Consider the following 144,179-nt stretch of genomic DNA (forward strand, 5'->3'; position numbering starts at 1 on the left):
GTGGAGATTTCAAAACTACACAAGAAATAGTTCACTCAGTTTGGAATAGAAAAGTTTGGTTTGAAGTGCCACGCCAATTCAAGTCACCCAACTACATAACAACGGTCCTGTATATATTTAGCTTTGACCAAGACTCTGTCCAAGGTTATAACTGAATCAATCATTTTATATAACGCTAACCACGAATCCATTGTCACTACTATTACCAAATGAATAAATAAGCACATTTACGTTTGTCTAACCCTGTGTCATGTGCTACAGCTTCGTTAGTCATCCACCTTCAGAGTGAAATGGCTCCTCATCTTTTCCGTATTGAAGTGGACAGCACTCATAGAGCCCCTCCGTGGAACAAGATACTGGACTGGCGCCATCGGACATATAGGCTCGGCGCAGTCACCTGATAAAGAAATGACAATTCTTTGCAGGCTTTCTGCTCCTACAAGTTGGTGACCCGGACGTGCTACCATACCAGAACTGTCTACATCTACCAAGTTTCTTCTCGACGCCATTAAACCGGTCGTCGAACAACGGCGTCTCGAATAAAACGGAACACCTTCCGTCGACACATTCAAACTACCCGATTTCTGGCCCTCGGACTGTGAACTCTTGTTCATCCCCAACGAGACGCTGTTTCGCCATCACCTAGTGACATCTCAGGCGGCCAAGTATGACATCGTCTTGAGTGTGCCTAACCCGACCAGTGCAGCTTTGGCCCGTGAAATTTGTCAATCTCCTTCGCCCGATGATCAGTACGACACCCTGAAGCAGGAGTTACTACAGCACAGCACCAAGTCACTACGGATTCAACAGCTCGTCTCATCGGAGGAACTTGGTGGCAGAAAACCGACTGAGCTGCTTCGCCGCTTGACGCAACTCCCAGGAACCAGTACATCATCAGCACACTCGAAAGTCCTTCGGGAGCGCTTCTTCCAGCGTCTACCGAAGCAGCTACGCATGATTTTATGTGCCTCGCCTACTACGATGTCTGTAGAGGCCTTAGTGACGATGGCAGACCAGATTATGGATTATTTTCAACCTGTGATGTCCGCTGCTGACCGTTGTAATGCACCCGTTGCGGCACAACCCCACTTACAGCAGCACTTTGACGAACCCGACAGTTCAAGCACGCACTTGCTGCGGAAGTAGAGGAGTTGACTAACCACTTTGCCGCCTTATCCTTTCGTGCGAATAACCATCAGCCGCGGCATCGCTCGCACGACAAAAACGTGTCACGCCCTCCATCTCCCTTTATTTGTTGTGATCACACCGGATATCACACTCGCGCACGGCAGTGCCATCCACCTTGCAACTTTCCGGGAAACGGCCCGGCCAGTCAGTGATGACGGCTAGTGGTACTGGACCTACATCAAGCCGTCTCTTCTACGTCACCGACCATGTCCCGAAAGTTCGCTTTCTTGTGGACAATGGTGAGAAAATTTGTGCCCCTACCCCTGCTTTTCAAGAGCGCAGAAGTCATCGCCATTACACCTACTTTCTCACTTCCGTCAGTGCTTCCAACATGAAAACTTATGGCCAGAAATGTGTCACTCTTGACCTTGGTCAGGGACGCCCTTTTCAATGGCTATTCACCATTGCAGACGCGAGCGAGCCGATAAGCGGCACTGACTTTCTGTGGAAGTTTAGCCTTCTCGTAGACCTTCGCCACTGCCGCCTTCTCGACTCCTCAACAAGTCTGTCCGTACAAGGTCTCACCACGTCTGTACCCCCTTTGCGTCTCGCACAAGCAGACACCAAGATACCGAAACCGTCGTCCACCATCCTGCTGAAATTTGCAGAGCTGTCTGAACCACCCTCGCCAGATCGTCCAATAGCACACAACGTAACGCACCAGATTCTGACTCAAGGACCACCAGTATACGTCCGACCTCGCCGCTTAGCACCGGTCCATGTAAAAATTGCAAAGCAAGAAAACAAACACATGCTCGGGTTGGGCTTCATTCGTCCTTCCGCTAGCCTTTGGGCATCTGCTTCACACATGGTGCCCAAGAACACGCGTGATTGGCGGCCGTGTGGCGATTACCGTGCATTAAACAAAGTGACGATTCCCTATAGGCACCCTATACCCCACATCCACAATTTCACCGCATCGCTTCATGGTTGCTGCATATTTAGCAATGTGGATCTAGTAAAAGCCTACCACCAGATTCCTGTCGAGCTTTTCGAAATTCCTAAAACCGCAATCGTTACCCTTTTGGGATGTTTGAGTACGTGCGCTTGTAATGCCGCTCAAACATTTCAGTGATTTGTCGATAAAGTATTCCGTGGTCTAACTTGTAGGTTTGTCTACTTTGACGACGACATTCTTGTATTCAGTCGCTCTGCTGTGGAAAACGAATCTAATTTACGTGACGTGTTTGAACGCCTCCGTGAATATGCCCAGGTCGTAAACATCTCGAAAAGTTGGCGTTGCATTACTAGATTTCCTGGGTCAACGAGTAGACGAACATGGCATCAAACCTGTTCCATCCCGTGTCCAAGCCATTAAAAATTTCCTGCATCCACGTTCCACCGAGCAATTACGGGCATTTATGGGCCTCATCAATTACTATCGCCGTTTAACTCCGGGTTGTGCTTCAATTTTGCAGCCTCTGCACAGTCTGCTCTCTGACGCACCACGAACTAGCACGCCTATATCATGGACTAATGCTGCTGAATCTACTTTTATCTCTGCCACGAACGCCCTTGCTACCACTACTCTACTGGCACATCCGCAACCAGAAGCTCGAATGTCCGTTATGGTAGACGCCTCTGACATAGCTGTTGGCGCCGTGTTTGAATAGCTTGTTGGAAAGACATGGTAGTCTATATCTTTCTTTTCAAGGAAGCTGACACCGCAAGAAACCCGCTACAGCACTTTAAGTCGCGGATTCCTGGCACTCTACCTCGCAGTCTGCCACTTCCGCCACAACCTCGAAGGGTGTAAATTATTTATTCTCACCGACAACAAGCCACTCATATACGTTAGAACCTCTAGCATTTCTTCGCACACTCCCCGCGAAATTCGCCAGCATGCATATATCTCCGAATTCACTACTGATATTCGGCCCATCTGTGGTGCCGATAATTCCGCCGCCGACGCTCTGTCACGGATCCATAGAAATTAAAGTAAATCGTTTCGGCAGTAACTTCGTCCGCGACGCTACGGCTCAACGCACACACGTGAACTTCAAGCACTCCGGACTGCCAACGATTCTCTGCGCTTCGAAAATATCTTACCGCCTGGCTGCGACATTACAGTGATATGCGACATGTCTACAGGTCATGCTGGACCGTACGTTCAACAACAATTTCGGCAGCAAGTTTTTGATGCACTTCACTCCTTATCGCACCCTGGAGTGCGTGCCACACAACGCCTCGTTACTTTCCGCTGTCTGTGGCCGCGTATGAATGCTGATGTCCGTTGCTGGTCTCGGGCATGCATACAGTGCCAGCGCACCAAATTCAGTCGACACACTGTGAATTCTCCTAGTCATTTTCTACCACCAGACGTTTGTTTCAGCGACGTTCACATCGATATCGTTGGTCCGCTACCACCGTCGTTGAACCAACGATACATACTCACTTGTATCAACCGCTTCACACGGTGACCTGAAGCAATGCCACTCTCTCACATTACTGCAGTTTGTAGCCCAGGCCATCTTAAATATCGGGATTTCTCGTTACGGCGTACCGCACACCATAACGAAAGACAGAGGAATACAATTTGACTCGTCTCTCCTTCAAGCTCTCTCCCGTCTTGTGGGTGTAACGCACATACGAACGAGAGCTTTTCGCCCAAGTTACAATGGCATGGTAGAACACTCCCTCCGTCAATAGAAAGCAGCACTTCGTGCCCATGAATTCATGAGTCCATGGACAGAGCGCAGGCCTTTGGTTCTACTAGGTCTTCGCACAGCTATGAAAACAGATACACAGTGTTCCTCAGCAGAACTCGCTTTCGGCACGACACTTAGCCAACCCGGTGAGTTCTTTACCTGGAAAGGATCATCTGCAGACCTACAGTCTTACGCCGACAACCTTCTTATTACACTGGCGCCCACCGCCCACCGCTTTCTAACGACGGACGTTCAAAAGGAGGTTCAGGTGAGGTTCAAAAGTCTAGTTTAGGACCGGTGCTTTTCATAAAATGTACGACCGTTTCTCAGCCCGGAATAAAACACTCGAAAAGGACACTAAAGATGAACTCTCGTAAACTGAACCCTTTCCACAATATTTTTTTACTCTGAAGTAGCAAACACCATGCTCGTTTGGTTGGGCTCACCGCGTTCCGTATATTTGCTTTCTCTTTTTATCTCTGCTCACTTTCAACCAAGTAGACAAAACTGAACAAGAAAACGCCCAATTGAGTTGTAATAAAATTTACTTTAATAAATCATCAATATAACTTTAAACACGAAATATACGACTTTAGACGAATTGCAGGTAATCTAAAAACTGAATAGCGCGACTCTTTTACCGTGTATATGCATATTTGTTCTCCTGGGACACTATTCAGTCGAAGATGAAAACAAAAATGCCGCAAAGCGAACATTGTAAAACGGATAGGTAATTACGTGACCCTCTTTCCGCATACGTGTTCTTAGCGCCAGCCCCTGACGAATTATTTCAGGTTGCAGGAGACCTCACATTTATACGAGTAAACAAATCGGAAGTGGAACGCGGCAGAGGTAAACCTCTCAGCTTCAGTGATGAAAGAAAGGAAGAAAAATTATTCAGCATGTCCACACTATTTCCACATTCTCACCTCGTTTCTTCAAAACCAGTAAAACATGAAACAGGACAAGAAATATTCAAGATATAATTGTGGTCGTATGTAGTTTTATTCATCTATAAATAACAACCTCTTTAGCATTCAAAATTTAAGGTAATCCCGCACACTCCTCAGCGAAAGAGGAAGCCTTTCTTTATGCAAACCAAAGTTTACGCCAACTAGAAGCGTCATTTAACGTGGAGCAGTCGCCCAATTTCTAGATACATTTCACGCACAGTAGCGGTTCGAGGAACTCCAATTTCTACAATCGGGGCACACCTCGCTAATGAGCTACTGTCGAGTCTGCTCTGCTTATATCTGGTTATGCCTGCTTCCCATTGGAACCAAATCCACTGCGTCAGGTAACGATAGAGGCAGTTAGCCGCTTACGCTATGCTAGTTAGGGAGGAACAGCGGAGCTAGTTATAAACGAACCAGTTAAGAAAGTTGCACGCTCTTCTATTCGGACTAGTCTAGAGCAATTGTTTAGTTTGAGGGGCTTTGGTGAGATATTGTTATCTTAGCTTATATAGTTGAGCATAATGCAACGAAACGGACCAGTTTGACGACTAAATTATTCAGATGCAAATCATGCGGAAAGAGTGGAATGTAGCAGTTCTGGTAATTACCTGCTTTTCCTCTCTCGAACAGTGCTCTAAACAGATTATCCCATCGCCCATGAGAGACGATACCACGGGCATGCTCCACCAATAATCGGAGCAATATTTTGTATTGGTGCGAACTTGAAACCACGTGTATTCGTCCCACCTCCAAACTCATAAACTTTAATATCGACACACTGAGATATGCCGGCACGACTAGATGGCATCACGGCCTAATCAATGACATTGCTGGGGCTTCATTACATTTTCACCTAAGTGCGCGAAGGAATATACTGAGAACGTTTGGGCGCTTGCATGTTGATAAATTATCAAGGAAACTATCGATGAAAGTTACAGTCTGCCTACTGTGAGCAGAGAAATAATATTAAAAAATCTGTTTAACAATGTCGTATTTCCATTAGGAGGTTGAGTAACCATGTTAAAAACTCACTCGCCATCTTGGCCCTGCGAAAGTGACTGTCCAGTAAAGCTGTTGCAAAACCAACGCTACAACTGCTGCGAGGGGGAGGGGGGGGTATGGAATGAACAATTTATGGTTGGGATGAAAGAAGAAGTCCCTCCGAGCGGCCGCTGCTTCTTCGGTGAGATATTATTTCTGTTTTCTTCGAAGAATCAGTGCTGTGTTGAGACTTCACTGTTATCCAGGGAGAACAGACATCCCGTGGGATTCCTGTGTGCTAAAGATCACGCACAATATCGCGTGGTTTTACGGCGCTCCGCAGCACATCTACGCCTACCACGGCGGGAGGCAGCAAAGAACACCGCCACGAGCCATATGTCCGACAGCGCCTTCCTAGGCGCATGAGTGCCGTAGAATCCGGGCCGCACTCGGAAGTTCCACAACAAGTGCCCAATGTCATCAAGCCGGCGACGCTAGTTTTCAACGCTGCCCTACCTTCCCCCGCACCTTCAGTGAATATGGCTGAGACAAGCGAAAGTGAAGCCAAGAAACCACGGGTTGACGACGACAAAACATCTACCTATGATCTAAGTGAAGATGAAGACATAGACTGCGATGAAACGCCGTTCACCTTGGTAACGTATAAAAAGAAGCGGCCTGAGGGAATTCCAGTTCTTTTTCGACCCTCACAGGAAGGACGCAGCTTCTGGCAAGTGAATCTAAACTGTACTGCGTCGGAAATTGTCTCCGCGGCAAAGGAAAAAGTGCAGTCATTCCGCGTGAATAGAGATGGAAGTTTCTCTGTCAACGTTACTTCAGTCTCATCTGCAATACATCTGCTGTCGATGAGCGAAGTGGCTGGTTTGGAAGTCAAGCCATTCATTCCGGCGTCTTATACCAAGAATGTTGGCAAGATACGCCATGTGCCAGTTGAGTAGACGGAAGAACAACTGGTTAACTTCCTGAAGGATATTGGAGTGACATCTGCCCGTCGTCAGGTGCGCTACAATTCCCAAGAAGACGGAGTGGTAGAACCGCGCCCTCTGAGAACCATCATCCTCCATTTCAGAGAAGACAAACGAATGCCGCAACGAGTGCTTTTAGGTTTCATGAGTCACCCCGTAGAAGAATATCATGGCCCTGCTCTAAGATGCTACAACTGCCAGAGATTTGGACATTTATCGAAGAACTGCCGCAGTCAGCGTCGCTGCAAGATATGCTCAGACCACAACCATTCAGAGTTCAAGTCTGTGTATCAGCCAAAGTGTGCCAACTGTGGCGGAAACCATACAGCTTCCTACTGCGGGTGCCTTCAGAGCAGAGCTGCCTCAAGGTTACGCAGACATGAGTTAAAATACGGAAGGCTGCCTCCTCGTAATGCGCCCCCACGGAACCTTGATGCTGTAAGATGCGCGCCTCCAACTCTTAACAAAGAAAAAAGCAAGGGGTCCATATTAAATATTCTGCAACTCTAAAGCACTCAGGTCGACAACGTTCTGACAGCGAGCGACATGATCCCCCTTCAGAGAATGCTACTCGTCTTGCCCAGGCTTCGAGTGAAATTCGCCGACCTTCTCAGCAACGCCCTCAGCCACTGACACAGCAACCTCACCTAACGTCTGAGCGACTATCTCAGCATTCGGTTCAAGCACACCACCGATCATCTCAGTCAACTCTTCAGCGACCTGCGTCCAGCACACATGGAGCTTCTGCGTCGTTTGTTGATTACGCGTCTTTACCTGTAGCACAGATGATCCTGCCCATGCTATTCACAGCTCTGCGGGCAATTCTAAGTGCCATTCCACAAGCAAACAACCTACGAGAGGTACAAGCATTGCTTTCTATGGAATTGTTGGTGCTTCCACAACCACCAACAGCTCCACGGCAGGCTTACAATGAATAATCGTTACAAGAATCTTTTCATATTTCAGTAGAATGCTAACAGCCTTCGAAATAAGTCAGCTGATTTTCGCAAACTAGTAGCTCAACATAACTTTCCTGTTTTATGTATACAGGAGGCAGGCGTAAGAGATGACTTTCGTCTTTCAAACAATGTTATATAGAAATCATCGCGCATTGCTGGAAGTAGCAGAGCGACGTTATGCGTGAGAATGGACCTGCCGTGCTATTGAATATAGTCGAGCGATCTAAATATACCGGAGTTCATAGCATGCAAGATATCTTTTAGAAATACAAGCGTCAGAGTGATCAGTCTTTATCTACAATGTCCTAGCAAAATATCAGTAGACAACTTGGTGAATGTGTTTGGTATCGCAAACTCGCATGTGCTGGTTTGTGGGGACTTCAACGCACATAACGTCATCTGGGGCAGTGAATATAACGATTCCCGTGGAAGCATTATAGAGTCTGCCGCAGAAAAAAGTAATCTGATCGTGTTAAATGACAGCTCTCCAACGTTCTTGCAGGGGTTTCGTTACTCAAGATGTATAGATGTTACGCTCTGCTCACAAGACCTTCTTGATGGCGTTGAATGGTCAACGGACATAGAAACACACGGTAATGATCATTTTCCGATCCTGGTAAAACATCGCCTCATACGGAGTGAGGGGACCGGGCGCTACTCACAATATACTAATTGGCAAAGTTTTCGTCACCATTTAAGCAACTCACTGGGCGAAATCCGAGCATTCAAAGTTTTGCAAATATATTGTGTGATTCTTACAACATCTGCACAAAGCAAGTCATTGTTCCAAATGAATACGCTGCAGTCGACGGGGAATATGAATGTCTAAGAGCAATTAGACGACGCGAAGAACGAGCTTACCGCCGCAGTGGAAAGCTGGATGACTGCAAGATGGCACAGAAAGTGCGGTCAACTTCGCGCAGACGCTTACAAAAATTAGGTACGAGAAGGTGGCGAGAATACTGTGCGTCGCTGTCTCCGTTTACTCCAGTTTCCAGAATATGGTCAGTTGTCCCATCTTTTAGTAGTCCAGTTACCCATAGCCATTCCTTCCGAGCCCTTGCCGTAGCTCTTAGCACTCCGGAAACATCTGTTGCTGACGAATTCTGTCAGCTTACATCCAGACCAGGAATTCCGTTTACTTGCCAACAATTTACAAGTTCGACAACACTAGCAGAACAGAAAGTTCGTGCGTGCTTTATGTCGCAACATCCTCAACTTGACTGCGAGTTTAGTGTAAATGAATTGAAATGTGTTCTTTCGTCACGCCGTAGAAAGACAACCGCAGGCCCAGGTGGTGTCACGCATATGATGTTAAAGAACCTAGGTCCAGTAGGAAGAATGGCTCTTTTGGAGATATTTAATGATATCTGGCTAAGAGAGACTCTTGCAGGTTCATGCAAATCAGCCCGGGTAATTCCAGTACTAAAACCCGGAAAGACTCCCCTTTGTCTTGACTCCTACCGACCCGTCAGTCTCACAAGCTGTTTTTCCAAACTAATGGAGAAGATGATAGACCGTTGACTGCAGTGGGGGTGTGAACACACAAATATGTTTTCCAATTACATGACCGGTTTTCGACAAAATCGGTGTACAATGAATTCAGTATTAGACATTGATTGCCACATGCGTCGAACATGAACGAAGTTGCGGAAATGTGACAGTAGCAGTATTTTTAGACATTCAAAGAGCATTCGACACTTTAAGTCACATACACATCCTTGCTGGTATGTTAGAGCTTGGCCTACATGGTCGAACACTGCGATGAGTATCAAATTTTATGAAAGACAGAAAAATATTTATGGAAACAATCGAAGGAGAGAGTAATTATCACAGCATCACGCAGGGAGTTCCGCAGGGCAGTGTTCTCAGTCCGTTTTTATTGAACTGTGTCATGGCAGCCTTGCCACTAAAACTCCCGTCTGGTCTACAGTATTCGGTTTACGCAGATGACATCTACTTATGGGCCTCTGTATCTCATACACAAGACATTCAAACAAAGCTGTAAGAGGGTCTTGATAGCATAGACACTTTTTTATAAGAGGTTTGAGTCTTTCATACGCAAAAACTGCCGTAATTACTTTCACTAGACGACAGCTGAATAATTTCCAACTTACGCCTAATGGGCAAACTTTGATGTTTGTGGAAGAGCATAAATTTCTTGGAGTTATTCTTGACCGCCAGCTAACATGGGCTTCACACATCCGCGCAATTGAAAAGCAGACCAATGCATAATAAAGGTACTTTGCCGACTCGCTGCCACAACGTGGGGGGAGGGGGATCAGTCTCTTCACTACTACAAGTTCCATAACGCACTCATAGAACAAAAACTTGCTTACACGGTACCTATTCTCCACGGTTTAGAGCAAGCTTCTGAGGAATGTATTCAACGTTTACTGGAAAGAGGGCTGCGAGTGTGTTTTGGGGTTCCGCAGGCTGCCTGCAGTTCTTTAGTAAATGCTGAAGCTCATCACCCACCATTTCCAGTCATAGGAATGGTTGAAACATGCCGACATATTTATTGCATCTTAACCCAACACGAGAATCATCCATTAAACCTCGCGCTTACCGAAAGAAACAAAAGCAAAATTCACGATGTTGTTCGAGAACATAAAGCATTACTACCAAGATTTGAATTATGCAAAGTGGATGTTTGTTACGCTCCCTGGATGTTAACATGTCCTAAAATAGAATTATCGGTCGACGGGATTCTATCTAAGAGAGAAATGTTCATAGTAGCCGCACAACAACTGGCACTCTTCCAAATTTACTCCTTATATCCCCAGTACATCCACGTTTATACAGATGGTTCGTGTCATAAAAACTCCTCGATTTAAGCATTCGTCATTCCACATTTAGCGCTAGAGCAAACATTTCAATTATCTCGAGAGATATCTTCCACCGTGGCAAAACTGTTTGCTATCCTGTGTGCTTTGCGTTTCATAACATCAGAAAAACATTCGCAAAAATGGGTTATCTTTAGCGATTCGCAAGCTGCTCTGACATTACTAAAGAGCAATAAGAAAAATTCTTTGAACACTTTGCTATTGTATGAGACACTCAAAGAACTTACAAAAGCAAGCGCAATGAACCACGTCATTTCATTCCACTGGATACCTGGGCACTGCAATATTCCTGGTAATACTGCAGCGGACGTAGCTGCGAATCGGGCGCACAATAACGCGGAGACAACCAATCTTCCCCTATTGCATAGTGAAGTCCATCTGCTCCTGAGACAGATTTCTTATTGCCTCAGCAAAACTACCTGGTTTGATCAGAAAACTAAAAACTCGGAGTTATGCTTTATAGACCCATGCATTCACTTATCAATGCCTGAAAATCTAAGAGACAACAGAAAATTTGAAACATTGGTACACCGCCTGCGTCTTGGTACTGCATTTACAAAACACTTCTTGTACATGATAAAACGTGTCTCTAGTCCGCAGTGTTCATGTGGCTATCCAGACGAAGATGTGCATTATCTTCTTCTCGAGTGCACGAAATACCATACACAAAGAACAGTACTGGAAGCAACCTTGTTAACATTAGACAGAAGACCATTCCCTCTAAAAAAGATACTTGGCCCATGGCCAACTGCAGGCCTTCAAAAAAGAGCGCTTCTTGCTATGAAAAAGTTTTTAGAGGACACCAGCATTTTGGGAAAATATTAGGTATCAGATGATCCGAATACTCTAAATGAGTAACACAAGCGTTGTCCGTGGTTCGTAATTGGTTTATCTGGTGATCGCAACTTTTACGCAATATGTACAATTCTGTTCTGTACTTGCAGTGCATTACATGTGTTGTGTGTTTTGACTGTACAAAATATCTGACTTTATATATGCGTACGTGGACTGAACTAATGCACAGAACTATGCGACTGATGTACTGTTGCACTGTATATTTTTTATTCACCCAGTGTTCTACTGAGGGCCATATCTTGTGTCGCAATTCTCCCTTATTGCGCAAATGTCTTTCGTCAGCCAAGTGACACGGAGTAGCCGGTGCCACCATAAAGGCGGCAACCTCTCCTAATATTCATTTCAATATTAAAAAAAATATGGTTGAGATGCTTGTTTTGAGCTTGCTTTATATTGAAACGTAGGCTTTTCTGTGTGTTGCATGGGTGATTTCTATGAATGTACGTACTCTTGGCTTCACATTGCTGAACTCATGTAGCCTCTGCCTTACGGGGGTATGAGCCGCTCCATTTTTCGCTTGCTTACCAGGGTAGAAGACATTGCATTTTTGCTTGCTTACGGGTGTATGAGTATTTGCTGACGCTGATTCATGCTTATCTTGAGTTTGTTATTTAATGCACCTTTGTGCTTTCGCTCAAAACTAGAAAAGCAACATGACGGCTGTAATCGCAAAGCTGCATCGCACTTGTTATGATGAGATAAAGGATCAATTGGCAAAAAGGCAATAATAAAGATAGATGAGGTGATTTTTCAATAGTGACGCTAGATTTCTGCGCGGTCAAGTTTTGGAACGCTTACGCATTAGCCTTCGATAATTTCAGAAATAAAAAAGCCTCGCTTTCTGGCATAACATCACTTCCTTACAGGCAGAGCACGCTTTACAGGGCGTGAATGACTGCGATTACGCAAGAGCAACAAGTGTGCTTTCGCAGCGAGAATCGCATTACTGTATATATGTTATAAAAAAGGTTAAACTGAAATAACATTGACGCAACCTCTAAAGCCAAGAAATATCCCTAATTGTCAAGTGTCACAGCCTTCTCTTACACAAATGGTGATGAAAAGTTTAGAGAACGTTCTAAAAAAATGCCCCTTCATTCTACCCAGTGAAAGCGGATGTGCAGCGGAGCTAGTGTGAACGTTAGGCAAATATCGCCCCCCCCCTTCACTGAATTTAGACCACGTTATATAAGCACAACCACCACAAGCGACGTACGTCAGGCGCGTACGGACGTGTGTGGAAGTATATCTTAAACGCACTTCTTGTTGGGCTAGCTGGTAGCTATTCATTATAAAATATGAAGACGCCAAATAAACAGACACACACAAGAGAAGAGAACGGGACAGGGCGCATTTTATAATGAGTGTGTGGAAGTGCAGCACACATCCTCATTCTCTTAGGCAATCCGCCAAGCGCAATTGCGTCATTGAAATGTAAATTGCGTCAGATAATATGTAAAGTACGACTCACACGCAAGCTGTAAGATTTAATTAAATGCAACTGAGCAACTAGGGTCACCGTGACGTATCGTTTAACGTGAAACGTGTGCTCTGTCCACCACATTTTCTTCACATCAAGATGTTCACTTTAATAATAACAAATATTTAGGCTGTCATATGCGCTACTTTCTGCTGCATTTTGAAACACATACATTCATTAACGCCACTGAATAGAGGGGACGTCTAACAGGGCGTGTGCGGCGCCCTTTTCTCTACATATTACGTCTCGGCCTCTTGTGCGAAGCATCGCGTACTAATCTTCAAGTTTATCTGGTACTTCGTGTGAGAAATCATTAAGGAGTAGAATAAGATAAAGTAAAATGATAAAGTAAAATCACATAGGGCATAATTTTCTTGTAGTCTGGGCCTCACTCAGCGCAAAAGTGCGCTAACCCATTCCGGTGCTCTGGTCTGGAAACAATTACTCATAGGGGCAATGCCTGTGTCAGTGCTAATAAAAAAATGAACATAAAGGAAAGAACTCGTCCTAAGAAAGAGAAATAGCAGAAACAGCGCAGTTCGAGCAAACACGCTGCATCGAGGGCTGCGCGCAGCTTGCATGCGTGCGCCCACCGCAGGAAGCAATTAAGCGCCTGGAAATTCCTCGGCAAAGGACGCAACCACGGATTCTTCTACCTCTCTTTCTATTTCTCTCATTCATTCACTGCCTGTACAAAGAATAAATGCCTAATGCTCTCGAGGAGGTTAACCCCACGAGATAAAGTTCGGAAAGAAACTTGCACAGAGACCGCAGCCACGGAGTTTACCACGGTTTTCTTGCGAAAGCAGCTTATTTTTCCAGCCGTTATTCATCTTATGCACTGCAGACACTGTCTCCACCTTCCTGTCTCTGAACTGGGGCGCCACCCTCAGAGGCCGCGGTTCACGAAGCTGCGTGGCATTGCGCTACGATGATTCGGCACGTTTTCAGGCGTGCGACATTGGCACGCTTTCTCACTCCCGTCATTCTAAGCAGTAGTGAGGCGCAAGTCATACAGGACATTGTCAGCGTCCAATGCGAGGCGCCAACGCAAATGCGCCAATGGCGTAAAGCACAGCAGGCTCGCACTGAGTACAACAGTCTGCCGAACTATTTGTTTAACAGGACATGATGCTTCATGGCTCGCATGTTCAGATTTCGGGTTCAGAAAAGAAAACGACAGTTAATGAAACAAAATGTCAAGCAAAGGTTAGTGGCAGTCCTTTTGCTGGGCTACATTTTTTCTTAGAGTGAAGAAGAAGAAAACCACGCTCAATAGATGAGAAACCTAAGACCTCAGACTTCCAGGCATGGGTTTAACGTAATGCACACTCACTACGCTTACTGCCGAATTTCTACAAATGCTAGTCAGTGTTAGCGCCGAGATCCAATATATTATCTCAGCAATTGCCAAGGAGTCGCAATGAAATGCACTGGCCATTTCAGTGGCCAGTACAATGACAAGGAAGCTTTGCAAACAAAGGTTGCAAAAGTGCTCAGTAGGCCTTCCCTTTACTGTCCGCGCATTGAACGCTTTCATAGGTTAGGCGGAATGCGCCCTGAGCGTTCTCGCCCCATTATTTTAAAATTGCTTGATTTCATCGATTAGCTAGTGATGCTGAAAAACGCTTATAAACTGAAGAATTGCTGCATGAAACTATGCGAAGATTTTTCGTCCAGAATGCGCGCAGTACGTAAAAAGCTATGGGACGCTTCGATTGAGTAGGGGAATACCAGCTCGGTTATTAAAATGAGGTTCGATTATTTTTTTATTGATAGCGTTCGTTACAACTGAGACGGTTTCTCAAATAGCTTAGTAATAGCTCCTGGTTTTGATTTTAGAGCAAGATTTCCAAGTGTATCATCATCACTAGGTTGACTTAACTAAGAAATTTGCATGGTTTCTTTCGCTAGTTTCTTCATGTTCTCGTCACGTTATACGCATCATAGAAACATGACCACATGAAGATATTTAATACTCAGAATTCACGCCTCCTGGTTACAATGCTGTCTGGTATGACCGTAAGAATAAGAAAGGCGGTGGTGTGGCTTTGCTTCTACGTTCAGATATTAACTTTAAGGCTCTACCAAGTCCTCCTAATGTAGACTCGGCTTGGTGCAAGTTGCCAGTGCATAAGCAGAATTTAACAACTTGTGGTCTTTATCGCGCGCCTGAGAGCCCTAGTTACTTGTCCGATAATATATCGCATTTTATACATGGCCATAGTTTCGACAGTTCCAAATAATCGTTCTTGTTGACTTTAACGTTATCGGCAATCACTGGGATTCCTTTACATATTCCGCCAATAGTGCTTCTTTTTGTAAGACTTAATTACGTTTTATTTGTCCCATAACCTGATACAATTTGTTGATAAGAATACGCGGCAGAACTCCATACTTGATTTAGTGTTTATCATTGACAGTCTTGCTCATTTAGGTTTTATGTATGATATCTTGGAAAGAACCTAGGACCATAACGCAGTTCTGTCCTGTTAACTGTCCTGTCCCACATGAACGCTTCAGCTATTCCACATTTCATGGTTTTAACAATGCAGTCTACCACTGATATTCTGAAAGGTGACTTTAACTATTTTTGTGCATCGGTACCGAATGTCATGTCGGCGTTCTTGCTGATTGTTTTGAATCGTAAGTGAAGTCTTGCACCAATAATTACGTTCCATTAAAACTAAAAAAATAATACTGCCTTGGGTTAACTGGAATATCTTGCACCTTTCACGCCGTATCGATAGACTGCGTAAATGAAAGCCATCTAATCCTGCACTCCGCGTTGCTTTCTGACTTCGCCTGCCATACTGACGATTTCTATTCTTCAGTGCAACTATCTATACTAATTAAATCAAATCCTCGCAGGTTCTGGACATAAATTTTTCCGAGTGTAACGTGCAGTACTTCTTTCAAGATTAACTAAGTTGTTACTAATGACCCCATCGTAGTTTCGAATGCTTTTAACTTGTACTTCCAATCTGTTTTCACTATAGATAACCATGTAGTTCCAATATTTTAGTTATGATGCACAAATAGAATAGGCGATATCGTAATAAGTTCTTATGGTACTTTAACCTAATCTTGACTCTCAAAGCTAAAAAGTGTACCGGTTCAGATAGTATCCTAAACTTTTTCCGTGTAATAGACTCCTTATGGACCAGCTCAATACCTTGCTCTAATCTTCCAGAAATCCTTAGTATCTACTGAAGTACCAACTAAATGGAAAACAGCCAAAGTCCTGCCTTTGTATAAATCAGGTGATAAATAACTTCTCTCCAACTACAGGCCGATATCTCTCACCCCCCAGTCATACAAGATGTTAAAGGGCCCCTGAAACTGTTCGTACAAATTTTGTAGACGCGTAGGGTACAGCTTAAGTAGAACATTCGCACCACAATTTAAGTGAAGCGTTACGTATTAATGGAGCTACAAGCGATTAGAAGCTAGCCTCCTCCCTAGCCATGCTTTTCCTCCTCAATTCGTTGGCCGAGCGAGTGGGGCTAAGCTCCGCCTTCACTGGTTCAGCGTCACGATGCGACGTCACATCATCCACTTCCGGTTGTTTTGGAGCCCGCCCCCGCCCGCGCGAGACCGCTCCGCTAGCCGCTTGGCCGTCGACCCCAAGCGAGAGCTATCGAAGCAGCGTGCGTTGCGAGCATTCTGTCGTAGCGCCGAACGTGTCTTGTATTCCGGTAACCACAGGCAAGCTGGTCATTTCGGCAAATGACTGTAGGCATAAACTCAAGCTGATGAAGGAACTTTAGCGTAGACGTACGTGAGCGGCCTCATCGGTCAGCACGGTCCATACACTTGTTGGTGCAGCGTTTAACCAGCCAAACAAAGCGCTAATATTGCTCTAACCAAGTGTAAAACATTTTAAACATTTATAAAAACAACGTGTTCATGATAACACTCCTGCGAAAAATACACACCAGCAGCAAAGAAGAATACACTTCATTGCTGCTACTGTGTATGGTTGAGCTGTGTGCCACCAGGTGGCTGCACCGTGCAGACCATTCGAATTTGCCCTTCTGCTCATCTCATGGCTCATCCCGTTACGGCAAAGTCAAGCGGCCAGACTCTGTCCCCTTGCGCTTGCGTTTTCCCTAATACCGGACTCGGGAAACGCTATTACGTTAGTAATCTTCCGGTGTAAAGTGACGGCCACAAACGCGCAAATCCTGGCGCCGATCGGATAGCGGCAGTCCGATGCGCAGCAGCCAGTTCGCTCGTACGCTGCCTTGCAGAGGGACACGATGTCGCAGCTTGACATATTGCCAGTCGCTACGTTTGCAGTCCACAAGGCAACAAAGTCGAATCATAGTGTTCGCGAAAAGACTGAGACCGACTCTGACTGCGGAGCTCTCTTCGAAATGGAGTACGTTGTAACACAAGCAGACGACACATGCTGTGTGCCGGAAGTGCTTAAGTGTACTGAAAAATTATTCTTGTGCATTCTCTTTATGTTACTTTCTTTTCATAAAAACAAATTAACTAACATTCCAACTATTACGAAGATCATTTGTTTACCATAAAGTTGGAAAAATTTTCGATCACGCGCCCTTGTCAGCCAATCGGATAGCTCGCCCCACTGACGTCGTATGGGTGATTTCGGTCATATGGGTAGGGGCGGCTTAAAATTCCGCCGAGCAGTGCACTGCGATCGGTAGCGATGTGCATATTTAAAACCTTACAATAAATTACACGCTTTACGCGGAGCACTTAGATGTGTCAATTAATGATCAGAAGGACCTACTCTAACGACTCAATACGTTTGTAGAAAATCGTCAAAAGCGTTTCAGGGTCCCTTTAAAGCACATTGTTCACACTAATATAATCAAATTCTTTCCCCGTAATGACGTTCTAACATGTACCCAGCAGGGCGTCCATCTTGGTTATAGCACTGTAACGCAATTAGTCTATTTTCTTCATGATATTGCTTCAAACCTAGACATAAGTAATCAAATGGATGCCACCTTTATTGACTTCTCTAAAGCTTTTGACTCTGTGATTCAGTTTCAACTATTAATAACATGAAATGCCATATTCATCAATCCCTTACTTGTTTCTTGGATAATCAGTTTTCTTCATTGTCGCTCACAATTTGTTTCTTTTAAATCAGTGTAATCAACTCCTGCCGACGTTACGTCAAGCATTCCTCAGGGATCCGTATTAGGCCCTTTATTATTTCTAACATACATTAATAATTTAGCTCGTAGCATGTCAACTACAAACAAATTTTATGCAGATGACTGTATACTATACCAATCTAAAGCTTGCTCAATAACCTTCAACGAAAATCTATCCGTTTGATTTGCGAAAATTACAGCAGAATTTTGTCACCAACACAGGCTCAACAATGTTTGAACATTGGGCCATTAATTTCATGTTATCGCATTGAAACCTTAAGAGGAAGCTTTAGCTCGGGCCCGACTCCGATGCGGTCTATACAAATACATGTAAAACGAAAAAAACGTTTTCATGAGATAACCACTGGACCGATTGTAATGAAATTTGGTGTACTTGAAAGAGAAAGTTAAATTCCAGTGAATGCTGGAAGCGGAATTTCGATTTATGGCCTGAATTTTCTTTAAAAAGCTTTCAAATATTTGACCGTTTGAAAAAAATAGAAGCACGATGTTTACAAATTCCTAGCTCTGCATCAAGAACTGGTATCGCGATTTTGTAAATGGCATCCATTAGAACACTCAAAGCGGACAAATTTGATATGTCATTTTACATCTTACGTGAAATTTTTACGTTGGTAACAAGGGTTCTGCAAAAGCTGTATATCCATATTACTAAATTTTTTTATATTCATGTGTAACATATCAATTTTGTCCGCTTTAGATGTACTATTAGATGCAATTCACAGAATTGTATTATCCTTCTTCGTTGTTGAGTTACAGAGTTCTAAACTTGATAATTTCGTTTTTTGAAAATTTTTGATTTTCGGCAATATTAATAAAAAATTGACGACATAAATGGAAAATTCAAAATAAACAGTCACTAGATTTTAAGTTTTTCTTTTCAATGCAACAAACTTCATCAAATTTGGTACAGTGGGTGCCGAGAAAAACGAATTCTCCTTTTAGATGTATTTAGATAGGAGCAACCGAGCTAAAGCTTCCTCTTAAAACTTTTATATGCAAATAATAGCTGCACCTCTGGTCTTTCTGATTGTAACTGAATCACATTTACTAACGCAAGTTCGACCCGTAACTCCTCCGCCTTGAACGTAACACCTATTTGTGCTCGTACTAACACATTCAAATACAGTTTTTTCCACGTACAAGTACAATAGAGATTTGGAATTCTCTACTCGGCAATATTCGTTCACTATCACTAAAACATTTTATAGCTACCACTGGTAAACGCTTTGCTAACGTGCAAAGCACTTCTGTTTGATCATTCATCTTTTTGCCTATGTGTGTGTTTTTAATGTGTGATGTATAGTAATATACATTGTTCCCACTCCTACTATAGCCCTATAGCTTCAGTATATGTGAATAAAGTAATGTATGCAGCCCATGTATATGCAGCCCATGTAGGTAGCCTAAACGGCTTCGCTGGTAATGCGTATCGATATGAATGTCGCGGCCACACGAGTTTTATTTGTGTAATTTCATTGAACGTACCTGACGCGCTTGAACGTAAGAAACCACTGGAGAGCATTCACATTTAACACATACAAAAAAATGCGGAGGTTCTGCCATTCAACATGGAAATAAGATGCATGAATATTCTTTCAATATTATTTTCTTGCAAATGGAAGAGCGAACTACGCGCTCTTTCGTCCCTAAAGAAAGCTCTTTCTCAGAACAGTTAAGCATGTTAGGAATTTTACACTGACGGCTCTAAAACACAAGAATATGTAGGCGTCGGGATCATAACAAAAATTGGGAAAATAGAATTCGGATAAATAATTTTCGTTCGGTCTTTACCGCCGAAGTTTATGCAATATGGATGGCAGTTAGGAAAATTATTGCCGACAAGCAGAAGAATGCTATTATTTATACCGATTCATTAAATGCCATCACAGCTCTAAACTTAAACTCCGAGTTTGAACCCCTGTTTGGCGATATCTTTAACATGGTCTTTAGTAATCAATACGGAGGAACCATACGATTTTACTGGGTCGGAAGCCATGTTGGGATACTAGGGAATTAAACAGCAGATAGAAGCGCATCCGTGGTAGCGCACAAAAGCGCAACTGACATAACACTTCCATACAAAAGCAGTATCCCAGTGATTCGTAAGGCCCTAGCATCAAAATGGCAACAAGAATAGAACTCGCTCATAAATAGCAAGTTACGTATGACTAAACCCCTGCTTGGCGAGCGGAAATCATGCAGTCATGAAGAACGGTTCTATGAGGTGATGTTACGTCGACTTCGAATTGGACACACGCACCTCACACACAAGTTTCTATTTCGAAAAGAAAACCCACCAACTTGCGAGTAATGTCATGAATCACTTACAGTAAACCATATTATTATGGCATGTCCACATAATGAAACACAGAGGCAAAAACACTACAACAATTTGTATCACTTGCATATACATTTACACCCTGCCTTAATATTGGGCGATGAGCCGCTAGTGCCTAACTTGTTCGCGTTTTTAGATGAAACTGGGTATTTACATCGACTTTAAGGTAACGCAGCCATTGCTGTCTTAACATTGGATCTTGTACTGTCCTGTGACTGGCGCAGCATGGCCTTAGTCGTTTTTGCGCCATTAAACTCGAATTAACTAACTAACGTTAGGCATAGGGTGTTCTCCATTCGACAGTTTTTTTTTGTAGAAATAAAATACTTGTCGCATCTTCCATTTGCACCGACGTTCTTATTCAAGCCTATACGTTTGCCCAAGGCACACCCATAGCAATTACCATAAGTTCTCTATTTCAGGTAGTCATTTTTACTAACGTGCAATTAACTCATCTTTGTCTTGCACTCCACCATTCCGGCTTCCTTCAAAATCCAGATCTCTCCTACAGGCGAAGACGTCAATTGTCAAACGGGACACATCTGCACTTATGCCCCCATGTGTCTGCAGCCTTCACCACCAGCTTCCGACGCTAACGGACATTTGTCGTCGGAGGCATCTGATTGGGGTGGCCTGGGCAACTGTAAACGGACAACCCCGGAACGTGTCCAAAATTATTGGCTCCTTTGTCTACGGTGGGCATTTATCATCTGCTTTGGATGTGTCCCGATACTCGGGATAATAGACAGAACAAGCTTAGAGTAGCCAAACAGAACGTTAATGTTCCAGGGAATATAACCTTGGAATAACGGAAAACAAGGGCGCTGATTGGTTCGTCCAGTATCCGCATCACACAGGGATGCATGCCTTTATCTGTTTCCGCATAAGTTCATTCCTTGCTACCTATGCATGGGAACAAATTTCCCTAATAATAAAAAGCTGCCTAAACAAGTTATTTGAACAAGGCAAGACTAGCTTCTGCCTTTCAATGTCGATAAAATCAGAATGTTAAGGGAATTTGGCAATATTTGCGTGAAAAAGTTCATGGTTATGATAACGAACTAAGTGTAGAAATACTTTCATTGTAGTTGACAGGAAACGGGGCGGCATCGTTAGCGCTTGCTTCCCGAGTTTACGGGTGCTAGGGTGAACACAGTGTCACGCGCTTGTTAGAGGGACGCGTATGAGTAAACAATCGTAGTTCAACGCCCCTAGGGCTGGGGCAGCGCCAAGAGTACAGACACAGACACACGGTATTCGTTGTTTGAGAACGTGACTTGCATTGCCAATGAGCTTGGACGAGGTGCGTGATGCAGAACCACCTCGCAGTGCGCGCTCATTATATATAAAGTTGAAAAATTATTTAAGCTCTTCGCATACATAATAACCTCATTGTACGTCTCGTAGATTAGTGCTGTAGAGATGAAGTGTACTGATTAGCTCCTACATAGTGATTCTAGGCCCGTGAGCTGTGCCACGCCGCTGCGGGAGTAAAACGTAAAAAATAAGACGTAATACAAAAATGACGGACAGCGAAAAACTGTGGCGTTGGCCAAGAATACCAAATGAACAAAAGAAAGACACGTGGCTAAGGATGGTACTTAGTTGTCCGTGCATTCGTGAGTAAATGCGGATTTTTTATCGCAAGAAACGCTCGAGCGGTTTTGTTTGAGAGAAGATCAAGATTGTCGAGGCATAGCTCAGCCCAAGGTGTGGAAGTGCAAAGCATGTTGCACTGTAGACTTCCTATAATTGTGCGACATTTGTGCAAATTCTTGTCTTTTTCAGCGTATGTTATGATTCAAGTAGCCTAAACGTTAAGCTGTCACTATAAGTAACGTCACGGGCCGCTGTACATAAATTAAGAGGATGAGAAACATTTATATAGATATTGAATAAAGTCGCACGACACTGCTGCGTTTTGTCGCAGCTATCCCGCTAATCTCGAGAATGCAGGCCAGGTGTTTGAGCGCCACAGTGTTGCAATGGAATTCATCTACCGGTCAACTGCCGGTCACTCCAATAATTATATTTCTCTAACAGGCTAACGCAATACCTCTTAATGTCAGTGAAATTGATCGGCTATTATCGAACTGAACTGCGCTGGCACAGCGATTCTACGCTGCTAGCTGCTTTTTAAACGATTACATTCATTCTCACTGCTATATAAATCAGATGTTGTACGAAAGAACAGGAATTCTCCGGACATACAGCAAACAAAGCAATATCAGGGTTAGCGTCCTTACGCCTTTTCAAGTCGGCTCCGTCAGATGAAAGCCTCGGTGTCGCTGACTGTACGGAAACATTACGACAACGAGATCATTAGTCGCCAGTTACCAGTTGTCTTAAATGAACTGAACAACTAAAACATTGTGCTGAAGAACATAAAATAAGGATCGACGCAGTTTATATTATTGGTCGCCCCGTGTCAGGAACAACTTCCTAATGCCATGTATCGCCAATGAATCTTCATATAAACAAGAATGCTACAATTCCCAATCTACTGGCAGAGTTAATTTTCCATCTTCAAGAGCGACAACCTTTCGTTCATATTTTAATTTTACCTGTTCCAGAAGTCTAGCGCATTTCATTTGTGCGCATTTTTCTGTGCAACGTTTAGGAGCCCGAAATGAAACTTCTGAAAATATATTCCAGTAATTGTTCGTGTTCGGAATAAGTTGTTCATTATTTTGAGTGTAAGATTTATGATGTTGCCTGCTGTTTCCTACCGTAAAAGGCGTGACGCCTTTACGACGCGTTTCTCACTCTTCGTCTCACGCCTTCCAGCAACCCCCTGTATTGATGGGAAATGAATATTTCATTATTATCATATTATTATTACATCGATGTATAGCGGCACCGATGTACGTTTCGACGGACTTAACCAGTTCTTGTAATTAGTTCTAAAAAGAGTATTCCTTTCATGTGAACGTCGGGAACATTAACGTAATGCTCACGCAAACTTGTAATGTTGTATGCTTTTCACTGTGAAAAGTAATCTTAGAAATGTACTAAAACGACATGCGAATAGCAGGTAGGACGGCACTGGAGCCACAGCTTTGCAAGCACAGAAAATGTAATTACAAGTGAAACCGTGGTTTAGTTCAGGAAGGACGGCAGAATGAAGGAGAAGAATCGTGTGCTCCGTTTAGTGCGTCGCGAGAGTTCAGCTTTAGTAGCATGCAAATTAATGCTAATTTCAAAACTCACGGCAAATCTGCGCTCCTGAATGATTTTCCCGAAACATTTTTTTCGCGGTGCTTTTCCTCACAGCGCATGCTCCCCTATTCAACCTCCTGCCCTCCCGATTTTCTTTACTTTTCTTTCTTTGCCCGTGCAATTTTTCAGCGGACGGAGAAGAATGGGAAAAGCGAACGAGTGATTTCGTCGTGGCCTCGGAAGCCAAGGCTGGTGGGTCAAGCTCTTTGTCTTCGCGTCGTTTCAGATAAAATCCTAAATCTGCTAAAACGATCCTAAAATTTCCAACAATTCAATTTCCCTGCTAGAATTCCTTTCTCGTCCAACCGTTCTTCACCCGTTTTCCGCCACCTGCAGCCCCCGTAGACCGCATTGTTGCGATCGCGTTTCAGTAGTACACGATCCCAGGGTTCGCTGATTTGTGTGCTTAAGAATAGCTAATAAATATAATAATATTTGGGGTTTTATGTGCCAAAACCACTTTCTGATTATGAGGCACGCCGTAGTGGGGGACTCCGGAAATTTCGACCACCTGGGGTTCTTTAACGTGCACCTAAATCTAAGCACACGGGTGTTTTCGCATTTCGCCCCCATCGAAATGCGGCCGCCCTGGCCGGGATTCGATCCCGCGACCTCGTGCTCAGCAGCCCAACACCATAGCCACTGAGCAACCACGGCGGGTACTAATAAATAAGGCAATACAAATGGAAATAAACTCAAAGGAAGAATGTACATTAAGTTTGTTCGGGGAACTCTGTTTCCATATTTTTTCTCTGGTGTATGCGCTTGGAATGCAGCGTTTCGAAAAATAGAAATAAGGAGCTTCGGCAGTCGTCGAAGTCGAAAAAGGATAAGCGCTGGTGTGCACGTATGTTTTGGACGCTCACTTCTGCAATTCCATAGACTATGACCTGTTGTCTTTCTAAAAAAAAGCTCAGCAGTGATACAGCTTATAGACGTTCCTCACCTCACAAGTTATCAAGTTCGTTTGCTTTCGGAGACCATTCAAGCAAAGGGGGATTTCTGGGTTGGTTCCTCAGATCATGCACCTAAGATTTTGCCGCTCTTACGGGTTGGCCGTCCAGCTGATTATGGCACCTTCCTGAATTTCTTTGGTTGCCATCGTTGCGCTAACATAGTACAATGTCGCATGTATGAATAGCCGACAAGCGAAAACGTTAGCTATGGAGAGAACGACCGCCCACCACGACTTGCTGCTGTCGCCGCCACCGAGTTGTCTTTGATGGCACAAGTATATGCAATAAACTCCTTAAGGGTCAATGAAATTGCTTGCCTTCTTGACTACCCATTTGCATACTGTTACCACTACGTGACAGCACAAAATAAATGCGAACTACATTACTAAAGATGCCTGGAAACCCCATTCAAAGCTTTACTGGCCTTCCTGAAAGTATTCAACCAGAAAATAATTTTTAGTGCACATGCCTCCATGCCCGCTGGTCTATGCAAGCCTGTGCTCGAAGGCTTTGTCAAGGCAAGTAAATGAAACCTTGCGCGTTCCTAAGCCACTTTGTGTTCGCTTCGCTGTCAGCCACTGCCGGAATAGCTCCTTGTAGTTCTAGCCGCCCTTATTCAACATAACCCTTAGCAAGCGCTAAGTTCCTAACCTAAGTTCCTACATTGCTCAGGATTGGAAGCCTATTTTGGTTGCAATACGTAGCCACACCAAACTCAATGCTCGCGCTCGCTCATGTCTGCTTGTGGAGTAGGAAAAAAAAGAATATCAGGTGATCGGAGAGGAAGCTTACTCTGATTATAAAAAAATATGTTTCGATTAGTACCGAGAGAAAACAAATAAAAAAACACACACATCTGGCATTGCATTCTCAAGTCTGCCAACGGTGTGTGCCCGTCCTGTCGAATAAACGCGGCGTTCCTAAATGCCGTCATGTTTTTGTCTGACTGTGTTCTTGCCTCAGGCAATTGATTGGCTTCGAGGCGTGGCCGGATTTCGAGGTATTCAGACGCGCCTTTGAAACTGGGTCGGGGAACGACGCCGCCAGTCGTAATCGAATCACGGCGCTCAAAGAGCGCCGCATGTTCTCGCCAGAGCGAGAAAAGTTCTTTGAACAACAAACGCCAATTATAGGGGAAGAAAGACGGTGCCAGAGAACTTACAATGTGCTTTGAATGAGAGGTGGCACTTGGACTCGATGGCATTTTTGTATGGGTGAATGATCATGTAGATAGCGGGTGGGACATACACCTAATTCATCTTCATAGAAAGCTTCCGCTATAGAAGATCTGAACTTGAGCTTATTGGTACCGCTTCAGGTTGAAAAAGAAACAGCGAAAGAAAAAGGCCGAAGAAAGAGCGCTCAGGACAGTGAAATGTCCTCTATTCACGGTCTGGTTCCGTCTTTCGCGCTATTTTTTGTGTATTAGTGCAGCTGCATTCTGGCGAGAGCGTCAGCCTGATTAGTGGGAAAATACCCGAAAGTGCTATCCGTCTTTTTGTATTTCCTCAGACTGTGTCTTTTATGCTGCAACTATAGGAGTACCACCCTATGTTGGAAACATCTGTCATTAGAATACTTTCTTCTGTTTGTTTAGAGCCGGTTCAAGGACGCAAAACATATCTCTTCTTAGCATTACACGTTACTGACCAGCATGAAAGAAATAAGGGAAATTTAAGAAGTTGCGGACCATTTCGGCTTCAGGTGGATTCATCCAGACTACTGCGCTGTTCTGGTGGAAAGCGAAGAGAAGAATAACAGTTGCGAGAAGCAACTGCAAGGACAGAGGCCGCATATTCCATAAAACAGCGATAAATATTAACCTCATCACCACATCGAGGAAATACCCACGCTGCGAAATCAGTTTAGTCAAGAATATTAGAGCAATAAACAACACAAAAATGCATTAGAAGCCTTCAGGAGGCTGCTGTCCCCATGATAGCTTTAGAGGGCGTTGACAACAGTCTGATATTAGACAGATACCGATTTAAATCTAATAACCGTCTTGGATTCTCCCGCCCATATGCGGCCTCGTTGGTCTGGCTTTCACTGATACAAAGGCGCCAATTCAAAGGGCACGTGACCTCGCGCAACTTAATTGCGGCGTGCGTACGTCACCTAGCGCCAACTACAAATGTATAAGATTAAAAGAAACTTCGACAAGAACACGGTTCGCATAAATTTATGAACGGTAGATACGACGAATTCTGGTATATTTTCGTAAAGAACCAGGGCTATCAGGGGCATTGTGAAAACTTGGAGGCGCTTAAGCTTTGCCTTTAGAAGGCCACCCGGGCGGGCTCCGCTTTGTTGAAGACGAGCGATGACATCAAGCATAACAGCGCCCCTCGTGGTGCACACGAGAAGCGAATTCTTTGCACTCCTCCCGCCACGCTAGGCGTGGTGGCAGCACGCGGCGACCAGTTCGACGGCCCCTACGCGGCTTTGTAGTTTTCGTCAGCTTTGTTCGCCGAAAGTGTTGACGCTCTCATAGGCAACATGTGCGCAAGAATCGAACACAACACGTGAATCACGCGGCACAAAGTCGCTGTTTTACCTGGCAATACGACAGTCTGCTTCAAGGTTTAGACTCATACATGGACGTTTCCCTGCGATTACAGCCCAAATTGCAACACTCAGTATACACACATTATCGATCACGAATGACCACTCGCTATCGATCACCAATCCCGAATCACCAATATAAAATAATTCGCAATTCCCTAATTACTGCCACATTCATTTATACTGAATAATTTTTTTTAATTAAGGGGTTTTACGTGCCAAAACCACTTTCTGATTTTGAGGCACGCCGTAGTGGAGGACTCCGGAAATTTCGACCACCTGGGGTTCTCTAACGTGCACCTAAATCTAAGTACACGGGTGTTTTTCGCATTTCGCCAGCATAGAAATGCGGCCGCCGTGGCTGGGATTCGATCCCGCGACCTCGTGCTCAGCAGCCCAACACCATAGCCACTGAGCAACCACGGCGGGTTATACTGAATCATGTGACACGCCTCTCTATATTCACAATCACTTAAATTAGATTTCAATGAAGCATGCAAACATTCAGGAAACACTTCTAATTAAGGTACTAATTATCACACACACCCATTAACGACACCAGATACTCGAACCACAACATTCTCACCGATAAATCACAGATGCATCCAGTCGTCTAAATTTAGTTAACCACCACACGCCTTTACTTCAATCTGATTGATTCATTCCCAATTAGCATACTCATAATTACCATGTAAACGTGAGCATGTTTGCCTAAGGCATGTTACCAAGTCAGAACACACACACTAATTTGCTCACGTAAAAGAACCACCTCAACACTAGCATTGACTTCAGTTCTATTGGCCCATTCTTAATTACCGTACTTATAATTGCTACGTACGCAACAGCAGTTTTCTCTAGGCGCTTTACTAAGTCGAAGACTATAAAGCATACACTACGATCCCCTCTAATACGTTTGAACCAACGAGCCTATGCCTTCCGACGGTCCTCGCCCCGATTTCCAGCTAACTCCCAATTTGGCTTTCAGCTCAATTACTTTCGATTAGTTACATGAACCTCCCTGCGAAATTTGGCCTCAAGAGGAACATTCTTTGAACTATTAAACACCTTCAATAATTCTTTACTTCCACCGGGAGTTTTCGCTCACGTCCAACGCATGGTCAAAGTGTGGTCAACGCACGGACAACGCCGACGACACTGAATATTCTGCCTAATGAGCTACTTAAAGCTATGACCTTATTATAGGCACTGGGCGACAACATTGAAGTAGGACCAAGGTTCTTGAATACTTTTTGAGGTCAAGCTATGCTCCGTTGCAAGCATGTTTTCGTAACATCGTCTTTTAAGTTAAACAAGAGTTGTGCGCGTTATTCAATTACTTGCCCAGCTGGTACTTGCCGTTGCGCGCGAGCTTTGGTGGGTCTGCAGGTTTAGACATTGGGGTAATGTGCTTGGAAAGTGCGGCTCTTCCTTTCCGCCACCACGCCTTCTCCCCTGTGGCGGCTTTCGGAGTGGATTCCAGTACCACTACTAATATATAGGTGCTGCTCTCTATGGACTAACGCTATAAAAACACAAACACTACCTGAATACCCTTGCTGCAACAAATGTTTGCCTTGAAGTGGTACATTCTTTTGCTAAATCGAATAGCTTCCTTAAATCGTTCGGTTATTCATTAACAATCATTGGCAACGGTCACTGCACAATTTTTTTCTTTACAGCGAAGCTTTTTGTGCGGACACAGTGCCGTTGTTGTCCGAGTTCGCTAAAACATGGCTCAAGCCGTATGGCCTTCTTACACAGCTGGCTCCGTTGCCGCTCGTCCTTCCAGCGCAGAATTTCACTTCTATTCTGTCGTCGAAATGGGGAAGCCGCGCCTTTCGGGGGTATGAGCCGTTACTTAAGGGGGTATTAACCATCCATAGCCTTACGTGACGAGCAGATTTAATTTTGGTGCACAAGGCTTTGATTGTTTAATGCAAACGCCACCATCTGCCGTCAACTCACGAGCAAGCAAAGCAAGATTCAACGTCTCCTTTCACGCCAAACTTTTCTCTCATTACTCGCGCGCAAAAGAGGGGCGGAGCAAATTGCACGCGAAAGAAAGCACGGCAAAACACAAACAGAAACCTCATGCTCAAAAAAAAGGAACACTGGGAGAACCGCTAATTAAAAAAGCACTCCTAAAGCATGCTCACTACGCGAAGCACACAAAAGCGAAAAGGAGGTCGAAGAATGGTGAAACAAAAGATTTACAATATACACTGCTTAAGAAGTTTGACATGCATGGTGTAACACTCGGTGCAACTAACACAGCTTGGCTGTTCGACCAACTTCACGGACTGGAAGAGGCGGTCATTTTTTTCGGTATACGGTATTCCGAAGAATAAATTTGTGTCATAAACACAGTCTTTATTGAATCTCGATAAAGTCTGATCTCATATGGCTCCCTTGAACAAATATACAGTGCTGCAGTATGTCAGGAGCTGTCTCGCAGCCTGTTTACCTTTCTTTAGAAGCCACACATTGCCACTAGGTGAATGACTGAAGAACTTTAAACAAACAAAACAACACAGTGACGAACATTTAGAAGCGAGAAGCATCGCTGCCCGCATGTCGAGGCCATTTCGTATTACTAACTTATGTCGTTTGTTAATGAATTCTTGATGACGCCCAAAAATTGCCTCAAGTTATTTGGGCGCTATCGTAAGAGGCTACTATTGGGTCCAACAATGAAGATACATACATCATGGACGAATAAGGCATGTTAAGAATGAAGAGGTATTGAGAAGGCAGATTGTATGAACACGTGTAAACTTAAGGGTATACATACTAGATCATCAAGTGTTATGCGCCATAACTCATACAATACTATAGAATAATGTGGACTTTATAGCTGTCAATAATATGTGAAAGGAAATGCTGCTGACAGTAGAGAACAATATTTTTTCTGAGTGACACAAGGGTTTCAGAAACATTTTTATTGATTCATTGGAGTATTTTCAAAAAATTTTGTCCGATGGTTTTAGCACAAGTACCTTTCGTGGTATAAACCGCGCAACAGGTGAAAAATACTAGCCGGTGCCTACAAAAGTGTCAATTGCTCCTTAAGTTCATATCAATAAAAAGAAATAATGATTCTGTGTGCGTGAATGTTCTAAAGGAGTGGGATTCATCTAATGGGAATACAAGTGGAGGGCAGATACGGTGAAAACATTTGGTTTTCAATCTAGAAATCTAGCAATCTAAAAGTAAAATGAGGCACATACAATTAATTCAAAGCAGCACAACAGCATATAAGAAACCTGCGCTTTTTTACAGATGCAATATTGAGCATGAGCTTCAGAACAAAAAAAAGACATGTCCATTGCAAAATGTACCTGCCGGTAAGCCCAATTTTACGCCTTGTCATGGCCTACTGATAAGCTTGTGGCACCCCCTAAGCGGTCAGATGTTCTCTTTGCTATATACTTCACTCATTTAGGTTAGTTGAATTATTGCGGCCCCAATTTTGGGTATGGGGCTCGAGGGAAATTCCCTGCAATGTCAATGGCGTAAAATATCACGCGTGTTTTTGATTGGCAGAATGGCAGAATGACCTTCCTGAAGATTCCACTTTCGAGCGTTCGTCACCACCAAATGTAGGAGTACTATATTTAAATCATGTTTTTTGTAGTAGAGTGACCCTGCAGTGGAAGCTACAGCTGGGGTAAGTACGTGAGATATCCCAATAATGCTAAACTACGTGCCTTCGCGCCATTACCGGTCCACCTCAGATAGTCATCAGCTTAGCCAGGAGCTCTCGGTACCACTACAAGCGGCTTCGTAGCTCGTTGTTGTGCGAGAATATATGCGAACGAAGCATAAATATTCGCAAGTTACGACTAACAACAATTGCGTTGCACTAGTTCCACTTTCCGAGAAGAAACCTTGCGCACTATACTAAGCAGTTCCGTGCACAGTGCATGCAAGCACACGCAAAATAAAAAGAATATACAAAAGAAAACCTGACGAACCCCGTGCTATTTTACAGAAAGTGGATGCCACTGAACTGCCTCAAAGCATATTTCAGGTATTGATACGGGTTTACGCCAAGTTGTGTACGAAATTCAACGCACTGCGAAATAGGACGCAGGGGGTAATCGACCGAGCGATGAATAAGCATGTGATTGAATCTCATGTTCTGAATTGCCAGATCAGCTTGTTTGCTCCAGTACCTCAGCCACGAAGAAGCTTGTGCAGATGAAAAAAAAGAGCGTTTCAGTGCGAATGTGTTTACGACAGATCTTTATATTTGTGCTGATCTCGATGGGTTCTGCAGTCAAGTGCGTATTCGCCAACTTCGTGCGGGGAATTCCAAACGAAACTTGTGACCGCACCGACACATAGGTGAATGAAGAAGGAGTAAGTATATAAACGACGCGCACACATTTGAGGCTACTACCAAGCCACCTCCAAATCTCTACTGAAGGTTCTAAGGATACTTTGCCAAAGTACAACCCACCCCGCTTCCTGTCTTCTCCACATTTACTATATAGCCCCGCAATATCTAAACATTCGTTCTACGTTCGTGGTTGGTCGTGAGTTGTTTATATTTCAGTTTAAAATACTTTGTGTGTCTAATGTTAAATTTATTTGTAGTGATCTGGAGCCCAACTTAGATTGTGACAGACACACAGTTGAGTTGTTGACGATAAATAAAGAAAACAAAACATGAGGTTTTCTCAAACTTGCCAAGTGCGAAGTTTATGAGATGAGGAAGACTGGTGTTCAAATGATAATCTTTAATGTTTCAACGGGACAGCAGTTAGCTTTAAACTGAGGTCCATATGCCAGTCCATCGCTTCCATTACGCCGACGAAAAGTGAATCTTCACATAAAGTGCAAGAAGTGTACTAGCCGGTAACTGGACACGAAAAATATGTATATAAATATATTATGTAAAGTGCGAACGTTATAGCTGTATTTCAAAGCTAGTTAAATGTGCTTTACGATGCACAAGAGCCTGCTGTTTTTCTGCTAAACAAGTATGATGATTTTTGATGTTTAATGGCGCAAAGGCCAGGTGTAGCCAAAGAGCGCCATGCTAATGTTAATGAGTTCGCAGTGGACAGATGGGTTCGGTGATCTTAATGTGTCGTGGCGGTAAAGGGGCCTAAAAGCGTTGATGCAAATTCCATAAAATGTACGAGTAATAAAATTATGGGAATGACTATTGACGTGTACTATGAACATTAGAAGGCATTGAGAAAAAATTCAATATATAAAATACGTGAGATTCTAAAATGTCTGGAGCACTTCTGCCTCACCAGGGCCCTTGAAAGGCAAGGACCTAGAGGCATGTGCTATACAAAGAACACTATCGTAGAGGTATCCTCTGGAAAGAGGATGCACTACGGAATTAATGGGCTTGTCACGTGTAGCACAACATCTTTCAAGTAAGCGAGGACTGCTTTGGTCTTAAAAAGCGGTTCTACACCAAGAAACATGGCCGGATGCAGAGGGACGTGATGGCTGTATGCAAAAGGAAAACGTTTTCTCCTGTCTCTTTCGGCTTCCCGGCACTCCAGGAAGACGTGGAGGACAGAAAGCCAGTCGCCGCATCAACCACAGGTTGGAGACTCGTTACCAGTCAAAAGAAAGTTATGAGTGCCGAACGTGTGTCCTATTCTTAGTCTTGTGAACAGGACGTCTGTTCTTCGTGTTTTCGTTGTTGGGTGCCAGAAACCTAACTTAGGCTTAATTACGTGAAGCTTATTACTCGTTTCTGCGTCCCACAAGCGTTGCCAGTGGCTTCGCAGTTTCTTTCTGAGCAAAGGCTTCATGCCTGTGGCTGGGACTGCAGCAGAACGAGTACCCTGCGATGCCATTGATTTGGCCATCTCGTCAGCAAGCACATTTCCCTCGATTCCTCTGAATGAATGTGTGGTTTTTACTGGTGCAAGGGCCAGGTATGGCCAAAGAGCGCCAAGACAGTGTTAGTGATTTCGTGGTGGAATGGTGAGTTCTGTCAAGAAGATGTTACTTGGCTGTAAAGGGGCCTAAAATATTCGCTGTAAAGTGCGTAAAATCTACATGCTATAAAATTATGGCGATGTCTAATGACGAGTACTGTGATCCTTACACTGCAATGCGGGAGAATGATACGATATAAGGAACATCTAATATGCAAAAATTAACTACAGCACAACTGCCTTACCAGAGGCCTTGAAACACAAGGGCTTGGAGGCATGTGCTATAGAGTACAACTATCCCAGCTGCATCCTCTAAAGAGAGAAAGCGCTACAAATGTATGGGACTAATAACAAGTAAGACCACATCTCTGAGGAAACCTAGGACTGTGTCGGTATTAAAAAGCGGTTCTGGACCGAGAAACATTGCAGGATGAAGAGGAATGTGCTGCCGGTATGCTAAAAAAGATCTCTTTCTCTCAGATTCGGCTTCCCGACACTCCAGGAGGACGTGGAGTACGGTCAGCCTCTCCCCGCATCTACCACAGGTTGGTGGCTTTCTTCCAGTAAGTAGAAAATTATGTGTGCCGAATGTGTGTCCTATTCTGAGACGACAGAAAAGGACATCTGTTCGCCGCGATCCTGTAATAGAGGGCCAGAGTCCTAACTGTGGCTTTATCAGGTGGAGCTTATTATCTGTTTCCGCGTCCCACATGCGTTGCCAGTGGTCCCGCAGCCTTCTTCGCAAGAAAGACCTCAGGTCTGTGGCAGGCACCACAGCGGTAGGGTTAACGGCTTGCGATGCGATAGACGTGGCCATCTCATCCGCCAGAACGTTGCCCTCAATGCTCCTATGGCCAGGCACCCAACATATAATGATATGCTGGTTAGATATGTCCGCTTTACATAAGACGGAATATAGTTCACTAAGTACTGGATTTTTGTGTCTATAGCGTGACATCAAGGCCATCACGACGCTTAGGGAGTCTGTATATATCGCTGATTTCAGAAGTTGTGATTTTCTTATATGATTTACAGAAGACAGTACTGCGTAGGCCTCTGCCGTGAAGATACTTGTTTCCGGATGCAATACACCAAATTCTGAGAATGATGGGCCGAAGGCAGCATAGGACACCCCGACATTTGACTTCGAAGCGTCTGTGTAGAACTGTGCGCAGGAGTGCTTGTGCGCACTGTTCTAGAAAATGCATTCGGATTTCTATCTCTGGTGCCTGTTTTGTTACTTCTAAAAAGATATGTCACATTCTATCAGCTGCCACTCCCAAGGTGGTAACGGCTTGGTTGGATGCATTAGGCGAGGCTCGAGGAGTGGGACACGCATTTGATCACGAAGCTCCCTCACACGACCGAAGCGAGAAAGGCTGTCTTACAGAGGGACGATTATGGAAAAGTGTAGCACATGTCGTATCGTTAACAGTGTTAAAACATGGGTGTTGATGATTGGAATGTATTTTCAGGAAATATGTAAGGCTGATGTAAGATCTCTTAGATGGAGGGACCATTCATTTGATTCTGCGTATAAGCTTTCAATAGGGCTTGTCCTGAATCCGCCAGTGGCTATGCGGATACCTAGATGGTGAACAGGATCTAGAATCTTTAGTGCGCTCGGAGCGGCAGAGTTATATACAGCAGCACCATAGTCCAATCGTGATCGAATTAGACTCTTATAAATATTTATCAGACACTTCCTGTCGCTACCCCATGTTGTGTGGGATAGAATTTTAAGTAAATTCATTGTCCTTAGACATTTTTCTTTAAGGTATTTAATGTGCTGAATAAAAGTAAGCTTGGAGTCAAGTATAATACCTAAAAATTTGTATTCTTTGTTGATAGGTATTTGATGTCCACTCAGTTGGACACAAGGATCTGGAAGAAGGCCTCTCTTTCTAGTAAAAAGAACACAAGAACTTTTGTGGGGGTTGATTTTAAATCCGTTTGTGTCTGCCCACTTGGAAACCTTGTTCAAGCCCTGCTGCACCTGTCTCTCGCATGCGGCGAGGTTGCAGGATTTGAAGCCGATTTGAATGTCGTCTGCGAAGATGGAATAAAAAATGGCAGGTGGTAATGAAGCACGAAGCGTGTTCATCTTCACGATAAAGAGCGTACAACTAAGCACGCCTCCTTAGGGTACGCCTGTTTCTTGTGTGAATGGTCGTGACAATACGTTGCCGATTTTCACGCGGAAGATGCGATTCAACAAATAGCTTTCAATTATTTTCAGTATATTTCCGCAGATGCCCATTCCCGACAAGTCTCGCAATATGCCGTAACGCCATGCTGTGTCATACGCCTTCTCCATGTCAAGGAATATTGATAAGAAGAACTGTTTATGTACATATGCATCAAGAATATATCCTTCAATGCGTACAAGATGATCTGTTGTCGATCTGCCTTCTCTGAAGCCACACTGATAAGGATCAAGTATATTGTTGAGTTCAAGAAAATGCATGAGTCTCCGATTAATCATTTTTTCAAAAAGCTTGCACATGCAGCTTGTAAGAGCTATCGGTTGATAGCTTGCCACCAGGGATGGGTCTTTCCCCTGCTTCAAAACAGGGACCACACGTGGATCTTTCCACGTGTGTGGAAGGTATCCAACAGCCCAAATAGTGTTGAAGAGAGCGAGTAGTGTAACTTGTGTGTCAGAGTGCAAGTTTTTGACCATGTCATACATGACTCGGTCAGGTCCCGGTGCAGCGCTCTGGCATGAGATAAAGGCAGCTCTTAATTCGGCAATACTGAATGGCCGGTTATACGCTACGTCATGTCTGCATTTACGTACAGATGGCTTGAGTTCTTCTATTTCTTTGTATTTAAGGAATGATTCAGAATAGTGCATTGAGTTCGATACACGCTCAAAGTGTTCCCCAAGACAGTCTGCCTGGTCTTGCAAGGTATCCCCTTGGTCATTCACCAGAGGCAACGGATGGATTTGTTGCCCTTGTAGCTTTCTCAAGCCATTCCACACTTTTGCCTCCTGCGTGTAAGAATTAATGCCGGAGAGGAACCTCACCCAGCTTTCTCTCTTTGCCTGACGTCGTGTCCGCCTTCCCTATGATTTAATTTGTTTAAAGTGAATTAGATTTTCGGCATTAGGCGATCTGCGCAATACGCCCCATGCCTTGTTCTGTCTCTTTCGCGCCTCTCTACAGCCTTCGTTCCACCAGGGAACACGTGCCTTAGTGAACCACCGTTCGTCTGTGGAATAAACTTCTCGGCTAAATCAATAATAAAAGCAGTAAAATAGGCAGTGGCATCATCCATAGTAATATTATTTATAAAATCTGGTGATAAATAGGATGATTCTTTAAAATGCTCCTAATCCGCCGATGCTAATTTCCATCGAGGAATATGCGGAGGGTTCTCATGCAAAGTTGTCAGGTTTAAAATTACGGCGAAGTGGTCACTTCCATACAAATTATTGATCACGGACCATTCTAGGTGAGGCAGAAGAGAAGAAGAACCGATTGATAAATCTATTGCTGAATATGTGTTGTGTTGGACACTGTAATAGGTCGCCTCCTTATTGTTAAAAAGGCAGGCATTAGAGGCCAAAAGAAAATTTTCAATTATTTCACCTCTCGTGTCGCATCGCGAATCTCCCCACATCGTGTTGTGGGCATAAAAATCACCCACGAGTATGTAAGGGTCAGGAAGCTGATCAATTAGGTTATGAAAATCGGTTTTTTTTGGTGACAGTTAGGCGGTATGTATAAAGAGCACACAGTCACCAGTTTGTTAAAATGATTGCCCGAACGGATACGGCCTCAAGGGGCGTCTGCTGTTGACAAGCTACAGATTTTTCCGCAAATATTGCAACACCGCCGGAGGCGTTAGCCTCGTTGCGGTCTTTGCAATAGATTATGTACTGACGTAAAAAGTTTGTCTGTGTGGGTTTCAGATGTGTCTCTTGCACACACAGCAACCTTGGATTATGTTTGTGTAACAGTTCTTTAATGTCGTCGAGGTTACATAAAAGTCCTCGTACATTCCACTGTAATATTTGTGTTTCCATTATGATAATGTGTTGGGTGCTGTGTGGTTAAGAGAAAAGGATTAATTCACGGGCCTTTTTCAGGCGCCGTGACGGGAGTTTTGTCTCTTTTGGAGCGATCGAAAGTGCCTCGCCGCTCCTTAGGCACTGGTGGCACCGTCTTGCTGGTAGTTGTGTCCATCGCCTCTAGCGAGGCGCTGGACTCGCGCTCTTCCGAGCGCTTTGTTTGGCGTGAAGGCCTCGGCACGTTGGACGAGGCCTTTGAGGTCACCTGCCAGAAGGTAGATGGCCCCATCTGCTGGGTTAGCGTAGCAGCGCTAGCTGCAGCCGCCAGAGGGGCGGCTGGCGTCACTGCCGCCTCACTGGGTGTGGGACGGTTAGACGCCGGAGATCGTTGTGGCGCTGCCCCCTGACGCGCCACTTCGGCAAATGTGTTCTTAGGCAGGTATGCCACCAGCCTACGTGCCTCCTTAAACAATATATTTTCTTTCACTTTGATCGTAACAATTTCTTTTTCTTTTTTCCAAGACGAGCACGACCGTGAGTACGCGGCGTGCTCTCCATCACAGTTTACACAATGCAAAGAGTTCTCGCAAGCTTCAGACGTGTGTTCATGGGCACTGCATTTCGCACATGTTTGGCGGCCTCGGCAGCTCTGCGAGCTGTGGCCTAAACGGTGGCATTTGAAACATCTCAGGGGATTTGGCACATATGGTCTTATATGGAGCTGGATGTACCCGGCCCCGTTCGACTCGGGCAGGACACTTCAATTGAAGGTGAGTATTAGGTGGTTGGTCGCAATTTCTTTATCATCTCGCCTCATCTTGATTCTTTTGACATTTATAACATTCTGTTCACTGAAGCCCTCCAAGAGTTCAGCCTCAGTGAGCTCCAGCAAATCATCGTCCGAGACAACGCCGCTGGTGGTATTCATCGTACGGTGCGGTGTTACTACTACTTGGGTCTCCCCAAATGATACTAGTTTAGGCAGTTTCTCAAATTGTTTCTGATCGCCGAGCTCCAAGAGGTGGTCACCGCTAGCCATCCTCGACTCCTTATAACCTGGGCCAAAAACTTCGGTAAGGGACTTCGATACAAGGAATGGTGAAATTGTTCGCACTGGTTTAGCTGGCTTTTCAGAATGGATGACGTGGAAACGAGGGAAAGATTCTTTTTGCCGACCAAAAAATCGAAATAGTTCATCGGTGCGCCCTTTTTTCTGAGGCCGATCAGGGAGGGGGGAAGGAGCTATCCATAAAGATATGTGAGATTTCGGCAGTAACGCCGGCCACCCACCATGGAGTCCTACAATAGGAGGCTGCAGGACCCGTGAAAGACGGCCTGCAAACGCCAGCTGTACGTTACCACTATAACCAAATATGAAATAATCTAGGTTCGCTATTCACACAAGGTTAACGCTTGCTGCCTCGAAAAACTGGAAGTAAGCGGAAGCTAGGAGAAGACAGGAAAGATGAAAATGAGAGACAGGAAAAGGCAACTACCGATTTCCCCCGGGTGGGTCAGTCCGGCGGTGCCGTCTATGTGAAGCAGAGGCCAAAGAGGTGTGTTGCCTCCGCCGGGGGGCCTTAAAGGTCCAAACCAAACACCCAGCATCAGCTCAACTCCCAGGATCCCCCTTTCCCCCGACACGGCTAAGCCGTGAACGGCTACACGCGGGAGGGTCCAACCCTCGTGTGCTCGGGCACGTAGTGTCGCAACACACCAAATGCCTGCTGACGCAGACGCCCCTGAGGGGGCTGAACAAGTAGTATATCTGGAACACTGAATCACGCAAGAGAACATTATCATAGGATGTAATGTCATACAAATTGTTTCCTCTAAACGGTGTATCATGTGCAACTTACAGGAAGAACTTTCCCATGCGTATCTCACTAGGGTAGCTCATACGAACCTTAAGCTACTCTAACAATGTTCGCTTTGACTCTTGTAACCACTTTGACAAGCGGCTCAGAATGTCATATTAAATTGTGATGTTACTAGGGTGAGGTAGCAGAGACTGCGCTACAGTTCCAACTTCACGCACATTGCCCACTGTTGGTCTGGCCTCTTCAAAGAAAGGTTTTCTTGATCGTCCGAAATAAATGTTACAGTGTAGTTTGCCACAGCACGCCCCGATATTCATCACTAGTTATGAATGGTAGTATTGACATAGTCATCCATGAAGACTGAGATACCATTTTGATGCTAGTCAGCCGGCGAGACTAGTCGATGCGCAGTGCTAGAATTTCTCGATTAACGCTTGTTATACTAGTAAGCTGTCTTCACCAGGCGGAACGATTAAAGGCAGAGATAATGACCGAAAGGGCAGAACAACCATTATCTTTCTGTGTCGGTCCATATATTTCGTTGTCCCATTAGAACAAGGCCTTTTCCCAACCTAAGCCAACTAGCCCACCTCGTTACCCTTACTGCTAAGCAACCAACGAGCTGCGGCTTACGTTCCACGAATAGCCAGCTGCATATTGGAAGCAGTAGGTAACTTTGTTGTGTCGGGCAGCCACAAAGGTTTCTCACAGTAAGGGAGCGAGGCAATAGTTGGAACAAAATGCTTCATACAGAAGAGTTGCTTTGCCTTTGTGCGACAATATATCGTTGGAGACATCTGCGGGTTCGGCGCCGCAATATTGCTTGCCGGCTTCTTCAAAGCGTTGATATACGCTTGGATGCTTCGTTGCAGAGCCAGGCCCTCTTTATGTGCGCCAACCTGATTTTCTCTTCATGATCGGGCTCTTCGGAAGCGAGTGGCAGAGTGCGTCCGTCGATGTAGTCGATTAGGATGGGCCCCAGCTGGCCGAAGTAATTTAGGCTGCCTCATACACGCGTTGCCTCTATTGGGTCTGTGTTAGCTCAGTTTCATTCGTGTAGCGCTAATTTTGCCTCCTCTCTCACCGTCACGCGCACACAGACGCACAGAAACACACACACACACACACACACACACACACACACACACACACACACACACACACACACACACACACAAAGGCACGCAGCACAAGAAAAAATTTGCTTGTAGACCGTTTACTTCCACGGCAACATCTAATTCATGCTACTTGCTTGAAAAGACCTGTATTGCATGCAAATATATGTTGTTTACGTTCGGAATTAAAAATTATTGATGAGTAGTTTAGCGCCATAATATTTCGAGAGTTGAATTAATCGTTTTATGTGAAGATGTGTGATCGTAGATGGCACACCTGAGTGTATTTAGGGCCCATTTGCCTTTGCTGCAGTGTACCTTTTTTTCGATGTCGGCTTTTCTTTCATCGAAGTTTTACTTGACGAATAAAGAAGCATAGTTTTCTATTTATACTAGCTTTGAATTGATACCCAGCCTTTTCAAAATAATTTGTAGAATTACGATACTACCGCAGATAGCACCAGCTTGAGGAGGCTGGGCCTCCTCAAGCTGGGCCACCTTCAATTCAAGAGGAAGCCTCGCGTCGACTGTGGCAGCACGACGGCGGCTACGTCAAAAACACATCTCGAGCGTCCGAATAATTGCTATCACAATAAAAGATCGTAATGGAGGAAGAATAAGTATTTTAATGATTGGAAAATGTAGAGAGGTCGGCCGGATATTGGAGCATCTGGCCTGCTACTCTACGTAAGGGAAGGGGAAGAGGGGAAGAAAAAGGGTCCTTCGTTTCTCCCATTATTGTAATGGAGGTCTTCACATTACCTTATAACCTCTTGATGCCTCTCGAACTTGCACCGAATTCTATACGTACGAGTAGCTTTTACTTTCGCTTCTCATCAAAAAGTAGGTGCCATTGCTAGGAATTAAACTGGTAGCTTATTTCTCATCGTTAGAGAATGTTGCAGGTCAGAAACGTTGCCAACAGAAAAAAGTGCGATCCCGCAGCTCAGCAAGTATATTACACAGCTTTATCAACGAATAGTTAGAGTTCGATGGAGAAAAGTTCACAAATCGAGAGAGAGAAAGAGGGAGAGAGAGACAAAAGAGATGAGAAACGCAGGGAGGTTAACCGGAAGACAGATACCCAGTTTGCTACCCTGCGCTGTGGAAGGGGTAAATGGAGACAGAAAGATCTTTTAAAATATGCACACCCCTGAAATGAGCGGGAGAGAAGTATTTCGATATTCTATCATTTATATTTAAAACAGTGCCAAAAGACACTGACAAGGGAGGACACAGGACGAGCGCTGTTTTAAATATTAATGATCCGTACGAACTAGCTCGCACCCAAACCCATCTGAGTCAATATTCTAGTCATCGCTATTGTATATGACGTGAACGTATCCAAGGTCAAATCGAAACTTAAGAAACGAAAAAGAAGAGGCAGTGAAAATATTTGTTATCTATTTAGCCTGTGAAAGCCTCACCAAGGGTACAAAATTCCACCCAGTTTCGAGGCGGCAAGTGGTGTATTGCAAGTAATAACGGAAATAAAAACCCGAACTGACGAAGAATGTGACGCATGCCCTAGTCCACTAGTGCCTCGTTTCGTCTTTCTTTATTTACGTTATTCATTGCAATACGCTGTGCATAGAAGGCCGAGTCTCAACCATTTCGAAAGTAGGTTGATCCTCGAAAACTGAGGAGAGCTAGCGATTTCATTCAAAACACATGCCGCAAGTTGACATAAGGTTATAGCTAAGCATTGATCTGTTGTTTAAACTTCCATTCTCGGATAAACGTTGGTCATGAAAACCGTCGCCGAATTAGTAGTTTCTAATCATTCCAATGAACCACCGATGCGATGCCGTGAAAGCAGTTTTGTAAGTAGATTCCCCGTTTAGGAGCAGTTTTATTTAGTGCTTCATTTTACTGCACACTCCTATTTCAATCACCTGAGGGAGATAGTACAGTTGCTGCGCTTACTTTATTAGGAGGGCAATGTTTTAACAATAAATCACAATGGATATGGGTAGCAAAAAATATGATCGCTAATTACCTTAATACCTTGTGAACTCACTGGCTTCTATCCGCAAATTGAAAGATGGGCCCTATAAAAGCTAAAGATATTTACCAAGTATTGATAATTAGTCACACATGTAGGTTGATTTATCCTGTCAATATTGTCCAAATCTTTTGTCCAGTAATGCAAAATATTGTCCAGCAATGCAGCTCAGGGAATAAAACTATGCTATCTGCCACAGCGTGACTTTGACCGCTTTCGTTAACGTTTATATGAAACGCACTGCAAATAAACAGAAAAGCATCGTACTGCCTTCAAAACCGGCTAATGGTGACAAAAAAAAGACAGATATACAGACTACAGAAAATACTACAAAAGTCCGCTCTTTCGTACGGCAGTATTTTTTTTTCGCCCTTCTATCGAGCGGCCAGGGGTCACCGTCTTTATGAGCAGCCAAACGAAAATAGAACCATGTCCTTCGGAAGCGATCGCAGAGCGGCTGTCGAACCCAGCCATTATTGTGTCCGTGACCTGTGTCCGTGACCAGGGTGTCTGAACGACCTCTTGGAGAGAGACATTCGACGCTCAAGCGGCGCACGCACCTATTCCATTGGCAACGACCCTGGAGTCGCGCCACATCGAGGAAATCGGCGGTCGTGCTCAACTGTCCCTCCTTTGTCCTGCATTAAACGCGTCTCTCTGCACGTCTGCTCGCTTCCCACCTAAGCGCATCCGACACACAGCTCACTCACCACCCCCGTGCTTTCAGCTACGACCCCCCCCCCCCCCCCCACAATTCTGCAATCCTTTATTAGCCCAAGGGGTCCGATTTCTTCCTCATTTTTGTCAATACTACCAGTGCCCGAACAGCAGTCGGTGTGTGTGTATGCCATACCTTAAAGCTTTTCACTATATCGTCCTTGTCTTGAAGTTTTATCGTTTGTTTCCTTCCACGTGCGCGTCTTCATATCTGTTGAAGTTCTTCCCACGGCTGCAGCTGCCAAGTTGCTTATATTCTATCCATGGAACAACACAAGGAATTGTGCTTTCCCGATACTGCACTGCATGGGGCTGCGATGTTCGCTTGTAAAGACGCGCTCACTTATTCCATTACTCGTATCCCCTTAAACATCTGTAGGCAATAGTATAGCGCCTAAGCGAGCCTACTTTATTGAGCGCCAGTTTGCGGAAAGGAGGCAGAGTCCTAAATCAGTTGAGGAAGGCAAAGAGGTTAATTGGAAGAGCGTCATATGGTTTCCTAGCCAACACAGGTTGAGGGAGAAAGGGAGAAAGAAAATATATAGCAAGAGTTTGCTTTGGATGGACGTTTAGTTTCATTTCTGAGCTGCAACGTAACGGAGTCTCTGTGAAGCTTCTTAAGCCAAAGGACTATTACGCTGAAATTGGGCGATGACATGAAGCTCGTTATCAGATACAATTTCCATCAATTTCGCACATCGCACGAAAAAAAATGGAGACCGCAGAATCAGTTCCAAACAAGCAAACCGAGACGTGCACGCCACTTGACATTTGGGAGGGGGTAGGCGCCCTTCGAGTTAACGCAAGAGGTAACTCCGCTGTTCTGTCTGCTGTTTGCCAGGTGTTTACTATGCACTGTATATTTTTTTATCTTGACTTAGATGCACCTTGCATGCATTTGAAATCATTTACCCATCGATATATTAGCGTGTTTATGAAAGGTATTTGCTCATATACCGGCTGTTTACGCGGTGGCATAAGTAAACACAGTGCATAGGTTGCATACGAAGTAAAGCACAATGTACGTTTGCGTGATAGTTTGACAAACCAACGTTTTCCCAATTTATTTCCTGCTGCTTGTTAGCGCCTCTATTATTTCTTATAGTTCTGCGGCCTGTGCATCGAGAATTGCTACCCTTGACAATGTTGCACCAACTGGCGGGCAGTTATACACTTCTGAAGCACTCTCGTCCAAGAGAACGCAACGTGAACGTTAGCAAGAGCCGAGAAATAAAGTGTACTCTCACAGCACTCTTCTTTTTAAGAGCCACGTACTAAACTTGATACATATCCGCCATGCTATTATAGAATCCTGACTGTTCTAATGTTTGAGCATGAGGAATGTTCAAGCGAAAAAAAGCGCATATAAAGTGTACGACGCCACTCATGGGGTTCAGTTACAGAGGGAATGGGAGAGCCAGAAAGGTGCTATATATATATATATATATATATATATATATATATATATATATATATATATATATATATATATATATATAAACGAGAAGACAAAGGGTTAACCGAGGGGCCCGAGCCCCTCTGTGTATCTCCTTTCTTCTCGTTCATTACATAACAAGGGTCTCGAATCCGGCAACATTGATACTTTCAGGTAGCATGTGTGGGTTTATTGACCAGTTGCCTTCACCCAAGAAAGATCACGTTCTCGTGATGCCTGCGGCAAAAAGGACGCTCCACGTCCGCCGCCAAGGTCTGTGAGTGGTGGCGCTGGCTAACACTCCCAGGGTTCTACTAGGGCACCTAAATACCCAAGAAAGTGGATGGGGAAACGGCACCGCGGTATCTCAATTGGTATAACATCGCACGCGAAATGCGAAGGTTGTGGGTTCGGTTCCCACCTGCGGCAAGTTGTTTTTTTCATCCACTTTAATTTTCATTAATTTATCACTTCCTTATTTCATTTATTGCGCACAAGTGATTTCCCCTATGTTGTCCTTGGTGTCAGTGTTTGTTGGCTTCTGATAATATGACTATATATATATATATATATATATATATATATATATATATATATATATATATATATATATATATATATATATATATATATATATATATATATATATATACCTTGAGACGGATCTTGCAACTGATGGTGGTCTCCTCCGGATTAGCGTCAGTTGCACTTCGCTCCTCGAAGAGGGAGGACTTGTGTTAAGTGAGCTGCTAAAGAAACACTTTGCAATGTAGATAAAGCGGTTTGAATTTCGACCTCAGGGCCTCAAGGACGATCGACGTAATTTGAACGTATTTATCTCGCATTTACCGCTAAATCCCCAATGATGTTTTTTTTTTCTTTTTACACCCTCTGTATTTTGTCTTCGCTGCTTCCGCGCATTTGTTTACCGATGTGTAGTTTAAATCTGTAGAGCTTGAAAATAAAAATGTTAACAACGACCCGTCTCAAGATACGATTGATGATTCATAAGCCTAAATAGGTGTTTAAATGACTGAAATAGGATAAATATGAGGAAACTGATGTGACCAAAGGGCCATGAAGGAACGTACCCATGTATCGAAGTAAGACAGTAAGCCAGAAATAAATCATTGAAAAGGTCTCTAGAGGGAAGCAATTCAAACTAATCTCCCGCACTATAGGACCATGACAACTTAGTACACGTATGAACCGTGGAAATCTGGAGGAATGAAGGTAACATAGCTAGAACAACAAGCGTACCTTCAAAAAGCAAATCTCATCCCCCCTCAGCTTTCAGATAATTGGGCATCCATGGCCGCGATGTTCTATAATTAAAGAAGAGCAATCGTCTGAGAGTATACGTGGAACAACTGTCCATAGTTACTCGTGGAAAATCCGTTAGCCACTACAAGACACCTGACAGAGATATCGTTCCCCTCGGTTGTGCCAACCAGGAATTTATGCTAAATGAATATGGACGTCTTGTGCATGTTGTACAATGTAGAAGAAAAGAAAAGACTGTGAAGAAACCATACTAGGATATATCAAGGTTGGCATAGAAGACATTGCTAAAATGTGCGCCGTTGTTCTTTGTTGAGATCTTTTTATTTGATTTAATCTTTTACTGCTCCTAATCAATGCTTAGGTATACCATTCCACAATAGTCTGCAAACAACCTTGTTGTATTCCTGCAAGTGTGTACAGAAAAAATGCTACGAATTCCATCAACGTGTGGAGATCAAGCTTGTTTTACGTAGGGCCTGACATCAGGACAAAATCAAAGAGAGACAAGCGTCAGTGAATGGAATCAGGGAGTGATGAACGAAGGAAACAGGACAAGCGGAGGCACGAAATCCACCACGCTGGCGTACTTCGTATTGCAAAGAGTACACCGTGATTGCTTCTTTGGGAAGTCGGATCGGAGGACTCGATTGTACGAGAAACAGAGGGCAACTATCTAGAGGAAATGCAAAAGGTGCGTACGGTAAAGAAAACGTGTGATATAGAGTTTCCATTTAGTCTTCAACGTGTGCCGGCGTCAGGGCTACAGTACTCTTATAATATTCAATTCCGTCCTTACGTATGTGAGCAAGGAACGTAGTCGTAGTAAGACCGCGTGTAAACAAATCAGCCTTCGACTTGTCCCCATAATCCTACAATTTCAACTCACTCGCGGTGTTTGCGGTCCCAGATTCATTTTAGCGTGATCAGAGGAGAGAAATTTTGCGCACCTCAACGCATCCACAATTTTGAAAAAGTGAAGACCTTCGTTTTCGTCCTTTGCGCGAACAATCCTAGAGCCACCCAACGTACGTCACTCGTTGTTGCTAGCTGCTATGAAGCACGGTCTCTCGATGAGGACACAATGACACCGCATGTCATGAGCCCCGGGGCCTTTTTTATTCAATTTCGGTCGCCTATTACCACGTGATACATCGTACATTTTATTCCTAACGTTAATACGTCGGTGATGCTTAGATAAAAACAATCCACCATACATGTTCATAGAGGCAATGTTGGAGAAGAGAAAAAGCCGTCGGTAGGCACGCGCAGCCCAAAGAAAGTCTGTTGTGACCTGAAGTGGGCTACTAACGCGGCCTATAGTAATAAGTACAGTTCCTAGCTTTTGTGCTATTACCGTGGTTCAACGCCACCATCGTACAAGCTATTTATTTTGTTAATAAGGCTCGAAACTAAGCGCGACTGTAACCTAATATATCTTCCTACCTTAGCTCCACTCACATCACGTCTTGTCACATTCAGGTTACCTGCATGCCCACCTAAAACCCTGCCTATTTACCGTGAGCAGCTTGGAATGAGGCAAGGGAAATTCCACATTATTAAAGAAACAATCTGAAACGAGCTGTTACCTAACATACCAGTTGATGTGACATACCAGCGCATCATTTCACGAAGCCTGCACGCAATGTAATGCAAAAAAAAAATGCTCACTCTGTGCTGGAAACTACGAATCCAGTTGTTCACGCCAGATGCATCTTCAGAGCTAATCTGATTGCAGTATAAAAATACTTCGGTGGAGTTGTGCCAGCTATCATATTTTCTAAAGGGACGGGCATATTCTTTGCAATCGTGGCCGTAAACTTGCGACAGTTTAACTGGGTATCCTTTACCCATTACTCACTCACGTGTTTTGATCTGTCGCAGTAAGGTGGCACTGCATATTTAAACGAGGCAAATGGTTACGAAATTCGGTCACACACTCTGGGTGATGCTTCAAATAACAGTGATTTTGTACCACCGTAAAGGATCAACATTACTGAAGAGGAAAGAGGCAGATAAGAGAACGCCTGATCGAACGCAGTCAGCTGTGCTCGCTTTACCTATATTCAGTAGCATCATTCCATGGACCCTTAGACTTAGATAAAAAGTGATGCCGCAGATGTTATTCGTTTAATATTAGGATAATTTTTTCACTGCACTTTTACGCCAAAAAAAGACGTGAATTTCAGAAATTTTCTTTATTGACTTTTAAAGCAAAGCTTCTTTTGGCATGGCTGCCTGCCTGCAGAGTGCGGTTGGGTACGTCACTATATGGGCAGATGTATTTGTGGATATACAGGGGATAATGTTGTACATTAACGGATTTTTCAAAATTCACTTGTGGCAGATTGCGCAATTTTTGTCGTTGAGCTGCACTATTCGAAGACTCGGAGCAAGATCAATCGTAACACATAAATAACGAAGTAGCAAAATTGACTAATAAGGTTCTCAATAATTAATTTAAGACATACATTGCAATTTATGAATTGCAGCCGGCGAGTTATCAAGACCCATCCAGTTCAAACGAATTTCCAGTATGATACCAATTTTCAGATTTTATTTCCCACAGTGTGGGACGAAATACCTGTGCGTTCCAATTACTTTTGTGTTTCAACGCAGAAAAGACCGCTTTGTCAAAAAAACTACGTGGAACACGGGTGCATTCTTACGCCGAGTTTGATGGCGCACTTCTTGAAACTGGTGTCGCTCGGGAAATAATTCAAAGTAGATACGCCTGATAATCTCCCCGGCCACGACTCGTGAATTGCAAGATGTGCCTTATATAATTATTAGGAAGGTAATTAGCGGTGAATAATTACATGAACATGAGTATCGATTTTTCTTGCAAGTAACGTCCGCCTCTTTGAACTATCCAGCTTAAGAGCAGAAATTATGTTGTGTGCAACAGGTGATTTATGCAACCGGTGATATTGAAAATTTCCGTCAAACCTAAAAAGCATCACGCCGTATATGCAAAGGTTTTATGTGCACCGGTTCAAAGTACCAGCGAACTGCCTTATAAGATCCTTGTATAGCTAACGATGTATGCACGCGTCCATTCTGCGTAACAACAATATCAAAAAATACACCTTCCTATACAAAATTTGAACATATACTGCCGGCTCACAGGCATACTTGAAGCACATCGATATGTTAACGGAATGGCGCATTATAGGTAGTGAATTCTTTGGTTTGCTTAATTGACATCTTTATTTAGCCTTTTGGTATGTACCGCTGGTGGCATGCCCGTTCTGGGACAAAAGCAATCCTGCGTTTGTCCCACCGTGACATGAAAGGTACGTAGTCCAAATGTTGCTTGATACGCGTCCTACTTTCTTGGACTCACACGTGTCATTCGGATTTACTTTTTTTCTCGAGAAGCAGCATACATGACCTTTGTTCTTGGGACATCGCTTCTCGTAGTTTCACACTGTGCACACCCACCATACTTGACATTTGGATTTTCGCAAACCTTGTGAACGATGCACGATGCAGTGCGTAACATGAACATTGCTTGATAACAAGGCTGTCGCTATTGTGGTAGACAAAGGTAGACATTTGCATGAGATTACGCGTTGCACAGGGTGAATGTGCGCCAGACAGCACACAATGCCGCCAGTTGCTAAACATGTAATAAACCGCTTTGCTAAAGCTTCGCTTGGCGTTCGTTCCAGCGGGTGCATTGGATCAGCATATATTTGCGGATGACAAAAGTTTCCACGAGCATTACTTTTCCGAAAAGCCACCGAATGTAACATCACATTCACTAGAACACCAACGCCATCGCCTTTTGAGCATGGCTTAAAATGCGCGATCGTCCAAGCTTCCGTAGTTCAAGGATTTAAGTACTTTCCCTTGTTCAACGTCTCGTATAACTGAGGCAAGTTATGCGTATTTCGTATAATTGGTCCAAATGCCACGATATGTTTATCTCTGATATGTTTTTATGCATGGACTAAACCAAGATAAAAACCGTCACTATAGTAATCACACGAGTGCACAGCGCAAGCTTAGAATCCCCAAAACATTTTGACATTTTATTCGGGATCATAACTCATTCCTTCATGTATATTGCTGTGCACACTTGAATAAAATTAGGATAACAATATCGGAGCATACTGACACCCCTCGTTGTCCTTAATTGTGCATGACCTATTGTTGTTTCATCGCGACTAAAGAGTCACCTTTCACATAAGCTTTGATGGGATGTGTGCCTTAACAAACTCATCTTTACCGCACGCTGCCTTTACGTTTAGCCTAAATGTTCAGGCACGAATTCAGAAACATAGTGGCCCACTCTTGCGTACCGTATCAACGTTCTCGTCTAACAAGATGAATGGCGGCTTGAGGCAATGCTTAGCCCAACGCAAAGCGAAGTCATATTTAAAGAGACTGCCTGTGAAGTGCAACGTGCGCTTCGCATTACATTCGTTCCGGCGTCAAAGGTATGTGGAAACGAACTTCTTCAAGCGACCTCTGGTATCTCACTTAACGTTAGTTTTTAAATTTTTGAAGACTCGCGAGTCAGAGGTTTTATGTAATGAGGTTGAATAGCTTTGCAAGTAGTCGGCCTTTATTGTAGTTTTCTGGTTGTTGTTTGTGAAAACTACTTTCAGTTCATGATTGGTTAAAAATGATCCTCAGAAAAAATTAAGATTCAAAAGTAATTTTAGACGGACGTAAAACCCGAAGCGGATATCCAGACGAATGAGCGGAGATGCACATCTGTGGCGTGCTGCACTAGGTTCTATAAGTTCTATAAGAAGAAGAAGTAAAAAATACGCAATACGATGGAAAAAGATACAGATCAAGAAGACAAAAACCTTATTGAGTGAAATAATTACATATCAATAGTAGCAGGAGCTAATTAACGAAGCAGACCAGTTGTGGAATCATTGGCGCAAATTCTTATATTCATAATCATAATCAATGACGAGAAAAATTCTGTAGGGCTAAACATGCTTCGACAATGAAATAAATGAATAGTAATTTGCGGCTACAAAATTTGGAGAAGCGAGAGCAGCAGGTTTCGTTTGCAAAGAGTTATTTAGTTTGAACGCATTATAAATGTTGCCAAATACTTTAGCACCGGCTTCTGCGCGCGCAAACACGCAATAAATTACTTAATGAGCAGAGCAATAATATGATGTGGTCGGAAAGGTGGTATGACAAAATGTTCGGGCTACAAAAGCAGATCTTGTGAACGTGCCTAAACATTCAACATCAATAAATAACGCAAGAATATGACATATTCTGAGTGGTTCGGCGACGTGCACTTCTATGTCACATTAACTGAGCTAGTAGCGAGAAGTGAATACGCAAATATCAATCATAAAACCGTTCATAATGCATCAATGACTGCTGTTTAACTTTTTTCATCACGTTGTCGTTCAGTAAAACAAATCAGGCAAAATACATTTCAGGAAGCCCATTCTCTTCTTTTGGAGTGTTCTTACACGTTGTCCCATTCTCCCGAACAAAAACTCGAAGCTTGGCCTCTACTAATACTCAAGTGCTTCGGTGTACTCAAGAGATATATTTGCTCTGAACACAATTTGGCCGCGCTCTCTCTTTCAAAGGTACAATGTTTTGCATGTATTGAGCAAGACTTTGTGCATTTCGCCAGCCTACGCAGCCAGCCAGCCTACGAAGACCGCCTAGGCAGCTGCAGGACATCAGCCGTAGCTTAATTTTGGCTAGCAAATTACGATAAATTTCTTACAGATTGCGAAAAAAAGCTAGAATTTTATGAAAGCTGTTAAATATACTTGGTATTTTACAACTGCTACATTTTTATACAAATCGTTGTATAACCTGGCTTCCAGCCTTTTAAGCAGCCATGTCATGTGACACAATAATTGGGCAACAGTAGAACAAAGAATGTCGCTGGAGCAAATATTTCTACCAGGGGACTTGCGTTGTGCAGATTTTCTGCTCTGACGAAGGCTAGTCCCTTCCTTTAAACGTTATCTCCCCGTACATTCATTGTTCCACCTCTGCTACTCCAATTCCGAGCCACCATGTTCCTGTAAATCTTCCTCTAGATTGAATAAATATGCGAGGTGGCAGAAACCTTACAAAAACATTTCAGTAAGTGCCTCCGTTTACTTCTACCTTCTCTCTACATCCCCCCTCCGTGTTTCTACCCAGTTCAGTTTATTTACTTCATATGTATATGAAGTAAAAGAGCTGAACTGGGTAGAAACACGCAGTGGGGAAGAGGCGAATGTAGAGGTAAACGGAGGCGCTTACTGAAATGTTTCTGTTATGTTTCTGCATATTACATATATATATATATATATATATATATATATATATATATATATATATATATATATATATATATATATATATATATATATATATATATATATATATATATATATATATATATATATAGCAAGTCTGCTCTAACTGCGAAGCTACACAAGCAAGCTTGAAGAGGCAAAATGAAACCTCTTTAATGATTCCCCGCGTGCAAGCCAGTGCGTTGAGACGCTTTGTGCATTTTACAAATGCTGACGGTAAAAGAAAATATATTCTGGGGTACTACGTCCCGAAACCGAGACGTATGGTTATGAGGCACGCCTTAGGAGGGGGGGGGGGGCGGGGGGCCTCCAGAATAATTTCGACCGAATGGGGTTCCTTATTGTGCCCGAAAAGTGCAGTACACGGTCGTTTTTTTTCTATTTTGCCCCCATGAATGCTGACAGTTCCTCATCGGTCTCATCTGGTGTACCATCAAGGTTCGGCACCTGCAACATGGTGGCGGTGGCGCTCTTCATCATGCCAGCACTGTTTCACTTTTCGCTACTGCCAGAGTGCTCTTCCTTCTATCCGGCAAGATTTGCCTTGGGTACTTTGTAAGGGTAAAACCAGAAAAACTCGCGAGGATAGACTGAGAGAAAGGAATAGGAAAAGTGCATTGCCTTCCATGCTGCGCCGCGCTCACATGTCACGCCCCGGTGTAAGTTGAACACCGTCCGAGGAGTCTAAGCACAACGCTGAACCTTCCTATCACTCTAAATGATTCCCCCTTAGGGCGAAACGGCCACTTTTTTTATAAAAGGTAAGATCATGCATCTAGTTTTGCAATTAACTTGCAGGTACTGAAATCCGCCTTGACCACATATAGGTTAGAAGCATTCCTGCGAGACATCAATCTGTGGATTCTTCATCACCACCATTCGTCGATGCTACTGCTCTGGAGCTCGTGAGCCACTGAGAAAGACGTGAGCCACTGAGAAAACTGATATTTTTGGTTCACTGGGGCGCTGTGAAACCTTCATATAAATAGGTAGGTCTAAGGAGGTGAAAATTAATACGCTTGCAATGGACAACACAGTTTTGTTTGCGTCCTGTCACACTCATTTGCTTGGTCACTAGTCTCCCCTAATCTCTCAACTGGGGCTCTTCAAAAGGCTGATTGAAAATAGGCCCCACTGATTATTATTTCTAGCGACAGCCGTTGCCACATCCCGTGAGAAGAAATTTTCTGCAGTAACTCTCAATCTGAATCTTATCTACGAAATTAACCACGAATCTTAACAACCGAGAAAATACCCGAGAAGGCGTTGGACCGCCTTCAGGTTTGTTTCAGCAATGCACACTGTGAATTCTTTTCTGAGAGGACTACATGCGCAGAGTATCACGCGCTATGCTCGTAAAAAACGCATCCTTGGTGTCACGTGCGAAAAGGAATGAGCTGTCAAGGAACAAGTTGTACGGAGATACTTGATAGTGTCGTTTTCAACGCCTAGTTTGGTAGATCTATTATCGAATGATATATGACGGTGCGTTTGTATGTGTCAGGTTTATACGTCGCTCAAGAGCACGCGACCTTATGGCTTCCTTGCGTGATTAGTAGTGTGAAAAAGGTCCTCGCCACTCGGTCGTTGATGCCTCGCTCGATGTTTTGTTGTACTCAGGTTCAAAAATAAACCGTTTTAGTTAGTGCAAGCTGGCAATTTTTCTGCTCATCATTCTTCTCTAACCCATGCAGATAGTTTCTTTTTGTAAATGCGAATTCTGCTGCAAGGTTTATTTACACTTATTGCACAGCTGAGTTTGCCAGGCCCCAATATATAAAATTGTATTCGCGCTATGGATATTGGCGGATTGGAAGCATAGTGCACAAGGTATTAGTGAATGAAATTAATGCCTGTCCCGCTTGAAGATGTATAGATATTCGTTGTCGCAAAATGCGATGCAAGCGTTTGACGACAGTTAGCGACAGCTGTGTTTTATGAAAGCTGCGACTAGTTAAAGTGCACTGTTGGACTGGTTGGCCTACCTCCGATGAAATAAAAAGACCGCACAGGCAGCATCAATGATCGTCCTTATTGGTGTGTGATGTTTTCTTCGTAATTATAACTACGCGTATGACAGGGCTTCTTGTACAGCTGAGAATTCAGAAGAGATCTAGTGGAGGGAGTAATTTTTCGACGTGTTTACAAGGTTCCCACGCCTACTTGCACTGAACTGCTCAAGGGTGCAGTCACCCAAAGGTGCCGTTACTAAAGGGCTAGTGAATGTTAGTGAATGAACTCTGCTACGTTTACACAACCTTGACTTCGGCCAGTGTCATTAGCCGTGCTGCGACATCGTGCATGTAGCGTACGTCTGACCTGTCGTCAGCACAACTCATTCCGTTATTCCTTCCCTTTCTCCAACACGTGTGCACGGTAGAAGGCGAGAACGCCCTAGCTCAGGTGGTCCTCTCAGGTTTTTCATCAATAAATTATACCTGTCTGGTTCTGTTACCACATAACGTTTCGAATGAGGTGCCCCTTTCTCGGGTCTCTATGACCAACCATCGTGCGCGCTCAGTGAACACATGTTTTCTTTTGTAAACAACTGCCACAAATGCCGATTTTAAACGTAGGTTGCAGATGCATCCTCGTTGCATTGTTGCCCTTCCAGCAGCCTGGTGAATAATTGCGGCATACTTAGAAGAATTCTGAGGAAGCAACAAGTGGTATAGCGTGCGTATTCTCGTGTATTATCCTCACGGCATTGTGTTGAGGACCAACATTTTAATGGGCTTGTTTCGAAACTGGACAAGCTTCACGAACTCACAAAACTGCAGTCATAGCAGCCTCTACTTCTTTAATGGGTGCTACAGGCTCGAACTCATTTGCAAGGAACCTTCGCTTTGCGCTTGTCGTAAGGTTACATCTGCGTACTCGACATATCATGAAGCGCGCTGAGCGGCAACAGTTCTAAGACTCATCCTATACGGCCTAGTTTCAATGCAAGTGAATGTAACATACTGGAGGATAGTGGTTAGGAACCAAGGAGGAAGGGGAATAAAGGTGATGCTAGGGCAACTCCACTTGCCTACGCCCGCGACCACCTGCTCCAGTCATAAAAGTCGACAAAATGAAGACCTGCTAGCCACCTCATTGGGGTTACATCATCAAGGGTGTCTCCAACGCGCTGTGAACTCCAAGCACATAGATCGACTACCGACACAGATCAACATCATGAACTCATCACTGAAAGCCTTGGCTATATGCAAAGACTGAAATAAAGGCTTTGAAATTTAAAATAAAGGTACTGGTACAGAGGTTCTTATTGAATGATTGATACTTCCGACCAGCAGGCGATGGGGTCGTCAAAGGGTACGTTTCTCAGGTGCGCACAACCCCTGTATTATGGTTCTAACAGACAACGAATATTTCACCAGTGAGGCTTTCAATTGTTACTTAACACATATCTTTGAAAACAACAGATCGGGAAAAAAATGAAAGAAGAAATGATCAGACAATTTAAAATATACTGCCCCTGCGTTCTCCAAATGCTGGTGACATTTTGAATGGGTCGCCGCACTCACACACTCTCTGCATAACAATCATCATCAGTGCGAAAGAAATCCTGGTATGTGGAGTACGTCGACAAATTGCCGATGTAGTGATCCTGCTGAGACGAGGATGCAGATACTCATACGTAGTACGATTTCGCCACTCACAATGAACGAAGTACAGCTCCATTGTCTGAGCAATATCTAGGCCATTTTTTTGAAAATCCTTTCTGCCACGCTTACCTTCCTTGCAGAAATGAACAATATGTGCGGATTCACCCTGCTATTGAACTCTTATTATCGTTGACGCATTGGATGCGTTCGTTTCTTCTCGCATGCGTAGCCCAACACCCGCTTTCGCGTAAAACCACTCTATGAATGTTGTTCCACACAGTCCATGCCACACATGATTGCTTCTTTCCCCATGGCAACCCACAGTTTCCAAAGGTAGACTTATTACTGGAAACACGTGATGAACCCACATTCGCTGTGGAATTGCCCAGTAATCGAACATCCCCAATTTTAGGCTGCATGAACTCAGACTGTAGTAGCATCCACACTAGTTGATGCAAAAGCATAGCCATTTCTTCCTGCGGTAACACGAAACAGGCTGCCTTCCCCTCAGGACAGCACAAGGAAACCAACAAGAGCACATGTTCATTTCACAACCAAAACAATTCAGTGTTATCAGCACTAGATGAACTCCCCATATGTCCGAGCCATCATCAATGCTCTAACCCTGAACAACCAACTGGTAAGTTGGCCGTCACCGGACTGCTACAGTTTATTCTGTACTTGTAATCGCTGTAGAGAGTTCAATCGGGACATTAGACTAATGGTGCCAATGTGAATTTTTGTAATTTACGAGTCTTTCATTGCTATGTTTTATGTTGTCTCTTGCGCACGTTCTCCTGGAGAGGGGTGTGGGGACAATGTGTGACGTACTGGAGAACAGTGAATAGAAGACAAGGAGCAAGAAGAATAAAGCAAGTCTACGGGCGCCCATGTTAGCCTACGCCTGCTACCTCCTGCTTGCGTCACAAGTGTACAGCAATGCGGATATGAAGAAGAAACTGATATAACAAACAGACTTTATATGGGAAAAGCGTTCTTGGCAGCGTTTTAAGGATCCAAGTCTTAATTGGATAGAGCAATCTTGTTATGTGTCCACCTAAAGCACCCTACCTGACTTTGCAGTACGCGGTCTATGGTTTGTTTTTCTCAATGCTTCGAATATCCCAGTAATAAGGTGTATATTACCAAACGCTGTGCGCATACGTCGTAGACAAAAGCCCGAGTAGGCTGCTCATTAGCGTAGCGAGCCCTGACTTAAGCGAAGAAAAAATTAAGCCTATGTGAGACTTTGTCTTGACAGCCACACTGAGTCACAGTCCCCGGGTGGCCTTTGAGTTTCGAAAACACTCGACGCAAGCAAAAACCTCTGTCGCCGGCCACTTTTGCAGGCTAGACCACCTCGTTAATTCTGCGCCCGCTTATATTCATCGTTCCTAAAAAGCGGCTAAAACTAGATGCTACATTACTGCTTATTTTCTTATTCGCCTTTTAAGAACGTGGTGGGAAGCAGGAGGGGGTGAAGGAGGGAGATGAGATTGTTGGTGATAGAAAGGCAGCTTAGGAAAACAAACGTCGGGCAAAGAGAGAGAATAAAGTTTGAGTTTGAGCAAGCGCGTTCTGTGTTTTAAGTGGGCAGCCTCCTGATTGCAGGTAGCCGCGGGCAATGGCCCCCTCTCGTGCCCGTTTGATCAGGCTGCAGTGTCTCTCCGAGTTTGGTCTGATACCTTGGCCTATCACTCCTCTTCGGTTAGTGTTTGGCTGTCTACGTTGCCATATTTTCCTCAACATCCCCATACCATACGGCATAGATTGTCTGGGACATCGCAGTACGTGTAAAAGTATGAAGGCTCAGAGGGTGAGATTGGGTGCAAGGGAATACCGTAAATGTATCTGTAGGTTGGTAGTTTCCTGAAGGTTACTACCTTTTCTCTAATTAGGCCGGGTTGAGGTGGCGGGAAATTCTGTTTAGCGTGTGCTATTGTAGATTACGAGTGTAATTTTTGTCAAAAAAAGTTATATATTGTGGCGTCCACATCAGCAGCGCAGTAGACGACGACGTTAGAATAAAAAATTTAGCAATAAATGGGTTCATTTTAATTTAGTGTTATCATTCTTCTTTAGTTTTTCAGTTCATTCTTACTTTTATTTGTTTAGTTGATGTATAGGTACTCTTAAAATCTGTGTTTTCAGCTAACTGCCAAATTATTTGTTGTAAATGTTCTCCTTTCACCCTTTGGCATGTTGTCGGGTGTAAGTTTGAATCTATCCAGCGTCGCCAATCCACCACGTGGGTATGAGCCATGTTTTCAGGCAACAGCAAAAAATCGGTTCTGTCTACAGTCCCCAAGTGAAATGTTCAGAATTGCGCCATCGAAAACAGGAACTTGTGAAGAAGAAGATGAACGTCGCAGTCCAATGAGGGATGAACTTCCATCGAGGGCTACAAAGCAAGTGACGAACAATATGCCAGGCCACTGCAGGATGTAACCACGCCTGATGTTCTATGTAGCGTTGCAAATTCACCAGGGTCTACGGCTTTGGCTCTGGTCACTATAGTACCTATAGTTCCTGCCTGCAATGAACAAGACGGGTCTGAAATTTGTTTTAAAGGACCCAGCTCAGTTCGTGAAACCGAACCAGCTGTAACGCCGCCAGACCATGATATGTTACAAACGCACTGCTTGGCCTTCAGAAATGCCAGCTGAAGCAACAGCAACAAATAGTAGACCTTATTATGCTCTGAAAATGTGGAAGCAGCAGAGAGCAGCCTTTCATAGAACCAGACATACTTCATTGAAATAAATTCGGTGTACACACCTGGCTTTATTTTTATAAGTACGCTTCCTCCAGGAACCAATGATTGACTTATGAGGATCGCATGCATACCATGCGAGCATTTTTATGTGGCAACGCGTGGAAATGTTAAATCTTCGGTTAAGTTCGCAGTTGGATTAATCTTGGAATGAGTGGAAGGGGATTTTATCTCGGGCATTCAAAGAGAATCCCACGGCACTTCGGAATAACGTCATATTCTACAGACAGAAAGCAATAAATATAAAGGACTCTGTGTTGGAAAAGTGGCATTTCATTAGCACAGCAGAGCCAAAACTTCCATAGCCGTCCGTTATCACCCTCATTATACACACTATGGTAAGAGAGTGCTAGAAAGATGTTCCAGCTAGTTCGCCAAGGACTATAGACCAGTTACTTGAATCACAGACGCACGTTACTACTTTACATCGCAATCTCCCACGAAAAGAAACCAGGACAATAACTCTAGGACAAGCGTCAAATAGACGCGAAGCTCGGCACTGCATAGTTAGCTATACCTTCTAAAGTCAGTATACCGCTGAATCTCACCAATATGCTGAAGAAACTGTGGTCGCTCTTTAATCAAGCGTTCAGACAGTGCCAATGCTTGTAAAAAACCGGAAGATAGCATTCAGTTGCACTGGAGCTTCCGTGAGCCTAATTAATAAAGCAATAGTGGACTCCACTAGCCTTGTTTCCAGGAAGCCTGTTCATTTGTGTAGCCACGATAGTTCATTCCGGGAATACCATAACTTGATGACAGCAGCTCTTGAGTTCCAAGGTCAGAAGTTCAAGAAGGAAGCGATCGCCATGTCCGCGGTGAACTTCGTCTTGTTTTTATCACGACCCGATATGAGGAGCAGGAACACCAACACACTATCGAATGTGGGCATGGCCACCGGACAACCTCTGCAAGATATGTGTTTGACTGAAACACCCAAGGAACAAAAGTCACCGTGCCAGGAAGGTGTGCTGTCAAAGTTTCATGAGCTAATATGCATTGGGTCATATACCGGAGCCACAACAGTGATTAAGGTGCCGTTCCAGTTGGGTGACAGAGGAATCGTGAGAAAAAATCTGTACAGTCTCAGTCACGAAAAGAAAGTATGATTAAGGCAAGAACTTCAAGACGTATTAGAGGCGGGGATCATTAGCCTATCGACATCATGTATTGCTTCCCCTATTAGCGTTGTAACGAAGGAAGATTAATCATTCCGACTGTGCACTGATTACTGAACTATAAACAAAAGAGAACGATCTTTTTTCATACCGTGCCTCTAGGAGAGATAACATAATGGACAAGGCTTGAGGATGCCAATAGATTTCATGCATAGACTTATGCAAAGAGTACTGGCAGGTACCGTTCAAAAGAAGAGACTAAAAAAAATTATGACATTTGGCACACCGTCCAACACCTACAAGGTAAACCGGTTACTATTTGGCTGGACGAATTGAGGATCGTGAATCGAAGAGCTGATAAGCGGAACACTATGCAAATTCATTGGAACATTTTGCAATGTATATGGGAATGATATCATTGTCTAATCCAGAACAAGGGAAAACCACGAACGGCATTTGTGTAAAGTATATGAGGCACTGAAGGTCGCAAGACTTACAATTATCATGAAGAAAAATGAGTGTTTGGCAATAAGGTTTTTTTAGGAAGGGTATTGGACAGTAAAACAAAAAGCACCAAGGAAGAGAATGTTCAACACATAAAAAAATGGTGAAACCGTGCCATGTTCATTTCCTCCGAGTGTTTGGAAATGACGCCGTGTTTCCGTGAATTCATAACAGGCTTTGCCTTAAAGGCGAACTGCTTGCCGCAGTGATCCAAATAGTGTTCCACTTACGTGGTCAGAAGAATCTGAGAGCCGCTTCGCCTAGCTTGTCCGCATTGTTTCATTGAACCCTGTATTAATGCTCCGTAAGTTAAATCTGCCCTTTGAACTCTTTACCGACACATCTTATTATGTAGCAGGTGCCATACTGCACAAGCCTGACTTTACAAAACAGCAAAAAAAGAGCTGAGGGTAATAGATTATTACTTTTGCCCTTTTATGAAGACACAACAAAATTATGCAGCAACGGAGAAGGAAGCACTGGCAGTGGCAATGGCCTTACGATACTTCAGAAGATAGCTGGAAGGCAACCACTTAAGACTGTTCACAGACAACCAGGCGCTGACGTACCGGTTATATTTATCGCAGCAGAATGGCAGAATAACTCGATCGGTTAACAAAGTGCAACAATTCAGCTTTGATATCATGCATCGTCCGGGGAAGAAACATAGGGATGCCGATGCCCTATCTCCACTACACGTGTCACACAAAATCAAAACAAGAAATATAAACCTGTTACAGCTTTGGGAAGACACAAAGGAGATGAAAGTAAAGAACGGCAAGGTATGCACCCGTCTGCAAAAGTGCTATACGAACCAGGAGCTGCCCGATAAAGCCAATTTTTTTTTCGCTGCCTTTGAATGCTACTTGCAATTGAAACGTTAAATTCGGCATTGTGAACTTTCCAGTGTGCTCCACAATTTCAGCTTATGCATGTTAGTTACAAAGAAAGTTAGTTTTTCGGCGCCCCTGTGGTCCGTATACTGTTGGTCAGGGTGCACGTTCCGAAGGCTAAAGTGCCCATAGCCCTGACGATTTACCACAACAACCCAGAGCCAGGAGGACACGACGACTTTTGGAAGACATACCACAAGATAGCACTGTGATCCACTTGGGAAAAGATGAAGGAATGCATCCGAAATTATGCTAAGACTTGTCATCGGTGTCAGCTTGTTAAAGCCAAGTACAAGCCTAGAGGCAACAGGGTGATCCTGCCAGAGTATTCGGATGTCCCCTTCGACGTTGTTCATCTTGATTTCGCTCAAATCAACAAGAATGGGGTGAGAGTTACGAGGACGCGAGCATTTCTTGTCGCCGTGGACGAGTGCATGCGTTTTGTCGCCGCCAAAGCTCCAAAAGGGCACGAGAACTGCGTGATATCATAGCTGGAACGAGATCTCTTCAAGATGTAAGCCATCATCGCTGACAATGACCCAACTTTTAGAAGAAAAAACCTGCGACTTCATGTTGAGAGAAGAAATATCCCCTTTTGTTTTGCAGCTCTTTAACATTCTGAAGTGGATTCACTTGGAGAGCCAATGATAAGGGACTTGTAGGCGTACGTACGATTATACCCCAAATTCAAAGGCGGCTGGAAATGCGTCTTAGAAGGAGCCCTCGCGGATCAAAAGAGATCAAATACAGCCGGCCTGAGATGCAGCCCACATCTTTCTGCATTTGGCACGCGCTCATAGTTATTTAAAGGAACATCCCCAGGCTTCGTAGCAGCATAAAAACTATAGTGTGACAAAGAAAAAGCATTTTGACCTCAGACATTTCACAAAGAGGCGAGAGATTGAATCAGGTTAGTGAACTCTGTATGAAAAAAAAAACTTGGTAGTGAATGTGGGAGTCCAATGTACTTCTTGAACTGCTTTAACGTGTGGTGGGTGAAGCTGTATGACAACTGTGTCAGGGAGCCAAATTTAGTTCAGTGCTTTTTTACAATTCTGTTGCCACACTTGGAAGGAGGTGCTAGCGCGTCTCTTAGGTTTGCTGGACATGATTAGTTGATAGCGCCTCACTGGTGAGGGCAGGTGTCGTACGAGCCGGACGTTTATGACGGTGTGACCTTGGTGGCTCTCGAGTGGCATTAGCCTCATGTGGGACGAAGTCGTTTGATGGCTGAAAGTAGCACTCAAAGTTTTGCTGGTGAATTTGTTTCGTGTCAGTCATGGCGCGTTGTATGACTTGTTGTAGCATGCACTTCATGTGCTTCACAATATCTTTCTTCATTTCTAGGATCTCCAATCTAACATCAGTCGCCATTTCCTCTATCATTTCGCACACTTCTTTTTTGGTACACGAATTGTGAGGGAGTTTCTCAGGTACGAGTGTGGGTGCCTGGGTGCGCATGTGTGCGGGAAATTGTTTTGTTTGTTTGTTTGTTTGTGGTGTGGACGAACATGAAGGAAGAGAGCAAGAAAGAGGAGGAAACTGCGCTGACCAACTCACCATTGTGACATTTCTGATGTGCTGGTCAGGCGTTTTCCTCCACGCGACCTGAGGTTCTTCAGTAGCTGTTTCTGTTGCGTCTGGCTGCGGCTCCCAGATCGGCTTTGACAAGGTAAGTGCTTCTGGTCATTGGACAACATGCGACCTCTGGGCCTACTGCGACTATAGGACTGGCTGTTTCCCCGGCATCGGTTGCGGAGACGACCACGTGTTGCAGCAGCAGTCGTAGGTGCCGCAACGTTCAATGTTGTCACCTTGCTGGACTTCTTGTCGTGCTGCAGCTGTTGCTCCGTTATTTACTGCTGCTCTCGGAACACGTAGCTCTTGTCAAAGGGTTTTCGTTGCCTTTCTGGACATCAGGAGACAGTGGTGGGGTGCTTTCCAGCACAATGGAAACATTTCAGCGTGCATTCATATCCTTCGGAGCGATGGGAAGTTTCGGAAAGAGTACACCGGGGTTTATCCGGGGTTCGGCAAAAATACGCTCGATGACACGTGGAGAGCCACGCGCAGCGTAGCGGCTGTCGGTGTTTATGAATGTAGCACCGGTATTCTGCTACGTAATAGTAGATGTACCGAGAAACCCGAATGCCAGAGAGCATGATTGTGGCTGCCGGTGCTGATACCATCGAGTCCAGAATGTTGATTCGTCGGCAAAGGCTACCAACTTCCACTCGCAGACACTCCAGCTTCGGAGGTCATTTGCAAACCTCAGGCGAGCTATCTTGTTTTGTGCTGACAGTAGCGCCTTCTTGGCGGCGACTCGACTGTGCAGACCAGTACCGTGAAGCTTTCATCGGACCGTAGAATCCCTTACATCTAAGCGAATGGTCCTTCGCAATCTGTTAGCGCTCATTGAGGGTTCGATGTGAGCCACCGCTAATATCAATAATACCCACTTGCCGATGTGGCTCGCTGTCGCTTTCAGTGAGCAGCATCTTTGATGCGGCCTTCGTCTCGATAGGCTTGAATGATCCTGTTGACATTCTTGAGTGGACATCGCATTTAAGCAGCAATTATTGGCTGGCTGCAATCCCCATAGTAGAGTTTAACTATTTTCATCCTATATTCATAAGGAACTCTGGCCAATATGTTGTACTATTAAAGGGGTAAAAGCAGGCGGGCGTCGTTCTACTGATATGAACACTCAACAAGCGGAGCGTAAGACTAAGTGTCAGTGCAGAAAACTAGCCGAAGACTAGCAATAAACTGCGCAACGTTCTGTTTATATGCCTTCGTGTTACGTGGATGTCACGGCCCTCTGCGGATAGCTGACTAAGCGAAGTTATCTTCACGAGCTCTGATAAGCGCTCTCATTATATAATTTTCGCTTGCATCACATGTACGCGTCCTTTACCTCACGCAAGCTGTGAAGCCTGTAAGAAGTAAGTGCTCTTTATGTTGTTTCGGGGCTTTGCTGGAATCTTTCATCATGGCGCTACAAATTTAGAACCAAACACAAACTACACCAAACATGTAGGTAGCTCATCTCTATGGCATACATGTTTGCTTCTCACCAACTCCATCTTATGTGCCTTACAGGCACGATGACCCATGTACTGCGGCAGGCCACTGTACTATGGGGCCGTGCAAATGTTTCGCTTTCCACATTACCCTCTTTAGCGCCGAATATATGCCAGCGTGATGTAAGATAAATGATGCCAGCCCGGACACCGGAAATCTTGCTCAGAGCTGAATTTGCTGTCACACACAGAAAACCAACAAATTAACACACATGTCACAGCTAATTAGCGTATGACTCCAGCTTGCGGTGCCACTTTTGAGCTGTTCTGAAGCGTGTACCAATGTGTAGGCTGCCTCGTGATAAATTATGACATAGAACTCATGGACTCGGTAGACAACGTGAAGAACGTTAGTGCTCGGGATAAAAATAACTTTCTTGAGTTAACCACTAGAATGCACATAGCTGAAAAGAAAGAAGGTTCAGCGGCTCTGAATATCAAATTTTTGTGTTCGTAGCCCTGCTTTCGAGAACCTAACATGATCTGACTTAAAAGTGCGTAAACGGAGCGTGAAATGAAGGAATGAAGCGGTGAAAGAAAACCAGAAAACGAACCAGTTCCCAATGGCACCGTCCGGAAGTGGTCTTAACACGATACGAAAAACAAAGCATACAGTAAACTAAAGTTTTGGATGTCAAGCACAAAAACAAGAGTCCTCTGCAGACATGTCAAAAACGCACTTCTTCCCCAATTTTACTTTTTTCTAACTTCTTCCGGCTGGACGCTTCCTAAAATGACAGAAGATAATTGTGAAGAAAAAGAGACATTTGCTAAGAACGGGAACTTATTTTCGGTCTATGAAATGCCTCGTTCTTGTGCTGACGTTTCCTTAGCGTTTTATCTGAATTCTCTGTGTACACGCTCGCGCGCATTTTTGTCTCCAAACACAGCAATCTGGGAATATGTCACAACCAGGTGCCTCCATAGACTCGCACTAACACCGCAGTCGTTGATGAGGTATCTGTTGCAGTGAAAACATTTCCATCATTCTCTGTAGCTTGGCTTCAGTGAAAAGTGCATCAATTTGAAAAATTGGAGGATTTTTGGAATTGACGTCAAGCCATGCAACGTGATGCAGTTCACAAAGGATTATACTTCTCGGTCTCTGGCACCATGGTATTGTCAGTCAACGTGCGGCAAAATATCAAAGTGCGAAGTACTCTAACAATTGCTCCTTTCTCAAGACTTGGCTCACTAAATGCGACTGTATTGTCGGATTAGGCGTTTTCAGGAGATAAACAACGCTATAAACCGGTGAACTCCAAAACGACCCTTGCATTTCACCGCACCGCGCCGGAAGGGTGTCATGCTTCGAAGGTCCATTTTTTTAAGCGGCTTGACCACATTTAAAAACAGCATTTGAAATTGGGCGCACTTCCAAGCTTCTAATCCTCTGCCGTGCTTTCTGCGAAAGAGGATACTGCAGTTTCCAGGGTCTCAGTCGCTTCTGTAAATATCTCCGGCAGTATCTCATTTCACCACATGGACGGTGCTTTCTAAACGGCTTATACGCAACCTTCGCTATGATGCAAGTTATGCAACACCTCCGTAAGCGCGGGTGTTTTCTAATGGCGAAGAATGGCGCTCTGCCGATTTTTCATCGGCTAGCTTACCGTAAATATAGCGTGCAGCAGTGTCATCTAAAGGTAACTGGATTCTTCTGTGTCACGTAACAGTGCGCCAGGCATCATAAAACAGAGTAAAATCGAGAAAGTTGATATAATGAAATATGAGTGAATATATATTCTTAAGGCATGCTTACCTCGGCACTCATTGCTGGAGAACTTGGGGAGCTAGCGATCGCCATTGCAATTATTTAGGATTTAAGTCGCTGCTCACAAAGTTTGCCACGTCGTTGAGTTTTCCTGCATGCAACCAATATGAGGACGGTATTGCATAGAACGCCTGTTACATGCATGAAGTAACTAAGACAAAACACATAAAACAGCTTTCTCTCTAGTACCCTGACATCGATGAAAAAAAAGAAGCATTAAATTTGCTTGAAATCATCCAGAGAAACAACGAAGTGCGAGACAATTTGTAAGATCAAACGGGCTGTAATTGGTCCCTGTGACGCCAATATTTACAATTCTTTCAAGTGAACATTGTATGAAACAATTTAAATTATTCTCTTTTAGTTATATTGGTATACTGACGGAACTCATACGCTAGCATTAAAATTAGGGTAATATAGGACAAAATCGTTACATTTACAGTCCTTCCAGAAGATGTACGGCGTTTCTGTAATACGATTGCTTCACGATGATAAAAACAGAAGATGGAAGAGGAAATAGAGTTTGGCGATCAAGATTCATAGCAGTGGCAAACACCATAATATGACAACCGAAACGAACTGCGCTTGCAGGAACTTTTCACCGCACCTACACGTTTACAAGCAATATGCTAGCACTCCGACAGTTGATGCCCCCGTAACCAGTATTTCATCATCATAGACATTTAGTTCTTTTGGGGGCAACTAATTACACGCTAGAGAATGGCCTCTCTTCGATTTAGATGACAGGCAGTATTTCTCAGGTATTGAGGATATTTTCCTAGAGAAGTGACCTTCTTCGGTTCAGTTCATTTTCTTTAATATTAAGTACCTTTAAAAGTAACTTGCGATTCGCTGGTGATATTGCCTTGCTTAGTACCTCAGGGTACCAACTACAATGCATGCTCACTGACCTGGAGAGGCAAAGCCTAAGGGTGGGCCTAAAAATTAATCTGCTGAAAACAAAGTAATGTTTAACAGTCTCGGAAGAAAGCAGCAGTTTACGATAGGTAGTGAGGCACTGGAAGTGGTAAGGGAATACATCTACTTAGGACAGGTAGTGACTGCGGATCCGGATCATGAGACTGAAATAATCAGAAGAATAGGAATGGGATGGGGTGCGTTTGGCAGGCATTCCCAGATCATGGACATCAGGTTGCCATTATCTCTCAAGAGAAAAGTTTATAACAGCTGTGTCTTACCAGTACTCACGTACGGGGCAGAAACCTGGAGGCTTACGAAAAGGGTTCTACTCAAATTGAGGAATACGCAACGAGCTATGGAAAGAAGAATGATAGGTGTAACGTTAAGGGATAAGAAAAGAGCAGATTGGGTGAGGGAACAAATGCGAGTTAATGATATCTTAGTTGAAATCAAGAAAAAGAAATGGTCATGGGCAGGGCACGTAATGAGGAGGGAAGATAACCGATGGTCATTAAGAGTTACGGAATGGATTCCAAGGGAAGGCAAGCGTAGCAGAGGGCGGCAGAAAGTTAGATGGGTGGATGAGATTAAGAAGTTGGCAGGGACAGCATGACCACAATTTGTACATGACCGGGGTAGTTGGAGAAGTATGGGAGAAGCCTTTGCCCTGCAGTGGGCGTAACCAGGCTGATGATGATGATGATGATGATGATGATGATGATGATCTTTAAAAGAAATATTATTGTAATATATGGCGCATTCCTGTCGCAACAATAGCAAACTACGTATTTTCAAAAAAATGCAATGATAATTCATTTGCTACATATTCAGGACATGAATCTGTCAGGCAAATGGACTTAATCCAAAAGCACATGTTGCTGGGCTACTCGGTTCATATTGCTGCGTAGACCATAAATGTGAATGCTTGGCGCAAACTAGGAAGGACGGGAGGGAACAAGGGTAGCACCAAGACCGCTCTCCTTGTTCTCTTCCGTCCTTCCTTGTTTGCGCCAAGCTATCATATTTGCGGTCTACTCAGCAAAATGGACCTAAATAGCGTGTTTTAGGAAATAAAATCCACGACATAAAGAAAAACACAGCAGAGATTATTTTGGAGAATGTCTGCTAAGTGCAAGGCACGCTGGAGTTGCCTCAAAAATGCAGGCAAACACATTCGGCCACTTTCAACCTTACGGTATCCGAATAAAAAGAAAACGATTATTCTTGAACGAAAAGTTGTTTTCTTGGAAACTGCCAATGTATTATGCTACAAAATACAAAAGTCAGAATGGTGGAGATAAAAGTGCTAAGCAAGCCTAAGTTACTTAGATGTGCAGTAGTTATTCAGTGCTTTATGAATGTTTGCTTTATATTGGTTCACACCTTTGCAGAACTTATTTCCTGTATGTTTTCACGGACCATATAAGTGTTCTTTATTAAATTATGCAAAGTACGTGTTCATGTTCTTTGGCTTCCTCTATGACTAGCTTATGTTGCTTCCTGTAATGATGCTCAGAACTTTGTGTTCGTGCTTTCTGAATATATTCAGCGTTTTTCAGCACATTTTGTCACTTCGTTTTGTTCTCCATGCGTTGAGGAGTAATCGGTGCCACGTAAAGAAGCCAGTCTCTCCTGTCAAGTCATACCATCAAAAAGTGTGAGACGAGTTAGGCTATTTTTTTCTACTAAACTGGTCAACTATGATGTAGTCGATGCTCAAGAAGAAAAATGAATGGGCTGTTCAAGAAGAAAAACTCAATCGCTTAATGCTTATTCCTTTCGTTACACAAGAAATTTCTACACTGTAATGGTAACAAACTGTAAATAGGCTACCAGCAGTAATCAAGAACAAACTGACGGAATCATAGAGAATAAATTTGATGCCAGAGATGTTCTAAAGGTTCTTCCGTTCCATCTTTCGTTGTTTCTTACCGTCTTTTTTCTTTCTTTGTTCTCTCCTTCTTTGTTGGTTCGTTCGTTCTTTGTTTCTTTCGTTCTGTTGTTCTTTCTTTCATGCTTCAGGTATTTGTCTCTTTCCTTCATTTTTTTTCGTCTCTTCATTCCTATTCAGCCAGTGCATCTTTGCTTGCTTAAGGGGGTATGAGCCGTTCCTGATGATATTTTTTGCTTCACTGGACACGACGCTGCTTTTTTGGGTATGAGCCATTGCAACGAACCACTTAAGGTGTTCGCCTTGAAACATACCGGAGCAAATCGCTACAGAATAAGGCATGTGCCTGCAGAACCCAAAATCTGGAGACCACTCATGACATCCTAATGAAATAGAATTCAACGAATGTGAACCATAGGTAACGCACACCTTCTAGAAGAGGAGGTATTTTAAGGGGATGGAAACATTAACCGGTCAGCAATCGATATAAACAAGAGACCTTTACCGTATTGGTGGAAAAAAAGCAGGGAAGAGATTGATAGGACTGGATCCAGTATAGGCGTAGGCAACGGACACAGGCTAGTTATATAGGTCATAAGTGAGAGAAAAAAGGCTAAGGAGGTGTACAGAAAATGCAAAACTGAAAAGCATGTATAGCATTCGTGATTAGTTAAAGCAGGCTATGTGATTATTTGTCCCTGTGCGTTACAAAAGGGTATACCGATAAATTAATAAATGAGTGAGCATTTCTATGCCGACCCAACGAGGAAACCCGAATGGCAGAGCCCTGCGCGTCGCGGCTCTGCCATTCGGTGCGGTGATCCATGCGATGCCTCAATATATCGCGAAAAGAAAACACGTATAGACTCGCGCTCAAATTTTGGATTACTCTTAATGTCGACAAGAATAGCGGCTATCCCCATTTGCTCTCTGATTCACATCACCCTCTCCCTTTCTCTTAACGTTTCTTAACATTTTTCATTCCACTGCTATTTCCGCGGCCCTTAACTTGTTCTCAAACTTCTTTGACCTCCAAGTTTCTGGTTCACATGTTGGCAGCAATAGAATGCAATGATCTTAAACTTTTCTACTGAACGACAGTGGTAAGCTCGAAGTCAAGATTTTTTTATACCTCTCGTATGCCCTTCAACCAATTTTTATTCTTCTGTAAATTATCTTCTCCTGATCAGGATCCCATGTGAATAATTAACACAGTTAAACGTACTCCTGTAGAGCCTCTAGAGGCTGACTGATGACCCCGAATTCTTGTTCCCTATCCAGACTATTCAAAATTATCTTTCTCTTCAGCATAAGAATCTTGAAACCCACTCTTACATTTTCTTGGTTATGGTCCTAACAACTTTGTTGTAATTCATCTTCAGTGTTGCTGAATAAGGCAATCTCATCTGCAAACCGAAGGATGCTGAGATATTCGCCGTTGACCCTCACTCCTAAGCCTTCCCATTCTAATAGCTTGAGTACTTCCAAGCATGCAATGAGAAGCATTAGAAATATTGTGTGTCCTTACTTGACCCCCTTCTTGATACGTACCTTTTATCTTTTCTTGTGGAGAACCAAGGTAGCTGTGAAATCTTTGCAGATATTTGCCGAGATATTCACTTATACTTACTGTGCCCCCTTGATTACACCAATTCCTCTATGACTGAAGGTGTTTCAACTTAATCAAATGCCTTTTCATAATGTATGAAAGCCATATAGAGCTATTGGTTGCACCTGGCAGATTTCTCGATTACTTGATTGATAACATTGATGTCCTCCATTGTAGAATATGCCTTCCCGAAGCTAGACAGTTCACTTGGTTGATTGAAGTCAACTTCATCAATAAGAAGTCAAAATTGAGCAATTATCTTTGTGAATATTTTATACAATACTGAAAGCAAGCTAATGGTCCTGTAATTCTTTAATTTTTTACCGTCTCCCTTCTTATAGATCAGTACAATGCTGACATTCTTCTATATTTGAACTCGTGAGGCATTGTGTATAAAGTACCGCACGCTTTTCCAGCATGATATCCATCTTCGATGAAATCGACTATTTCCTCTTCTCCTGCCGCTTTTTCGGGATCATATCTTGCAACGCTCTTCTAACTTAATCGCTAGTTATAGATTGAGCCTCTGTATCCAGCTCATCACTACTTCGAATCAAGGTAGTGTGGTTGAACTGTGTACTATACAGGTCAATATAGAATTCTTCCGCTGCTTTTACTAGGTAAATATATCTGAACGATAAGAATGTGTTGTACCGGCGGTGCAAAACAAATCTCAACGGAGAAAGTTTTCTATTAGGGCTTTCTTGAAAGATTTGGTGATGGTGGAATGAAAGCTACTTTTTGAAAGATTCAGTGATGGTGGAATAACTATCTCTAGGACCACATTTAGAACCGACTTGGAGCATTGGAGACATTAGGAAAATTAGTTCGTGCAGCTGTCGACTAATTCGTTATCACAGTTGGTGGTTCCTCTTTCTGGCAAAACTTCGACTTTCTTTTTCTTCAACCAGGGTAAATTTGAAGAACAAGGAGCAAAAATAGAGCGGCTACCCGTTGAATTCTTCTGTTTCGACGCGAATATTTTGGATGTATCTAAACGTTAGGCAAAAGGAAGGAGTTTGGCAGTCCGTGAAGCACCTGGATCTATCCACAAGGTGGCAAGGACTTTGTTTCAACAAATCCTTGAGCTCCCTCGCCTGTTGTGTACTGCACATTGACCATTTTTCTCCGCCATGTCAAGGAAACTTGTCCGCGTTTGTAAATGTGCCCACGAAGCTACGCAATAGGCTCGTAGGGGACCGCGCGCAAAAACTTGTGTTCGTGCACTTGAACCTCAATATCCGGAAGGCTTCGTCAATTGCACAGCGAAGCGTCGACGCGCCAAGCGGCAATTAATCGGACACAGATGGATACAAATGTTGATTTATACGCATTGATGTGAAATCAATCCCTTGACGTGAAATTGTGCCTAGATTTTGAACCGGAACCTCTGCTGGGGCTTTTGTGGTGAAATAATGTAAAAATTATATTCTTTTCACTGTTAGAGAAATGAATGTGCTGGGTTTTTATAGCTTCGTGCTGAATCTTTTTCTTTTCAATCTTTCGCCTTTTCTGAAAAAAGAAAAGGAACAAACCAGGTATTTTAAGGCCTGTCAAAATTTCATTACATGTGACATATCTAAGCGGAACACAGGCAGATAAGCATTCCATGAGATGACAAGAATGAGGAGCCTTGAGGCGTTAAACGAGCCTCGTCATGGTTGATAATGGTTCGACGAGGATGGATAAGGTGCTAATGATTGACACGGACTGATAATGGTCGGGTCCAGTCTGATGATGATGAAAGGACTGATAAGAGTTGATAAGGGTCGGATCAAGTTCGCTAAGGTTGAGAAGGACCGATAATAATTAGGTTCGGATCATGCCCGATCAGGTTTATGAGGACAGATAAGGGTTGATAAGGATCGGATCGATTGAGGTACGATTTGTAACGGCGAATATGTGTCGGATCAAGTCTAGCAAGGTTGATAACAACTGATAAGGATTGATAAGGGTCTGATGTAGTCCTATATTGTTGATAACGACCTATGAGGGTTTATATTGATTGAATCAAGTTTCATAAGATTGTTTATGAGATCGGGAGTTGTCTAAGTATGCTCACGCATACTTATACAACTTCAGTTGAAATATTGCCATAATTTGTTTATCATTATGATACCACAGCCTCGGATTTTACCGGCGCAGCTATATAAACTTCTGGCTTACCTCAAACGCGGAGTCGTTATAACGCGACGTGAAAAAAAAAAGAATTATTGAAGTATACCCGAGATAACATTTATTTTGTAGTAGTTGAATAATATGGCTTAAAGCAAAGTCGGTATTGTGACGGATGCGTTACACTTAAATTTGATATCGACCAGGTGGACGCAATCCAGCCTTCGCCACGCGAGAGCCGATGTGAAAATACCCCCTTTTTAGCTTCGCTGTAAAAAAATCATCCTTCCGTGGATGAATGCGGAAGCATTGTGACCAGCGCGCGATGATAGGATACTATGCCACAACGCACAGTCATGGGTTCGAATCCCACAAGGGTCATGGGTTTGAGTGCCTTAATAATCTATCTTCGTCAACTGGGTGTTAAATACTTTCGCCTTAATTAACACCATAGGCTGTGGGCTCCAGTCCGACCAAAAGTCGAGTGTTCAACACCTTATTGGACTACCAACGCAGACAACTATGCCGGTTTTCCCGCCTCATGAGCCATATAATGCTTTCGCATTAAAGAAAGTCTGGCTTATTGAGCGACGTAGCGGCCTCCACATTTTAGGTTCTCGAGTTTTATGTGTTTATTTATATGTTGCATATTCGCTGCATTCTTATGCTTGCTTGCGCGGAGTTGGCGATTTGAAGCCCGGAAATTATTCTCAACGGTAAATGAAAATTATTCGTATGTAAAAATAGCGGCCATTGAATTATAAGACCTAATCGAAGAGGATAATCTGCTATTTCTTGTTCGAAAGTTTAAATATCCACACGTATAAAAGTGAAACTACAGTGCATATTTGCCTACTATAATGCTATTGCATGAAATTTATGTACTACTTACGAATACTTATGAACTTTTATCTCTTCTTCAAATTTGTGTATCTGTACTGCACCATCATCAACCTTTATTCAATTCAGGTCAATTAAAGTTTATTACATTCATTAGGAAGGATACAAAGCAGTGCATATACAGAAAGAGGTCTCAAGGTTTAATCACCGTTGGCGGGACCACCTGCGCCAGCAAGAGGAGTAAAACTACAAAGTAAGAAAAAATCAAAGCAAAACAAAAAAGAGCATATATGTTACAGAAGATAAATATATGTGTAAGTGCATATATAACCTTCCTTGGTTGATGAATTATTGATAGTGTAAAAAGAAATTGTTTCAGGTTTTCCTTAAACATATCCAAGGAAGATATAGTGGTCACATGAGTCTGTAATCTATTCCAAAATGTTATTGAAGAAAAAAGCAAACTGGATCTACCATGATTAGTACAGATACTAGGCAATATCAAGTGAGTAGAATTGGCAATAGAGAGCGCATGCTGTGGGAAAATGTCTAAAATGAAGTTATGGTTATAAATTTTAAAGAATTTAATCCATATAATATAGAAATAAAGGCTAGATAAAGGCAACATATTAAGATCAACGAAAATAGGAAAGAATGGTGAAAACCGTGGAGCGAAGTTATTAATGCGAACTGCTTGTTTCTGGAGTTTAATCAATGGGGAGAGGTGAACGAAGTATGTATGACCCCATAATGAGATGCAGTACTTTATATGTTTATGAATAAAGTCGAAATATAGTGCTGTGAGTACATAGCGGCGGAAGTAGAATTTGGTTTTAAGCACGGCATGTATGCCAAAAGATTTCTAATGCAGACTGAAGAAATGTGTTTCTGAAACTAACTATAGGTCACAACAATGACTCAGAGAAAAGTAACATGATCAGATGAAGTACGAGCCTGGTTGTCGATGAAAAGACAGGAGAAATATTTTCCCTGTTTGGTGAACGAAAAAGCATAAAACATGATTTATAAGGGTTATTTGACCGCTACTTTGCTGCACACCACTCCCCAAGGGAATTTAATATCCTTGTAAATTGTAAATAAACATTAAGGTCAAGCTGTTACCCAAAATGGCGGTGTCGTCTGCTTATAGAATACACATAGAGCGAGAAAAGTAAAAAGGCAAGTCATTATGGTACGTGAAGAACAAAACGGGTCCTAAAATAGGTGCTTGAGGAATGCCTTTATTAATATACGATGGATTAGAAAAGCCATCATCAACAACAACAAGCTGTCGTCTATTAGATAAAAAAGCTTTTAGAAGTGTTAGTTATGACCGAACACTGCCATAATACTTAAGCTTCAAAAAATAAATGTTATTATCAATAGAATATAAATCCCTACAAGAATCTATAAACACGATAGCTGAAATGCCATGATCAATGTAAGATTTAATATTATCCGTGAAACATGCGATGGCAGCGTAAGTAGACAGCCCTGAGCGGAATTAAAACAAGGAAGTTATTATGTTAAATTTAGCACAGTACTTGTGTAGTCATGTTTCAATCAATTTTTCTATAGCTTTGTCATGGAAAGGAAGAACAGAAATTGCACGGTAATTTTCAGATAAGGATTTGAAACCCTTCTTCAAAACAGGTATGACCTTCGCAACCTTGAGTTGGTCAGGAAAAAGACCAGAACTGAAAGCAAGGTTAAATATGCGTCCAAGAATGAGTGTGATGGTAGCATAAATTGATGTGTTTTTCTGAGATTTTGTCCAGATCAGGGCCAGTTGATTTTAAACCTAAAACCTAAACAGATTCAATTCTTTCAGGGTTAGTGGGTCGAAGATCACGTCATATGAATCATAATTATTTAGGAATTCATATAGCAACTGCCATTTTCCTCCAGTATTATTAGCGCATTCTTGAATTTGAACTTCATAATAGCTGCGCATTGCGTTTTTAAGAAGTGTGGATAAAGTGTTCGAATAATTCTTATATCGTGCTTTAAGGCACATGTTGAAAGGCTGCCGCTTGTATTTTTTGTAGACGCTGTCATTTTCCTTAAAGAACGTAACAGGGAAGTTGATAGGCAGGGGCAAGGCGGAGCATGATAACGTCGCTTTCAAGACAGGACGGTAGTTCAGGATTTCACGGCAGTATTATTCATGTAAGTTGGGTAACGCAACTTCAGGATGTAGAGCTTCAAGAACTGGCAACCAGTTAGAATCTTCAATATTATTAGTATATTTAATGTTATCAAAATATGTTCAGAATTGCAATTTATGTACTTTGGAAATAGATGTGACAGTGTACAGAAAAATATGGCAATGGTCAGTAAGATTACTTTCAATAACACCAACTTGAGCAGGTACGGTGAAATTTAGATAATGTGGTCAATTAAAGGCTGTGAACCACATTGTATAGCATGTAGAGTCAATTATAAAACAGTGATAGCCATTTATATAAATGCAGGCGAGGTAGTCTTTTGTCACAGTGTGACAATAATTCGTTAATAAGTTTATGTTAATACCTCCTAGAATTGAAACATCTTTATTTTCGCTAGACAGTTGATGGGGTTTGACTGATAGTTCCGTGAGAAAGCTGGAAGATTCCGAAGAAGGAGAACGATAGTTGAAAGTCACATAACTTTGCGATGGTTGTTAGTTATGGCAAATGTATGAAATGCTACCCAAACGGAGTCACACTTAGGGGTGTTTAGAGTTAGGTCGGGACGTCTTATGAATGATAAACCATTTAACACGTTGAGGGCAGAGCCTCGAGTATGAATCACCATCGCGATGGCAATACTCGCATGAGTTATCTGAAAGACGGTAAAGTTGTCTATCTTCAGGCGAAAGCTACTTTCCAGATGCACCAATAATTGAGAGCGAACAGTCAAACGAGCCGGGAAAGGCCGAGATCTCGGTATGATTTTTATGCAAACTACGGGCGTTCACATCGATTTCAGGAAAGCCTGCAGCATTGAACGGGAGCATGTTAGCATCATGTCGTGATGGGTACGCCATCATGAATTTGATCAAGACGCTTGTACAAATGACCTTATCTAGTCATCTCCAAACACGTTAAGTTGTTTAGCGCACAAAGTGCGATTAAACCGCGTTACCTGCGTTTTCCGTCCCCTTACAGTGCCATTGTCAGTCCAGAGGAATGATCATTTGTGTCGTCTTTCCAAGGCAAGCGCTTCACTAAATATAACCTTATTTTCAGGGTGAGGTGATCGTTGAAGTGGATTGGCGTTCCTCGGTAGCCAGCACTTTGCCTTTCACTTGCCTCATTTGACATATTCGCAGACGAGGATGATGTGCGGGAAAGGCCAAGACAACTTGTCGAAGGACGAGCTTGACGAGCTTTAATAGAAAATGTCATGCGTTTGTCACACGAACAAAGACGCACTATCAAGTTGCTACAGTCAGTATTGTGCGTTGTAACCCTGCTATCGGTATATATGCCTGTGACTTAAACAGGAAAGGCAATATAAAGGAAAGCCTTTTTCCGGTGTAGCATAGCAAATCGGGCGAGCATCTGACTGTACTCCCGCGCATTCCTTTTTCTTGTATATTTCTTTCTCTCTTTCTCTGTCTTTACTCTGATTTTAATGTTTACGAGATTTTAAAAAAAATATTACTTCTTGGTAAATGAGTAGCCGGCTCCATTTTTGGTGTGCCCACATGGTCATACTTTTTATGCCATTAAAGCCGTATGTCACTAATTTGTAATCCCAGTCAGCTTTGCTTACCGAAGTTGGAGTTGCTATGTCATTGCCCCTTAACAACTGGGGTGTAACGAAGAAAGTTATCTTAAGTTCATAATTGTCCTATGCACCTTAAGAACATACCGAATAAACGTAACTGAACTTTGTGAGATTATAGTCGCTGTGTTATCGAAATCTGCATATAATCAACAGGAAAAGTTTGCATGATAATAAACATACATTGATACGTTTGCTATACTCCTTCGTTGCATTATGTATATTTACGTCATTCATTATTCAGAAATAATACCACACATATGAGTATTCAAATTTCTTTCAAATTTCATTATTATGTGTGAGTATGCCTATAAGTCTTCGCAAAAAAAATGAATATAAAACAGCTCTACTCATTACGCCAAAACAGCAGCGTTTGCACCCAGTCCCACAATGAATCGACGAAGAAAGTAGAGCAGCCATTACTTTGCAAGCACGCGCATTACCCGACTCTGCCTTTAGATGAATTCACGCGGTTCACCCTGGCTGCTACGAGAGAAGCTGCGCTTCGGTTTCCGTGTTACACGCCTCGAGTTCTGGCCCGTGGTCGTCATTATAAAAAAACCGCCCTCTCTTTCCTCGACTTAACCATGACTATTATTTTTTTCCAGAAAAGCTCGACGAGACTCGAGAGTCATCGCGTGTCACAGGCCCACAGCACGTGGTTTGCGCGTAACGATGCCAGCTTGAGTTCACATTTACTTGCAAAACTCGGGCGGCATTTTTTGTTTTGCGTAGGCAGCACATTTTTGTTCTTAGAGACTGCGTGCATTTGTGAGGCGAGCCGATTCGTTCAAGAACAATTGTGCTTGCCCAATACAGGCGCCTTAATCACTACCTCGCGTGTCACTCGGTCGGCTCCGTCTTTTAAAGACTTGCGTCAAAAAATCACGCTCGCTTGATGTTCGGAAACTACTCTCCTAACTGCAACTCCCGTTACGCACGTGAGGCGTCTCAGGAGAACAAACTTCGATGTTCAAACTATGCATGCCCGTGTTTGTATTGAGGCTGCCGTCCCCGGCTGCGTTATTGTTGAAGTTGAAGTTTATTCAAAATAGGAAAGTACACAGGAATTGTTATACAGGCCATCTGACTCCCTAGCTCAAGGATAGTTGGGATCCATGCTAGTTATAATTCCCAATCGTAACAGCAATACGAAAAAGTATAAATGAATCATATATGCATAAACATTCATTTATAAACACATGGCAGGGTACGTGTAATAGCTACGAGAAACTCACACAAAGGAATTTGCATTTAGTAAATTATACACTGCAAGTGAAAAGGGTAAACATATGTACACCATCGAGATAAAACCTCTATGCAGATAATAGCAGTGAGTGATCATGGGATTTCACTGATATTGAAAAACATTTTGCTTGTTTTACTTCCGATGGTAAGCTGTTCCATGGAAGTGCTCCAGTGTTGTTTAACCTTCGCCTTCCATATACATTATGCATTTTTGGCAACGGAAAATTTTCCTTAAGTGCGCTGCGTGTATTGCTTCTGGAATGTAAAAAAATTTATAAACTCAAAGGACAGTTAGTGGTTATGCTATTATGAGTATGCAATATAGCTTTCATATTCAGTAATAAATTAAAAGGCAGTATACGTAAACTATGAAACAGCGGCATTGATTTAGCATTGTAATCCGAAAAGCTCATAAATCGCAAGGCCCTTTTCTGAAGAAGTGCAATAGATTCTACATAAGAAACGTACGTGTTACCCCAAGGAGCAATGCGGTAGGATAGATGGCTATGGAAAATGCTAAAGTAAATTGTTCTCAGAGTGGCCGCGTCGAAGTAATAACGGCATTTGTACAGCATAAAACAAGCCTTGCAAGATTTTTACACAGCAATTCAATGCGAGTTTTCGAATGAAGATGCTCGTCTAGTGTGACACACAAGTATCGAATCGAACCCACCCTCTCAAGTATATTATGGTTTAGAGAAAGCGAATGACAATCTCTCAGTGGTACTTTCCACGAAGAAGTAAAGAGAATATATTTAGTTCTCTTTATATACAGAGTTAGCTTTCTTGACGCGAACCCCTGGTTAACAGTTCGAAGTTCATTATTAGCTACTTGAAATGTTTTGTCCAAGGAGTCTAGCGCACAAAGTAGAACAGTGTCGTCTGCATACATCACAGCAGAGAAGTTTTCTAAGGCATTAGGTAGATCGTTTACAAATAAAGAAAAAATATTGGCCTCAGCACTGAGCCTTGTGGGACCCCTGTAACAATGTTAGAAACGTCGGATTTGGTATCTGCAATGGAAACTAGTTGTTTTCTGTTATTGAGATAGCTGCGGAAAAATTGAACAGTTAGACCTAGAAAACCATAGCATTCTAACTTATTTAGCAGTATGTCATGGTCCACAGTGTCAAAGGCTTTTCTCACATCTAGAAATATGCCTAAGACACTTTTGTTGTTGTTCAAGTTAGAATTTATGTAGTCAGACAAAGCTAATACTGCTGTCACAGCTAATTAATTCTCACAGCTAATTAATAGTTGTCACAGCTGTGCCTCGACTAGGGCGGCAAACGGGAAAAGAAAAACGAACACGGTGAGGCTCACAGTGCTTTAAGACGGGGCATGCTGATTACACTTTGTGGCATCACAACAAAGGCATCTGCATTATCCCAGCTCCGGCGTCACTTCTGAAAGGACACCGATATGACTTCCTGCGGTGCATTACAGTCAAATTGCAATCATTAACGCCAGAGTAAAATCACCAGCCAAGCTAACATATGGCAAGCGAGAAAGGTTGGGTCCGTAGGATCAACAAAATCAAATGAAATGAAGCTTTGCTATTGCTTCATGAAATAAAGGAGAGTCGGAAAAAAAATCTGCTAATGAGCAGATTGACAACGGCACTGAATAAATACATGGAACAGCTGTAAAAAAAAAAAGTCGACACCAGGTGTTTCGCTTGCACATCTAGCCCAAAATGAGGGACCTACTGCATGAAACTACAAGGTGCTCTTGTTAAAAAAATGAAAGAAAGAAGATTCTAGCAAAGCAAAGAAAAAAAAAACGGTGAAATAAGTCCGAAGCACGTGTATACAAATCGGCGGTTACAAAAGTGACATAGAAATACGGCGAAAGTGCGATAATGCAAATGAAATACTATATTCTTCAAATGTAAGCTGAAAAAGAAGCCCATATATGTGAACATCGTTGGGAATGCCCTCCTGATTAATAAAGCGACACAATATTTCCCTTTGTACAATATCGAGATCCTTCAGACTTCTGCCGCTAAAACAGCATGCTTATAAGGCATACTGTGCACTGATGCTTATGGACATGTCAGTAAACCTACGCAGTTTTTATAAATATTCCAAACTGATTTTGCCACCAGTGCATATGAGCTATATAACTCAACCTTCAACACTAAAGCAGCGAAATTTTCTCGAAGATAAGAAAAAAATTAAAGAAATAGAGAGATGACCAATTTCTCATATCCATCTCGCTGCGACTGCACCATTCACGTGCACATTTGAAGCGAATTTTGATTGCAAGGGCACACATCTGTGTGTGCCCGTTAATGTATCACCAACAAAGCACAAATTTCCACTCCTTTCGCACCGCGAACGTGCCATCCCTAAGCCTGCACAAAACAGGCCCACCATCCACGCATCACTGTCGTTTTCTTCTTTAATTTCCTGCTGGCTTTCTAGTGTCATTAGTTTTCACAACTTCATATAACGCTATACATTCATGACCCAAAGGCGTTCCTCGTGTCTCGTTCTTTCCCATCCCTCATGAGCGAGGCAGCTAAATGCATGGGCTCAGGGTTAAGTGTTCAGGCGCCGCGAAGTGCAGGCGCCGGATCGAAACCGACGTCAGGGCGCGAGAAGCTGCGCCGCTCTCGCATCACGGTACATCCCGATGTGCCGGCACGTACACGCTTCGTTAGCTGAGTAAAGCGTCCGCTCGTAAAGCTGTCTTCGTGCGAAAGGCGTCTGGGAGGGGCAGGTGGCGGAGTGGAAGGAGGAAAGGAGAAAACCCATACCACGGCAGGCAGTTCCCGTGTACGGCCCATTCTCGGTCGTTGGCTCGCGTTTAGCCGATTCGCGCCGACCCAAACGCGCGCCAGCGGAACCTAGCAACTTGCGGGATAACAGAGTTTTCGTCCCGCGGCAATCGACTACGCAAGAAAAGGTGGAAGGAAATGAAGGAGTAGATGCAATAACACAGAGTTTTCTTTCCAAAGCACCCGCTTTTTCTTTGAATTACAGTTCCCCGCGTAGTTACAAATTTCGAGCGCATTTCCAGATATCTTTTCACGCTATAGAACCAGCACTGACGCAGTACAAACAAAGCGTTCTAACCCGAACGTTCGCCGTCTTCGCTACTTTAGCTAGGCCTCGGAACAGCTTTGCACAGCGAAGGCTGCCGTTTCTGTCCATGTCCCGCACGTGTGCTTGTTCCGCTACCTTTTTCCCAACGAAAGACGGGAGGAATTCAAATCCGCTTAAACTTTGAATAAACAACGGTTGTTCCACGCGCAGAGGCTGCTGGACATGATTCAAAAGCTTCTGCATAAAAGGGACAGGCATTCAACGTTTCAGTTCCTATTCCTAGGTACGTATCTGTGCATTGCGTTTGACAAAATCTATTGATTGAATCCAGGAGAGTTGCGGGTTTGTCACGAACAACAATTCAAAACATAAGAAATACGTAGTGCTGATGCAAAGCGGGCGTAATTTCATGATAGTATTTGTTAGCGCCGCGCTAAGATAAGGAAGGACAGAGAAAAAAAAAGGAACGTTGCAAGACGTCCTTCTGTATTGTACTCACGGTCAACTTTCTTTGGCAGTGAAAGGAAAGCTAAAGGGGCACAGTTTCTGCACTTGGGTCACTGCGTCTAGTAGTCTGGCAGGTTTTGGCACCGCTTTCGGTTTTTTGGATAACGTATTGCATTAGAGTAGCTTCAGCGTGTGACGATTTCGCAATTTTGAAAACCTGAAAGAAGAACGCAGGAAAGTACGTGAACCTCAACACTCTGGCTGGCTATTTCATCTTATTTGGTCCTTGCGATCCAGATGTTCGTGTTTTCTCTTTCCCATCGTAATCTAACACAAATGAGAATGTGAAGTGTTTTGGGAAGCGCGTTTACTAAGTCGCACTTCGCCTCCGTAACTTTTATTTCATTTGGCCATAAAATTGTCCGTGAGTATATGAGCGTTTCGAGAAGTTGGGAGCTTTGCCTTGTCACACAACACTCCTAGTGAGCTAATTTACTTACTAAGGCTGATTTTTTAAGAAGCCTAGTAATAGATAGGATGCGTTAACAAAGCTTTCTATGCTGAATACATATTAAGCGACGTTTAGCATCCAAATAGCAATTGAAAGTTCGGAGGTTCTCCCTCGAGGCACAATACATACTGTTCTGTTAATTTCTGTTGAAGTATTAAAAGCAGCTACTATGCTGCAATCTATTGGAAACTATAGCGCAATTTAAATGCAAGGATTAACATGACAGTCATTCCTTAAGCAGGAGTCTTGCTTCATAAAAGTATTGCCGATACTCGAGAAGAAGAACGACATTGGAAAAAAATAGGAGGAAAAACAAAGAAATGACAAAGAAAAGAAGCGGCAAACACTTGCTCCGATAAGTAGCAGCAAAGAATTATCCGGCTGTTGTTACGAAACGCTACAACCTATTGACTCTCAGCGCCACGTTATCCTGCTACACCAATAACCTGTGGCGGGTGCCCAAAGGAAGTATTAAGAGCAACCAGAGAAACGTTTGTTATATGAGTGAGCGGTGACATCTGAGCTACGATGACAAACTTGGGATAGAGCACTGCACGGGCCTGATTTTCGGCCCCGGTCCCTCCTGAGCCCAGCTGGGACCCGTGCGTAGATGACACAGGCGCGCCCGGCCCAGTCTGGGCCCATGTTACTGTGCCCAGGCCGGGCCCGGGACCGGGCGTTCATTACCTAGCTCCGCAAGCTTGGTATTGAGCATCGCCATGCACTAGCGTGTACCACTGTAGCGTGTAATACAGTGTACTAGACCACTGTAGGGTGTACAGTGGTCTAACTTGGAATACGGCGAAAAAAACCAATAACGTGGAGAGTGCGGAAGGGCGATTGCTGTACCGGAAAAAGGTGAGCCACGATACGAACTTTACAACTTGCAAAATGCATTCATCGTTAGCGGTTTCACTCAGCCACTTTCATTCGATACGATCAAAAAAGAACAAGACTTTTCCTTTTCTATTGCTTTTTTTTTGGAGCAACACTGTTTACCTGTAGCCCCCGTAAGCATCCACCGCATGCGTTCTCAGGGGGGCACCCTGACTTGCTTACGTCCGTACCGCGGTACGTGGACAGGAATACGTGCGCTGACCCCGGAGACCGTGCAATACTGGGCCGACCCACGCCCTAGGTAGAGCAGGATCTAAGCACTCCGCCAACGTCCTAAAATAAGTTTAATATCTGAGTCCAAATCATCATCATCATCATCATCATCATCATCATCATCATCATCATCATCATCATCAGCCTAGTTACGCCCACTGCAGGGCAAAGGCCTCTCCCATACTTCTCCAACTACCCTGGTCATGTACTAATTGTGGCCATGTTGTCCCTGCAAACGTCTTAACCTAACTTTCTGCCGCCCCTTGCTACGCTTCCCGTCCTTTGGAATCCAGTCCGTAATCCTTAATGACCATCGGTTATCTAGTCCAAATAGAACCACACAATTTCGGTGTTATAAGATGAGCACTATCTATGTATAAGAAAGTACAAATAGTTTCGCAAGTTGAGCTTAATGGGCTTTACTTGTTTTCAATGCTCTTTCACGAATAATGATAACATTGGCGATATGTGGCGTTTAACGGCGCAAGGGCTAGGTTTGGCGAAAGAGCGCCATGGCAAATGGTAATTCTAACAATGTATTGTGAATGGCGTGGACAGTGAATCCCTCATGGTAGATGTGACATGGCTATAAAAGGGCCTAAGAAATGTCGCTGTAAATAGCGTAAAATATATAGGTAATAAAACGGTGACACTGATTAATTAGGGACATGGGCGATGGCAATTGGGTTTCGATAAAAAACATGATGTCACAAAAGAAAACATAACAGTGACATTAGAGCTTCAAGGGAGTGTTTGAAAAGGAGGGCTGTTAGCCGTGTCCTAAAAATTACCTGTCCAAATTAATTTCAGAGTATCTGTTTCAGCTAAGAACTATAAAACTAATTTAAGGTTGAAAAGCGGTTCATCGCTAAGAAAAAATGCAGGGTGAAGAGCTATATTTTCACCATATGCAGAAAGGGAAATACTTTTTTCCTCTCTGTTTCTATTGCAGGGCACTGAATAAAACATGCAGAACAGTGAAACAATTGCCGCGCTTACTACAAGTCTGGGAATCGCCCCCAGTCAAGAGATAAGGGTGAGTACCGTACGTGTAACCGATTCTTAATTGGAAAAGAAGTACTTCCTTGTAATGTTATCTTTTCCCACTTATCCAGTTCCCAAGTTTTGGTTTTATCATGTGAAGCTTATTTATTCCTTGTGTATCCCACTCACCTTGCCATTGATTCCTCAATTTACGGCGCAGAAAAGGCTTTAGGTCTGTGGCAAGGATGGGGATATTTCCATCTGTGTCGCTAAAACTCACTGACGTAGCCATTTCGTCAGCAGCTACATTGCCTTCTATACCCCTGTGACCAGGTACCCAGCATAAGACGATCACTTGGTTCCACATATTTGTGGAGCACCACAAGGCGTATAAATCATTCAAAATGGGGTTCTTGCGTTTTCGTAGGATAATTAAGGCTCTCACTACACTTAATGGGTCTGTGAAGACAATAGCCTTAGCGACATTTGTGAGCCTTACGTGTTGAATAGCCTTAAGTATAGCGTATGTAACCACTGTAAAGATACTGGTGTGTGGGTTTAGTGCTGCAGATGTTGAAAATGAGTGTGCAAGAGCTGCCTAAGCAACACCAGCAAGTGTCTTCGAAGCATTTGTAAAATTCATCACAGGAGTACTTCTTCACAAGTTCCGGAAAATGCGAATATATATGTGGCTCCGGGACTAGTTTCGATATTTCTAAGAAAGAGATGACACATTAGATAGCCTGCTACCCCCAAGGGGGTGGAAGCCGTGTAGCAGCCATTAGGACATTCTCTAAAAGAGGGACCCGGGTTTTTTCTGAGAGTGCTTCCAACCGGAGGAACAGAGGAGGCGTGGTGGCTGGGCCGTTACGAAACAAGCTAGCAGTGGACAAGTCGCAAGTAGTAGAATGACAAGGATGTTTAATACCTGATCTAACTTTCAGGCGTAGAATAAAGTTAAATATGTCCTTTGGTAGTGCAATGGCCATTCGTTTAATTCGACGTAGAGACTTTGTACAGGGCTATTCCTATAGGCACCTGCAGCAAGGCGGATGCCTAAGTGGTGAATATGATCTAGCATTTTCAGAATGCTAGGTCCAGCAGAATTATAGACTATGGCTTCATAATGAAGGCGTTTTATTATTAGACATTTGTACAACATTATAAGGCATCTCCTGCCACTTCCTCAAGGTGTGCGTGACAATAGCTTCAGCAGATTTATTGTCGTGAGGCACTTCGCCCTAAGCTACTTCAGGTGTGGCACAAAAGTTAGCTTACGGTCTAAAATGATCCCTAAAAATTTCTGCTCACGGTTCGCAGATAACCATTCTCCAATCAGATCTATTACGGGGTTCGCCAGTATACGTCTCTTGCTAGCGAACAAGACGCACGTACTTTCATGTGGGTTTAGCTTAAAACCTTTTTCGTCCGCCCACTTAGACAATTTATTTGTGCAAAGCTGTACTTGTTGCTCGCCGATACTTAGATTACATGATTTGAAACCTATCTGTATGTCATCGACATATACAGAATAAAACATAGTACGTGGTATGGCATGTACAAGGGCGGCAGGTGCAGGCTACCCCGTCCGCATCCGCAACTCAGCCGAAGGTAGCAAACGATCGTGCGACGCGCGCAAGCGGGGTCACTAGCACATCCCATGCTCTTGCACAAGATGTTCCCAGCAGAGCAAGACACTTCATGCTCGTTTTGCAGACGATCGGAAGGCACTCTAGCACACATCCTTGCAGAGTGCCCTAAGCTCAAACCCCCCCCACCCACCCTACCCCCCACCCTCTCCAGCCCCAACCCCACCGAGCGATGGGAGGCCTTGTTGTCCAGCCCCGACCTACCAACCCAGCTCGCGCTGGTGGCTAGGGGCCAGGAACTGCTGGACGCATACGGGACCTCAGAAGGTTCCAACCCATCTGGTGCCAGCGCGCACCAACCTTTACTAAGGGCTCAGTAAAAGTTCATTCTCTCTCTCTCTGGATCGACTTCATTTTGACAATAAAAAGAGTCCAGCTCAGCACACCTCCTTGTGGAACACCAGCCTCTTGCGTAAGTGGACGAGACTGAACGCTGCCAACTCTAATACGGAACGTGCGATTGGAGAGGTAACTCTGAATCACGTTCAGCAAGTTGCCTCGAACTCCCATTTCAGACAGATCACAGAGGATTCTAAAGCACCAGGTTGAGTCGTATGCCTGCTCAATATCTCGTAATACTGACAAGAAAAACTGTTTGTAGACAAAGACAACACGTGTATTTGTCTCGATGCATACAAGGCGATCTGTTGTGGATCTACCCTCCCTAATACCGCACTGTAAGGGATCGAGTATCTTGTTGCTTTCAAGAAAATGGATGAGGAGACAGTTAATCATTTTCCCAAATAGTTTGCACAGAGCTATAGGCCTATAACTGTTGGGTGAGGAAGAGTCCTTGCCCTCTTTGAGAATAGGGATTACGATTGCTTCTTTCCAGGCAAACGGAATGTAGCCGGCGGAGAACATGGAGTTGAAGAGTGATAGTAGTGCTTTTTGGGTTTCGGGATGTAAGTGTCTGATCATCTCATACATTATTCTGTCACTTCCTGGAGCGGACTTTTTGCAACAATTCAGTGAGGCCTGGAACCCAGGCATCCTAAATGGACGATAGTATACATCATTGGATGTGCCTTTCCGACCCAGAGTCAGCTGCTATGCTTGTCACTGGTATTTTAGGAATATATCTGTGTAATGAGATGTACTAGAGATGTGCTCGAAATGTGCTCCTAGACAATCAGCCTGGTCCTCAAGAGTGTCTGCTTGTGTGTTTAACAATGGTAGAGGATAAGTTTCGCGGCCCTTTAATTTCTGTACTCTTTACCAGGCTTTTCTTTTGTCTGTATAAGAATTAATGCCGGAAATGTATTTTTACCAACTGTCCCTTGTGGCCCGGCAACGTTTTCTTCTACCTTCCGATTTTATTTTCTTAAAGCTGATAATGTTTTCGGTAGTCGGAGAGTCACGGAGCTGATTCCAAACCTCAATTATTCTGTTTCCTTAGCGCTTCCTTACATTCATCGTTCCAACAGGGAACATGTCGTTCAACAGGCGATGCATTTGTTTCCAGGATACTTAATGACGCTGCGTCGACAATAAATGCGGTAAAATATGATCCTGCATAGTCAATAGTAAGCGCGCGAACATCCTCCCACGTTATATATCTCAGCTCTCTGTATCGTTGCCAGTTCGCTGAGTCAGCTTTCTACTGGGGATATGTGAATGACATTCGTCCCGTTTCCATAATTTTAAAGCAAGCGTTAAATTAGCACTCCCATTTGGATTGTTATGTGCTTTCCACTCCAAGTACGGCACAACTGTACTTGAAACAATGGCTAAATCTATAGATGAGAATGCCTTGTTTGCGACGGTATAAAAAGTTGGCTACTTCTTATTTAGAAAACACGCGCCTGTACTTAAGAGGAAGTTTTCAATCAGACTCCTGAAGGCATCACATCGAGAGTCGCCCCACAAAGTATGATGAGCATTTAGGTCTCCCATGACAATGTAGGGTTCCGGGAGTTGGGCAATAAAGTTTCAAATTCCGTTTTGGAGAGTTGACAGTTGGGAGGAATGTATAAAGATGCGATTTTCAGCAGCTTACTAAAAAGCACTGCTCTGACTGCCACTCCCTCTGGGACGTTTTAAGCTGTAACTAGCGGCAAGCAACACTCTTATCTACATTTACTGCTACACTGCGGACGAGGCAAGGGCCTCGTTGCGGTATTTTCGGAAAATGGCATACTGTCGGAGAAAGTTTGTTTGTGAAGGTTTAAGATGTGTTTCTTGGACACACAGCACCTTTGCAGTGTACCTATGTAAAGGTTCCTTAATGTCGTCTAGGTTGTGGCGTAAACCCCTGACATTCCACTGTAATATCTGTGTGTCCATATTATATGTGTTTTCTGCTGTGTGTCTAATAGATATAGATTAGATTAGCTCACGGGATCTTTCCAGGCCCCGTGATATGGGATTTTTCTTTCTTCGCGGGGCGCTCTAGGGAGCCGTGCCGTTCCTTGGGCGTCTGAGACGCTGGAGTTCTCGCTGGTAACCATCACCTCGTCTGAGGCAGTGGATACTGCCCACTAGGCGGGAACTTTCGCGGGAGTGTTGGGCCGATCTGCACGGGCAGTGAACCTGGGTCTAACAGGCCCGAGGGTCTGCTGGTCCTCCTTTGACGTGGCCTGAACAGCGCTGGCTGTTCCAGCCGGGGGGGGGGGTGGGGAGGGGCTGATGGCGTCACCGCCGTCGCACTCTGTGTGACTTGGGTAGCCGCCGAATGATGAAGCGCTTACCCCCGGCGCGCCACATCGGTGTAGGAAGGACTTGACTGATTGTGGAGTGAGAAACGCTTACGTGCCTCTGGAAAAGATAGGCTCAGTTTTATTTTCAGTTCTATGATTTGTTTCTCTTTCTTCCACGAGGGGCATGATCGCGAGTAGGCGGGCTGATCTCCTTTACAGTTGGCACAGTGGTTTGTTGAAGTACAGATGTCAGGAGCGTGTTCAAAATAACCACACTGAGCACAAGTAGCACGTCCCCTGCAGTTCTGCGACTCATGCCCAAAGCGCTGACACTTGAAGCATCGACGCACATTCGGGATATACGGCCTGACGCGAAGCTTGCAGTAGCCAGTTTCTATTGTTTAGAAACTGGCTACTGCAAAAAGTAATGATGATCGACTTCGTAGGTATTTGCTTGTCAGCTCGCCTCAATGTTATCCTTTGTACTTTCGCTACGTTCTGGTCTTGCCATCCTTCGAGCAAATCGCTTTCACTCAGTTCGAGAAGGTCACCTTCCGAGACGATCCCCCGCACTGTGTTCATTGGCCTGGGTGGGCCCACTAAGACGGGAATGTTACCAAATGCTACAATTTTCGAGAGCTTGTCATACTGCAATTCGTCGCGAAGTTCGAGAAGATCGCCACTTCCCATCTTCGTTACTTTATAGCCTGGGCGAATTGTTCCGTGAGAGATTTTGCTACAACAAATGGTGAGATCATTCTGACTGTTTTCGTATCGTGCTGACTGTGTACAAGGTGGTACTTGGAAAAATATTGTTTTTTTCATTAAAAGCGTGAAAGTTTCATCGGTGTGCCCCCTCTTGAGGAAGCGATCAGGTAATGCTGGAAAGTCGCTTGTGATATAGCGTTGGAAATTTCGGTGGCGATGGTGACCACCCACGACCTATCCCCACAAGGGGACGCTACAAGGTTGGAAGAATGCCTAAAGACGCCAGCCATGCATTGCCGCTATAACGTAATATAAAATACCCAAGGTTAGATAATTACATCAGGTTAACCCTTGCCGCCCAGAATACGGAAGTGAGAAGAAATGATAAGAAGACATGAAAGAAGAAACAGCAAGAGAGAAAGCAAAAGATTGAAGAGGGAGACCGGAAAAGGCGACTGCCGATTTCCTCCAGGTGGGTCACTCTGGAGGGGCCTTCTATGTGAAGCAGAGGCCAAAGAGGTGTGTTGCCTCCACCGGGGGGCCTTCAAGGTCCAAACACCCGTCATCGGCTCCCTTTCCGATCTACCTTTCGATCTCCCTTTCCTCAGACACGGCTAAGCCGCGCACGGCTACACGCCGGAGAGTCCAACCCTCGTGTGCTCGGGTACGTGGTGTCACAACACACCAAACGACTGCTGACGCAGACGCCCCTTCGGGGAAGTTTCACGAATAATGAGAGGGGGAAAGAGTGTTGCGACCGCCCCTGTGCAAGTGGCCTGCGCTTCTGTGGTTATGACGTCACGCGCATCGCAGATGCCGGTGCGGCTGCAGCAGCGGTTGCGGCAGATGCATTGCATGTGATGGGCGGTGACCGCGGCGGCGCCTGTGTCGGCGTAGTGCATTGCCGTAAGAAAAATGTAAGATTTTATAGTGTACGCAACCCATGTATGAAACGTAAACAGCTTGTCTGGAAATTCGTGGACATATGAATCTTGCAGCACCACGATTTTTTTTTCATTTCATATGTCTTGAAGCTGCATAAACTGCCATGAAATTTAGTAAAGCAATGAACAGGGCTAGTTGGTGGACGTTCATGATTGTATTGCGCTCAGTGTTACACTGACGGAAGAACTAATGAAGGAAAATGAAGGAACAAAACGTTGATGTAGGTAGCGCAAACTGCCAACCCGTTGAATACTATTAATGAGCAGGCTTATATATATATATATATATATATATATATATATATATATATATATATATATATATATATATATATATATATATATATATATATATATATACGCTGATCTGAGGTGGGGAAGTGTGTGAAACTGCAGCAGAACTGATAGTTGGGCGAGGGGGAACGAATTCATAGTCAAATATTTAGCGTGCAAAATCGACAAGGACACAGTGAAGGGGCAAACAAGGGGGAGTAAGCGCTCGTATGTCCGCCTTCACAGTGTCCTTATCGATTGTGCACGCGAAATAGTTCACTATGAAGGGGGTGAGACGTTAGATGTGACAAGGCGGCGACATGTGATGGTGCGGTGGGCCGGAACAACAGTTTTCACTAGCACCCGTTCTTTCTGACAAACTCGACCTCAGCTTCGATGAGCATGATGGGTGGAGTGCTTACGAGCTTCTCTTTTTCTTTTGTTATCGCAAATTCTTCTGAGAGCGACGGGTAGACATGAATAATTTAGGAAAAGCAAGTAAGCAAGCAATGATCGAGCCAAAGAACGCTTACGGATTAGCAGACAGTTCTCAGAATTTCTGGGCCATATTTTTGTTCATAAAGGTTTAAGACACGCACAAAGTGAAAATTTTTTGTTATCTTGTAAAGATGGCTTTTCTCACCTAACTCTACCCATGAGACGTGAACAGACTACCGCTAAGCTGATCGCAGGTCTTCTAAACCGGCGTAGAAGTGAGTATAGCTCTAGCTGTGACATCGCCTCCAAGATTTCATATGTGGCGTCTTCGGCCACACTAGCAATCACAGAGGGCGCATCTGCATGTTACACCCGTGCTGCGCTCATAGCTATCAGTGTGGTGTCCGTCAGGCAAACAGGCATTATAGCAGGGACGACACTCAGGGCCGCTATTCAGCCTATGGCTTTTAGATACCAAGAGATTGGGAACAAGCAACGCACAATCAGAAATATGAGAGGAACCGCGTCGCTGTTAGATGTATATTTCCAAAGGCTTTCGCCATTTGCACTAAACAACCAAACAAACAATAAGAAATCAGAGGTATACTGCCAATTGATAGCAGCCACCGCAATATCAAGATCAGCCTACCGATTACATTGCCTCCAAGAAGGGCCGATAATATAAAACAGATGAAAACCCATGCAAGGACACACATCGTGCTCTGGAGTGAGGATCGGCACACCCATGCCTTTTTACTCTGTCTGAAGGATTGGCCTGCTTTATTTTACTACGACGCCACCGACTATGGCTGGTGGTGGTATAATGCAATCATTTTGAAATGCTACACTCCACAGGTAAGAAGCGAGAACCATCAAATATAGACGCGTACGAGCGAAAAAAAAGGAAAACGTTTTTGAGATCAAGCCCACTAGGGGCGAGAAAATGCTTCGAAAGCTGTTGGCTTCCACCCACTCGGCGTGCGAGTGAGGGGTGCAGAAACGCGTGGCTTCTCGCACAAGGCTGGGGACGCACTGTGCACGGCGTGCCGTCAAAGTAGTCGGAGCCATTATCGAGATTACTCGCAGGTTTTGCCAATTAAAAACTCGTTCCGAAAAGTGGGTGGCGCAGCTAAAAAGTGGGCGCCCGCATTTTGAACTAATTTGCCTCCCTCGTTCATCCCTCCCCCTAACCCCTTTCTCCGAGCACTTCGCATTTCACCGCCGTTCGTTGAGGCGTATTGCGCGCCTCTTGGCTTCGGTGGGAACAGTGGCACGGCCTGCTTACTCTACCACAAGCCTTCCTTGGGTAGAACCCCTGACTGCTGTCACGTGTAAACCCTGCTTCGTTCACTTTCATGAGTTCCACGAGTTCGGAGCTTTTCTTTTGGTTTCCGTCGTTTGCGAGAGTTTATTCCCAGGTCAATTAACATGCCCTTTTATATAAATCTACGGTATAGCATATAACGTTCTGGCATACCTTTAGTTGTGCAAGAAAGGCGCAATTCACAGCTGAGCAATGCTTTGATATTAGAGAGCAAAAAATACGCAGGCATGCCTGCGTGCGTATGCCTTGTGTCTATACATAGAAACACACACAGGACATAAAGCCGACGGCGTCACTATCAAACAGGTAGAGCATTCTCAATATTGGGGAACTGAGTGGAACAATTTCATGCACGTATTTACTGAAAATACTAATTTGCAACAACTGTACCCGCAGCACTCACGACATTTATTATTATGCCTAACACTGAGGATGCTAGCGCTGGAAATTTGTGCGTTTTCAGCTTATGGATTGGTTCCTCACAAGGTATTTTCCGGATACGTGAGCTTCCCACCAAGAAAATTAAGAGATATGAAATGCAAATGTGCATCTCCAGACGTTTAATGGCATACATGAGAAAACTTATACGTGCATAAACTTTTCTTTTTAAGGATCTACAGTATGAAATCATCATTTCTGGAATCACACATGCATGTACTTTTAACAGTTACTAATGTTCTTTTAGCTAATTTATATGCATATTTCCGCTGCTAATGTCCAAAGTTCTGAAGATATACGCGATAAGTTATCCGTGCTTGAAATCTGTCAAACATTGCACGAAATATTGCAACCCTAACTAGAAGCTCACAATCGATAGAACACTTGTGCTTCAGACACAACTGACAAAATAGCTCCTTTTCAAGGGTCTTAGACACAATATTGCTATGCCTGCAGATGAAACGTGCTTACTACAGCCAGCCGCACGGGATCGAGGCCTACCAAGTTGAAACAGCTTGCAGTTTGAGGAGAATCAGCAAACGGAAGAACCAGAGGAACCGACAGTGACATTCGATTAATTATTCTTTGTCGCAGTCTTGCATAGCGTAGGAGTCCGAATGTTCAATCAGCCTGATGGCGGAAAATATTAACCTTTGTTTACTTGATCAAAGATTCCGATGTCACTCCCAAATACGAAGCGCAACTTGCGTTTGGAGAGGAGGTGGAGCGGACAACCAGTTGGAGATGAAGAATAAGGAAGAGAAAGGGAATAAATAATGTTTCCTAATTAAGCTGAGAAAAGAGAACAGATTGCAGCAGTAGGCCGGAAACTTTTTTCGAAATGATTTCACCATCCAACTTCGCTCACTAGTCCACGCGCACACAGTTTTGCGGGTGTTAAGAGTTGGCCTTACGAGTTGGCGTCAGAACAATTTTCAATGTGCCCTCAAAAGTAGTAATCACTGTATTATTCTCTATTTGTGCGTTGTAGTAAGAAATCTAGAAAAAATAAACAAAAAAACGCTTAGGTTGGTAGACACTTCGGGAACTGGAAGTGTATGCTTTGTCGTGCATTTTTGCACTGAATTGATGGGTAATGATGTCCAGTTCAATTAATTGTGTTCTTAAATGACCGAAAAGCTAAAGCCTTAGAAATCTCGTCATAAATATTTGTTAAAAATTGTATTCGGTTTTTCATTCTTCCACCGCATCAATGAGTAAGATGTGCGAACGCTTTTTCTTTTCTCTTCGAAGCAGCCCAATGCTTTCAAGGTGTTTCAGCATGGTGACACGGTCTTTATCGCATCAGAGGCCTGATGCCGTTGTATATTCTCCCAGTGATGTTACACATATACAGGGACATTACGGCAGCCGCCTTTTCTTGGAAAAAGAGAGCCTTTCTTGGACGGTGATACAGCGATGTGACCAGCGCAATTCATCGAGCGAACGCGATGGTGCAGCGATGTCCCGTGACGATGACGTAATTGTGCCAGCATCCTTCTCCTGCATTGAACTATATTCTTGCTCTCCGCTTCCCCACGTATGCGCATCCCGTTTTCAATGATAAGTTAAAAAGACCCGTGCTCTCCAATGGTCCTTAAATGCTATCGCATTAAACGTCTGCTTTCAGAAGTGAACAGAACTTAACAAAACAGACTTTTCTGCGGCTAGAAACAAAAAATGCCATATGCTGGCAATAGCCATAAAATTTCCCACATGGCAGGCTTTGCGTGCGAGCATATTTGAATTTCATAAGTACGTTATTACGTTTATTCAAACAGAAATTTAGGTCCGATTGAGGCTGATGACAATACGTACAGAACCAAAATTTTCGTTCAGTTAAGCTATATCATATTGTCCACCATGTTGCCTGCAGCTAGGTGAAAAAAAGGAAGTCCGTCAAGAAGGGAATAATGAACAGCGGGCAAAAAAAAAAAACACTGAAATGAAATTTGGTTCATCACTAGGCACGTGTCATATTTAGAAAGTGCCAATAACAACAATGGCGAGTGTTATGTGCAGCTCATGAGTTTTGGTTACACATTTTGGCACAGTCGGTTTTACATTAATGACGACGTTGGTAACCTTCTTCTTTCGGACAGCCTAAGGTCACCTCCCTTATCAAGAAGTATTCGCTTCTTTGAGATCCACTCATCGACCTCACAGACGACGGGATTCTATACCTAGCGCAACCACATAGGTACCTTTAGGCTTGTACTTCAGGTTTAGGTGCTCCTTCTGTAGCCGCGATAAACGAAATGCCAAACATTTTATGCGTGCCTTGCGAAAAGAGAAGCTTATTATAACAGAATAAAAGAACATAACATCAATCACATCATTTTTGTTGCAGCAGCACTTGCGGCTGGAGGAATGCAGGCGTAAACAAGCTTTCTTGCCTATGCAGACCTTCCAACGTTCACCCAACCATTCCCCCAAGCGGCATCACGTGCCCGTCCTACCTGCACCACTGGAACGCGCGTTTTTGACCTGTTCAACGAATCTCGTCTATCCGTGGCTACTGCGCATGCGTGACCAACGTCACCTGCAGACCATCGCCTTGAGATAGTCTGCTGATGCGACAGGGCTTCAAAAAGTGGTGCTGGCGTCTGTGCGGCTTCATTTGGCAGCAGCACTTGCGGTTGGAGGAATGCTGGCGTAAACGACCTTTCTTACCTTTGCAGGTTGGTGGTGTTTTTTTTCGACATATTCATTAGCACATCGCCGCAACTGCTGCTGCCAGTGTTTTGACCTGTCTCAGTGACACCTTGTATCTCTTAAGATGCAAATGTTGCTGAACTAGGTAAGAGAATTCAGCTGCTTGAGGCTTGGTCTTAAGACAAACTCGAAGAAGTAGTTGAAAAACTGGTTGAGAAAACAAAACGGAGAATTTCATCCACTGAGCCTGCAATTCGTGCAATGAAGGCCGAAATCAGCAACTTGTTCTCAAGTGTCGAAATGATGAATTCTCTTGTCGAGAAAGTGAAGTCAGAGAATGAGTGCCTAAGAACTGTTAATGAAACTCTGCAATCACAGAATGAAACCTTAAAAGCAAAAGTGTCGGAACTTGAGCAGTACTCTCGGCTAAACAACGTTGAATTGAAGAACATCAGATGTACACAGGGACAGGACTGCGCGGCAAATATAAAAGCCGTAGGGGCGAAAATTGATTGTCCCATCCAGGATAGTGACATTGACGTCGTTCATCGAGCTCCAGGGAAGGCTGCAACAACTGGGAAAAATATCATTGCCCGCTTCTGCTCATGAGCAAATAAGCAAAATTTCGTCGCTAAGGCAAGAAAGGCTAGACTGAACACTACTGACCTCGGCTTTGGTGAATCGCAAAGTCGCCCTGTTTATGTAAACGACCACCTGACGATGCAAAAAAGGCTGTTCGCTAAAGCGTTGAAGTTAAAGAGGGAACGTGGATGGATGTATCTGTGGACGGATAATTGCCATGTAAAGACGAGACAGTCGGAGTATCCCGCATCTCAAAAGACACAGACCTTTCCGTGTTTATTCAGGCGACCTAGTTGATCTCTGGCAACGAACTATAACACTTCATAAACTTCATAACACTTTAACATGTATTACTCGACAAAACGTTTTTTTCAAGGCCCAGGTTTATCAGCTATTTACTTTAATACATGTAGTCTCAGAAAACATTGTGACGACATTCATGCTTACCTAGCATCCCTTGACCACCACTTTTCCATCATCTGTGTGTCTGAGACGTGGCTATCACCGGACGATAAAAACTTATGCTGTTTACCACATTACTCACCAGAGTACTGTCACTGACAAACAAACAGTCACTGTGGTTCTGCTATTTTTGTATCATCTTCTATAAAATACAAACGTCGGAATGACCTCCCCATCCTAGCTGACAACACTGAATCTGTTTGGTTTGAAATTGATGAACAACATACACAATCGGATGCGGAAAAAACCATCTTAGCTTGCATATATCGCTCACCATCATCGTCAGTCTCAGAGTTCTGCTCTGCAGTACACGAAAACCTAGACTAGATAGCTTGCGAAAGAAAAAAAACGTTGTTATTATGTGAGATATAAACATTAACCTGTTGGATGAATCCAATCATAACCCGACTGAATACTCGAATTGATTTGCAGGCTCTGGTTATGAAGAGCTGCTTACAGTGCCGACAAGATCTATTACAGGCAGCTCAAGCACGCTCATTGACCATATTTTATTTCACTACGTATCATGTGACGAGTGTGGCGTAATACCACTCGACGTTACAAACCACTATTCCATCTTTTGTCGCTTGTCTCATGCCTCATAAAGTGCAGAGAGCGTTATTTCCAAAAGTCCCTGTTTAACAAAGTTCAATTCATAGATTCCATCTCTTCTTTTGACTGGTCGACGATAAAATCTTTATCAAAGGCTGAGCTAGCTTTTGTACGCTTTTCATCTGTAATACAGCAATGTGTCCATGATGCAACCACTTTTGTTAGATGTAACAAGGAATATCCGGCACCCCATAACCCGTGGCTGACAGATGGTTTGGTTGTGTGCATGCGCAAGAAAGAGAATATGTACAAAAAACTAAACCTTGCCCATTTAACTTAAAATTGCAGAAGCGATATGCTTGCTACAACAATGTCTTAAACAAATTGTTGAAAGACGCCAGAAGGAAGTACTATGACACTAAAACTAATGAAGCTGAAGGTATCACTAAAGATTGGAAGCTCATAAACTCTTTTTTGAACAGAAACTCAAAAGACTCGCCAATAAGTGAGATTTGAAACTCGAGTGGTACGTATCGAAATCCATCAGACACCGCAAATGAATTTAATAATTCCTTTTGCAATAAGAATAGGCCCCTTCCTACCAGTCCTATAACAACACCCCAGAGACAACCACAATCTTTTTTTTTATATATCCTACCATTCCGGATGAAATATACAATCTCATACAACAATTAAAGCTAATAAGTGCAGGTTTTGATGAAATGCAACCAGTGCACCTAAAACATGTTGCTGATATCGTTGCTAACCCATTTTCTTATGTAATTAACCTTTCACTCAAATGCGGTGTATTTCCATCTGAACTTAAGAAAGCCAAAATAGTTCTTGTATTTAAAAAAAGGTGATAGGGGGTTGATTTCTAAGTATTGCCCTATTGCTATATTATCCGTGTTCAGCAAAATTAGAGAAATATTTTGAAAAGCGTCTAACTAAGTACCTAACAAAATATGAAATTCTTTGCCCCACACAGTTTGGCTTTCGTGCAGGTTACTCTACTAACCTGGCGCTTTTTTTCATTCGCTGATCGAATTAAGCACTACATTGACGAAGGTTAAATATGCTGGAGCAGTGTTTATTGACCTTACCAAAGCATTCGATTCAATTCTTCATAATATTTTAATTACTAAATTTAACGCAATCTGTCTAGTAGGACCAACGCTGGCTTTTGTTCACGATTATCTAACAGACAACATGCTGTTAGCATTTTTAATCACCTTTCTGACCTCAAATTAATTGATAAGGGAGTTCCTCAGGGGTCTCCATTAGGCCCATTACTTTTCACTATCTACATTATTGACCTAACTGCCCATCTTTCGCATTGTGAACCTTATCTCTATGCGGACGACACTACGATTCTCACTGCTGACACCTATATTAATAGCCTAACTTCTAAGATCAATACCGATATGGAAAATATTATTCGCTGGTGTCGTCGTAACTCCTTAGAAATTAGCCCTAGTAAAACAGTCTTCATAGTATTTCACCCCCCCCCCTCAAAAGAAAGTAATAAATATTCCGACCATAGCTATCGATAGTTAACTCATGAAACCTTCTAGTCATTCTCGTTTTTTGGGGGTTGTCCTTGATTCCAACTTAAAGTACATTACCCATATTTGACATGTAAAGCAAGAAATTGGATATAGTATCCGGATTCTTATAAAAGCACGTCCATACTTTAGTCTACCAACCTTGCTTTCTCTTTGTCATGCATTCATTCACAGTCACTTCACCTACTGCTTTGCGACTTGAGGCAACACATATAGCTCTCATCTTGTTCCTTTACAATGGGTCCAGAACCAGGCCATCCGCATTAGTACTTTTCAGTCACCCCTATGTAGTGTGTCTGCTCTTCTGCAAGAGAATCGCATTCTCACAATTCATAAACTATTTAAATTAAACACGCCAATACTTTTTTATTGCGATAAAGACTTGCCCTTAAGGCATAATTCTTGATGCGTATATGTGTATTATATGTGTGCTGTGAGGCCTGTGTTGTGTATGAATTGAAGCAGTGTTTTGTGGAATCTGATGTCATGTATCCATCGGTCATAGCTGGTTGTCACACTATAATATAGCGGAGGCCGGCTTGCAGTAGGAGACGCGAGCGTTCCGATTTTAAACCAGTACATGTCCATATTGGGTGGTATGCATCTGCTTCCATCACAGTAACGGAGCAGTATGGACACGTAGCACCCAGTGGTAAATGCGACCAGTGCAACCTTGAGATAACAACCGGTGTAAGGGCCACCCCGGCCCGAAGCCTCCTAAGCACAACTTCCTCCGCCCTGGTAAGGTGAAGGGGGAGGGAGCAGACTCACGGTGGGATAAGATCGCGTGTGTCCTGCCGGAGAAAGTTTTTACGAGCTCGGAGCAAGTTAAGGGGTTGAGGTGGGAGGGGAATAGGCGGAAGATCAGGATTAGGAGGGCAGTGTGCCTGCTGGTCAGCAGCAGTGTTGTGAGGGTTTGCTGAGGCAATACTTGTCTACAATTTCCCTCACTCAAACATTCCGCAAATAATATTTAACACTGAACAACTTGCTAATTATAATAAAGCTCGATTTGAATGAGCTAACAACTTCTTATCACCTAAAATCAGAACTAATTTTGGCAAATTTTCTTCTGTGTTCACAGCGACGTCTTTCTGTAATTGTATTCCAACGAACATAAAGCTGTCTCCTAGTATAGGCAGCTTTAAAAAGCATTTATTCTCATATTTACTTAACTTGTGAATGCTGGGATGTAATTTAATATGTTCTGTTTGCTTCATTGTGTGCAAATCATTATATCTCTTTAACATTTCACCACATCTCAGTCCACTTGTTTCCTTGTGTCAGTACGTGTTAAAACTCTGCCTCTTGGCTACATTTTCCTTTTCCTGATTTGTTTTGTTTTTAATTCAGCACAAGATGGAATTCTGTACAGTGCTATGCCAAGCTTTCAGTTTACTTGTTTTCTTGCATTAATACGTGCTAACTTTTCTACCTCTCTGCTATATTTGCATTAAACTGAATTGTTTTGTTATTTGTTCATCTGTTCAAAACACAATTCTGTATACTATTATATAATGTTTCAGTTCTTTTGCTGTCGCGTGTAATTATTTGCAGACAACATTACAACTTTGCTGCATTCGCTCCAACCGATTGTTTTTATTATTTCTAATTAGAATAGGAGGTCCCCTTACAGCCTTGAGCTTCGGGACCTCCATCTGCATATCTTGTTGCTGTGCATTTATTTTCGTGAGTTAATAAATAAAATTCTTCTTACTAAAAATGAAATGAACAGATGCGTATTCATTCTGCTGCAATGCCCTGCTTATCTCTTAACTAACCTCCACAAGGGAAATAACTGCGAATGGACAGCCTAAAACCGTGACCAGGGACAATTAAGGATGCTCATTCTCCCGTTCTAAGTTTGTTTCTATTCTTAAAGTTCTGAAGAGGCTGATAATAATGAGCCGTTGCATTAAATTTGCGATTCCACATAAGCACACAGATAGAGGCTCAAAATGTTGCTCCCTTTTATTACCGTGCGCGCAAGCTTTAACTCTTTCGAACGTCGTCATTGTGTATTCGGAAACTGCAAGAAATAAGTTGCAGCAAATTGGAAATGACAATGGATCAGGCGAGAAAATTTTTCCGACGATCTGTTTCTGTTTCCTCGAGCATTTTACTCAGTATTGCGTCGCATCTGTCAAAGTGCTGCGATCTTCTTTGGAATTCTACAGATTCAACTGATGGCGTATTTTAGGGTGTTATTTTACAGCTGGGTTTCCTGTTTGCAGCTGCGCATCGAGTCTAATAAAGAATACCATAAAATTTGCATAAGATTGAGAAGACAAATTTCCCGTATCACTTATTCGGTCCCAAAGACACGCACGGACCTTTAACATTAAAGGCAATGTTTAATGTCTTCGGACTCCAAGAGGGGACTTCCAGGCATAGAAGGTTATCTTATGCAATTGTATGTATGTATGTATGTATGTATGTATGTATGTATGTATGTATGTATGTATGTATGTATGTATGTATGTATGTATGTATGTATGTATGTATGTATGTATGTATGTATGTATGTATGTATGTATGTATGTATGTATGTATGTATGTATGTATGTATGTATGTATGTATGTATGTATGTATGCATGCATGTATGCATGCATGTATGTATGTATGTATGTATGTATGTATGTATGTATGTATGTATGTATGTATGTATGTATGTATGTATGTATGTATGTATGTATGTATGTATGCACCGACAGATGCGGTATATGACATCGACTGTCGCACTAAAATGAATAGGAAGTTCCCAATACAAAATAACTTCACCAAAGACTGTACACATATTGAAGATACAAGTTTGCAGATATACGCCCAGTGTTCACGACATATATTACGCTTGACAAAGGTTCGTAACAATCTAGATAATTGCGTCACCAGTATGAGGATCGGCTTTTGACACAGTATATCTTCCTGAGATATGTGAAAATGACACCAAAAGATTACGGGACGCCATACGGAATTTTACAACACCACTCATTAAAAGTTAGAGGGAGAGAAATGTAAAATCTATGCAAAGGCATAGAGGTTGACCAGAAGAAAAATCCGATTTGTACCCTGCACAGGGGAAGGTGGAGGTGGAACTTGAAGGATAAGAAGATAACAGAGTGAGAGAGAAATACCGCAAATTTACACAATGACTGCTGTTAAGAGCACATGATAGCCGTTAACCCTTGTCAGTGGTAGAGTCGCTCGTGCAGGTTTGTTGTCCCTAAGAACAGAAACAATGCATTCCTAGCCGTCTTCGGCGAGAGCTTTTGAGGTCAGTATTCTAAACGGATCAGATTTGACACTGGTTTGTCGTCCATACGAGCTATCGGAGCCATAGGTGCTGGTGTCTACACATTGTGTCGAGGACAGTCGCACAACATGTACTGAAGTGCCTCCTCGGGACCACTGTGATCGCAGGCACCACTGTCGGTCACTCAATACGGAAGGCGAAATGTTTTGTAAAAGCAACTCCTAGCCCTAGGTGGCAAATGAGCGTATCATTGCCTCGGCGGAGTACTGTTGGAATGCAAAGGCAAGGAGAAGTGTCTAAGTGGCGCAGTCATTTGTTCTGGAGAATTCGTCTGGGCCTCATCGCATGATATCTAGGGGCCGCATGCGAATTATTCTTGCTGCATCTGAGCTTCACAAAGGTATAATTTCTGGTAGGCCATCTCGAACAGCTGTACGAGCAGTACAATGGGCCTGCTGGTTACTCAGAAGGCCGCAGTGACTTAGAAGCGATTAAACCTTATGTGATGCCCTTTCTCGGTCAAGGCATGAACGAGCTCTCTCATTTAGAATTCCAGTAGGGAAAGGTAGATGATAACTGATATGAACCTAAGTACTTCGCTTTAAGTTGCTTTATGAGTGAATAAACCCATTTCTACAATTACCACATGTTTGTACATTCAACAGATACTAGCAGGCTTTCAGCTAATTTGTACATTTATTTAACTTCCACATGACCGAGGTTTCACAATTACGTACGTGAAATTATCCCTGACTTATTTGTGTCACAAATTCGGCAACTTTTTTCAACTTTACCTAAAGCTGTTAATATATAGAAGAATGCTGCTTCAGACACACCTCACAAATCGGCACCTATGTAAAAGTCTTAGAGAATACTGCTATGCTTTCAAAAAAATTATTGCCTCATGCACCTAATTGAGAGCTAAATAGTAGTTAAATACCATTACTGTTTGATTTTCATTAGCAAAAGAGCAAACCGGAAGAAATAGCAGTGACAATGGAGTAATTATTCCCAGTCGGAGTATTGCATAGCTTAGGAGTACGATTCTTCAATCAGCCTGATGGAAGCGAATTTGCTTTTTTTCTACGTATTTAATGGTTCCAATGTCACTGCCAAAGACAAAGTGCAACTAGCACTAGAAAAGGAGGTACAGGTCAGACACAATCAAGAGGAAGAATAAAGAAGACGCGGGGAATCGCATATTTTCTCTAACGAAGCTGGGAAAAGAATACAGGTTGCAGATGTAAGTGAAGAACCATTGTCCAAAAAGACTTGGCAGTCGCATTTAGCACACCATTCAGTACGCACTCAAAAGTGTATTTATTTATGCACTGAAGTTTCAGACCATACGTGTTCGGAATATTTAGACTCTAAAGAAGACCCGTATTTCAAGATGGGTTTAATAAATCGTCATTCTCTAATAAATTGTTTACCGCAAGACGTGTTCCCATCTGTGCCCTACAATACAGACACGCGATTTAAAAAAAGCCAGTAAATAAAAGACAGTAAGGTAGCGATGTGCTAACAATGTTGCACTTCAATGTCTAAAAAGAATAAACGAGCATCTATGTAGCTTAATTACTTAACAGAAGGTGCGCATAGACAATGCTGTACTTAGTTATTTAGCTGCTACAAGCACCAACTGCTAGAAAGTACACTTGAGAAAAGTGCAGCCATTGACGAACGAGAACGAGAAACCGCAGACCACGACAGCTCGAAAGCGTACGACGACTCACTAAGGTGTCAATTAGCGCCGTTAACGAAACGTGTTTTTCTTGACACTTCCCACTACCGTAATGAAGATTACGCGCGACGTGAGACCGCAAGCCGAAGCACTTTTTAACGAGATCGTAGGGTCGATTTTTTGCAGTCATTAACGAAACGCGGGACTGGCGACCACAGCCGCGTGACAGAGTGTGAAATCACGGCGAAGTCTCTGTGCTGCACCTTTTTTTTTGCGGTTTTGAACCTATACTCACATGTGAGCTGAGTGCTTACGTATCAGCATACGTACGGGCAGGGCCAAACGTTTATGGTAGAGGAATTTCAGAGCACGAGAATACCACCGAGTTCAAGTATGGTATGTGTACTAGTTGTACGCGAGTAACAAACTGTTGTACTGTATCAATGGCTGCCAGCTGTAGAACTGGGCCTACACTCGTCCTGATCGCGGAACTCGGATTCCATAAACTGTAGAACCTTCTTGTGCCTGTATCTTCAGTCGAAAAAAGAATCCACCTAATGTCCAACAAAATGGCACCGGACGAATACTTCGGTTACGTCGAACCGCATTTAGTACGTTTAAAAAGTGCCTTTAAACGATTATGAGGCGCATGAAATCAGTAATTGCTCCAACAATATCTTCGAGCAATATTTCTCCTCTTTGCCATCTATGCGCTACGTGTGTTCTTAGTCCCAAAAATATTGATAGTAAAATTCGCAAGGATTTCTTAGAAGGCATACCGAGTAGACCTAAAAGCACGGCTTAAAAAAATTTAGTAAATGAAGCGGATGCTTGCAGGTGCTCAAAACCGGTATTTGCCACCATCGAAGATTAAAACAGGCTCGTACAAAAAATGCCGCCAGTGATTGCTGCAACCGTTTCAGTTTTGTGATTTGGAAAATCATTGGCCAGTGTTGTGTGCTCTATCTTGGGTAGCGCACTGGCTAAAACTCCCACTTCAGGCTAATCTTGCACATATACAAAAACACCCAGGAAAGCTTACGGGAGAAGGCCGCCACGGTAGCTTTATTGGTACGCGTATGCGTAATGCGGAAGATGTGCGTTCTGCTCCCACCGGCACTAAGCTGTCCTTTCGTCCAGTTACATTTCCCTTTTTCTCGTAGACGCTACAGGTCAGTGGAACAATAACGGGCAATTTGCCTTATGCTTTCACTGGCATTACTGCGATTTTCTGTTGTTTCGACCCGCCGTTAGGTTATAATACAATTGAGCTCCTCGGGCCCCCTCATTCTTCTGGCTTATTCGGCAATAAATGTCGCAGGGAATCTAATGCCCCGGCATCTGAACGACATGATTATGAGGAGGACAACAGTAGTGTCGACGAATAAATCAAGCTCATGATTGAATCAAGACTCTAGTTGTGATGCTTCGGTGTCTCATAAGTGCCCTTCATATACTATTAAGCAAGTTGCGTACTCCGTCACGATGAACTGTAGTGTAAGTGCTCGATGCTCTTAATCCAGTGCATGCATGTACCGAGTAAGCCTCATGGCTCCCTTCTAGATTCCTATTCGCGCAACAACCACTGGCTGTTGGGTCATTCCAGGTGTCTTCAACGCGCATCCCCTCACCGTCTATAGGACTATGGGACTGTGGTGTCCCTGCGCTTTGCTGCAGACACAGTGATCACTTCCTTCCTCTTTTCCTCTTTCTACTCCGTCTTTCCCTTACTCACAGTGTGAGGTAGAAAACCGGACGGTATGGTGATATTTAGTATTGGTATATTTGGTATTGTGCCAGCCTTGTTTGGATCAGGGATTATAGCGCTGTCGGCGTGTTTACATAGTGCTAGCATCATGCCGTTTCCCAGATTTTATTGGATGTGACCTAGGATGCTCTCTTTGCCTCCGCTGGCTATATTGCGAAGTTCTTTGTTATTTAACACTTTCTGGAGCTGTATTTCTTGTTTCCTACGGGCTGCTTCAAGCTCAGCTCTAGTATATGGCAATGGAGCGCCGGATTCGTTAATCTGCTGTAGATGTGGTGAATGGTAAATTGCATCGACGATGATAGTTGCGGCCCTATCAATATTTCTTTGACAGCGTTCAGGACGTCTTCTTTCGTCCCCGAAAAGTTATGAATACGTCGCTCAATATGTCGGCAAGTCACGGTCTTAGATTCCTTTCTGTAGATGATTGATCGTAGAATGTTCCACGTCTTTAGAGTGCTAAGCGTCCCTTGTAGGCTGTCGCACACCTGATTCCAATTTTGCCTGTCCAGCTTATCCACGTACTCGGCCGCTTGCTTGCATAACGGGACTATACGCTTGTAGAACTTCCTATTTTTTTACTTCTACCACCCTCGGGGAAGGCTTCTTCGCGATTCCCAAAGGTGTAAGAGATGCGGGACTACATCAGTAGATTTAGAGGTGAGTTGAACCTCCTTAGTATGCTCGTTGACACTCTGTACGTTTTCCAGCATCAGCTCTTCTCGATCTTCATCGATATTCGTCGGGTATTCGCCCATACGAAATGCGTCCCAGCCCGTTTTCTTGGCCCTTTACAATTTTATGGGTTGCATTGGTGATCGATCTCTATCTGGATGACGTAATGATCAATACCGAGTGTATTTTTGAGCCCCTTCCACTGGACTCGTGAGATGCACCCCGAAAAAGGTTACATCCATGCTGGTGTCTCGGGAAACACTGTTGCCAACTAAAGTGGACTAGAATGGGTCATTCCATAGAGTGAGGCACAGTGGTTTTGCCCTATACTGGGCGTTGTATCCTTTTTTTACGGACCTATGATGTCCCCATGCCACGTGTGGCACGCGAGAGTCACCAACAACCAGTACCTTGTGCCGCTTGGTTGTTTTCCTTACTTCTCTCAGAAGTTTGTTAAAGTCTCCACGGTTGTGGTTTGGTGGGCTGTAAATGCTTAATACGAAGAGGCTGTGTAGGGTCTTCTTATCTGGCAGCATCTCCACAAAGGTGTATTCGATTCTTTGTTCGATGTTGTGTTATTGCGTAGTGAGGTGCTTCTTCGTGAGGATCGCCGTCCTATTCTTCCCATCAGCGATGTGAATGTTGTAGCCCTGTAGCGTTTGCATTACCCATCATCGCCAAGGCGCTCTCCCATGCGCTCTTGGTCTTGGGCTTCCTTCATGCTTTTTTTGCGCTCCTCAAATAGAGTCAGCCGCTTCTCTGTGTCTGCATTGGATACCTGGATGCAAATAATAATGCGCGCCGTTTCTCGGCGATCTTGTGCAATTGTTGCATTTGATTGCTGCATTTGTGTGAACATCTGCAACCCCGCATGTTGGTATTTCGCGTCTTGCCTTATCTCCGATTTGGATTCTCCTTGGTTTTGATGATGTATCGGTTGATTTCTTGCCTGATTTCTTCCTTAGGCTGCACGTCGGAAACTGTTCAGGTGTGAACATCACCTCGTTCAGTTGTTCTGCGGCCCGGTTTTTCTGATATCTGTGGGCTGGAAGTGAACACGGAGCTGCTTCGCAGTAGGCTTTGAGGGAGTGAAGCTCCGGGTGACCATGGATTTCTTGTGGCTATTCGGAGTCTGGCTTCTCGAACGGCGAACGGGAGGCAGTACCGGTTGAAGTCGCCGTTTGCCGTCATTGCTAGCTGTTTCGTCTGGTTAACCGCAGAGCTTGCACACTGGCTTGCACACGTGTTGTCCTTCTGATTTATTAACGTCGCCTTTGCTGCATAGCGATTGTTTAGGTGCGCGGCAAACATCCTGCCTGTGGCCGATTTCGCCACTCTCTCTCTCTCCAGTATCGGCCAGACTTCCGGTAAGAGCAGCACCTGGTCACATGCTCACGTTACTTTAACGTATAATGGCACGTGAAGGCCTCTCAAGTTTATTACTTCTGCCATTGAATTTCCCCAGTGTTCTTGCACAAATTATCTCGTATCCTGGTGCACGAATAGCATCCATGATGTCTTCAATCGTGATCTTGTCAGAGATTCCATCTTCTCCACCAAAAAAGGTTCAGGTAACGGTTTAAGGTGGGTCAAGCAGATAATAATGCTGGTCTCCAGATGTGTTTGTTTCACTGTAGTCAATTTTTCCACTGGTTCCTTGTCCGCTTGTCCACGGTGCTTGCGAGAAGTAGATTCTTCTTGCATTGTACTTGCATTGTGACTTTCTTTACGTAATCTAGTAGCGGCATGTTACTTGCACGTGTCAAAGCAAACGCTGCATCCGAGTCGTTTCAATTGGCACCGTTAGTCCAACCCATTGTCGATAAATGGAAGCATTTTTTAGCAGCGCAAGAAGGAAAGGACATAAATACATGCCACATACGAAGAAACAACATTAAATGAATGGTTATGTTAAGACGCTTCCTTGTATTTGGAACTGAGCCGTTACACGGTTTCTTTCTTTTAAACAGGATATTTCAACATGGCTACCACTGCATTGCCACTCGTCTGTTGAACATGGCCGCTGTAAATCTTGGGTAATCATGAACTAGAACGCTTGCTGCCTTGTGCGATCTTCCATATTCGTAACGGTGCGTTAGTATTTTGTCTACAACCAAACGTTATCTCAAGTACGCTTTATAGAAAATGTAATGCATTCCGTACATGAATAACGGGGGCAATAAGTTACAGACCTCATATCTGCCAAGTTAAGATTAATTTCTGTAATCGCTAGCCTACACAGGGACATGAACCTACGAGGTGTCCACACGGACGAATCTACATTATTTATTTCATAGAAATCAGCAGTCTTAGGGTGGTTCACACACTTTATGGTACATTTGTTTGTACTGACCATTTTTTCCCGTCAACAGAAGTGACTGGATAGTCTATGTTCTAAGGCTGTAATCGGTAGAGAATCAGAGTGCTGTGAGGAGGCAACCGGGTTCGAAACCAACGGATGGGTCACGTTACCTCACTAAGCATGTGACACTGGGCGTATGCAACTGTTCGATGGACCTCTTTCTAGCCAACTTGGGTCAGTGGGTGCGTGCCACATTTTATTCAGGGAAAGAAAGAGTCATTTACCATTCCTCCGGTAATGGGCGAAATCAAACACACGTCCTATGTATTCAGGAAATTTTGTCTCAATATATTGCCGACATGTACCGCGCGAGGGCTTCACGGTACAGCCGCTACGTGGCTCAGCGTCTGCAGAGGGATGCGTTGTCCTTTGCCCACTAAGCACACCAACTCAAAACAGTGGAATTTCGCCTAGCTCCTTATTTTATTTCTTGTAAGCTCAACCTTTCGTTCTTGCAAATTATTACTTGAGGTAGAGCGAACAGTAAAAGCAAGCGCTTTGGTTTTCTATCAGTGTGTTAGGAGTCGTGAAAAGGGGCCAGATTAGGCTAACCTTCAATAGTTTGAATGTTCAGGTCTTTCTTAAACGATGACATTTCAAAATAACGATGTTTGCAAACTGTGAAACAGAGGACACTATAGTCAGCTACATGGCTTTATTTATAAGCACGCTGCCGCTATCTGAATGTCCGCATTGCTGCCACTAGCGGAAATTCTACGCATTAGCGGTGATTCCAATGCAATAAAAATTACACACGCAAAGATGCGACGGTGATAGGACCAGCAGTTGAGCTAATAACATATGCAGATTGCGAAAAAGCTTTCCTTCGCTCTGGAGAACACGCACACTCTGTTCCTTCCCCAAAAAAGTATACAAAGGTATTGTATTGAATTTAGGTTTTGTTTTTATACTATGCTGCTATCTCAAAGCTTCCCGGGAAATTAATCAACACATCTGATTCTTTCATTCGGACCCGAGAAGCTTTTTGCGCCGGAATAGCTCTGCATGTCAGCGCCCGCTTCCTAATTACACTTCCGCGAGACTTCCGGTAATTTCACCACGTAGTACAACAGGACCACGTTGACTCAAGAATAAATTACATGTACAAAGACGCTACAATCACAAGATATACACTGACGTTGGAGCCTAACTGTACGTTTCGCAAAGCCATCTCCAATCCCATAAAAAATAACGAAGTTGTTCGCTGCCATGTTTGTTTAATGTTCCATATTCGTGCGTTGTTTTAGACCTCATAGAACGGCTGATAGACGACTGAGACGTTTGCATTTTATTTGCGGCGTTTCTCAACCACAAAAATAAAGAGTTAAAGCATCAACACTTGTAGAATGTTGGATGGACATTTTGTCACTCGGTTTATTTGTCGCGTCTTTCCACGGATGTTTCTGGTAGCAAGCTAACACTGTAGTTTTCCTCTCCAAAAAACAAATTCAGGAACCACAAATAAGATATACCTAAAATGTCATAGTCCATACCTATTACAAGAACATTGCACAGTTGTGCGCTTCATGAAGCGCTGATGTGAAACCTAATGTATTTGAAATCACTTGCCAGATTTGTAAATATTAAAGGTTCAGGTATCTTCTCTCATGGTCTTCAAGAAACCATGCCCAATAAGCAGATACTTGTTACAGTGTGCGCAGACATAGGGACGCCTGTTCTATTATGACATGTCGAGTTTACCCAAGAACATGACAAGACTGGTCTAAGCACAGCAGCAGGCCAGAAAATGTTTTCACTCTGTGATGGTCACATAGTCATAGTTGTGGTCGAGTCTAGCCTGCTAGCAGTGATGGGACAACATTTTATAATAATGTTCACGCAATTTTTCTTCGCTGAAAATAGGGAGAAAATTTGACGCCGACACGTACCTATCGATGGCTCAATCTTCTTTCTCTTCTGCTACCTGTCGCCGATTTCACTGGTGTTTCTGTGTTGTTTTTTTTTTGCGCCATCAGCGCGGAAATAGAAAACGTTTCACTTTTCAAGAGAGGCCAACGCCAGCTTCGGCCAATTTTCGCTAGCCTGCACCGCGCCTGCGCCGTCTGAGCGCGTCGCCGTTAACAGCCGAGACAAATGGTTCGCATGAAGTGTATCTGTTTCCGTACCTACTCCTTCTCACCTTCTATTGCCCAACCTATTTTAGGAGGCCCTGACGGCATCCCTGTAGCACTGAACACATCGGCGGTCTCGCGTTTGATGTGTTGTTTCTGCACGGACCATTACCATCCACTCGACAGGGAAAGCACAGCCTTCACACAGGAAGTGGTGGCGGCTTGCTGATCGTGAAAGGAAATGGGGACAAGAAAGTACGTAGCACTGCTCCAGCTTATTTGTTTTATTTCTTCTTTTTTGTCTTCGGAATCTCTCGTTCTATTCGGAATTTGTTCTTTTATCCATCTGCCAGCAATCACGGTTGTCCTCAGATGCAATATCTGATAAACGATCCTGAGCTAGCGCCCCTTTATTTCCTTGTCTCCGCGCGCTGCTATCCGCGGCACGCAATCGAACACTCCCGTAATGATCCTCAAAGCCTTAGCTCCCAATTAGAGGCGGGAACAAGGCAGCCTTGCTTCTTTTCTTTGTGCTGCCGACGGTGTCGGTCCTTTGCCCAGCACGGCTTCCCGAGAGGATCGATGAAAATTCCGGCGTCTGTGCCGCCTTCGCAGGCGATGCTTTGTCGGTATTCCGAAAGGCGGCGCCTCAACTTTCATTCCGCGTTTGCGCATTTCATTTGTCAAACTAGCTTGCCGCTTTGACGTTCTCTTTTGCGGTTTATTTCATTCTCGACTCCGCGTTAGATTCGTTGTGCCGACCGGGACGACCTGATGAGCATACCCGCGTTTGCTCTTTCGTGTGAGATTGTGTCGGTCCAATCGGCAAAGACTAAGCAAAAAAAAAAAAGAAAATGAGGCACACTATTCAGCTATATTATAAACGGGGCCACGCGTCGACACTGTTGATAGTCGGAATAATCAGAAAACTAAATGGCCTCACGAAAGAATTACGCCAACTGTACGTGCGCGGCTACTTGCTAGGGGTTCAGAAACAAATACTTTTGGTTATTTCTCTGGTTATTTTTTGCATTGATTGATTATAATATACTACCTGTGCCGCGATGACATAACGGTCCCTTCACATAACTAGGCAAGGTGCATTATGGTCATACATATTCGCAGGTTTTAGCGCGCCGCTCATGTAAGCCGCACGTCAAGAAAATTAACGTTAAAAACTTATGGGGTTTTACGTGCCAAGACCACGATTTGATTATGGGGCACGCTGTAGTGGGTGGCTCAAGAATAATTTGGACCACCCGGGGTGCTTTAACGTGCACCTAAATATAAGTACACGGCTATTTTCGCATTTCGCCCCTATCGAAATACTGTCGCCGTGGCCGGGATTATAGCCCGTGACCTCATACTCAGCAGTAATTGACGTTGATCAATAAGACGTTCTCGAACGAAGCACGGGTCCACGTGCATTCTCCATCAACATTCGCATACTCGCACGCCTGCTGAAGCACGCTCAAGAATAGGGAAAATTGTACCTGTGAAAGTGCACGCTCTTGTGGAGTCAGTTTCGCGCAACAAGCCTTTATATTAGGCATTTATCTAATTAGGGTGCAAAAATCAATTACTGATAGGGCAGAACTGCTGCTGTATGAATAATTGCCGCTATGCTGCTCTAGGAAGTAAAGTACAGTAGGATGTACAGGCGGCAGAAAGGATGTTTCACATCTGCCGCCAAGGTTTTCGAGTGGTGGCGCTGGCTAACACTCCCAGGGTTCCACTAGGAAACATACATAACAAAGAAAGTGGATGGGGAAACTGCGCCGTGGTAGCTCAATTGGTAGAGCATAGCACACGTAATGCGGAGGTTGTGGGATGGTTCCCCACCAGCGGCAAGCTGTTTCTTCATGGACTTTTATTTCCACTAATTTATCGTTTGTTTATTTCATTTATTAAGCGGAAGTAATTTACCCTATGTTGTCCTTGGTATCAGTGTTTTTCGGCTTCGGATATGAATAATGAAAATCGGGCCTCTAGGTTGACCCCCTTTCTTTTAGGAAGTGAGCCACTTTGGTGAGCCGTACACAGATTTACAACTAGGTTATATTTGGGAGACTAATTGGCGATGAAAGCCTACTGCATAATACCACCAATGTTGTGGTGCTCTAAGATGTTAGAACGGGCAAAATGATAGGGAAACCAATCAAAACTGAGGTTAACGTAGAGGCGAAATCTAATGATAAGTTACCTGTCAAGTAGTGTCTGTGCATATGAAAAAAAAAGCCTTGTTATATTACCCTGTCAGCAGAATTATAGAGCTGTTGCGGCGTGTAGGGCTAGGACCATTCTTGAAACTTTATCACGAAGTACAGTTTCATCTCGTATGCGGCTGCGCACGTGCCTTGATGGCTATGCTGCTAAAGAGAACGACTTGGAGTTAAGTTTCTGGGTCATGTTATTTCCCTCATCTTCCCAGTGTATGTATGTGTATAGCTGCGGCGCATTAATGCACAACACACGACTGGTTCATGTGCGTTTGTAGTTCGCGCACTCGACTATGAGCAAACGATATAGAGCAGAAACTTCTAAAGCAGTAGGAATGGGAAACATTGGAATAAGAGAGGTAATCAAAAAAAAGAAAGGAGTAAAATATAGGAAATTTTCTGTGACTGTAGTCCCGCCACATGCGAGCGATAAAAAATAAGGACGATGACTCTGGCAGTGCAAAAGAGATGCGCTAATTACCGACCAAACAACAGATACTGCCTTTCCTACCGGATTGCGGCAATAGCTTAGCTTCAACAGTGAGCCTTTGGGAAACACAGAGCATGTTAGGACGCCACCAACGCCATTTCGCGCCGTTCGCCTTCTAATGCGCAAGCTCCAACGCTCATCCTCCGTAATTACCATCGCAATCAATGTTAATCTTCGTTACATCTGCCCTTTCGTTGCTTCTTTTTCCACGCTCAGGCCATTTCCTGTTTGAGGCTTTCCGCTTCTGGGTAAAAGCAGCACCATCTGGCCGGTTTGTGAAATTTTATTGTTCGCTGCCTATCGAGCTTTATTTATTTTCCCAATGCGGCTATTACGCTATGGTGATCCGCTTTCCGTTAGACTTCCGGCATTGGTCTGTGTTTTTCATTCTGCTTCGAGTGAATTCATTCTGGCCTACGGCGAAGAGAAGAATATACCATATCGATGCATAATTATTCTCATTAGGCATAAGATTAGTCTAGATTATGAATGCAACCTCTATAATTCTTTAGCTTATTGGTAAAGTAGAGAGCTCCGATGACGAAACACCAAGGTAACACACGCGGGCTCTTAGTCAAGTCCTGCATAACGTCTTCCGTATAAGTGGTATGTTCTCGGTTCAGCCCAGACCACCGCATATAAGCGTACTTTCAAGCGAGATTATGCATGACAAAACGTGGCCGACCCACTGCTCACGGCTGTATCCAGTCAATGTGCCAACGCAATGTTTATATGCAGCCCTGCAAATTTTGCGCCTAAAAAGCGCGCCGAAGTGTTGAGGAAGCGTTACAAAGCAAAAGCGCAAGTAGCGCTGAGGGAAATACTGCGAGGGAGAAAGAAAAGCGACAAACAAAATGAGAGAAGGAATAGACTACGAAAGAAGTCGTCGCCTCTGTGAGTTGCTTTGATGGCTAAGGAGGAGGTAAGGCTGCGCCGGAGGAGAAAGAGCAAGAACACGGCGTGAGCTGCAGACTAGGAAATTGTTGTCGGCGGCAATTACCGCGATATCTTTGTACCGGTGACGTTATGTGACGGGTTCTTGTTGTGAAGTCATCTGCCTGCGTCGATGAAAGCTCTCGGCGATCTCAGTGATGTCCAATTCTACCGGCGTTACCCTGAATTGCAAGAAGCCAGTGCAAGTTCGACAAGTCGTGGCAGTGCGACAGCCATGCTCGATCGACGGCTATGTGCGCTCGATATTTGGGCCCCAGGAGTGCGTGCTGCACAGCTGCGAACCAGTGTCGATTCTGTAGGTTGATTTTTGCTTACTATACAACTAAATACTTAATTTCTGCAATCATCATTATTAGCCAGAAAAATAACGAGTCTCGGCGATTTAAACTTCTGAACACGTAGTACTAAGGCGGACACGGACATTGAAACGTTGGCCTGTGAACCAGATATAACTGCAGGCGTAGCTCCGTTTCGGTTTCCTCAAATTGCGTAGCCATGTGTCCTTTCGTTGAAATATCATAAGGGCTTGCGTTTTATCGCGCCGCTAGTAATCACGTGTAGCGTTCTAACCATGAAGCCTTCCGTTTTTTTATTCCATGTGTGAAATTTGAGAAATGAATTCATTGGATTTCATAGTTTGAATTTGTCGAACGACGCTTTCGTATTCAACAATTCTCTGGTGTGTTCCACACTTTCCGCTGTGTAATGGGTGGATTTGCGTGGGTTTCTGGCTTTCCTGTTCAATGCGTAGAGTTCACATTAATACAAAGCCCAATATAACTCGAAGCCTGTTTGACGTCAAAATAATAATTTATTTCCGACGTCGCAGCAGCACCGAAGTGTCGGTTTGCGCAAGAAGGAGAATTTGCCGCAGTGACTCTTGGAGAGGAGCAATAAACTCGTTACTTGTAGAAAGGGCGAAGTTCTATGCCACTGGTAAAATTTCTATGGTGCGATGTCTCATGTTCAGCTAGCAGTTTCAAGTTTTATTGAAGACTGAAAAATATGTGTATTTCAGTACTTCTGTTTTTTCATAACGCTAGAAAGCAGCATTCGGTTACCGAAGAATAATAAAAGAACAAAAAAACATGTCAACAAGTTGCATATTTTGCTTTTGTGCAGTAATTGCTATGTAGTGTCAATTTTCGACTATGCTTTACCCACTAGCCCCAATATAGGCCTTAGTAAAACCTTTGTGATGAGCTTTCGTTTCTCAAATTATCAAATGCTTGCAATTTCTTTTTATTCTCACTTAACTGATTTTTTTCTCTACAGGATTAAAGCGGAGGATGGTCGACACTAATAAAAATGCCACCAAAGAAAGGGAGCTCCCCGGCTCACCAATGCAACTATAGAGTGAACCACAGCACCGATAAGCAAAAACCAGGCCCAGAATGGCTGCTCACTGCAGTGCGCAATGTCATATGCTTGTGATGAAGGAAAAGGTGATATTTTGAAAGCATGAAAGTGGGCTGAGGCTTAGAAAGAGACAAGTGTTTACAATATTGCTCGCATGCGCATGACATTGAAGCACTCGCACGCGCTGTACTATCGCTGCCGGTAGACACACACTGAAGCGCCCTCTCACTCATTCGTGCTGATTTCACAAGAGTGGGAAGTCACTGAGTTAATTTAGGCGAGCGTAATTGAACGCTAGTGCAGCTGAATGCCAGTAAGTGCAAGAGATATAAATGAGTGCCCTTGAGTGCCATCTGACAATGTGGGTCAATTTGTTATTGCCTGCAAGTCTAAAGAAATATGAATGTGAAATAAATGATAAGCGCAAGCACATTAAGTTGATTTTAAAGAGGACAAGTATATGTGAGATGTGTTGGTGCAGAACGTGGAGAACGCAATTGAGCGTATTTTGCTCGCTTCAGTTGCTTGTTCAGAGCATTACGTTTGTTCCCCAATTGTCTTGGCTTGAATACTTTGTCCACACTACGTATGCCCTCATTGTATTCACATTAAGTAGGGATGGACATCGGTGCTTACAGTACCAGTGATATTTCAAGTACAAGGATGTAACTAGAAAGGTTGGACACGTTCGCATGTCATTCACAATCTGCTTGTGAGTTATGCACATGTGAAGTGAGATATACTCTACATTCTGTAGTGAATCATTGACACCTAGTTGTATAATGTTAGGATGGATATGCTGGGCGTGTTGGTGGAGCATGACCTGATGTGAAAGACGCCAAGACGATGACGGAAGAAGACAGAAACACACAGTACGAGTGCATTTTCTTACTTCCAACAATGTTTAATCAGGAAAAACGCCACTATTTTACGCAAGGAGCGTTATCACAGTCCATCTGTACACATTCGCATTCAGGTAGTCTACTTTTTTAGCGATAACGAGATTGATGCAATACTCAGGCACTGATCACCTGCTTGAATGATTCGTTTGGCCTCGCTTACTAATCTAACTTATTTGTCATGGTTTCTGGCCACCTCAGCACAGCTGTGAAAATTTGGATTACATTTGCAATCAATACAATGAATTGCCAGGTGCCTCTCTCTCTCTCTCTCTCTCTCTCTCTCTCTCTCTCTCTCTCTCTCTCTCTCTCTCATTTAGAACATTGTTTTGATGTTACCTCGGCCTATCATTCAGGCATTGCTCTGTTTGGCGGGCGTACTTTCTGCCATATGAGAAGAGAGAGAGAGAAAAACATTTATTGAATTATAAAATGGAATTCTCGCGGATCGAGGTCTTCTCTTCTGCACGCTGCCTTCTCGTCGAAGGGAAGCCTCTTCAGCACGGGTGGTCCCTCAGTCCAGGGCTCCACTGAGTTTGGCCGCGTCCCTAGCGTGCTCCACCATCCTTCTTTGGACGGCGAGGTCGCAGCTGACGAGCCGGCTCTCCCAATGCTCCGCACTCGGGGGTTTATGATCGCGGAATGCGTCGTTTCGTTCGCACTCCCAAGTTATGTGATAGAGTGTGGGTGTAGCCCCGCACCAGGGGCAGGTGTCCCTATACTGCGTTGGGAACATCTTGTTGAATATGAAAAGGTTGGGGAAGGTGTTTGTCTGGAGCCTACGCCAGCCCGTTGCTTCCTCCTTCGTCAGCGCTTTATGGGGCGGTGGGTACTTGAATCTAGCCCCCTGTAGTGTTGCAGTAATTCCGAATAACTGTCACTGAGGATCCCGGCGTAACTAGCGCGGTACTCCTGCTGCTGCCCAGCCCGGAATCTATTAGCTGAGCTAGACCGTCCGCCGCCTCGTTACCCCTTATGCCCTCGTGTCCAGGTATCCAGATCAGATTGTGTTTGATTTTCGCCTCCTCCGAGGGGTTACCCCCTCTGAGGATCCTAAGGGCAGTTTTGCATATTCTGCCCCTCATGTAGTTGCGACAAGTCTCTTTCGAGTCTGTGAGAATATTTAGCGATTTATTCTCCCTATATCCTTGCATCGCCGCCAGCGCCACGGCGATTTCCTCGGCTTCAGCTACGCTCCGTATCTCGGCCGAGACGCACGAGACAAGCTTTTCCTCCTTGTTCATTACTACCGCGATGGCCTTAGCCTCGCTTCCTATTAAACTTATGCTCGCGTCCGTGAAGAGAGTGTTCTCTTCTCTTGCCACTGTCTTTTCTATGTATTCGGCCCTAGCTTTCCTTCTGCCTTCGTGGAGCCTGGGATCCATGTTCTTCGGTATAGGCTTCACATTAAAGGTTTTCCTAATTCCCGCCGGTACGTCCTCGTACCGGTCGACGTCTCCTATTTCGAAGCCCAGCCTACCGATCAGGTTTCGCCCCGTGTAGGTCCCCGTTAGTCTTCTCATTTGCGCTTTCCGCTGTGCTTCCGCCATTTCGACGAAGGTGTTGCTCACCCCTAGTTGCATCAGCTTTTCGTTGGAGGAGAAGGAAATTTCATACATGACTCCGGCCTTTCAGTTGACGTGTTTACTTTCGCGATTTGTGACACAGGACGGAACTTTGCTAAAAAAGGGTTGGTCATTCTGCAGAGCCTTCAAAGCTTGCACGGGGCAGTAAACACCACCTTTCTCCACCACCAGCTCGCTTGGCAATCTTGTTCAAATTAGGCGGCATGCAGTGTATGTAAACGATGACGGCTCATTTTTTTTTTTCGCGTGGGCCAGTGGGTGGGTTCGCGACTTCTTCAGGATTTTTCCTGCTGCGGAAACTAGCACAAGTTGTGGGTAGCCTGCCTATTCTAGTCGATCAATCTGCGTAAGAAAACTCTCCGCAGGTCGATGCGGACAGGACTTCTTGAAAATGTTGAGCAGGCACATGTTAGCGATGTTGCGTTTGACTAGCTTGACCAGATTGACTGTACTAGCTTGACTAGATTGCCCGTCGTCGTCTTCGCACTTTTCACATCAGATCAGTTTTATGATGCTGACAAGGGTTCTTGGAGAAACGAGGAATAAAGATAGGAATAAAGGCAGGTTAGCCAATAAGTCAAAGCAAACAGCCGAGGCTGCTTCGCTTACATCGATTAAACAGTGTGTAGAATCGGCATAATTTTTGGACTGTGCATTTATATGCTTAAGAATTGCCCTCAATAATGCTTTAGTTACATGAATGCTTAAGCTTTAGTTGAAGGGAAAAAATGCGGTTGTCATGTCCACGGTAAAGTTAATGTAAACGTCTTCAATCCCATCGCCGTCGCATCTTTGCTGACTTCCGTGGGATCGCGGTCGGCAAAATGGGATACAATGTATAGTGAATTGAGGAGATTGATGGATGGCACGAAGGCAGAAACGTGCAGAGAGCCTCAGGAAAATACAATAATTTTTTTATCAGCATGGCTAGGTGTCCGTGCTATGGTTTGAACGACCATCAAAAATACTCCAAAGTATGAACAGAGGCCGACATAAATGCGGGCATATTGCGAAAGCTGAAAACGCTGGAAATCTGAGGACAGCAGTAACTGAAATATAAAAGGCAACCTAAATATTGGAAACCATAGCGTTGACCAGGGTGGCCAAATTTCTGGACAAACAAGTTGGCTGTAGAGTTAGTTCAGCTTAAACCAGATGGAGCGATATAAGGCGAGAATGTCGCAATAGCTGAAGAGAGGACCAATAGGTCCTGTGGTCTACGCTAGCGCGCGGCAACTATCTGGCGACTGCACTTATATAAGCGAGATGCCTGGCCATCAGTCGTTACAGTGCGAGTTCCGTCTAAAATTTGTGACGTGGACTCGATCACATTAAATACGACGCAATCTATGGTGTCCATCTTCAACGGCCGGTAGCGATTCTCGCGCAATGGAGATGCGAACAAATTGTGTCATGTGCCGAATGCACCCTTCCCCGAACTGCGAACGTTCCTTAATGATATCCTTGACAGTTGCACAACTCTTGAATACAAGTAAGTGTGAGCACTTGTGCGTGAGGCCTGTGTGGATGCGGGCAGGCTTTTTGGAGTTCAATATCGGCTAGTCCACATTGCAGCAATATTATAAAGGCAGAACGGCGAAATGAGAAATATAGTGAACAGACCAATCCCACATGTATTACTGAACAATACTCTTAAATAGCGGTCTTCCTTCACTCACGTGGGTAACCGTGACCGAAAAGTACTTTGACAACTGGAAGGGCTGTATATGCCATACCCTAAATGTGTATCTCGTCTGGTGGTCAGTAAATGTGACGTAATATTGAAAACAGCTTCAGCCATAGTATGCTGACGGCCGGATGACAATACACAGACAGTTTGCACAATTTATGCATCCGGCCTCTTGCCTCCAGGTGTAAAACCAACTTATTCATGTCTCCATCATGATACTTATGCACATCTTTTCTTGATTCGCAGCTGCTGCGGTAGTCCATGAGTGCTTATAGCAAAATTACTAGGGAAATAATTGAGGGCAACCCAACGAAACCAATAGGTCACAATCAAAAGCCGTCCGCAATGGCGGCTCTCGTCGACGCTCTGTGACGTTCAGATGCCAAATCTTACCAACAATTATAGAACGCCGTGCAAATTAAGAAAAGCTGCCGCGGTGTGCTTCTGAGGATTATCCTAGCCTATTCATTCCGTAGCATAAAAAAACATGGCTGTCTTTTGGGAAGCCTCAGAACAGCCCCAAATCTATGATCGCTCGGTTGACCTCGTCGCCACTAAACGCATCTAAGGATAAGTCATTTCCATACGACGAGGGCCTATTCTTTATCAAGAACACTGATATCGCCGGTGGGACAAGCTTTGTGAAGTTCAGTGCGCAGGAATGGTTCTTAATTTTTGTTGTTGTTGACGTCATCACTGCGTCACTGCTTGAAATTTGAGAAGTTTGAGGTCAATAGGCTACGTCGTGGCACTCACGCGAACTAAAACCTGACGTCCAATAAAGCTGGATATGTATGTATAAACATGGATAAATAAATAGCCCCCGGTAAGTGCGTGAAGTACCCTAAGAATGCTAACGCATTAAAATTGCAGCCAGAAGCGCAGGCAACACTAAGAATATTGTTCCAAAGAAGGACTCCCTTCTCATACGGTCAAAAACGCTTTGGCCAAACGAGCAGATGCCTTTACAGGCGTCTCCAAGAACACAAGCCCACAGTGCATAAATGCAAGTACGTATTCTTGGCGCTACACTTGGCGCTACGAATGTTACCACCGCTTCGAAGGCACTACAATAATCGCAAGTTATGTTAGTTGTCATACTAGAATCATTGTCGAAGAAGGGACCATTGTTAAAATGGTCCTGTTGGAAGCCATCGATCGCTCTTTCGCAAAAACGGTTCTCATATTTCTGGTGCGCGAAAAGCGATGCGCAAACTCGAAGTATTTCACAGTCGGCATATAATCGCGCACCTGTTGTCAGTATGTTCTCTCTTTGGCTTCTTAATTATAAATTTGGCGTGTGTGCATATACATGTTACTAAAACAAAAGACAGTTGCAAGTCAACGTTTGTCTTCATCTTTTTATTTCGCGTCTTTGATCAGGTGAGCGCTCTGATACGCGGTATTAAGAACAAATAACCCGGCCTCAAGCCTTGTTGCAGAACCCTGAGGCCCGTGAATCCCGCATGTTGATACCTCTTTCCACACACAGATGCTTCTTTCACAGGACAATCTGAGAACACCCTTTGGTTTAATGACGCGATCACTGAGCACGGCTCAGGCCACCCCATCAAGTCAAATGACAGCATTCTACACTCTTAAACAAATGTGCATCCCTTGGGGCGTATATTTGGAACACAACAGTAATCTTCATCTGTCTTGATTGTGTTTCTTTTCTTGAAAACTCTGCACTCCCTACTTTACTGCCGAGAATGCTATTTTATTCTGATAACGCGCATGCCGTTCGTGACCTTGAAGTACCCGACTCGCACCGTTAAAGAAATGACCACTCACCAAACAGAAGCAAGCTGCGCAGTTGAGGCGCCACCTGTCTCACAAGGAAAGAATCATAATGTGTGGCCTCTGAGATGGAACCGTGACACTCACACCGTAACATATCAGAGGCCACGTCCAGCCAATGAGGCCATTTTCGTTAAAGGGAAGCTGAAAGCTTTTCCTGAAAAAATGAGTGAAGAGCAGTACGTCGGGGTTGTCAACCCTCTGAATTCGAATATCGCATTGAAATTGAGCGAAAGAAAGTGCAAACATATTTTATTTCGACGAGAAATGCAGCAGCGGACACGCCCAGCTCGCCCTCCTCGTTTCCGCCTGTGATTGGTCGGGCGTCTCGTGACGTCAAAAATGGTGTTCGTCCGGACCGACTGCTGCCGCTACACACGAAGCACGGTGCAAGGTAGTTTGGTGCTGTTTTGATGAGACGGTCATGGAAAATTTCGAGAGCTTGCGTTTCTCTGAGGAGCTCGGTGTTAAGTCCAAACTCCACGAGAGCGATTTGGCGCATGACGGTGACGGGCGACGGCTTCGAGCGACAAAACGGGCTGTCGCTTGAACAAATCGCTCTGTGTTGTCGCTCGATCGCTGCTTTCCAGAAATCTAGAACTCATCGTCCGGAAGTGCTATGAGCGACTAGGCAATAGACTGGATGTACATAACTCAAATACTACTATTTGTCGCACGGAACGAGCAAACTATTGAATTTTACACGCGCAAGAATAAGAACCTAGTGCAAGACCTTCAGAAATATTTTATGCTCCTTTTTCAGTAAAATACATCAACATAAATTCATAAAGCATGCACCACGCTAGTTTCGGCGCGTATATTGCTGCCCTCGTAGCGGGAAGTCGTCGCTCAAAGCCGTCGCTCGCGTGGAGTTCGGCTTGCAGGCGACGAGTGAACGCGGCAGCCATCGCCTCGCTTGTCGCTGTCGCGTGAAAGATCACTTGGAAAGGGTTTATACTTTACTCCCTACATGTACGAACCGATTGCGAAGAGCCGGCCTCTCCAAGAAGCAAAAAATGCTGGTGCAAGCACTGCTTTCCACACGAACGAAGGCGAAGTTTTAGCATCTCCTTGCGTTGGAAATGTTCTTTGGCGAGCATGTTCTTTGCTAAGCTGCATTCAGCGTTCCAGTGAGCACGTTTCCGGGCAAACAACTGTAGTGTTATGTTCCTGCGTGCCTCCTCGTAGAACGTAAGCGGTGATGCGATCTTCGGCATTTGTGCGCTGCCCCAAAGCTGTCGGCAATCTACACAGATGGTTTAAACGCGGGAAAAGTTTACCGGCTGTTGTCGCACGTGTAGTATAAAACCTTCATCAGCGCGCCATCCGCACGCTACTCGTAACCGGCGAATTGCGTCGGCTACGTGAGATGGTCGGTTTCTCTATGTGTGCGAAAGAAGAGGGAGCGCAGCGTCCTGGCGTGAGCAGGCTTTCCAACACATGCAAACTTTACGCTTGAGCTGCGTTATAGTAGCTGCATGCAGGCTGTTTCACAACACACGTGCGAATATAAAATTCGCGGCGCTTGGCGATGAAACCTGCGGCAAGGGTGGGAGATAAATATGCACCTTCCGTTCAGCGTGCTAACACGAAGGAGAACCCAAAGCACGCATTAGTGATAAACTCCGGTGGTAATCGTCACGGAAGTGGTTAGAGCACAACACTGTTGTTCTTGAGCGCTTGAAGTTGTTTCGCTTCACAGCAGCCTCCCACTTAGCTGAAAGCTTCTTTGTCTTGCAAGAAATAATGGAACATCGGAAGATCGTCGCGGCCGCTGGTGTTCGTGCAAGCTTAGGCTGCACAGAACGCCGGCATGATCGGCCTACAAGTTCAATTGATGCTGCGCACGTCAACTATCACTGCTATATACACACAAACAAAGGAATGTAGGGTCGAGCGAAGCAGATTAGGACGGCACGCACGCAGAAATAAGCCCGGTCAGGCACGGTGGCGGAGACTGCGACGGAACGGAACACCAGTGCTGACGTCACTACGCCGCGGTTTCCGGCCTCCGCTCGCATCGTCAGCGTCAGCAGCAGCGCGCGGCGCGCGGCGCTCGACGGGGGGCGAAGCTACAGCGCAATTTTAACCGACGATTGCGTCGCTCCTTAGTGAAAAATGCCCCCAAAATTTTACCTTCATGGCTTATAAGGTTCCCGCATCCGTATATGAGCGTCTTATTGAATTCGACAGACTATTCAGCTTCCCTTTAAGTCTTCCCATACTGCTGTCGAGAGGCGGAAAAAGTAGATTCGTAGTGAAAGCCTTTTTTGGAGACAGTCCGCACGTATGCCTGTTTATATGACAAATCCAACGTCGATTTCAAGGACAAGGAGTTTCGCGCAAAGCAAGTAATTGTGTGTCTGGCCCTCAGTATCCCTGTACCACCAGATTGGGCACAGCGAAAACCTTCTTATCCGCTTTCATGTCGGCGTCCCACAAGTAAAGAACAAATTAGTATTTTAATGTTCATAGTCACCAGTAGCTCCTTGTCCGTATCCGACATGCCTCAGCGCGACCGGCAGTGCTGCAGACGAAAACAGATCTCTCGGATGAAAGACGAAATCGGCGGAACGCAACGCGAATTTTCACGAGAAATATCGAGTGGAACGAGACAACTCAGGACGCCTGGCACCGCTTCCGAGTTTCGCAAAACGCGGTTTTGAACTCGCCCGTGTGCGTCTGTCGCGAAGACGCACGTGGACAAGTTCACAACATGGCCCATTCTTGTGCACGTGGACAATGAATGAATGAATTAATTAATGAATTAAAAACTTTATTTTCACAGAGGGGGTAATCCGGCGAAGGAGGAACCCTCAGTCCAGGGTACCTGTGGCCTTTGCCTTCTTGCTAGCTCTGTCGGTCAGCTTGAGCAGTTCTTCAGGCTGCGAACAGGACAGCGCAGCCTCCCACTGCTCCGGTGTTGGCGTTTTGTGTACTGGCACTACCTTTGGTTTTTGGCAGGCCCATGTAATGTGGTAAAGCGTTGTGTGTTCCCCACATAGCAGGCATTTATTGTCATATGTTGCCGGATATATTTTGCTGAGTAGACTCAGATTCGCGTATGTATTAGTCTGCAGTTGTCTCCAGGCAACGGACAGTTCTCTACCAAGGTCTTCGTGGGGACGGGGTATATCCTCCTTAGGGCTCTTTGGTTTTCTAAAATTGCTCGACAGCGTCTGGTGACTGTGTCCTGTTCCCCGTCGGGGTGCGCCTCCGGTTGGCGTATGCTCGAGCGTTGGCGTCGGCACGCTGGTTTCCGGTCACAGTTTCATGGCATAGTGTCCACGTAATGAAGCATCTCTAAAAGGTGATTTTGTCGTCTTGAGTATGCGGATGGCCGCAGTAGATATGCGCCTACTGCTGTACCTTCTGCACGCTTCTTGCGAGTCCGTAAGTATTGCTGTAGTGGCCTCTTCGCTCTAGTGGCTGACGGCGAGTGCGAATGCCGCTTCCTCAGCCTTAAGGATGTTGATCGAAGCGCAATTGATTTCTCTAAGCTGGTGATCAACAACGCTGACTACCGCCCCGGAGTGTTCTTTGTATATGGTCGCGTCGACGTATGACATGTCTTTTCTCCCCGTGAAATATCTTTTGTGTGCTTCTGATCTTCCCCTTCTGGCCTTGTGTATTTTAGCATGCATGTTTCTCGGTGTCGCGCTGATCTCAATGATATCTCGGATCTCTTTATGTATGCTTTTCGTGCTGTTAATTTCTCTGCAAGCATCCCTCATACCCAGTATATTCAGCGTGTTGCTGCCCGTTTGGGTCCGTATGAGTCCCATTTTCTCCGCGAGAAGATGAGCTTCGATCTGTTCTTGGGCTGTGTAGTTTATGCCCAATTTAAGGAATTTCTCCGTCCAGGTTTTGACCGGCAGTCCGAGAGCGCATTTGTAAGCTTTCCTAAGAATTGCCTCTAATTGTTCGTTTTCCTGCTCGAGTGCTGTTTGGTAGGGGACACTGTATATAATCCTACTGACCACGAGGGCCTGCATTAGCACGAGGACAAGTTCACACCCACAGGCCATTCTTCTTTCACCCACGGCCAATTTTTATGAGGTCCATGGCCAATTCCCATGACGCTTTATTTTATGGCGTACTGACAGCTATATGGGGCGTCATCGTTTTTCTATAAGTTATATTCAAACCTGTGATGCCGATGTTCCGGATCATGTGTTAGACGCTTGGTGTGACATTCTAGTACGTGCGCGAGAACACTGGTAAAGCACTATAAATTGGGCAATAAATTTGCTCCTAAATACTTACCGTTTTGCAACTAAGGTGTTAATTTAGTGACTGGGTGCACTTTTGTGGTGATCTGTAAAACTTAGTTAAACAGGAAAAATAGAGGCTACACGATGAGAAGACCTTGTTTTGTGCGCTCCTCGCTGACGGGGAGTATTAGGAGCCGTCCTTGGGCCTCCGATTGGTCGCTAATGCAAGTCGCCCAGGCCTCACCTCTCGAAAGTCATCCAGACACAAACGCACGTACATAAGGATAGCGTCAACTCACGCACACAGACCAACATACCCAGAAACACACACACACACACACACACACACACGCACACACACACACACACACACACAAACACACAAACATACACACACACCTGCACTCTTGCACACCGTTGAATCTCCTCTTCTAAGCCCCCCTTCCTCCCCGACTCTCGTCAGGTTAGCGCTTCCACGGCACCTGCGAGGCTCTCAGGGCATCTAAGGGCATAGTCTGCAACACTTTGTTTACTTTCGCACGCTCGTTTGTCCTTCCTGTGGGCCAGCCGCCGAGAGATCGATACGGTTGTCGCCGTTAGCACACGTCAGCGAGGCCAAAACCCTCACCTCTTTTCCGGCAGCTTACTCCCGAAGATAGCTGCGACCGTACCTGGTGTCCTTGTTTGAGGAAGTACATACGCCGTCGCCGTATGTAGAAGCTTGCTGTGCCACCTTACCGGTGGCTAGGGCCCTATGGTGTGCATCGATCGACAGACACTGCTAATGCGATGCTTTGTACTCACTGGAATCTTGCACTCGCCGCTTGCCTCATTTTCTCTCGGTTACCTACCTCGAGAGTGACCATTAAAGCTTAGTACAAATACCAAACACAAACACGGTCTATACTTGTTATCATTGGTTGCTAAGAGCACGTTTTACGTAAACGAATGAGACTACAATGCCGCCCGCTGGTAAGGCCGGCTCCGCCATGAAGCAAAGTAACAACATAAACAAGGGTAAAAAATGCTGCCTTTCCTGTAATCTAGAGTGGAAGTAAGCATGGAATGGCTACCGGCAAAGCTGATTGGTTAGAGATGATACTAACCACAATCTTAAAATGAGCGTACGGCATTTTTGCAACGGCACACCCTACCAGAACGCAGTACGCCACACTGTTCACTGGCCCATATGGACGCAATAGTTTTGTCTAAAAGAAAGACCCTCTTTGCAGGTTTCGTCTTGGTCAAACAGCCATCCGCGGTGCGTCAGACGCTACCTGCTTGGACGCTGCCACATGCTACCGGCGTGCCGGACGCGCCGCGGATTTGTCGGACCGCTGGAGTTGAAAAGAGCACAGGACACTCTGTCTCAGCGCCAAAGAAAAACAATTAAGTGTATGGTGCCCTGTATCTGCTTTTTGAACATCCCCTCCCCCCCACTATTGGAAATAACAAATAAAGATTCCGCGTACTAGAAGTTACGGCTTGTGTATATTGTGAACAAACATTTGGAAGTACGCGGAAGCAATAGTTTTGTAACTTATTCGGCAAGTAACTGGCGTATGTAATGCGGTCTTTATTGGTTGCCCGGCTGACTACTTCTTGTCCTCGCAACTTGCCTGGATATTCTCGCATATTCTCGTTTGAGTGCCTGGATAACGGTTCTGGCTTTTGGCTCATGGTCACTTAAAGGTCGCCACAACGATAGCTAAAAGCATTTAAAACTGTAAAAAACATTGAAATGAGAATCTAATAACGCACGCGGCGTTCCACAGAAAAGATGATCAAAAGGAAAACAGTATATCGGTGCACTTGCGTGAGCACATGTGATAAGTATTGTGTAATGAAGAGGAACGCCTGGCTCTGCTGCCAAATCGCCAGTCGTCTGAAACACGCGAGCTCGAAATCGTGTGTGCTGCTCTGTTTGAGACGCTGCCAAGGCTGCCTGATGCTCCCATGTCTTGTCTTTTGTTCGCATTACATTTTAACGCGACAGCGTTAAGGAGCTCGTGTCGCAGAAAAGCCGGCGTCTTCGGCGTCTGCGGCGTTGGCCGTGAGCACTAAATGGCAGAAGGCAATTCATAAATAAAAGCAACTTTCAAGAGGGGCTGGATGGGAATCGAACCAGGGTCTCCGGAGTGTGAGACTGAGACGCTACCACTCAGCCATGAGTTCTTTTTTTTCTTTGTTTCCAGACAATCAACAAACACATCAATACACACTGCTACCACCATCTGACAATGTTCACTTTCCCACCGCTGCACTTGGAGCTTGCGGTTGAGATTACAAAACTATCATTTTGGCAAGGGCATTCATCAATAACAACAGTTCACCGGCATACGCTCACTTCTGAAACACTTCCCGTAGTTTACTGATATTTTCAGTAAAATATGAGCTTACTGTTCTCACATTTATATCACAATTCCTTATAGCCATGCGGTTTCTCCATATGCTGTGAAGGCCGAGAAGAAAGACCATGCCATAAGGTATACTGTCTTGCACTGTGGATAGGTAACGGATACCATGCGCTGTTAACGGCAATTCTTTCTTAATAGTTATTTGCATAATATCCCAAAAGAAGACCGCACTCCAACAGTCTACAAAAACGTGTTCTATAGTCTCCGCTTGCTTGCAAATCAAACAATTAGCCCCCCATGGTAAATAGTCCCCTCTTTCTTCTAGCCATGTTTTCACAGGCAAGGTATTAGTATGCAGTTCAAAAAAGAATGTTTTCACTCCCCCAGGTACAATCATTCGTTTCACACGTTTTAGCACGTCTTTCTCTTTGCCTTCGAGGTGCATTAATCGATATAATGGTTCTGGGAGCATAATATCTATTAAATCCGAGCTTATCCGCTTCCGACTAACTGTAGCCAAATATTCTATGGAAAAGTGGTGGTTTAAAAATCTAAATGCTACGACCACCTCACGTAAAAAAATACTCGTTGCGTAACACCCACCCTCCCTCATCGAGACAACAAAGTTAGGTAAGACATTGCTCAATCGGATTTGAAAACTGTTCACAAGAAAGGATTTGTCCTGTCTCGTAAGAACAAAAATCTAGAAATCAGTTGCTTTAAGTATAAATTTAGTAATCACAAGCCCCCCTGACCCAACTTCCTATACAAGTTGTTCCTGCTTGTTCTTCCATATTCAGACTGCCACACAAGAACAGCAAGTACTCTATGGAACTGCTTGAAGTTGAATCGGGAACAGCTCAGGACTTGCATGGGATACCACAGCTTGCTCACCAAGAAGATTCTGCAGATAGCCGCACGTGCACATATAGAGAGGTTACGTCCGGCCCATTATCAGTTTGAGCTCTTAATTCCTGCACTTTGCCATTCCATAATTCTTTGGTGACTCGATGTGTGCCTAACGATACACCAAGATAAATACCAGGCGTGAGCTTCCACTGCATACCTTCAAAAACACCTGGCGTTGTTTGCCACCAGCCGTGCCACAAGCCGACACACTTATTCAGATTTATATTGCTGTCCGTCATATCACAAAACTCACGCATAATTGTCATGGTAGCTCGAACACTCTCCTTATCATCACAGAAAACAACAACATCATCAGCGCAAGCTAATAAACGCACCTCACACCTCTCTAGGCTGAATCCCTTGCACATCCGGACTATCAATAATTCTTTTACAAAGAGCCTCTAAATATATTGCGAATAAAAGTTGTGACAGAGGGCACCCCTGGCCAACAGACGAACGCACTTCAATCCTTTCAGTTAGCTCATGGTTGACAATGAGGCTAGTTGCACAATTATTGTATGCCATTTTAACTCCCTCTGCTATCCGTGATCCAACACCGACACAACCAAGAATTGTAAACAGGAGATTGTGACAGACTCAGCCAAATGCCTTTTCTAGATCAATTTGTAACATAGGGACTTTCCTAAAATCTCCATCACAAGTTTCAAGAATGCGGCGAGCCACATAGTTGGATGAGTTGGATGGTTCATACGCGACAAAAGCGCCTCTAGTGAAGGCAGTGTTGCCTTAGAAACGTGCCGTAGAAAGTAATACTGCGGTGTATATCGGTAATTATTAGCATGTAAATTACAGAAGTCACCGATAAACGAGTAGCGAAGTACGTTTCCGCTACATTTCTTCTGCGCTTGGCGCACACGCAGAGCCATCTTGTGGCAAACATAGAAGACCCCCCTCCTCGCAATGTATGGCGCTGCCCCGACAGGTGGCGCGCCACTCGCCCGCTTCTCCCCTTCGTCTCGTTTGAGCTCATTGGGGCCGTGCGGAGACCGGTGCGAGGATGCCCTAATACCCTTGCGTTTAATAGGTTTGCTCGCTCTCTCCCCTTCCAACTTCCAGCGTGCGTCGCTCCAACCCCCGTGTTTAGGCGACGCGGCTCCTCCTTCCGCTCGCAGCGCGATTCCTAGGTGCAGCGTCCGATGCAGGACGCCTCTGACGTGATCGCCGAACCGTAGCGCGTATGGTGGGAAAGCGTCCCCTGCGGTGTGTGCCGTGCTGCTGGCGAGGAGTCATTCGCATGCGTGGTGCTCCGAAGCGAGATAGAGGACGATCCCATCGAGGCGTCAGCCCCATGATCGCGTCCGTCTTCATGGTGCGTGGCGGCCCAGCTGTCCGTGCCGATCACGACGTTCGGCTCGAGTAGATCGTTTCTCCCTCCGAGACGCGAGTTCTTTGGTTGGTTCCGCTTGCTCAGGCGCACGTTTCGTCTTTGTGTGACTCAAGAGCATGTCGAGCGAATGAGTGGGCGGCGCGAACGGGGCGCGATAACGCTATCGCGTTCCACTCTTGAAGGCGAAGCTTAAACGTCCTCCAAGTTTGCGGTGAAGCTGCTGCAGTTTTACACCACCCTGTAATTACGCAATCGAATTTTGCCATCCGCCATGCCCGACGACGCCAAGACATCCCCATCGGTTCTACCAGGCACCGTATGTGCCAGTGCACAGCGTCAGCGAGGTCCTGACATATTCAGCGGCACCATTGAGAATAACGTTGAAGATTGGCTCGAAATGTATGAAAGAGCGAGCACTACCAACAAATGGGACCATCCCCTAAAGCTCAACAAGGCAGTCTTCTATTTCTGAGGCATTGCCAAGCTGTGGTTTGAAAATCACGAAGTCGAGCTCCGCACGTGCGCTAGCTTCAAAAGCAGCTTCGCAGAACTTTTCGACCGCCCTGGCATTCGCAAGCTTTGAGTTGGACAACGCCTACGAAGCCGTTCTCTGCAAACTGGTGAAACGTTCACCAGGTACAAAGAGGACATTGCCGCCTCTGCCATGCCTGTGAGCCCGACCCTGGCGGAGGCGGACAAGGAACGTCACATCCTGAAGGGCATTTATGACAATGCCTTTCATATGCTTCAATGCATTCAATGCCTTTCATACTGCTTTCAAACCATCCTGGCACTGTTCATCAGCTAACTGAGTTTTGCCACAATATCGAGCTCTCGAGACAGCGTCTTCTCACGTGGCGCCCACTTGTGTCGGACGGCACCTTCGCGAGCTTGGCCACCGCTCCTGACATGAAGTCCCTGCTTTGCCAGATAAAGGAGTTCGTCAGTGCTCAGATCACTCGTGAACTTTCGCTGCTGTCCTCAGGCGTGCAAAAACCCTCACCTTTACCTGCCAACCTATGGCATGTCATACAGGAGCAAGTTCGGGCATCTCCGCGTTCTGCCCGCGAGGCTCCGCCGGTGCCGGCTCCCTTTGCCTTTACCGAAGCCAATGCACCTATCAGCTGTGCCGAGGCTATCGCATGGCCACCATTTCAGACCGTTGCGCCATTCGGATCAGCTGTGTCACTGCGTCTAGCTTCTCACTTCGTTCAGCCGAGGTACCCACACAGCAGTGGGCATTGGCGCACTCCCGACAACTTGCCAATATGTTTTCCATGTGGTCTACCTGGCCACGTTTAACGATGTTGCCATCGCCTCGCAACATCCTTCCACCGTAGCTTGGACTCCGATCCAGCTCATTCCCCCATACCCGTCGTCAGCCGCATCTGAGAACCCCGGCTAGATGTCTTCATACTCGGGCCACCACCGCCTTGTTGACCGCCATTCGCCATTGCCTCGATGCCGCTCGCTTTCGCCAATACGTTGTCGTCCTACGCCAGAACGGGAAACCTAATCGCCACAGTTCCAGAGCAAGCACTGCGTCACCCACGAAAAGCCAGGGCTTCTTTCTTCTCCGACTAATGTTATTAATGTATATGTGGACGGTGTCGCTGTACTTGCCCTGGTTGACACCGGTGCCGCAGTTTCATCCCTTAGTGTCAAACTTTGCCGTTTGCTTACAAAGGTCACGATGGCTGCGTCTAACGTATGAATTTGTACTGCAGCGCAGACCGCATTACGCCAGCGGCTGCATGTATTACCCGCATTGTGATTAACGGCCTCCTCTACATCGCGGAAGATTTGGTACTGTATTCTTCTCACGATCTTATCTTGAACTGGGACCTTCCGCTAATAAGGCCGTCATTGACTGTTCTTGAGCTGAAGTGGAATTTCAAGTCCTTTTCGACTCGCGTTTCTTGACAGTATCACAGCACTTCTCTGCCTTTACCATAGTGTCCTGCAACATTCTTGGTGAAGCAAGCGCATGTCTTACGCCATCTGCCGTCTTCGTTCGTCGCAAATGTTCCCCGCGGGCTTTTGCTCTTTTAAGTGTTTCTGACGGCGTCAGCAGACTGCTCATCTCCAACCAATGGTCATGTCCCCGCACTTTGCTCCGTGCGGAGCGCGTTGGCCGCGTCCAGTGCGTAGACGCTGCTGCCATTAATGATGTGTCAACTGGTTCTATAACCAGTCATGAGGTCGCCGGAGTGACCTGTAAGCCGGTGCAAGAGCCGAATTCCACCGATGCTCCAAAGAGCTCTATTGCGGACACTTTGACTGTTTTCAACGCGCCAAGCTTCTACACCTTCTTGACAAGTTCCGTTAATCTTTCGACTGCCAGCATGTTTCCTTGGGTCGCACGACATCCGTTTGCCACCGCATCTATAGGGGTACCAATAGGCCACTGCGAAAAGACTACATCGTGTTTTCATGAAAGAGTGCCGTGTTGTCGATGCCCAAGTAGCCGATATGCTCTTGCGTGGTGTCACCGAAGCTTTGAATAGCCCCTGGCTGCTCCCAGTTCGCCTTGTTAAGAAGAAGGATGGATCAATTTTTTGTGCGTCGATTACCGTCGACATAACAACTCGCGCAGATGTTTAGCGTTGGCTGAAAATTGACGATGCCCTTGACTGCCCCCAAGACCTGGAGTTGTTCTCTTCTATCGACTTCCCCAATGGCTATTGGCAAGTCCCCGTGGCGCAAGATGACCAATATAAAACTGCATTTGTCATGCGAAATGGGCTATATGAATTTGGTGCAATGCCTTTCGGGCGTTGCAACACCCCCCCAACATTTGAGCGTCTGATAGATAACCTTTTGTTTGTTGTCAATTGGAAAAACTGCCTGTGCTACTCAGTTAATGTGGTTAATTTTTACCTGATTTTCCCACCCATCTCTGTAGACAAGGGGAAGTGTTACAGTGCCTAATTTACGCTGGCCTTCAGCTCAACATGAAGAAATGCCCCTTTGGCGCAAGTCTGCTCATCATTCTTGGCTTCGCCATGTGGTATCTAGTTGCAGATATTCGCAAACTTTTCACCATAAAAAAACTTCCCATCTTCATTTGGCCTTTGCTATTACTTTTGCCGCTTCATTCGGAATTTTGCGTCGATCACCGCTTACCTTCCATGGAACGACTCGAAAGATTACGCAAAAGATTGCGTCGTCTGCTAACCTCGCCACCGATACTGCGTCACTTCAACCTTACCGTTCCGACCAAGGTAAACACCGACGCTAACGGTGTTGGGCTCATCGCTGTTCTCGCACAGCACAAATCTAGATTCGCCGAGTACGTCGTTGCATACACAAGCCACGTCCTCACCAAAGCAGAGATGGATTATTCGGTTATGGAAAAGAAATGTTTGGCCACCCTCTGGGCACTTGGTAAATTTAGACCTTACCACTATGGCCGCACCTTCGACGTAGTTACAGACCACCATGTGCTTTATTGGCTGTCCAAGTTGAAGGACCCCTCAGGCCGATAAGCTCGTTAGGCTTCGCGGTTGCAAGATTACGACATGCGCGTTGTCTCCAAGTCTGGCCGCCGCTACACCGATGCACTTTCACGTCCGCCGTGTCAACCAAAACCGCTGCCTACCTGCCTGCCTTTGACGAAGTACTTTCGTTCTCAGCAGGCTGCGACATGGCTTCGTATCAACGCAAGGATGCTTGGATTAACACTCTTCTCCACTTCCTTTCAAACCCGTCGCCTCTTCCTCCACCTTCACGAGCAATGCGCCGTCAAGCTTCTCACTTCGCGATGCGGGATGGTCTTCACTATAGCCGGCATTACCTTTCTGATGGCTGCAAGGGGCTGCTGGTCAAACCTCGGAAAGAAATTCCATGTTGCTTGCCTTTCTCTGCATATATGCCAACTCTCAGGAATGTTTCTTAACTTTTACGAATTTGGGCTAGTTTTACAATTTTACTAATTTAAATTGCGTCAAATTTTGTAAAAACATAAGTTCTCTTCGCATAAATGTTTCCTTCGTAGCTCCGCGAACCCACCGCTGGAAGTCTTCCGATGCATGGTAATAGAATGCCACAGGGGTATGTGATTCGATCGAGTTTATACAGACACGTTCCTGAAGCAGTGGCGGAAGTAGTCACATCGATGTAAAATATATGTGTTGCTTACCACTATTTGCTGTGCAAAGTTTGTTGTTGCTTTCGTGCTGTGTGGAAAATTAAATAATCTCTAATAAAGTGCGCATGTCTGTGTGAAGAGGCGTGCGCTCAGGGCAAGCTTTACAAAAATTGTGCCCAGCCCCTCTTTCTGTCGGTTAGCATTACTTTGAGAATTTCAAAGCTCACAGGTAGGTAGCTATGTTTATCCTGTTCGCATACTTGGTCTCGTGTATGGCCTCGCGGTGGGTGTACTCAAGTGTTGCAAACTGAGGCGGTTTCCAGCGGCGCTGTTAAAAAATAGACATTTATGACGTGTCTAGTGGGTTATCATTAACGATTATATGCTACTGAAGAAATTGGCATTAAATGTTTATCAAGTCACGCTCCTATCATCAGCTGGCGTATACTTCGATGGTTATTTGCCAGAATAATAATTACATTTATCCACCACAGAAGTCGCTTAGCAGTGTGGGAATGGTCGTGAGAGCCAAATTAGAAGGCCTAAATGAATAGGAAACAAGATCATTTTTGCAATATCTTGCGATGCCTGCAGAGAGAGATAAGGGTGATAGGAAGGGAGAGAGCAGTACAGGTGCGACGAAGATGGCGGTGGCTCTCTCCGGGCACCTGCACAGTCAGGTTTAGGCTCCTCCACGTTAAACCCAGACCAAGCAAGAATACTGAGGGCTGCACAAGCTATGACGGGAGCCGCAGAGATTTTAGGCTAACATGATAGTTTATTTCATGGTGTCGAATGGTGCGTTTACATTGGAAATGCAGTTCATTTTTGTTTTTTGCCGACTGGTTGTCTTGGTGCCTTACCTCCGACTTCAGTTGCTGCCTGTGAAGCTAGCCTAGTTGCAGTTTGATTCACTACCTCTTTGTCATCCTCATCTCTCTGTTCTAAGGCTGTATATTTCTTTGCAAGTACGAACGTGAGTTGGACGGCTTTTACTCTCACTGCGTCTAGATTGGCGTGTTTTTTCTTGGCCAATTTAATTCTTTCCACCTTCAAATTGAGGTTGAGATGATGAGTATAGTGTTTTGTGGCGCATGGGCCAAATATTACCAAAGAGCGCCAGGCCAATAAGAATGTGTTCAATGCGGAGCCAGAAATTACGAACAAAGGATGGGACAGGGCTGTAAAGGGGCCTAAAGGACGTTGGAATACATGTAATAAAATTATGACAATGACTATGAAGGGTGCCAAGGACCCGAACGATACCTTGTGAAAGAATTGCAATGTGCTAAAATTGATCGCAGGCTAAAAACGTCCTAAAAGCACTACTGCCATAACAGAGTCCTTGAAGCGCAAGGACCTGAAGGCGCGTGCTATAAGAGGACCACTATCACAGCAGCATCCTCTGTAGAGAGGACGCGCTACGAAACCTTTGGGCTATTAACATGCAAGACCACCTCTTTTAAAAACCTAGGACAGCTTGGTGGTGAAAAGGGATTCTTTACCAATAAACATAGCAGGCTGGAGAGAGGGAGGCAATAGCGGTATGCTAGAAGAAAGTGTTCTCTTCTTTCTCTTTCGGCTTCCCGACACTCCACGAGGACGTGGAGGACGGTGAGCCGCTCACCACATCTACCACAGGTTGGAGGTTCATTGCGAGTCAATAGAAAATTGTGAGTACCATATGTGTGTCCTATTCTGACTCGGCAGAATAGAACGTCAACTCTTGGTGATTTAGTAACGGAGGGCCAGAAACCTAACTTTGGCCTAATCAGATGGAGCTTATTATTTGCTTCGCTGTCCCACGAGCATTGCCAGTGTCTTCACAGTTTAGTTCGCAAAAAAGGCTTGAGATCTGTGATAGGTATAGCAGTGGTAGGATTGATAGCTTGCGATGTAATTGATGTGGCCATTTGGTCGGCCAGCACATTACCTTCGATGCATCTATGGCCAGGAACCCAGCATATTATTACATGTCTACGAGTTGAATAAATACTGCACAAATACGAGTAAAGCTGAATAAGAACAGGATTTTTGTGTTTTCTTAAGGACATGAGCTCTTTTACGACACTTAACGGGTCCGTAAATATAATTACTTTTTCTAGCCCTAATCTTTTATGTGTTTAACCGCAGACAGTATTGCATAGGCTTCTGCGGTAAATATACTGGTATGGGGGTTCAATACACCTGATTCAGAAAAAGAGAGCTAACAGCCGCGTAAGACACGCCAACATGCGATTTTGAAGCATCAGTGTAAGATTCAGGACAAGAATACTTCGATTGAAGTTTATGGAAATGCATCCGAAGTTCGAGTTCTGGTGCATGTTTTGTAAGCCTTACAAAATATATATCACATTCAATCACCTGCCACTCCCACGGAGGTAGATACTTCGCCGGAGGCATCAAGCGGTGTTTGCAGAGTGGGACATTCATTTCCACGCTAAGCTCCCTCACGCGCAGTGAAAAAGGCCTCACTGAGGGTCGATTGTGGTAAAGGGCAGTGTACGTCAAATCACTAATGGTTTTAGAACACGGATGATCAAGATTACAGTACATTTTAAGAGAATATATGAAGCTGATATATGATCTCTGCATATGGAGTGACCACTCATTCGATTCTACATATAAGCTTTCGATCGGGCTAGTTCTCAAAGCCCCTGTCGCCAGACGGATACCGAGGTGGTGGACGGGATCCAGCATCTTTAGTGCGCTCGGGGCGGCAGAGTTGTATACTATGGCACCATAGTCTAGCCGCGATTGAACGAGGCTCTTGTAAATGTTCATTAGATATTTCCTGTCACTACCCCATGTTGTGTGAGATAGCATTTTTAGCAAGTAAATTATTTTTAGACATTTAGTTTTGTGATATCTTATGTGCGAGATGAAAGTAAGCTTACAGTCAAGTATTACACCTAGAAATTTGTGCTCTTTCTTGACAGGTATTTGCTCTCCACATAGTTCCACGCTCGGGTCTGGAACCAGGCTGCTCTTTCTTCTAAAAAGAACACAAGAACTTTTGTGGGGGTTGATTTTAAACCCATTTTTGTCTGCCCGCTTAGATATCTTGTTCAATCTCTGCTGTACTTGTCTTTCGCACACTGCAAGGTTACAGGATTTAAAACCTATTTGTATGTTAACTACGTAGACGGAATAAAATATAGCTGGTGGTAATAAAGCGCGGAGTGTGTTCATCTTAACTAAAAAGAGGGTGCAGCTGAGCACACCTCCTTGGGGTACACCAGTTTCCTGTATATATGGACGTGAAAGTGTACTCCCGACTTTCACGCGGAATGTACGGTTGGACAAACAGCTTTCAATTAGGGCGAGCATATTGCCACGGATGCCCATTCCGGACAAGTCTCTCAAGATTCCGTAGCGCCAGGTTGTGTCGTACCCCTTCTCCATGTCGAGGAATACGGATAGGAAATATTGTTTATGTAGAAAGGCGTCGCGAATGTTTCCCTCAATGCGCTCAAGGTGATCGGTTGTGGACCGCCCTTCTCTGAAGCCACACTGAAAGGGATCAAGCATTTGGTTCAATTCCAGGAAATGTATGAGTCGCCGATTAATCATTTTCTCAAAAAGCTTACAAATGCAACTTGTGAGGGCTATCGGGCGGTAACTTGACGCCAACGAAGGATCTTTACCTTGCTTCATAATGGGAATCAGAATCGCTTCTCTCCATGCAAGTGGAAGATATCCAGCAGCCCAAATAGTTTTGAAAAGTGCAAGTAAAGTCAGTTGTGTATCAGTGTGTACGTTCTTAATTATGTCGTACATAATTCTATCAGGTCCTGGTGCAGAGCTGTTGCATGTGATCAAGGCAGCTCTCAGCTCGGCAATACTAAAGCGATGGTTGTAAGGCTCATTCTCTCGACTTTTTCTTGTGAATGGCTTACGTTTTTCTATTTGTTGATATTTGAGAAAAGATTGTGAATAATTGGTTGAACTTGACGCGCTCTCAAAATGCTCCCCAAGTGAATCTGCCTGGTCTTCCAGGGTATCGCCTTGCGGGTTTACCAAAGGGAGGGAGTATGTTTGTCGCCCTCTTATCCTATTAACCCTGTTCCAGACTTTGGCCTCATCTGTATACGAGTTGACACCTGATAAAAACTTCTGCCAACTCTCTCTTCTGGCCTGTCGGTGGGTTGGCCTAACTTGTGATTTTACTTTCTTAAAGTTGATAAGATTCTCCGCAGTGGTGGAGGCGCGTAGCAACCCCCACGCTTTGTGTTGTTTCTTACGAGCGATCCTACAATCGTCGTTCCACCACGGGACACGCCGTTTACATGCCAAGCCATTTACTTCTGATATGCATTTAGATGCAGCATCTATAATGAAAGCTGTAAAATACTGCACAGCAGCATCAATTCCTAAAGAAGACGTGTCATTCCATGAGATACTAGTGAGAGTTCGGAACTTCTCCCAGTCGGCTGTATCGATTTTCCACCTAGGAGCCTGTGGTAGATATTCGTTTTCTTTATATGTTCTCAACAATATGGGGAAGTGGTCGCTCCCGTGAGGGTTCCCAACTTCCCATTCGAGTTCAGGCAGTATAGACGGGGAGACTATGCTGAGATCAATTGAGGAAAAAGTTGTTTGCAAGACAGTAATATGGGGGTTCCTTCTTATTCAGAAGGCACGCACCAGAAGAAAAAAGGAACTGTTCAAGAAGACGACCTCGCGCATCTATACGAGAGTCGCCCCACAGGGAGCTGTGCGCATTGAAATCGCCAAGAAGAGCATAAGGTTCTGGCAACAGATCTATAAAGGAATGGAATTCATGTTTCGTTAATTTGTAATGTGGGGGTATGTAAAGAGAGCTAATGGTGATGAGTTTGTTTAGGAGAACAGCTCGAACCGCCAGTGCTTCAAGAGGCGCTTATAGCTTTAAAAGTTGACACGCAATGCTCTTATGGATAACAATGGCGACACCGCCAGATGATGCGACAGCATCATCGCGGTCTTTGCGAAAAGTGATATACTGTCAGAGAAAGTTTGTGTGTTGTATTTTAAGTGTGTTTCATGTAAACACAGCACTTTTGGATTGTGTTTTTGGATGAGTTCCTGCACATCATCAAGGTTTCTAAGAAGACCTCTGACGTTCCATTGAATTATTTGTGTATCCATATTGAAGGTTAATAAGTGCTGTGTGTATGGAAACAGGTGATGCCTTAGGTTACAGAGCTCTTTCGAGGCCCTGTAACAGGGGTTCTATAGATGTACGCGTTAGGTGTGTCGGACATTCCATTCAAAAATAAACCACGGTGACCTGGTACTCATACAAGGCGCACTAGACGTAAAATCTAAGGTATCAGTGTTTCTAGTAAATCGAAAATTACATTGTCTGAGGATGACATGAGTGCTCAGCACACTGACAATGAATCGGTCCCTATTACAGCTGTCGTAGATATATACAGGAAGCCTTCGAATATCGCTTCTCTCCCTGCTGGCCACACAACTCCCCGTGCATTCTTGTTTTTTGCTCTTCCTTCACCGTATCGCTTCTTTTCTTTCTTTCGTCACTTTATTAGTTTCTCGCATCTCATTTCTCTCCGATATTTCTTTCTAGGAACCCCTTGGGCGTTTTGCTCTTCTCCTCTTTACCCATATTTTTTTCTTTTCTTTATTTTAGACATTATTTCTGCTCACATGTTCCTTGACCTTTTTCTTATATTTCTCCTTAACCATGACAACCAATACGTGCAAGAGAAAATTGTCAAAGAAGAGACATATAAACTAGAACTGTATTTCCATTACAAGAATACGCTTGGGGCAATATGAATGGTCAGGTTAGGCATTGCTAAGTTACACAGCCCTGAGGGAACAAAAGTTTCTGAGCCTTTTAAGCAGAACATGTATTGAAAAGTCGCCAGGACCAGCTGACCTTAAGCCAGCCCCTTACTTTAGTGATACCTATGATGCCAAAATTTATTACAAATAACAAAAGATATCGCTTTTTTATACTTTACGTTTATCCAGAAATGAAAGTTGATGCGGCGGGGTAGGTAGTGCGCTTCGTAACGTTCTTGAAGGTAATGAAAAAGCTTAAACTATGGATCAAACGAGCCTTGGGAATACAAACGACACCAGTCGTTTTTCTTTCATCAGACAGCGGAAAGCTTTTAAAGTAATTCAAACGTACGAAAAAAGAATATACCTTTAACATTAGGTATACTACAAAGAAAAAGAAAACATTTTCCATATTTCGGGCAATATGGAAAAAGAACAAAGTGTAATCATATCGAGTATTTTGACGGAAACGTTGCTTAGGAGGTCGCCCATAAGTATAACAACTCTCGTTCTTTTCTGTTCTGTGTTTTTTTTCCTTTCATACAACATTTCATGCATTCAGGATAATAAAAAATATCGTTCACATTTCCTTTATATGTGTTTTTCTCTTCTAAGCCGTTAAGAATAATACGGAGGCCTTCACTGCAGAGACATAAGTTGGACATAGAATGCAAATGCGTTAGCTGTTTGGAGACCAGCACAAGGTTTGAGTAGGCGTTTATTGACATTTCAGCTTTGCATACAGCATCGTACTGCATACATCGACACTGCAAGCGGTAACCTATGTGCTCGCTGCTTGAAGAGGCCCACCCTCCAGCTGACGAACCGTACATTTGGAATATCTGCCACAGATGGATATACAGCTGTAAGAAGTGAAATGTTAATTGTTACGTGTGACAAATAACTATTGTGCAGTAAATAAATTAAGAAAAACAGATCGCCGACGTAGACTAAACACAATAATAACTACCCGCCGTGGTTGCTCAGTGGCTATGGTGTTGGGCTGCTGAGCACGAGGTCGCGGGATCGAATCCCGGCCACGGCGGCCGCATTTCGATGGGGGCGAAATGCGAAAACACCCGTGTGCTTAGATTTAGGTGCACGTTAAAGAACCCCAGGTGGTGAAAATTTCCGGAGTCCTCCACTACGGTGTGCCTCATAATCAGAAAGTGGTTTTGGCACGTAAAACCCCAAATATTATACTATTATTATTATTATATGCAATAAGAACTATACGAATAGCATTAGGCACCACCTTGTAGCACAATTATCTAGTAACACTTTTTTGTTAGAACGTTTACTCGGGGGCTCAGGTACTTAGTTTTCAATTTCCCTATCTTTATTTCAGAAGAATATTATCGGGCGTCGGCTCTGCCCAACTGTCGTTCCATTCGCATCTACATGTACGCTGTGGCATGCGTCAATGTGCCAGGATTGATGCAACGTTATATTATCGTGGAGTGTGTTCTAGATTCAACGTTTTACGGCAGCAGCGGATTAGGTGCCTTGGGTACCTAATCGGTACCATAAATTTTCTTACCTGGTGAGGGGTGCTTTCGTGCTTTCGTCATTGTCATCGTCAAGGTGCTTACATGTAGTTCAGCAAACTCACACCAGCCTACAAGAGTCTCTCACAAAACTGTGAGGCTGTAGGTGATTTGGATAAGTGAACAGTAAACGCGTGCGTGGAGAGCCTTTGAAGTCACTGAAGTCTGGGTATCTGTCTTAACGAGAACGGCGTGTAAAGGTGAGCTTTGCAGATGTAACTCAACTGCTTTCAGTGGGTTGTTTTCATCTTAAGGAAGGCGTAGCTGTACATAGAAAGACAGAAAGAACGTAATGTCTTTCCCTTCCAGGGTGGCGGGGACAGAACACCTGAGAACCCGAGTATGGATTGGCGGCCTTTCCAAAGGCTAACTTGTCAGAAATGTGTCACGTGTTACTTGAAATCACATACATTGATGCGGCGTTTTGCGCTATGACAGACACTTGTCCGTGGCGCCTCTGGTTCATACTTCCGACTGAAATCACGCACGACGTACGCACGACGTGCGCTCGGCGGTTAAAGTGTGCTTGGGGCTCTGATGTCGCCGTTCTTAACATTTCTATCCAAATAGAAGGCAGCGCATAGTAAGTATAACAGTCGATGGCTGCCTTTATTCCCAGCACGCAGACCAGTTGGTTCCATTCAAATTCCGTTATTCTAATGCCTCAAACTTGTTCTTGTCAGGACGCCATTTTCAGCCAGTCAGGACACCCAAAACTTCGGTACCATCACGATTTGCATATGCCGCACAAATGCTAAGCGGGTATGACGTTCTTAAGTTTCAGGTATTTTATATGGATGCCTACATGGGGCGTCTGCTACTGTCAGTATGCCTTCTTGTACAATCCGAATAGCTTTAAAGACTAGAAATAGCGTTCTGCACATAGGTGGTCGTTTTTTTTTCACATAGTTGTTAGGTTCGGTATAGTATACGAGCTCATAAAGTTGATAGGACTTGTTGCTGAAACGAATCTTCCAGCTGTTGCTTTTGGGCTTAATGGTGTCACCTGCGTCACATGCGAACCGTGAATTAGTCATCCCTCTATTTCGCACCGGTCGGACGCTGTATAGTAGAAAGTTCAATAACAGAAAGTTCAGAAAGTTCATTAACAATTTTCAAATTTTGCTTCTTATTACAATTCGGCTTCCGTGTTTCAAATGAAGAGCACCTCCAATGACCCTCATGGTCTTAGAGGCAGTGCGCGTGCGGCGCCTCAAGGCTATAGCCATGCCCCTGCTCTCTTTTTAAAGCCATGTGCGGGTTTTTGCGTATAAGTACAATATTACATTTCAGAGGTGAAAGCGGGCACGTGGACTGAGTTTAATGGCTCGTGCACTAGAATGTATCGGTTGCAGGCCCATAGACTACGCCAGCTAAGCGCATCAGGGCCTCTCCTTGATGTTTGTCATAGGGGTTATACTTCCATTTCAAGGACGCAAATGGCTGCGATCAATACGACTCCGAGATCCTTTACAAGCCCTCGGTGTGTTCTCGCCGCTGGAGAGAGTAAGCAAATATGAATGCAAGCTCTGCGAAGCTTGAATTTCCTCTACAAATTGTCGGAATGGTTTGTCAGGCGGGCCGGCATACCTGTCTACCTTACTCAATGAACAGAAGATGTAGTAGAACCAATGAAAGTAGGTGGACAATCATTGATTAAATTCTGGTGTTTTACGTGCCAAAACCAGAATGCGATTATGAGGCGAACTAATGTTTACCACCTGGAATTCTTTCACGTACACCGAATGCGCGGTTCACTGGCGTTCTTGAATTTCACCCATGTCGAAATACCGCCGGCGTGGCTGCGATTCGATATCGCATCGTCGGGCTTAGCAGCGCAATGCCGAAGCCACTACGCCACCTCGGTGTGTGGTGTATTAACTCTAAACACCCCAATTTCTATGATTTAGTCACATCTTTACTACGTGAACCAAGGCTGATATCAGATCACGAGACATTAACGTTTCGCCATTCTTCGAAGATGCTGGTCTGTGTAACAGTTAAAATGCAGTACCAAGTGCAGCACTGGAAATTCGAATTTCATATGATTGTACAGCCCACTATGCAAGCTAAAGTATGCATCGAATTTCATATGATTGTACAGCCCACTATGCAAGCTAAAGTATGCACACCAACAATTAACACCTCGTAAGGACTCAGGCCTGACTTGCGTATCGAGATTTCGGCGCCTAATCAGGCGCACCAGCCAGCACTACATTTAAATAAACTGATAATTCGGGGTGTTTAACATGGTTTCTAGCAATTCCGAAACTTTGAGATTTTCCGGACTGTTCGACTGCAAGGTAACTCTTGAGAAGTACTGAAGTGACAAAGTATAATCTTAGGAATCTCTCTTATATTCAAAAGGGACCAACTATGGTTGCGAAATCAGTAAAATATGGGATTGAGCGAACAAGTCGGCAGCGTCTGCAGCACCAAAACGGCACCTAACGTCCCATCGGCTGCGACGCCAGGTCACGAGCCCGTCTCGGCGCAGCGGAGCTGGTGAATCGGCAGAACTGCTGCGGCAATAGCGCATCAGGTTTTGCATGAGGAGGGAGAGCATCGCCGCGACGCTACGTCACCAGACCACCTCGGCTAAGCAGATACGGCGACGCAATGCCGCGTGCAGTCGCTGTTCTCGGGTTGCTTGTGTTACTTATGTTACTGTACTGGGTTGCTGAAATTGTTCTTCAGTGGCAAAACTCCTTTCCCATGACAGAAATTCATGTTTTTCTTTCATCTCTGCGCACGTACGCTATACGCATTGCAATGTACCAATGTACTGTTTCATGCTACACAAATGTGTGCCGTTTTATTTTTTGTCTTTTCCTTCATTATGTAGCGCTTTTTACTTGCAGTTTTTTCCCGTTTGTAATTTTT

This window comes from Dermacentor variabilis, chromosome 5, assembly GCF_050947875.1.
Source record: "Dermacentor variabilis isolate Ectoservices chromosome 5, ASM5094787v1, whole genome shotgun sequence".
NCBI classification, from domain to species: Eukaryota; Metazoa; Arthropoda; class Arachnida; order Ixodida; family Ixodidae; genus Dermacentor; species Dermacentor variabilis.